Here is a 144179-nt window from a genome sequence, read left to right on the forward strand (position 1 = left end):
AGGTGCGTGTTGTTCGCGGAGGGCGTGTGGCGGCGGAGTGATGATGAGAACACCACCGGGACCGGGACGACGGCCGGTGGTGTTACCGTGTTTACCGGCGGGAGGCGATTCTTCGCGGTGGAGCAGTGGGGACCGGAGTCTTCGTGCCGCTTCGCCACCTTCGCCGGCCTCGTGTCCCTGCTCCTCTCCGCCGCGCAGCCTGGCGGCCTGAATGCCTTCTACAACAGAACTGCGTTTCTGCGTCTCTGATTGGCCAGGTAATTTCTTTCCCAATCGTGGGACCGCAAGTTTCTACACTGGTTAAGCTTAGGCGCTTGTTCGAAGTTTTTTTATGGTTAGAGTTTGTCTTAGAGCATGGCGATAGAATGCCATGTAGTTAGGCAGGCTGTTAGACCCGGAAATAGGCGCAGAACTTGCTGTCCCACTTCTAGGATAACCCGTCACTAGCAAGTATGTCTCATCACCCGTTGCTCGCTCCGGCGGGGCTCTTCGGCGTTGGACTTGGCCGTGAACGGTCGCAGCTACAACAGGGGTGTGCTTTGGAATAGCCCCGTTGGAGAAGTGAAGTTGGAGAGCCCCGCCGGAGCGAGCGACGGGTGATGAGACATACTTGCTAGTGACGGGTTATCCTAGAAGTATCAGCGATAGTGTGTGAGTAAGAGAAACCGAACCCAAGGACTAACGTCTAGAGCTAACGAGACTAATGTCTAACGTTATCGTGTTATAGTAGTTACTGTGTGCGGTATAGTTCTATGCCGCTAACGGCTCCGTCTGACTTGAGTAGACTACCGGGCGCGAGGCGCTGAAGAGACCGGTGGTGTAGTCAGCCACGTTGCGTTAGCAGTGTAACCGAGTAGCAGGAGGGTGCGCCGAGACCCAAAGCTTAGCTGTGTTTAAGGTAGCCAAAGTATTAGCACGCGCGACAGAAGCAAGCCAGCAACAGCAGCGGTGGACGTTTCCCAGGCGGTACAGAGGACGCCTCTTCCCACCAGCAGAGGACGCCATACAGCAAGCTTTGCCAGCTAACCACTGCCTGCTGTTGGCCAAACCTGCTGGCTGTGCTCGCGGATCGCCGACGCCATCTTGTCATCCGGACTAGCGGTGACAAGAGTGGGTCCGCCATCTTGGCTAAGTACTATCAGTACCACGTGTATCAACAGCAACGTCCATTGAAGTGAACGCTAATCACCAGTGTCTAAGGGGTACCCCAAACAATTTAAGCCGGCTTAGGTTAGGTTTTCTTTGATAACGTGGGCCCACATTTATTGGTTATTTTGTTATTTGTTTATTTGACTGTTTGATTTTGAGATTCCCAATGTGTCTACGTTCTATGCCTGGGTTCCCCCAGTACAAGCGGGGTGGTTTAATGTATTGAGCACTCGGTGCCTAGGGTGGGAAGAGCTTCCCCTACATTGATAACAAGAGCACCCGGTGTCTTATTATACGTTGTAATGTATAATCTGCCCAGGCTTCACTAAACGTAGATTTAATCGGGATCATTGTGTGTGTCTCTTTCTTTCAGTTCCATTTGCTATTTTATTCTCTGGGTAAATATTGTGACTGCATAATTATTTAACCCTTACACCCCATTTACAGAATAGCATTTGAAGGGTCTATAGTAGGTGGTCAAGGAAGGGTACTGCTTAAAGGGAAGCCCAATAATACTATTGAACTGACAGTCACTGGGTGTGGGAGGGCTGTTGGAGGTACTGAGGGAGTGAGGGTGTGTGGGGAGCTACTGCTGACCGCCTTGGAAGGCGAGGGAGACCAGAGTACCATCCCCCAGGTTAGTAAATCCTGGGCCCCATCCACTTCAACTGCAAGCCCTCCAGAACAATGTTCCGGGCCAAAGACGGGGGTACATATAGGTCCAATACTATAGTATCCTACTACCCAGTGTCTGTGTACTACCACTCCCACCCTTCTACATATGCAAAACAACAAACAAACATCAAGTACAGATATAGCCTTAAGCCGTTCAAATAATAAATGTATACATAAATAAATAGTTACAATATATAGTCTAATAATCTAAATATAATCTAATATATAATCTAAAAAAACGAAAGGCTAAAATGCTAAATATATAATCTAAGAATCCAATAATCTAAATCTAATATATAATATAAAAATGCTAAATGCATGAGTCTTTTGTCTTTAATGTTAGCTTGCAAACTCAAATACTGTCTTGGTAAGCCTCATAATGAATTGTTTAGGGAAAAAAGGAAAAATATCGTGATATCATATTTAGGCCATATCGCCAGCCCTACGACCACAACCCCAACTGGAATGTCTTGATAGCATCAAGGCTAACATCCATCTAACAACTAGTTAGGTAGCTAACAACAATCTAAACTATAGCTATCCCTTCACACTTTTTAAGGGTAATAATTGTTTCATTATAAACCAATTGTGTAAAAGCCTAGAAGAAAAATACTGAGGAGCGGAATATTTACAAATGGACATGAAAAACACAAAAAGTCCTCTCACCTCAAGTTCAGCTGTTTCACTCCAAAGATGACAATGTAGGTGAACTCTGACCCCAATTCTGGACATTTAAATACCAAAATATGGGAGACAGGACCCTCTGGTGAGTCTGGTGGTCAAATATAATGAATGTGACAACCTACCCGTGTGACAACGTCCCCCGTTCTCCCCTATTCATCATTTTTATTTAAATTCTTTTTCTAATTTTTTTATTTACCCTTTATTTTATATAGCTTCTCTCTCCTTGTACAGTGTCATTAAGTCTGAGAAAGGCGCTTCTCTCTTTAAATCCAATTTATTATTATTATTATTATTATTATTATTATTATTATTAGGAGCTGGATTAACCCTTTCACTGCCACACCACAGAAGGTTAACACTTTACTATCATCACACTACCGACGGGTAACCGACGGGTTAACCTTCTGTAGTGTGGCAGTGAAAGGGTTTTTGATTGATTGATTGATTGATTGATTGAACATTTTATTAACAGATTGCAGAATGGGTACAATGCAGTACGGCTCAATACACACAATTGTTAAGGGGATGCAGACCAGAGAAAGACTTTCGTCTTGTTTACATCAGGGTCCCCCATTTTCAAATCATCATGACATATATGACATACATGACATACAGATAGACAGTACTGCTACATCTAGACATTTATGACATACCAGATTTACAAATACAGTACTGTTTGTGATACAAGAAGAGTCTAAAAAAGAGAGTATATATACATTTGACAACATTTTAACCGGCTGTTGTTGTGTGTGGCAGTGAAAGGGTTAACCGTTTGGTAGTGGCAGTGAAAGGGTTATTATTATATCGACCAGCGACTATTTGAACCTGGGTTGGTCGGGTCCCCTAGAACACATCATAGCCTACTACAATAACCTAGGGGTCCGCAAAGATGACTTCAAACTTGAAATGGTAACAACAGATGAGGTACTCAAAAAACTGAGCACCCTCCAACCTAACAAGGCCACTGGCCATGACAACATCCCCTCCAAATTCCTCAGAGACTCAGCAGCCGCCATCACCCCAGTCATCACACATGTTAACAGAATTCGACTATAGGGCGACAATAATGTGGTCAAGAGGCATGGGCCCTCATTCATCAACGTGTGCATAGAATATGTTCTATTTCCACACGTAAGCACAGAATGTAGAATCAGTGTACGCACAGGAAAATCGGGATTCATCAACCGTGCGTACGCAGGTCCTATGCTCCTCCGTGTTGATGAATACCACTTTGTTCTACCGTCAATGCTCGTGCATGATTATCCATATATGGTCATGAAAGTGAGGAAACACCCCCCATGGGATGTGAAATAATGGACTGACCCGAGCGGAACTCTGAGAAACTTCACGGAGATTGTTCAATGTTCACTGCTGTCGAACCAAGAAGACACTATCGCGTATTATGGGATAAATAAAAGGCGGACTTGTAAACGGTGATGTCAGATATCAACGGCTCCCTAAGACCATTGCTGCAATTCTGCCTGGACAGCTCAAAATACTAATAAAGACCGTTCGTTGACCACTGTTTGGCGTTGGTTGTGTGTCATTATAACCGTGCTGTAATATGAATGCCTTTATTAGTTGTGTTCGATTGGCTATATGATTTTTAGATGCCTCTAAAAATCATATACTATTAGGTAGCCTATATGGATTACATATAATAGCAGCCATAGCCTAAATTATGCAACAGTAACATGCGCATACCAGTGTATGCGACGGACCAGTGTATACCTTATCATATCATATTCATATAATAGTTTACTCTATCAGCATACCAGCATGTAATATGTTCTTTGTTAGAACTCAACTCGTTAGACAGGCTGACAGACGTGTACACTTACGGTGATGTCGGATATGATATCTATTAACCATTGCTGCCTGGGCAGCGCTGGAATATGACTGCCTTTTCCCGTGTTGTTTGATTAATACCCAGGGATTAAAGTTCTCATCATTTTTATTCCAAATCGCGATGGATCTCCCGTCAATTTTCTACCTGCTGCATATGATTTCTAGAGGCATACTACAATCTATTTTGATGTCAGTATTGGGTAGCCTATATAAACAATAATACGAGAGCATATACAAGAACAATGAATCTCACTGCATGTATGATGTAGCCTGCCTTTCAATACATGAACTTGAATTCCATCATGTTTGTGTGCGGGACTCACAAGTGGTACCGGTACAGTAATAACAGTCCACACAATATCACGATGGACCATGCCATAGCCTATGTTCTATTAGGACATGATCTGTGACGACAAATGTTCTAGAATGTTTGATTAAGATATCATACTCTGACAGCATGCCTATGATCAACATAAACGCGAACTTGAATCCCATCATATACATAGTCTGTCCACTATCTGGTGTCATTGCAATGCGTTTTATATTCTTTCTTATACAGTAAAAAGGGGGAAGAACGCTATATCGTGGGTGTTCATATGACTTGTATTCTGCTTACAGCTTCGAAATTCCACTTGTTTCGTTTAACGTAAAGCCTTTTAAATATAATCAAAACGTTCCCGTGTTTCTGCGGTCTGTGCGCAAAATAATAACGAGTTGAGCTTTATGATTTATGATGAATTGAAAATGGGGGACCCTGATGTAAACAAGACGAAAGTCTTTCTCTGGTCTGCATCCCCTTAACAATTGTATGTACTGAGCTGTACTGTATTGTACCCATTCTGCAATCTGTTAATAAACTTTTCAATCAATCAATCAATCAAGCTACGCGGAGCGCAGTCAGTCAGTAGCCTACACCCCGTATATTCCGATAACGCTATATAAACCATGCTGCATTCATTTTGAGAGAAAGATCTATTATTCCAAATGCTATTTATAGGGTTTTGACCATAATTACACTACTGTTGCTATTTTACAATGAACTATAATGAATTACGGTTCATACAGTTGATACAGAACATGCCAGTGTTATTATGCACAGAAGCTCATTTCCTTGTTGTAATAATATATTCTACCACTGGGCGTCAGCTAAGTGTGCTCTGACCTGTGCGTACACGTAAGCACGGAGTCAAGTTCAAGTTGAAATTGATGAATCCCACTCTTTGCTTAGAAATGATCGTACGCACAGGGTAAGCACAAATCTGTGCGTAAGACACGTTGATGAATGAGGGCCATGGTTTCTATCTTGAGCCTGAACTGGCGTGGTTTCTTTTATTCACATGGAAAGAGCAGCAGTAACATACAGGTCTTCTCTCACTGAGAGACATTGGGGGAGAGAACGAAGTGGGAGGATACATTTGCCTTTATACTCACCATGAGGTAGTGTACCTGGGCGGTTCCGCCTAGAGCGCCCTCTAGTGGGAACAGATATATATCCAACTAGACAGTCACTGGTGGAGACAGTCATATAGGCAGGTAAACAGTTACTAGTGTAAACAGCCATATGTACAGTTAGACAGTAACTAACAATCCTACACAGAACCTCTGCCTTCAACACTCCCACTTAGGTTTGCATTAGCATACTGGCTGACTTCTTGGAAAAACATTTTACAAAGGAAATAATATAATCCCAAAAACATTAATAGGTTATGACAGTCAATATCTTCACATTGAACATGACCTTTGCCAATCCCTTCAATTTTAATTTGAAACAGGCTCCCTCATAGTCTCTATTACTCTGTCGTCCATTGGACAGTAAACCGGTGTCATTCTTTCTTATCTGATGACATACCTGATGAGAAAAAACATGTCCAATTTAAACTGTCAAGAAGCATTTCAGTCATGAGTAAAGTAAAGCACATTCTGGATAGAAAATCACTCTACATTCTCTACTGTTCACTAGTTTTACCATATTTAAATTACTGTGCTGAAGTATGGGAAAACAATTATAAGTCTACACTACAACCACTTTTTATATTCCAAAAAAGGGCCATAAGGATAGTTCACATTGCAGGTTATCGTGATCACACAAACATATTATTTTTAAAGTCAAAAACATTAAAGTTAAATGATCTTGTAGAATTTAAAACGGCACAATTAATGTATAAAGCAAAAAGTCATGTACTTCCAAGAAACATTCAAGAACTGTTCTTTGATAGGGAGGGGGGTTATAATCTGAAGAACTCAATTTAAAAGTGCTTAATGTACGCACTACCATGAGAAGACACTGCATCTCGATATGTGGAGTGAAACTGTGGAACAGTCTAAATGTGGTGCTAAAGCAATGTCCAAACATGAGACAATTCAAACTGATGTATAAGGAAATTATGTTCACAAGGTACAGGGATGAGGAAGGGACTTGATATTCACGGGTGTTTACATTTTTATTTTATTTCTTTCATGTTTTACATATATAGTTTTTGTTTTTTTTGTTTTGCATATATATCTTTTTTTTTCTTCTTTTTTATGTTTTAAAATAGTACACTCATTTGAGTAGTGGAAAAGGGGTAGGATTAAATAAGTGTATACTTCTTCCTACTCCTTTTCAAACATGTAGATTGAGTTGTGTTTTGCTTTTGTTATTGTTTGTTTGTATTCATTGCATGCTCGAAATAAAGATTTCAAATAAAAAAGATGATATTATTTATAATGACATGTTTACATCTATATTGACACATTGGGTTCCTAGCAATCACAATGGTCCCCTGGTTGTCCTCATAAACAACAGTCTCCATAATCCATATATACACAATGTTCATCATTTTAAACGGTTTTGACAGAACGCCCATTCTTCAAAAACACCATATTCGGTATAGAGGATATATTTCAATTACCTACTGCATTTTGAGTAATACATTCATAACCTTATCTTCATCACTTCGAGCAGTTGCTGATAAACACATTTTGCATTGTCATAGCTAGAAACATATACTCAGCTCCACAGGCTGATAGTATCACTGTAGGCTCTAAGCCTTAAACCTTTGTTGTCTTTTCTGAAACACCGCTGTCCGTCTGCAGCACCTCTGGGATAGTGAAAGACATATTTTTGACGTAGTTTAATGATTCTCTGTGGTGTCAACAAAAATACTATGACACTCTTACTCACTACAGAACATATGTCAGGGCGAGTACAGGTTGTCTAACAGAATGAAGCTACCCACAGTTTATCTATACATTTCTTACTTCAGTCAAAACATCTCAGGACCTTTCCCACATATCTCTTCTGAGATATTTCCACACAGTTGGCAGACTGGTCGAAGTACATACCTATAAAATGGTTTAACCTGCCTAGGTCTTTCCATTTGTGGTCTGGAGCGATGATCAAATCCTCCACTTCTGTATTTTAAACATAGATCCTTTTTTTGTATTTAAACATTGAATCACCTCTGTACTTAAACATTGTAAACCACCCACCTCTGTACTTAAACATGGGGTTTAAACATAAGATCCATTTCAGTATTTTAAACATGGTAACTCATCCACCTCTGTACTTAAACATGGGACCCATTTCTGTATCTAAACGTGGAACCAAACATAGGACTCATTTCAGTATTCAAACATGGTCTCTAGTCAGACATTCAAACCTGGATTCTACTCCTCCTGTATTTAACCTTGGAGTGTCCTCCCTCAGCATTTAAGCAATTAGTCACCCTTCTTCATTATTTAAACATGGGGTACTCTCCTTCAGCATTTAAGCAATTTTCTACGAACCATACTTTGTATTTACCGTGGTCTTCAATACCCTCCTGGATTGAATGCAACCATTTCCCTCCCACTGACTGTCTGCCCTCTGGTAACTTGGTTGAATACATCCATTTCCCTCCCACTGTATGTCTGCCCTCTTCGGGGGACAATGTGGCCTCTTTAAAGGTCGGGTTTACCCCACTGGCTACCCTGTAGTAGTACTCAACGGGGGTAGGTGTATTGTCCTCCTCGTCACTCCCTTTCCTGGCATAGCCTGTCAGACATTCTGGGGGTTTGTGTTCCCTTGGGGGATACCTCCCACTGCTTGAGGCACTTGACGTCACCCTCAGGTGCTCCTCGTCATCGCCCTCTGGGGGTTGCTGACTGTCTGTCTGCACTACTGTACTAAGTACACTGCGGTGATGTGTTTCTGTTTCTACACACATTGCTCTGGAGTCCAGCTCTGGCTCCTCTGTCTGTGTCTCGCTTTCACAGGTTGTCTTCGTGACAAACTTGACTAGCATGTGTTTCTGCACTCTTCCGTTACCGGGATGATAAACTAGGAAAGCAGGGCTTCCTTTGTCGTGTCCTACGAAAAATCCTTTTACACCCTTGGACTTGGGTTTTCCCCTGTCCTGCAGGTGCGCATAACACACTCTTAGGTAGGTTACTATCTGCTAGCTTACACCTAGCCATTTCGGAAAGGGTGTGCCATTCCCTCTCTGCCACCCCGCCCTGGTGTGGGGGATATGGACGTGACGTCTCGTATCTTATCTTATACCTTCTCAATGGTGATTGGAACTCTCTATTTGCGAACTCGGTTTCGTGATCGGATCTCAGACATCTTACTGTGCCATAAGGGGTTACGTCTGCCATGAATTTCTTTGTGGCCTGGAGTGTGTCACTCTTTGCTTTTAGGAAGTAAACAAACACTGCCCCTGTACACATGTCTGTAAAAGACTGTACATACCTAAAACCTCCTATGGACTTGTTGCTTACTGGGCCTGCTAGGTCCATGTCAACTAGTGCAAGTGGTACCCTTACTCTGTCTGTGGGATTTCTGTATCTCGGTTGGGTAAACTTCCCCGTTTTGCACATTGCACAATTTTGTCAGGTCTACGCTTTTTCCCCCTTCAATGTGCATGCCCTCTGACACTATTTCTAATTTCAATAAACCCTCGTAATTACAATGACCCATAATCTCGTGCCATGACTGAATATCGTGACTGGCCATCTCGCTACACACATCATTATTATCATCACACTGGTCATTGTCATTACACTCCGTTTTCAGATAATATATTCTCTGGTACATCTTTATGTCAAACCGGGTACCGTCAGGTTCTACAAAAACATTTTTACCTTTATCGAAGAATACCTTGGCGCCGCTTGCAGTAGCAGCTATTACAGAGAATAGTCCTTGTGGGAACGGTGGTACGTATAGAGCGCTCTTTAGCGTCACCATACGCCGGCGCCCCTTACTGTCCGTGAGGCACACCTGTGCGTCTCCCCTCTCTTGCGCCAATCCGTAGGTGCGTCTCCCGTCCGCTAGCTCCATGCAGTGCCTCTCTGGATGGAAAGTGTCGTCAAAGTTCTTGAACCGACTCCTGTCGTTGATGGCATGGGACGACGCACCTGTGTCCAGTCCACGATCAGTCCCCCTCTCTGGGCCCGCTGCGGCTGGGCCGGTCCGGCGATGCCCACCGCCCGCGCCCCAAAAGCGCAGTCTTCATGTCCCGTTATTCTCCGGGCGCCGTCTCGACTCGTCTCACGTCGATCGCCGCCGCCATCGAGTCTCCGGGCGTCGTCTCGATTCATCTCACGTCGATAGTCGCCGCCATCGTGTCCGCTGTCGTCATCCTGTCCACAGCCGTCTTCTTGTCCATAGTAGCCATTTTGTCCATGGCCATCGTCTCGTCTATAGCCGCCATTTTGTCCGTGGCCTCCGTCTCGTTCATGGCCGCCGTCTCGTCCGTAGCCGCCATCTTGTCCATGTGCGTATCGCGCGCTCTGGTTGTGTTTCTTCATGCACGCTCTGTCTGTGTGCCCCGTGGATTTGCAGAAGCTACACCAGACAGTCTTTGTGCATTCGCTTCTCCGATGGCCTTTATCTCCGCATCGCCAACACGCCAGTTCCGTCGTGGTCCTGGTTCTCTCCCTTGGCGTCGCTCGGGCCTTTAGCACCCTCTCCCCCTCCTCCGTGGTGGCTGGGTGGGTGTCTTCTGAGGCCTCGAAGTTCCTTAACTTAGCCTTGAACTGTCCCAACGTCATGTCCGTTGAACCGTGTGTTATCAGGAGTGTGAACGGTTTGTACAGCTCCGGTAGTCCTCTCATTATCATCGCCATCATTAGCCCATCGCTTGGTGCTTCTCCGGCACTCCCCAATGGCGTTGTGATTTGCTCCGCTCTGTTGACGTATTCGGTTACGGTTTCGGTGGTCCCCTTCCTCAGGCCCGTTAGTGCTGTGTAGAGGGCCACGACTCTGGGTCTTCCTCACCCGATGAAATGCTCTCTCAGTACCGCCAGGCTTTCTCGGCCTCTGTCTTTAGTGTTGCGGAATATCAGCCCCAGGCTGGTGTCGTCGAGCGTCGGCGCTAACTCACAGTACGCGCTTGCGTTCCGCTGGTCGTCCAGGGCTTGCTCCTCCGCTGTCAGTTCTCCCGTGGGGGCTGTCAAGATCGTCTCCTTCAGTCCCACCCCGTGCATGCAGCACATCATGCGCTCTTCCCAGAGCTCATAGTTCTCTGCTTTTCCATTGAATGTCGGCCATTTGCCTCTTCTCTTGTTTTCCATCCTCTTCGTTAATGGTATGCTTATCTTTTGCTTAGCTTAGCTTTTAGCGTCTAGCCACGCGGTGCTCCCGGCGCTATCCTAGCCTATAACTTCAGCTAAGCTTGCTACAGTACCACCACTATTTCGCCCCCGCGTTATCTGGGCCCATAACCTGTTAACAGAATTCGGCTATAGGGCGACAATAATGTGGTCAAGAGGCATGGTTTCTATCTTGAGCCTGAACTGGCGTGGTTTCTTTTATTCACATGGAAAGAGCAGCAGTAACATACAGGTCTTCTCTCACTGAGAGACATAGGGGGAGAGAACAAAGTGGGAGGATACATTTGCTTTTATACTCGCCACAAGGTGGTGTACCTGGGTGGCTCCGCCTAGAGCGCCCTCTAGTGGGAACAGATATATATGCAACTAGACAGTCACTGGTGGAGACAGTCAGATAGGCAGGTAAACAGTTACTAGTGTAAACAGCCAGATGTACAGTTAGACAGTAACTAACAATCCTACACAGAACCTCTGATCTCAACAACACACATAATAAACCTCTCCATAAAACAGGGACACGTCTGAAAGAGCACCTACGGGAGGCTGCAATTCGAAACTGGCCACCGTAAATGCCCAAAACCCCCACCACCTCCTAATAGACAGTCTCTTCCCCACCGCATGTATATATTCCCTCCCCGCCGTATGTATATTTCTCTCCCACCCACCCACCCCCTCCTAATGTACAGTCCCCTCCCCATCATATATACTCTGTCAGGATCTAGGGGTAACAGTACTGTATATTTGAATACCGTTTATGTCACAAATGTATCAGTACTAAATACCTATATGTCCCTATGCCATAAATGTCATGTATGTTGTGTATGTCATAAATGTCTATATGAATTGAAAATGGGGGACCCTGATGGAAACAAGACAAACGTCTTTCTCAGGTCTGCATCCCCTTAACAATTGTATGTATTGAGCTGTACTGTATTGTACCCATTCTGCAATCTGTTAAATAAAGTTTTCATTCATTCATTCATTCATTCATTCATTCATTCATTCATTCCCAAAGACTTCAAAATTGCGAGAGTGACCCCCCTGCACAAAAAAGGCAGCAAATTAGACCCAGGCAACTACCGCCCTATTTCTATTCTTACCTCCATCTCGAAAGTCATGGAGGAAATAGTCTACGAACAGGTCGAAAAGTACCTCGCGGAAAGAAATCTAATCTACGAATTCCAATCTGGCTTCAGAACATCCCACTCCACTGACACATGCCTTCTCTATTTGAATGACCACATCAAACAAGAGGCGGGCAAATACTGCGGCATGGTCATGCTGGACCTACAAAAGGCCTTCGACACTGTCAATCACTCTATTCTGATTGACAAGCTAAAAGCAATTGGTTTCAATAGTTTATCAGTGAGCTGGATGCAATCCTATGGAGGGGAGAGAACAGGTAAACGGTACTCTATCCCCCCCCCCCCCCCCCCCTCCCAGTGAGCTGTGGTGTTCCACAAGGAAGCATACTAGGACCGTTACTATTCCTAATTTATGCAAATGACATGTCGTCAGCTTGTGACTGCAACTTGTTCTTGTTCGCAGACGACTCAGCCCTGCTGGTCTCTGACAAGAACAAGTTACAGGTTGAAAAAACCCTCAGCTCGGAACTAGGCAGAATCTGCACCTGGCTCGCTGATAACAAACTATCATTACACCTGGGTGAAACAAAGTCCATTCTCTTCGGATCAAATAACAAACTCAGCAAGACCGACGGCCTCTCTGTTACAGTGGGTGACAAATGACAATATTGTCACAAGGAAAGATGGAATTACTAACGATTCCATCCTAGAGGCAAATCTTTCCTGTGACAAAATGGCATCTAATTCTGAACTGAATCCATAGATGTATGACTCGGCCATAATAAGGTAATTTATAGGCCTGATATTATTTATTATATATACATATTTAAAATTGTACGTGTCCGGATGGCAAAATTCAGTACTGTATCTACAAAAAAACCTGTAAATCATCTGTCCTTTGTTCATCTGCTTCGCCTTTTAGTACACTTGATCTCAAGAAGGTGCTGAATGGGTTCAGTGGCAATCTTTCTTCACTCTTGGTCAATGTTAGCATGGTGTTATTCACCGTCAAAGATGGATAACAAATAATAATAATAATTTATATTCTCCTTTGGTTCATTACAATTTACTCAAGCATAGTAACAGACAGAATATTTCTGACACTGTGAATACATTCCCTGAGATCCATAGATGTCCCTAGATACCAATAACATGCAAATAGCCCTTGTAGAAGTGGAGCAGTCTTCCATTTACTCGGGTATATACTTTTAGGCGGATTTCTGAAAATATGGCTCGGGTTTATGAGGTTAAATAGGATATTCCTTTTTCTGTGAGGATTAGGCAATTTACTGTATTATGCCCCCTCTATGTGTAATGGTAAAGGGGTCCCCACACGGCGAGCGATTTTAGCCAGGCGACCGATTTTTTTTGCGAGCCGACAGACAGAATTGTATCGCCTTCATTGTTATGAATGAGAGAACCCACACGGCAGGAGATTCTGAAGCGACCATCGCGCAGCTATTTCTGTCGCCTGGCTAAAAATCGCCTCGATCCTATTTTTTGAGGCCACGGCAGGCGACACAGCAGGACAATGAGGAAACAACATGACTTCTACAGTAGAAGTAGTACAGAAGTTCTACTGGTGTATCATTTGTACACCTTTAATGTATCATTCAATACATTCATTGATCAATAACCTACGTATTATTACCATGCTACTTATGTTCATTATTATTAACGGGAACAATTTAAATAAATAACGTTAGTTTGAGAAGCTATAGTGGCCGGCGGCCGCTTGTCATTACTAATAAATGAACAATGCCCCACGATGCACCTACTAGTGTTTTAATACTCGGGTAACAAAATAAGTTGTGGATGTTGACAGAGTTTAATGTCCAGGCTGCAGCTGATGTAGTTTGTAAGGTTTATTGTCCAAAGAAAATTATGGTTGAGAATAAAACAGTTTGCGTCTTCCGTGAAAAAAAACACTCTTTCAGCAGCTGCATAACACTACTTGTCCAATCGGTGCTAGTGAACGTATCGTAGCGATCAGGCATGCAGTAATGTCAGGAAGAATGAGGAGAGGTTATATTCGTATATGGTGGTTTAATTCCAGCTCAATATGGGTTTTACAGGTTAATACTCTTTCGTAACGCACAGCGGCACAACACAGCTACCTGCTAATTATATATACGCTCGCTTCACGACAAACTAACGTCCGGTCCCGGCCGGCGGTCCGTCCTCATATATCTCCCGGGGGGAAACACCCCCAGCTAAACAGAGCGACACATAGCTTATGCATCTCATTATACCTGAGAACGGTCGCCTCTGGTGTGGGGGGCTAAGCGATTGTCATTGAGCGACAGGCGATCACATCGCCAGGCGACGTCGGTCGGCCGCTGTGTGCAGACCACTTAAAGGTTGTGTGTGTGACGACCCTCCCCCAGTTCGTAACAGTGGAATACTCAAAATAAATAAAGTAGGGCGGTCAGGTGGCGTAGCGGAGATTGCGTTCGTCACCAAACGCCGGAGACGCTGGATTCGCCTGTTCGAATCCAGCTCACAGCTCCGGGGTTGTCACCAGCTTGGCTGGCCGTTCACACTAATACAATTGGCAGTATTAGAGGGTGGGAGAAGCTGGCGGGGTGGGTCCGGGTCGTTGTAAACAGCGACTCCTACAGTTCGGTCGGGGCGCCTGCTCAGCGCGGATAGGATCTAAGTGGGGTAGTGTGATCCTTCCACACGCTACGCCCTCTCAGTGAGAATCCGTGCTGCCAGGTGAAAAGAAGCGGTTGATTGGCTACACGTGTGTCGGAGGAAGCACGTGGTAGCCTCCACTCTCCCAGACCGACTGTGGGGGGTAAGTGCGCAGCGACCAGGAAGGGGATTGGGAATTGGCATAACGACTAACATTGGGATGGGAGAAAATCGGAGGAAAAAGGAGGGGAAAAAAATCAATAATTAAAAAAAAATAAAGTAAAGTAAATCGTTGTGTTTGAAAAGAAGAGCTGAGCGACTGTTTTATTGTTGACATTACTTCTCCTGTGTTTCCACCCAGCTCCCTCTTCCATGCTTTCTTGAGCCTGTTGGTGAGCTTGGTGGTGGTGTTCATGGTGTTCGTGGCGGGCACCATCACCAGCGTGGGCTTTGGCGCCTGGTGCAACGCCCTCACTCAGAACGGAGCCATGCAAAGCAGGTAGGAGACTATAGTGCCTAGGGGTGGGGGGGAAAATCGATACATAGTAGTATCGCGATACTTTGCGTGGCGATACTGTATCGATACAGGGACGCCAAGTATCGATATTTAAATATTTCTTAATTCATTTTTAATTTTTTTTTGTATAAGGAAGTTGCATTGTTCATTTCAATACCTGTAATAGTACAGTAGTCCACACACACGCACACGTGTGCATTCAGTTACGTTGGAATATGACTGTAATACAAACAGTTCAGTTTGTCAGGTACATGCAATGATTTGACTTTTTGATGCATTCCAATTTGTGGCTCCCCAGAATTTAAAAGAACATTTGCCCATATTTGTTTTGAACCTTGGAATACACAGGTCGGCAATGCTGGCTCTGGTGTTATGGGTATATGCATGTCCCTGTTCCACTGAAAATAATTTGTAAGATAAGTGGGGGCCCTATTATTATAAATGTTGTGAACTATATTGAGCTGAAGTTGAACGGACCTGGCTTCCAGGGGGAGCAAGCCCAACAACTAGAAAGTGCTGTTTGCCCACATGTGCTCTGGAGGCTATACTAGTTTGTATCATGTATCATGTTTGGTCGCTTTCCGCGCTAGCCATAACTCCTGATCCATTTCGGATTAGAACGTCACGCGTAGGTCGACAGGAGGCTATGGACCTGAATTCTCTAATAATTTTCGAATTGGTCAACGACAAGTGTTTTATTTGAATACATTTCTGCCATTGTCCATTGAAATCAATATTAAGGATGAAGTTACCTTTAGAACGCACAAGGGTGACACTACACGTGTTCGCTGCTCTGGGACTCTAGAAATGCAAGAGTGAACCTTGTATTATAGTGGATATACCCATGCATTAAAGTTACATTATTATGGTGCTGTCAGATCTAGGGCTGGGTACCGGACTTTGTATTCATAAGGGTACCGACCCAATTACATTGGTACTACCGAGTACTGATTCACGCTAGATCAATCATTACCAATCATTAAATGTAAATTACCAATTTTTCTGTACTTTTACATGTTTAGTATAAGAGTGTAATATACTAGACAAGAGGGAGCCTTTTCCACAAATATATATATTTTACTGTCCCGTCTCTTGGGTCTTTGGAAAGACCAGATGAGGTCAGAGGAGTTATAGTAATATTTACTGAGGATGGCCAGATAATGTTGATATTTAAACATTTAAAAACATAATACGTGATCATGAACAATAAATAACAAAATGTTCTAAATAAATAACAACGTTGAAGTTGCAAAGTTTGGACTTAACTGAAATTAAATTCTTTGTTATTACAGAGAGAGTTGAGTATTGAAAAAAGGAACCGTTGGGTTACCGGTACCGAATTCCAGGAACTGCTACTGGTACCGGTATCGGTTCAAATGTGAACGGTACCCGACCCTAGTCGGAGCAGGCTTGCGTTTTGTAGGTTAAGTATTTAACGTTTGGCTGCTGTCGTGTTAGGAAATGCTCACGTGAAGCTCGAATAACTCGATACATCCAGTGATCTATGCACCAAAACACTGGTTTATTTCAGAAGATCTCTTATTACAACAAGACTGGGCTAGCTAAGCAGCGTCGTGTTCATAGGTGAAGTATTTACATTGTTCGCTATTTGGCAAAAAATCACATCTCTTTCTCACTACACTGTTCTACTGGCCGCCTCCAGGCAGCAAGAGAAGCCCAACCAGGACATTTTCTTTTACTCCTTTCAAAAATGAAACAAAAATACTTGTGACTATTTAAGAGACCGGTCACAGCTGTAGAAATAGAATTGGAACATGGCAAATTATCAGTTGCGCCGTTATGTAGGGCCGTACCGAATAGTTCGAAGCTTCATTCATAACGTTCACATTCGAATTGTAAATCAACATTAGAAAAATAAAAGTATTATTATTATTATTTTCTTTTTACATGTCTATTCATTCTGTTTAAACCAATGGGTTTTTTCTCCACAGTTGCAGATAAATATTAGGCTACACTAATATTATAGTATTATACTATTATAATATATGACTCGTCATAAACATTTTAATAAAACATTTATCATAAATGATGTAGCCTATCTGCATCCGCTCGGCGCTCCATCAAGACGTCACCATCACTTTCGTACCGACCGTGTCCTCATTGGATTATTTATGTTGACGAAACTGACGAGTTATATTCATTAAAGAAAGTTGATTTAAATTAAAAAATAAAAGACTAATTTAATCAGATTAATCACTTTATTCAAATTGAGGATTTAGTTTGAGGATATCTTTGAATTATGATATATTTTTTTGTATTTCTTTTTATGATTACGTCATAAAATATGACGACAGACATTCGAATCTTCATTCGAAAACTTCAATAGAAGCTTCGAATGAAAAAAAAATTAAAATGACATTCGGTACAGCCCTTGATTGATTGATTGATTGAAAACTTTATTAACAGATTGCAGAATGGGTACAGTACAGTACGGCTCAATACAATTGTTAAGGGGATGCAGACCAGAGAAAGACTTTCGTCTTGTTTACATCAGGGTCCCCCATTTTCAATTAATCGTAACATATATGACATATATGACATACAGATAGACAGTACTGCTACATCTATACATTTATGACATACCAGATTTGCAAATACAGTACTGTTTGTGATACGAAAAGAGACCAGAGAAAAAGTATATACATTTGACGTAGAAACGGTACATTGGAGGAGGTTGGGTAGGAGGGGTGGGTGGGGGACACTGTACAACTGTACAAGCAAAACTGTACATTGGAATATTGACAAGACCATACTTGGTAATTTTTACTGTACATTGGAGGGGGTTGTGTTAGGACATTTACAGGGGCCAGTTTCGAATTGCAGTCTCCCGTAGGTGTTCTTTGAGAGTGGTTTTGAAAGTGGGTAGTGATTCACATTCCTTTACAGCTTTGGGTAGGGCGTTCCACATTGATGTGGCATAATTGCGAAACGTGTTTAGTCCCTTGTTTGAGCCGAATCTGGGTTTAACATGATTTGTGGAGCTCCCTCTGGTGTTGTGATCGTGGTATTCACTGACCTTTGGGAAGTATTTTGACATGTACATGGGTACCTTGGTCGTGTAGTGTATCTTGTAGACCAGGCCCATTGCAAGTTGCTGTAATGTGCGGTTCTCAACAGGGGTGCCGTGGCACACTAGGGTGCCTCAGAGAGCTGCCAGGGGTGCCTTGAGATTTCTCAAAAAAAAATTATATATATATATATATATATATAGTTTTAATATGATTACAGAAAATTATCACTAAAGTGCTATCTGTTGCAGCTGCAGTTTTCCCTAGAAATACGATATTTGGATAAGTTTGACCATTTCTCAAAACTGAAAATCATTATTTTTTAAATGTTCTTTAATATGTCTTTTTCATTTGTTTATTGGACAAGTCCGGCAGAGAGGAAGGATGGGAGAGAGATATGGGGGAAGAAATTCAGCAAAGGTCAGGACGGCCACGTTGCACTGCAGCACAGTTACATGGTGCACCACCCTGGCGCCCTGAAAATCATTATTTAATAAAACACAGAAAAGTTCAAGTTCGTTTATTATTTGTCATATAGAAATACAGAATACCTTGCATGAAATGTTTCTTTCTGTTCTGCTCCTGAGAGTGTGCTTGACAATAACAGATAGTATAGATAAGTATAATAATTTGATGTAGCCCCATGCCATGTAGCATGCCACAGCATAGAAGAGGACGCTGGCCACTACAGACTGGTAGAATGACTGCAGGAGTCTATTCCAAACATTAAAGGACCTGAGTCTCCTCAGGAAGAACAGCCTGCTCTGTCCCTTCCTGTAGAGGGCCTCTGTTGTCAGACCAGTCCAGTTTATTGTTCAGGTGTACCCCAAGGAACTTATAGACTCCACCACCTCCACCTCATCCTAAAACCCTATACTCTTGCCAATCTAAAGGCAGAGAGGAGGATGAGAAGGAAGCTGGCTGCTATCCTGGAGAATCCCTCCCACCCCCTCTATGACGAGCTAGTCAAGATGAGAAGCCCCCCCGCCCCCCCCCCCCCACACTCAACTAACCGCCTCGGCCAGTCTTTCATACCAGCAGCCATCAGACTCCACAACAGTGGGCAGGGACTGCTGCCAGACCTCCAACTAGGAACCTATAGCACCTCATGTGAATACTGTATACTTTATCAGATCATATAGCATTTAGCATTTATAGATGATATATTAGATTAGATTTACACCAAAACAACAAAAAAACATCAAAAAACACTTTACAATTATTATATACAATTATTATATACTGTATGTATTTCTTAGATAATACAGCTGGAGTGTTCATCAACTCCTCTGGGATAAATGGGGACACTGCTCCATAAGCAATAAGTTAAAGCTAATTACCTTAGCATATTTAACATGTACAGTGTCATGTACAGTAACTGACTTATGTTTAATCAATACAAATATAACAAATAAACGATGGGATTAGAAAACTACAAGGCTAAATTAATTCAGAATGCAGTTGTTTGTTGAAATGTGGTGGCCGGACAAGATTTTTGTAATCATTTCTGTAGCAAATATGAAAGATATGAATAATATATTACTTTGAGCATACCCACAAACAGATATTCATCATAAACCCATTCAAGTTAATTTTCAGACGGAATTTTTTATTACTATCACTATAATTATCATAACTTTTGAACAATAAATTATATTTATAATCTGTCAGCTGTTCTATATTGCCCACATAATTGTCTATAGCCCATACCCTCTAAGTTTCCTGCTAGCTTGTCAGTAAAGTGGTTGAAAATGCAGTTGTTTGTTGAAATGTGGTGGCCGGACAAGATTTTTGTAATAATTTCTGTATCAAATATGAAAGATATTAATAATAATAATCATGATAATCATACAGATATTTTATATCATTTGAAAGCCCTAGTTGTTATCTTCAAAATGGTACTATATATATTTACTTTGAGCATTCATTTTCATAATGAAATGTTGATGCCTAGGGCTAAAGATAATGTGCGATTTTGGCCACTGGTAGCGCTCATGAGCCGAAGACACCTCGGGCCGTGTTCGGTAGCGCCGAAGAAGCTTCAGACACGAATCCCCACGGGGAAAACAGTGAAATATTTGTCTCAAAATTCTGTCCGTAACTCCAAGCAGATCAAGCGTGTCCTTAGAATTCCGTACGTAAATCTAAGCAAATCAAGCGTGTTTTTATGATTTATGAAACACAGATTGAGAGGTGTGTGTGTGTGGATCGTTTTTACGATTGTGGATTCTACTTCTGCGTTTGTTTATTTTTGATAGACCTCTAAGAAGAAGAAGCGTGACACACACGAATACCCACGGGGAAAACAGCGAAATATTAGTCTTAAAATTCTGTACGTAACTCCAAGTTGATCAAGCGTGTCCTTAGAATTCCGTACGTAAATCTAATCAGTTCAAGCTGTTTTTAGAATCCCGTATGTAAATCTAAGCAAATCAAGCGTGTTTTTATGATTTGTGAAACACAAATTGAGAGGTGTGTGTGTGGATCGTTTTTACGATTGTGGATTCTACTTTTGCGTTTGTTTATTTTTGATAGAAATCTACCCCCACCAGAGGGGGCTGAACGACGTCTTTTAATAACGTTGTCCATTGAAAGAAGAGGGCCTTCCCTCACGCCACGTGCACAGCACTTCAGCCTACACGACGGCCCAGTCTTGGGGACGAGCGACGCTCGCTATGAGCGAGCGCTTGTGTCCTCCTCAGGGGGCGGGGCCTCGTCTTTCCCTCCTAAATCCCCTGAAGGGTGAACGCTAGGGCTGGGCGATAAATCGATTTTATCGATTAATTCAAATTCATGATTTAGGACGATGTTTAAAAATGAAAATCGATTTTCACTTTTATTTATTTTTTCAAGAGTCACCTTTTATTGTACAAAAAGTGAAGTTTGGTGAAAGTTAGATTTGCACTTTATTTATCCCAATAGGGAAATTCATTCTTGTTTGATGATCAAGAGGCACCTTTTATTTGTTTTAAGTGAAGTTTGGTGAAAAAGCAAGTTGTTGCACTATTAGTCCCAAATTATAGGGACATTCATCGTTGTTTGATCAAGAGTAACCTTTTATGTATATATATATATATAATATTTTTTTTGGTACGTGAATATTGGTGAAAGTTATAGGTTTGCACTTCAATCCCAATAGGGAAATTCATCTTGGTTTGATAATTTCTTTGTGTCAAATAAAAATAAAGCTTATTTGAATGATTTCCTTGGCGTTTCTAGTTTTTAAGAGAGAAAATCTGAGATTTTATTTTTAGGCCATATCGCCCACTCTCCTGATGGGTGAACACCCAGTGAACACGCTGCTTTCATAACGTTCCCTCGCCGTGTCCCACAGGAGAATTCCACCACAGAAACCTGGAGAGAGGTTCTGTTCTGCACACTGTAGCCCCCCCCCCCCCCCCTGCTCTGCAACAGTCCTCAACACACACAATTTATTTGAATGACACAAGCTACGTAGCTTAAAGTGTGTCGCCGTTAACAGATGTCTTGTGTTGCATGTGTTTGGTTTGACAAGAAGCCTCATGTGTTTTTCTTTTTATAGAGTACCACATCAACACCACATAGGTTTAATTGCTTGTATTGGGTTTACGATGTTTCATGCATATACAATATATATTTAGTCATATAATATTTCAGTTTCTTTGTGTATGTCGTGAGAGGCACTTAAATGCATTTGCACTGTTATCAGTAAGTTGTGTGAGCACTACTTCTGCCATTTTTATTTTTTGTATTTTATTTTTGTATTATTTTTTAAACAAAGACATAAAAAAACGATTAGATATACAAGCATTGTAAAACAGTGTACATCAGTTAACTCACCGTTTGGATAAATGTCTTATACATATACCCCTAATACCTGCTATCTATTCCCCTACACACATATGCTCTTGCTCGCACCCCCTCGTTATAAGATATAAAGTATTACATTTTTTGTTATTTTTTATTTATTAAAGCTGTGATCACATTGGACAATCTTTTTTAATGCGCCTGCTCCTTTTCTCTATTGTTCTTGGTATCTTGGAACATCTAGGAACCTCAGGGAATGTATTCCTGGGTCAGGAATAGTGTGTCTGTTACGAGGCTTGAGTAAATTGTAATGAACCAAAGAAGAATATAAATGATTATTATAATATTTATTTTTTCATCTTTGATGGTGAATAACCCAACATTGACCAGACGAGAAACCACTGAGCTCATTCAGCACCTTCTTCAGATCAAGTGTACACAAAATATAAGCGAATGAATAAAGGGCAGATCATTTACAGGTGTTTTTGTAGATACAGTACTGAATCATGCAATTTTAAATATGAATATAGAATATCAGGCCTATTAATGACCTTATTATGGCCAAGTCATAAATCTATGGATCGGGCCAAATCTCCTTTTTCCAATGGCAGAGTTCAATCTGGATTTAGTGCCACCAGGCGCCCCTGACAGGGCAGCAAATACTGTGAATTAAATCTACTGTAAGTACAGTTACTTTTTTGTAATGAAAAATGCTCCGGAATTTTTCATCAGATTGAGATGCGTTTTTTTTCTACCAAGAACATGCAAATAGACCTTGTAGAAGTGGAGCAATCTTCCATTTACTTGGGTATGTACTTTTAGGCGAATTTTCGGAAAATATGGCTAGGGCTTAAGAGGTTGGAGCTATCATATACAGTATATGACTATACATATATCATACATAATATGAACATACATATCGATAGCATTATATGGTATACAATGACATATTGTTCTATATTATTATTTTTTTTTTTTTTTAATTTTTTTTATTATTGCAAAACAAAACTTATTAAAAGTCAGTACTCAACACACAATGTATAATGAAACTTTCAGTAAAGGTGGTTAAAATATATGCAAGTACAGAAACAGGATAAAACAAAAATAGTCAATAATAACATTTTAACCGTATACAGTGTATATCCAGCGAAGTTACAATTATATAAATGTTAGTATATAATATACCCCTAATACCTATTTTCTAAAACCCTACACACATATGCTCCAGCTCAAACCCCCCCCTCCCGGACCCCCTCTTGGATAGTACCTCCATTATCCCTCACTCCTAACCAGACACTACCATTATAGGCTAGCTTTTATTCTCTCCACCACTTCTAACCACATTGACATTTTGGATTCATTGAGCCCCAGAATTCTTGCTGTAGATATTTCTTGATATATCACATCGAGATATGTAAGAAACCACACTTTCCGGCACATTTTTTCCGGTTGAAACCAACGTGATGCGATCAGTTTTTTAGCTACTGTGATACCCGATAAAACCAATCTTTTTAGTTGTGGATTCACTGCAAACTCAAAAACATCATTCAATAGCAATACCGCGGGGTGTACAGGTATATTCCAAAATACGAGTATTGATAATTGTTGGGACACATCTTTCCAGAATGCCTTAACTGGTGGGCAGTCCCAATACATGTGCATAAATGTTCCTTCGTCCCCATTTGTACATTGGGAGCATTTGGAGTCTTGTATAAGCCCCATTTTGCACAGCCTTATAGGAGTCAAGTATGTCCTGTGAATATAGTTCAGATTGATTTGTTGATGATCCGGGTTCCTTGATGTAAGTCGGACATTTGCCCAGGCTCCTTGCCAATCAAAGTCATTTTCCAGGTCTGGTATATCACTCCTCCAGACATTGTCTAGTTGAAGGGTTTCATACGAGGACGTTAGTAATTGATAATAAAAACCTGATACAAAACCTCCCAATGTATCTCTTTCATAGAAAAATTTGTGGTATCTGTGGTGTTCAATTGGTATGTGTAATGGAACACCGTGAGATCTCATACAAAGTCGTAACTGTATGTAAAAAAGCCATGTGGACTCGGTGAGGTTAAACTTTATGCATATTTCGACATAACTACAGAGGCCCTTGTTATTAAAAATATCCCCTAATGAGTGTATGCCTCTCTCTTCCCATATAGGGAATCTTATAGGTCGTTTTCCCATTAAGAGAGCATTGTTATTGAATATGGGAGTGTGATTATGCCATACTTGAGGGTTAGGAAATTTCCTTTGTGTTTCCCGCCATGTCCTGATTGCATGGGTAATTATTGGGCCAAATTCTCGCTCACAATGCTTGATTGAAAGTTTAGTGTATGCTATGTCTTTCAATCTCTGTGGGGCTACTATGTTTTCTTCTAATTTTCTCCAAGATACCAAAGCCTCGGGGTCAAACCATATCTTCTTCAATGGTCTTAATGTGAAGGCATTAAAATATTGTAAAAAATCTGGGACTGCCATGCCACCGTCTGCTTTATTTCTCTGTGCGGTGGATCTTTTTATGCGAGGTGGTTTGTTATTCCAAATAAATTTGTATGTGGAGGTTTGTAATCTTTTCCAGTAGCCCTCTGGAGGAGGTAACGGAAGCATTGAGCTGAAGAAATTGATTCTTGGTAATACATCCATCTTAACTATTGATACCCTTGCCTGTACTGAGTTTTTAAGTTTTGCCCACCTGTCCAGGTCGTCTTTGATTTTGTTCTGTATTTTTGTGTAATTGTGCTTCACCGTTTGTCTTATGGTGGGAAATATTTCCACACCCAAGCATCTGAAATGTTTGACCATGGGTATCGCACCTGGGAGGGTTGTCTCTTTTTTTGCACTGGTGTTAAGAGGAAGAAAAGCCGACTTAGGCCAATTTATTTTAAATCCCGATAAATCACCAAAGTTCTCTATCAACTTGAGTATAAGCGGCAATGTGTTGTTGGGGTTTTGCATGAACAATATTACGTCGTCCGCATATAAACTAATTTTATGATGTGTGCCCTTGATTACTATTGGTTCTATGTGTTGGGATTGTCTTATAAATTGTGCTAAAGGTTCTAATGATAGATCGAATAGTCCGGGACTAAGAGGGCAACCTTGTCTGGCTGAGCGTGATACCGGAAAGATATCGGAGATGAATGTGCCTGTTGTAATCCTGGCCGATGGGTCCTTGTATAGTACTTTAATCATATCAATGAAACCTTTTCCTAACCCCATCCTTTCCAATACTGCCCATAGAAACGACCATTCCAACCTGTCAAATGCTTTCATAGCATCCAGGGATAGTATCGCCTTAGGTGTGATGTCCTCTTTGTCTGTATCTAGTACGTGCAGTATTCGCCTTATGTTATCATTGATCAGGCGACCTTTTATGAAGCCTGTTTGGTCCGGATGAACTAAAGACGTCATATGCTTTTGCAATCTGATGGCTAATATCTTAGAGTACAGTTTGACATCGGTTCCGAGGAGGCTTAAAGGACGGTAACTACCGCACTCAGTGGGGTCTTTGTCTTTTTTGTGAAGAACTGAAATGAGTGCGGTATTTTGGTGTTCTATGAAGCTTCCCTCTTTGACTGAGTATAAGATCATATTTAGTAATAAGGGTCCAAATATGTCCCAGCAAGAAATGTACATTTCTGATGGGATACCGTCAATTCCCGGAGCTTTGCCGTTTTTCATTCCGGATATGGCCTTCTTGAGTTCTTCTAATGTGATCGGTACTTCTAACTGTTTAGCGTCTTCCTCCGTAAGTTTAGGGAGAGTAATTTGATTAAGATATGTGTCTAATTTGTCTTGATCAAAGGTCGTTTCTGAGTTATATAAATCGGAGTAGAATTCTTTGAATGTATCGTTTATTATTTTGGGTTCTGTTACTAGAGCTTGTTGTTTCCTAATGGCAGTTATATCTGCAAATTTTGCATTAATTCTTAGTCGCATGGCTAATAGGTGACTAGGTTTAGAACCTTGGAAGTACTGCTGTTGTCTAGTGCTGCGTATTTGCAATTCCGATTTTTGTCTGTACATTGCTTTGATCTCTGTCTTTAGAATGTTAACTTGGTTATCTAGTCTGGTAGAGTTGTTGTATTTTAAAGAATTAAAAAGCGTTGAGTAAAGCGTTTCCATTTCAGACAGTTTTGTGTTTTGATTTTTGCGCAATATGGAGGTAAATCTATCCGAGAAATCCTTGATCATATTCTTTACCGACATCCATAATATTCTGGGATCTTGCACCGAGTTAGCATTGTCTTGTAGGAATACTGTGAGAGCTTCTTTAATTTGTGTAATGAATTCCTTGTTGTTAAGCAGCATCGAATTAAAACGCCATCTTGGGGCCCGGGCAGATAGTGTACCAAATGTTGCTTTCAGGATTAAGTAGCAGTGATCTGATAGCGCATTGGGTGTCATTTCCACTTCATATTTATCAAATATTCTCGGGGATGCAAAGACGTAATCAATTCTGGATAGTGTGTTGTGTCTTGCCGAACGACAGGAGTACTTGCGGGTCATGGGGTTAAGTGAACGCCATAAATCAGTTACTCCTGTTGATTTCGACCAATCTTTTAATGCTTTAGATGAATTCTTTTGTTCGCTTGAGAAAGAAAGGTAAGTTTTGTCCATCCTTGGGTTCCAAATGGCATTAAAATCCGCACCTATTATATATGAGTACTCGGGATGGTTTAACATTTCTCCTGTTAGTGAAGTGAAGAAACCCACTTCGTACAAATTCGGGGCATATACCGCTGCCAATGCAATTTTCCTGTTATTGTGTATAATCCTAGCTATAGTTATGCGGCCCTCAGCATCCGACCATACCCCTTTCAATTCGATATTTAATTTGCGTCTGACGACTATGGCTACCCCTCTAGTTCTCGTAGCAAAAGAAGAGTGACTAATATTATGGTATATGTTATCCGCTAACGTATTTATGTCTCCCTCTAAAATGTGCGTTTCGCTTAATAGAGCCACGTCCACATGTTCTTTTTTCATCAGTGTGAGCACGCTTTTGCGCTTGTGTTGTTTGTTTATCCCACCGGTGTTCCATACCATTATATTCAAACTAGCCATAGTCTATGCATGTTTTCGTGTAGTTTTTGGTAATGTTTCTGGAGTATGAAGCTACAATAGATGCACATCCAATTAATGAGGTCCCGTTGAGAGCTGAGCTTAAAAACATATATATATACAAATAAAAATCCCCTATTTTCCCCTCACCCAGAAAGTCGAACATGCCTGTGTTCCAAGAACACATCCTCCGCGATTGACTTTCTCCCATGGTCCACCGGATTGCCCAAACTGAGCATTGTAATCCTAATTTTCCTATGCTAATTGCCATAGGATCTAACATTTCCATTCTATTGCAATAGAATGTCGCTTTTGGTCTTGCACCTTCCCTTATTGTAATGAAGTATTGTGATTAATAACATAAAGATAAAAATAAAAAATAAAATAAAAAAAGAGAATAAACCTTCATCAACATATTCCTTTGAACCCTCCACTAACGTGTGGGGGAAAAAAAGGAAAAGATTGTAGAGCAATATTGACACCTTAATGTGAAGAACATTGGAAAAGAATAATGTAAGTTAAAATATATTTAAAAAATATAGAGTAATATTGACACCTTATTGTGAAGAATATTGGAAAAGAACAATGTAAGTTAAAATATATTTAAAAAATATAGAGTAATGAGAAGAAAAAATTTAATAAAATAAAAATCAATGGAAAGATATAGATAAGGAATAAGAGATAAATAATTATCAACGTGGAGAAGCCACTAGAACCGATTTAACTGATTAGATAAGATAGAAAAGCAGCGCCTTTTAGCGCTTCAATGTGCCTTTAATGGAGTGATTACTTAAATTGTTAGAATAACCTTGCTGTGCTCATACGTTTATGTGTGGTTAATTTTAAAGTATTATTAAGGACTGATTGCACTTCATTTAATTTATTATCTGCTATGTGTATACACACCGAATGTTATTGTTAGAGTTGTATGCTTCGTTGTCATGGTGCCTTATATTCTAGAAGGTTGTAGAATATACTAGTGCCTAGACTATTTTACTTTCCAGAATGATCTAAGAGTCCCAGGGCATTTGAGCGATAAACCCAGAATATTCCAGATAGATCTTTTTGCAATGATATTTATTTGTCCCCTCTGAGACCAGAGACTGAAATTATAATGTATTATGAATCGTATTATACACAGTACACTTTGTTATAGACGACTTGCATATCGTTTGCTACTTTGATGAACACAACAATGTCATTCCAACACTGGTGGAATGACCTCATTGATGACACAATAAAGTCATTCCAACACTGGTATATATTTAGAAAGAGGCTTAACTGTTTCCGGCATTTTCGTCATGCTTTGGGTTATTTGCTACATTTTGATTCAGGAAATCCTCAGCTTCAAAAGGTGTATATGGACCTGACCTGCGGCCGTTATTGCCCAAGAATGATAACAGCGCCGGATATGCTAGCCTTGGCTTGTAGCCGGCTTTGTACAGCTTTTGCATCACATCTTTGTATGGTAGACGTCGGATGATGGCCTCTTTGCTCAAATCTTCGTAGATAAATATTGGTTTATCACCATACTTCAGCTTCCCACGTTGGTTGCGAGCATATTTGATGATGTCATCCCTTGTTGTAGTTTTCCGCAGAGTGACAATGATGACTCTCGGCCCGTTGATACTTTGCCCCTGGGAACCGATTCTGTAAACTTGTTCCACTTCTGGCACTTTGTTTGGATCGGTGTTATCCAAAATCGTTGATAACTCTTTTGGAAAGTTGATGTCTTCGCAGTTCACTGCTTCATCAAGCCCCACAATGCGGATGTTATTCCGCCTGTGGTAACGTTGGGTATCTAGTTGCCTCTCCATCGCTTCGTTTTTAAGCCCTTGTATTTCCCTCCGATATTCCTCTTTCACTTTTTCCATCTCTTCTCCCATCTCTGTCATGCTACCTTCGTTCGCCTTGACTGCTTTTGTGTTTTCTGTCACCGAAATCTCCACTGTCGTGATTCGCTTTGACTGTGCATCGATCGCTTTCTTGACTTCTTCTAATTTCTCATCGATGCGATCGAATTTAGCCTCGATGCGATCGAATTTAGCATCGACGTTTGCCTCGAGCGCCTTGATGTGTGTAATCTGCAGGTTAGACTGTTCTACCATCTGTTCTTTCATCAGGTTAGACTGTTCTACCATCAGGTTAGTCAGTGTGTTGAAATCGGGTGGATTTCTGCTTTCTTCAGTTGGCGGCATATGGTAGATAGATGCAGTGACGTTGGAATCCATAAATCTGGCTGCTCTCGCTTTCACGGAGCTTGATTCTGTACCTTCTTTTATGTTGGTCTCTATTAACTCTCTTTCGGGGACCGTAATCGATGATCCCGGTAAATTGTCCTCTTCCTTCTCCTCCTCGGAGCTTGTCGCCGTCGGCTCAGAACCAGCGACGGTTAGGAAGTGTCTTCCTCGTTTTGTTACGTCCTGCGCCGTTGAAGTTGCCGTAGTTATTTTCTCTGCCACCTTTCTACCTTTAACCATTTTGTCTTTTTATATGGTTAGTAGAGGGTCTTAACAATACATACGATGTGGTCTATTCTCTTTCTTTACTGTCCAAATAATGTTTTTAAACGAAATTAGCGTTGGTGGAAGCGGAGCAATTGCAAAATGCGTGCACTACATGTTGTGCTAAAACCGGAAGTCCCTATATTCTTATTTTTATAAAACTCTATACTGAGAATATACATATGAATACACATATCCTTGACACATACTGCCTGGTTCCATTCATGGCCGAAGTACAAAACCTGAAAAATTCAAATGTTTGAGAAAGTGTTGTTTTCTTGCATTTTGCAATTTTTTAAGGATACCCAATAAAATACACAGTTTTTGGACCATATTACTATATTATGTGTTAACAATACCGACCAGGTATTAGTGCCTCGCAACGTGCAGATATGAGGTTTCCCCCCACTTTTTTCTTCATGCAGATAGGAGTACATTGTTGAACATTCAACTGTAAATTGAAAGAAGGTATGAACGGTGACACTGAAACACCAGAAACACAACAAGTACAAGTACTGGTTGATTGTGTGCATTGTTTGGTGTACAGTGTCTCTTGTAGAGGGTGTTAGCGTGCCGTGGTTAGTGGTGTGCTCTAAAGCTAGTTTATTAGGCTTAATAAAATAAATAAATAATAGACTTTGGACTCATTATTTATGCTAACCATCCAATAAAGAGTGTTACCTTTTGTACCCCAGGTTGTGCATTTGATTATTTAAGGGCTTTGACAAACAGCAGCTTCCCCTGCTACCTAGCAGTTTCTCCTGCTTGTGGTGTAACCCACTTTCTATTACAATATTATCCCAAATAAGCTTACTGTTTCCATTTGCTTCATTGATTATGCCAATAAAAAGAGATGCCTGGTCTGCTTCTGGTGGTAGTCAGATTAAATCGATTCTTAGACAGTTTTCTAGATACAAGCGTTAAGGTCAGATAGGCCAGTGACTAAATGTAATGATTTAGTAATCCTCTCTGGCTTGTTACTAAACACTAGGTCGATGTGGGTCTTATCCTAGTTGGCCCTTTAATCATCTGAACAAAATTGAATTTAGTTTGTTTGAGGGCTTTTCTACCACGTTTATCTTCCCAGTTTATGTTGAAATCTCCCATCAAAAGTACTTCTTTATCAAAGTTGCACTCTCTAAGTATGGTGTTCAGCTGGTCAGAAAATATAGCTTTGGAGTCTGGTGGTGGGTACAGCCCTACGAGGGTAAAGGACATTTGGGGAGACACTCTAATTCCTTATCTGAAAAGTGGATCTGGGTACGGTGGATGTTCTCTTTAACATAAAACATCACACCTCCCCATCTCCCTTCAGGTCTCTCTAAATATATTACAGCCAGGTACAGTCAGAGCAGCAGCTGGGGAGTTATCATGAAGCCAGGTTTCAGAGACAAATAAATAATCCAAATTTGATTCTAAGAGTAGTTGTTTAATCTGTTTAGGGGTGATACTGCGTATGTTTAGGTGTCCCCCTGGAAGGCCTTCAGGCTTGGCATGGGGGTCCCAGACCACTCTAGCATGATTAACAGACTGGATGAAACAGATTTAAGTTTTTTAATTGCTTCTTCAGATTGACAAAACAATATAATAACCAATCTGGACATCCTGCAAAAAGTGGTTCCAGCTTTTACTTGAAAATGTCTCAGAAGGGGAGCTCCAGTAGCTCACCGTGTACCTCGAGCGCTATTTCGGCGCCGGGGACAACCGTGCTCGTCACGGATCTGGGGTTTAGCGAGTTCGATTCCCGGACTGCAGCCGTGCCTTTCTCAGAGTGTCTTCCCCCCCATCTGTACCCCCATTCAACCTGTTTCTGTCTGTCGGTCATTCTTGACCAGAGAAAATGCGATAAACGCAAAAAAGAGCCGGCGGGATGGCCAAAGTTTAAAAAAAAAAAAATGTCTCAGAAATCCGTCTTTATCATCAATGTACATAGCTACACCATAAACTCTCTTAACTCTTTCTCTGCCACGCTGGGAACGGGATATGGCTATGTGCTGCCTCGCATTAAACCAATGGGGTCAGTCACCTTGTTTGCAGGGCTATAATATTGTCTATATTATAGCTATGGATGCAATACTATGGCCCATTTGGCACATCGTTCAAGATGTGAAAAAGAATAACATTTTCTATCCATACATTCCAGTATTATACCGTGGTGAATATAAGTATGGTTTTAGAGCGGTTTAGGGTAATTCCTGGGAGGCTAGCAATAGCCAGATACGTGTATTATATTAAATCCATTGGCCTTTTGTCCCTACACACGCTACACTTAAAGATTCAAATGCATATGATCGGTATTATGTTCCATCATGAATGCATGAAGGGGGGGGGGGGGGGGGGGGGGGTCGTTTCTGATTAATTGATTGTCAATAACGCCATTCGTTAGTACAATCCCATACGCTGAAAACAAGGCACAATCAAGCTGAAATTGACGTTAAATTTCTCTTACATGTGACCGGTGGGATTCCAGAAAGATTATACCAATTATTTGATTGCCATCTGGTAGATCGTATGTCCATTTGGGCCACGACATAACCCACCACAGCATAATGAATCGGGGGTCCCGAAAACTAACTTAATGCCCCATATCTCTAGTTTCAGAGTAAAGGTTCATGAAGTCAGTTTATAAATATATATATACAGCTCATGTATCTCCATTACATAAAGGTGGAGATAGATGTAATTTCTCACTCGAAGACGACCCTTCGGACCAGAATTCAAGGTTGAACTGCTATTTTCAAAATATTGTCATTGTTGCATTCAGAAGAGGAAGCCTTTCATACAAAGTAGGTTCAAATGTAATATTTAATTTTCACTTGAGATACAGTTGACATCTGAGATCTCAATTCACACCTTTCCACTTATCTTGACGCTTATAATTCATCCATATTATTAGCTAATCATACATTCAAATGAGAATATTTAAAAGTTGGGATCAATTCACTTTTTAATTCAAGATGTCAATTTTATTTTAAGTATTTTACAAGTTCTGTCATGAAAAGGTTTTACTATCCAACCTAATGACAAGTAAATGTGAATGGATGTTCTATCATCAGAAAGTAAACAATTTGTTTAAATGTTAATTGATTGAATTTGAAGTGAATTGATTCCAACCCTATAATGTTTTGATAGTTTCATCATTAGTAAGGCCATTACTTGTCAATATACACACAATAATGACAGAATAGTTAGTTACTTGTGCAACAGGTTGCTCTGCAATTGCCATAAACCCACAAGCAGTTAGATGGTAGGAGAACCATCTAGAAAAAGACAATACATGGAACATTACTCTAAAATAAACACATCTTGTGAAAGTAAAAAAAAACATGTCCAACTAGGAATGTTGACATAAGATAAGATATTCCTTTATTGATCCCCTTGGGGAAATTCAGGACAATATGTGTGCCATTAGTTAAAATCACTAGTGTCCACATAAAAATATGAGTCCATACCAGAAGCAGTTTTCCACTCCAGTGTGTACACCACATGTTTGTTAACTAGCTTGGCTTTTGGCTGGTCACCCCATACTGAGGTCAGAAAGTTCCTATGATCCCAGTATGTAAAACACCAGAACAATGTGTGTTCACTCTTATACCAATGACACATTGTCCCAGAAAACATCCACACCGTCTGTCTCACTCCTCAGAGCGACAGAAACACAACTGTTGTCGTCAATGAAAACCGTGTCTATGTTAGTACTTCTTCTCTTACAGAGGTCCAACGCTCTTGGTAGTAGTTTTTAATTTAAAAAGAACGGTCGAATATTACTACCACTATTATTCTTATGATTGTTGATGGACTGATAATGCTGTAAAGCTGTAATGACGTACTGAAGTGTTTCCCACACTGGGCCACACATTCATTATGAGTGGAACTCTTCTAACACTGGCTCCAGCAGTAGGGTTCATCTTCTCTAATGTGCAGGTGAATAGACAGGTTTGACATTTCCCTGAATCTTCTCTCCCAAGTGAATTTTCTCATGTCTTCGCAAAGATCCTAATCTACTGAATCTCTTATCACACAGACCACAATGATGTGGCTTCTCTCTTGTGTGAATTCTTTGGTGTAATTTCAGACTATCCAGTCGACTAAAGCTCGTCCCACACTGGTCACAGGAGTAGGGCTTCTCTCCTGTGTGAATTCTCTGGTGTTTCTTCAGATTTTGCAGTCGACTAAAGCTCTTCTCACACTGGTCACAGAAGTAGGGCTTCTCTCCTGTGTGAATTATCTGGTGTGATTTCAGATCAGACAGTTGCCTAAAGCTCTTCTCACACTGGTCACAGAAGTAGGGCTTCTCTCCTGTGTGAATTCTCTGGTGTTTCTTAAGATCAGACAGTTGACTAAAGCTCGTCCCACACTGGTCACAGGAGTAGGGCTTTTCTCCTGTGTGAATTCTTTGGTGTAATTTCAGACTATCCAGTCGACTAAAGCTCGTCCCACACTGGTCACAGGAGTAGGACTTTTCTCCTGTGTGAATTCTTTGGTGTAATTTCAGACTATCCAGTCGACTAAAGCTCGTCCCACACTGGTCACAGGAGTAGGGCTTTTCTCCTGTGTGAATTCTCTGGTGTTTCTTCAGATCAGACAGTTGGCTAAAGCTCGTCCCACACTGGTCACAGGAGTAGGGCTTTTCTCCTGTATGAATTCTCTGGTGTTTCTTCAGATCAGACAGTTGACTAAAGCTCTCCCCACACTGGTCACAGGAGTAGGGCTTCTCTCCTGTGTGAATTCTCTGGTGTTTCTTCAGATCAGACAGTTGACTACATCTCTTCCCACACTGGCCACAGGAGTAGGGCTTTTCTCCTGTGTGAATTCTCTGGTGTTTCTTCAGATCAGACAGTTGACTAAATCTCTTCCCACACTGGTCACAGGAGTGGGGCTTTTCTCCTGTGTGAATTCTCTGGTGTTTCTTCAGATCAGACAGTTGACTACATCTCTTCCCACACTGGCCACAGGAGTAGGGCTTTTCTCCTGTGTGAATTCTCTGGTGTTTCTTCAGATCAGACAGTTGACTAAATCTCTTCCCACACTGGTCACAGGAGTGGGGCTTTTCTCCTGTGTGAATTCTCTGGTGTTTCTTCAGATCAGACAGTAGACTAAAGCTCGTCCCACACTGGTCACAGTAGTAGGGCTTCTCTCCTGTGTGAATTCTCTGGTGTTTCTTCAGATCAGACAGTTGACTACATCTCTTCCCACACTGGTCACAGGAGTAGGGCTTCTCTCCTGTGTGAATTCTCTGGTGTGATTTCAGATCAGACAGTTGACTACATCTCGTCCCACACTGGTCACAGGAGTAGGGCTTCTCTCCTGTGTGAATTATCTGGTGTATTTTCAGACGAGACAGTCGACTAAAGCTCTTTCCACACTGGTCACAGAAGTAGGGCTTCTCTCCTGTGTGAATTATCTGGTGTGATTTCAAAGTAGACAGTTGCCTAAAGCTCTTCTCACACTGGTCACAGAAGTAGGGCTTCCATCCTGTGTGAATTCTTTGGTGTAATTTCAGACTATCCAGTCGACTAAAGCTTGTCCCACACTGGTCACAGGAGTAGGGCTTTTCTTCAGTGTGAATTCTCTGGTGCTTTTTCAGATTCTGCAGTAGACTAAAGCTCTTCTCACACTGGTCACAGGAGTAGGGCTTCTCTCCTGTGTGAATTATCTGGTGTCTTTTCAGTTGAGACAGTTGCCTAAAGCTCTTTCCACACTGGCCACAGGAGTAGGGCTTCTCTCCTGTGTGAATTATTTGGTGTAATTTCAGACTATCCAGTCGACTAAATCTTGTCCCACACTGGTCACAGGAGTGGGGCTTTTCTCCTGTGTGAATTCTCTGGTGTTTCTTCAGCTCAGACAGTCGACTAAAGCTCGTCCCACACTGGTCACAAGAGTAGGGCTTTTCTCCTGTGTGAATTCTCTGGTGTGATTTCAGATCAGACAGTTGACTAAATCTCGTCCCACACTGGTCACAGGAGTAGGGCTTCTCTCCTGTGTGAATTATCTGGTGTCTTTTCAGACTAACCAGTTGACTAAAGCTCGTCCCACACTGGTCACAGGAGTAGGGCTTTTCTCCTGTGTGAATTCTCTTGTGTAATTTCAGAGTAGACCGTTGACTAAAGCTCTTCTTACACTGGTCACAGGAGTAGGGTTTCTTTCCTGTGTGAATGCGTTGGTGTTTATCGAGATTCATCTTTGAACTGAAGCTTTTTCCACACTGGTCACAAGAGTAGGGCTTCTCTCCTTGTGTGAATACGTTGGTGTTTATTGAGATTGCTCTTTGAACTGAAGCTTTTTCCACACTGGTCCCAGCAGAGACCTTTTCTTCCATCCAAGCCTCTTGGTTTCTTCCCAGGCCTGACAGGACAGCTATCTGGATGGAGAAGAGTGTCAGAGGAAGGAGATATTTGGTGATTTATTCAGCTTTAATTTCCATGTAAGAGGTTTATAATGGTACGTACTGTAGCTGGGTTTTACATAGTTTAAGAACACAGTGTAGTCCAGAGTCGTCTACAGTTGTAGACTTACTGTAAATCCTCAAATATAAGACGGGTCTTCTATTTACCTCAGCTGCAAAGAGCACCAGGCCTTTTTTAGAGAGAGGCTTATATAAGAGGCAGGCCTTAATTCCTAAAAATGACACTCATGGACATAATCCCTTCATTTTCAGTCTTTTATTGCATTATTATTATTATTATTATTATTATTATTATTATTATTATTATTATTATTATTATTATTATTATTATTATTATTATTATTATTATTATTATTATTTTAATACGTACATCGTCTGTCTACATTTATTTAGACTAGCATTGGTATTTAAATATTGAGTGCAGTTGAGTAATTGTGGGATTAACGTAATTCACACACTGAAGTTGGAACTGTCTATACTAGGTTGTGGGGTCCGGGGACGGTTTAGCGTGTGGTACGTTCTCGACTTCCTCAGTTGAATAGAGTTGTTTACATGCAGTAGCTTTAGCTACTAACGTTATCATAGCATCATGGTCTGTAATGTGTCAACTGGACAACGCCAGCCTCGTCTGCCAACGCCATATAGATAGCGAACATTAACGTTTGCAAACGAAGTCAACGTCATCCAGCTGACACCGCAGATCTACCATATTATGACAACGTTAGCTAGCGGCTAGCGCTAAAGCTAACCAGAGGGAAACGTAATGTACGGTAGTCAGTGTAGCGGGAGGCAGCACTTGATTTCCATTGGCAAGAGTTTATCTCATTCTATATCACGGCACGAAAAATTCAAAAAATACTTTTTTTTGCGACCTTATATTAGAGACCGGCCTGTGTTTATCTAAATGCATCAACACCCCCTCCCCCCCCATTATAAGAGGCCCCTCCTTTATCGGAGGTCCCTCCTCTATTTGAGGATTTACGGTAAACCACTTTGTTTCAAGCACCAGTTAGTCAACAGTTTCTGGAGCAGGAGTGGTTACATCATGGCTATGGTTAAAGGAAAACGCCAACATTTTGGGAAATTAGCTTATTTGCCATCTTCCCTGGAGTTAGACAAGAAGATACATACCCTTTTCTTCTCTGTGCGTGCATTAGGCTTAGGGAACAGCCGCTCCGTTAGCGTAGCTTAGCTTCATCACTGGAAGTGGGGCAGACCTTTACCCTGACGTTCCCTACAGTCACGAAATACACTCCAAATACAACTCCAAAACATTCCTGTAAACATGTTGTGACCTGTGTATTTACCACGTGGAGAAATTAAAAATAATTGAATTCGACAATTACGTTTTCTAAGCAAATATACTCGGAACTATTTTTTGCCGAACCACTCCTCTCGGGGCGCAGTCAGTGATTTCACGCAACGCAGTGATACTTTCTAACGTGACGCCAGTTTGTTTACATGCTCATTTCATTCAAAGGATCCGAACCGATTGAAGTTTATGGATACCATGACTTAAAATCCTCTTACCTTGACGATTAAAAGCCTCCCCAATTTAGAAAACAGTATTCCCATGGCTGGTGTTGATATGCTGCACGCTAACGGAGCTAACCAACAACCGGACACTCAAAGCAAATAACGAGGGTACATTTTTACTTCCGGTCGGTGGGTTCCAAAATAAAAGAGCGACGTCTATAGCACCGGAAATACGTTTATTTTGTACATTATCTAACGTTAACATGAACCTAAACTAACGTTACAACTAACCTAAAGTTAGTTTAGGTTCAAACTTGACTGCGTGTGTGTCGGGATGCATCTCTCCTCTCTCTCTCTCCCTCGTCGGAGCATTTACACACAAACATGACTGCGTGTGTGTCGGGACGCATCTCTCCTCTCTCTCTCTCCCCCTCTCTCTCGCTTGCTCGCTCTCTCTCTCTCTCTCTCTCTCTCGTATGTATCACGCTCAGGGTTGGGCATTGTTTGGATTTGAACGATTCAGGTTCCGATTCTCCATTTCGATTCCTGTACTAAACGATTCTCGATTCCAATTCTTTGAGGTGCAGGTCAAAACAGGTCACAGCTTATTTCGCAGGAGATTCTTTTTTTCCCCATACTATTCCAGAACCGGAAGTTAGGAACCGGTTCCTATTAGAACCGGTTCTCGGTGCCCAACCCTATGTGTGGGTGACTGTCACTGAAAGCGCTTATGGGCGGAGCCCATCCAATAACAGCCTGAATTCCTGAGGCTGAAAAATTATGCTTTTGAGTACTTCATTAGAAATATAAAACAATGAATTTTTTTGAAAAAAAACGTACAGATGTCTTCCACAGGAATTGTGTAAAGTTGCCCAAATAATGCAAGGAATAGCAATGCATGTCCCCTTTAACTAACGTTAGCTGCTAACTAAGCTAAGCTAAATAGCTCACAGATACAGGAGAAATTAGTTTCGTGGAGTTCCAATAGTGTGGAAAGGGGGGGGGGGGGCTGAGCCTGTCTCTCTCTCTCTCACTCTTTCTCACTCTACGTTCAATAAAGTAGCCAAACGTTACACTATAAAAACAAACTGGATAGTTAAATTATATAATAATTAATAAATATTGTAAAATCATTAAGTCTGCTATAAGCTATTCTCCCTCTCTCTCTTGTGTGTGTATACATTTACTATAGGCTACTCTTTTTGACATGGATTAGGCCAATTAGCTTTAACAACCCTGATTCCTGAGCCTACTTTATTCAAAAGGAAGATATTGATTTAAATATGTATATAAAAAATAAATTGTAATCGTATCTCCTGTGCTGGCACAAGCACTACCATAGCATGGAGTGGAGAGATAACACACAATACATATAATATCCCTGTTTTTCAGCATCTAGCTACAGGCATGGATACATTGTATGTACTGATAAATAATGTCATAGTAACGGAGGGTGTTATAAGATAAGAATAAACGTTATTGTCCCAGAGGGGAAGATTTACTTGAAACATCAGTGCTGCATCATTCTGCGATAACAGTATAAACAAAGAAGAAAAAATACATACAATCATTCATTCGTTCAGTTAGTAAAAAGGACTTCAGACAAATATGACAATACATAGACGTACAACCATAATACATAAGTAGGTAAACTCATTTTCAAAAAGCTTCATATTGCACCCTGCCCTAATTAAATTACAACAGATTAAGACTTGGACAAGAAGAAAGAGGGCTGACACAGCCCACTGTTAGGTGGCGCCCCAAAGTAATTGACCTTTAGTATTCAGTGTTTCCCCTGAAAAAAGATTCAACAGCGGTGCAGTGCTGCGTGCACTCTGCCGGAATCCATATTTGTGCAAAGCGCACGTGCCGCCGGAATCCATATTAGTGCACGCTGCCGGAGAAATAACTTAAAACTATACTTTAGAATTGTTCGAGAGTTATTCATGTTCATGGAGTCATGTGCGTGTGAATTTGCTAGGATGTTTTCGGTGTGTCCGCTGACCAGTGTTCATTTTCTCAACGAAAATTAGGACGAAAGATCTTCGTCAACAAAGGTTTTTTTTCATGACGACAACGAGACGTGACGTCGCGTTATTGAAGACCATGTCACGCTAACGTGACTAAATAAATAGTTAATTAAATATTGTTGACCACAACTGAGGACACAAACATTTAATTTACAAAAGCCAGGATGAAATTTCTCTTCATGTATGTTGATATTGTTGACTAAAACAAGACGAGACAAAATAATTATAACTTTTCGAATAATTCACATTATTATTTCAGTATTTCCGTTTCCGGCTGTGACTGCAGCCAAAGCAGCGCGTGGGCTTTGGCTGATTATTTCCCTCACACAGCACAAGCACGGAGGTCGAAAGCCCAGTAGGTGGCATACCTACTGGCATTATCAAATAGCTCAGCTGACTGAGCTGAGCCGCCCCCCTCAGTCAGACAATGGCGGCCGCGGGCCAACAGCAACAGGGTCGTCTCAACAATGACCCATTATCCCGTGGGCTTGGAAGAAAACGAAGACCAGACCTCTGGGCATACTTTAGATATATAGAGCTCGAAGGAGCTACAGAATGTATCGTTGAAAAAAGTGAAACACGAGGAGAGCCCGCTCAGCCCAGGGAGAAATGTGGTCATCGAATTAAGGGAAAAAACACCACTAATCTCAAACGACATCTGAAGACATTCCACAAGGAAATCCAGGTAAATGTAAAAATGCATTAGCACCATATGACTGAGTTAATTTGTATGGACTAGTATATCATGGAGCCATTTGTGGTGGATTAGCCCGTATGTTGCTAGCTACTAGCTAGCTAGCCCCCTGATGCTTGCTACCGCTAGCCACGTGACACCTAGCTAACATACTGTGACTGTGTGAGCCAGACGGACACAATTAATGACCAACAGATTGATTAACAGTAACCTAAGGTGACAATTCAACTGCATCGATTTGAAAATGTTAGAATCGCAATTTCAATGTGTGCAGTAGTGCTGCTGTTATTCTCAATGTCCGTTACAGCCAACACTATGCCATACGCTACTGCATCAACGTTATGATTAACAAAGGCATACGTAACGTTGTGTGGCATTAAGTATTAACACATATATTACACTTTAAGTTACTACTATTAGTTACTTTATTAATTCGTATCGTGAGGTTACTGTTATAATTTACATTACATTGAAAAGATACGAAGCTATTTTATACAGAAAGAGGTATTCAGTGTAACTGGTTACCTCTCAAATGGCCGCTGCAACAAAGCAAGAGACATATTGGAAAAAGTGCTTTTCTCAAGATGAACAAGAACAAGTCTAAATAGTCAATTGTGAATGCGGTAATGGTTACCACTTTCCAGTTACTGGTAATGCTGACATTTTCTTTTCCAGATATCAAAGACGGTGTTTCGTGTTTGAGATATTTGGGAGGAGGAGGACAGGACAGTAAGGTTCAGATTTCTTTCATCCATTGACTGGTCAAAATATGTTCATTATATTTGGGAGGTATAAGGTTCAAATCAAATCAAATGTAAGGCCCGACAACACATGTTAATGTCCCCATGGGCCGGACACGTCTTCTTTAAACAAGTCAAGAAGAAACATAACAATAAGTCAAGAACAAAACAAGAACACCATAAGGTCCAACAAATTTAAGATAACTGCAAATAAATGAATGAATGCAATATACCGTAATTCCTCTAATAGTAACCCCGGCTTGTATTTGTTTCAACTGTAGCGGGTACCAGGCTTGTATTAGGAGGAGGCCTGTATAAGAGGGAGGCCTATATTTCAAATTTTCAAGCGGATCATAATGAATAAATCAACATTTTGTGTCAGTTTGAACCCAGTAAAATGTACTGGGTTCATTTATTGAAACCAAGTACTGTATGAAATAGTAAACAGTGCAATTACAGGTGGTCACTGGTCATTTCAACGTTTTCAAAGTGAAATAAAGTAACTAGCTCAGTATGCAGCTCAGTATATTAGTAACCCGGCTTATAATTGCTTAGCTCAAGAGCGCACCCGGCCATTAATAGAGACCCGGCTTGTATTTGAGACCCGGTTACTATTAGAGGAATTACGGTATTCAGATTGCTTTTATCCATTGACTGGTCAAAATATGTTCATTACGTTTTCAGTTCAGTTTCACAGACAGACTGACACAAACTTAACATTTTAATTTAGGTTGTTATTGTAGCATTCATTATAATTTATTATTATTTAGATAGATGGATGTAAAGGGCTAGACCAACTCTTAACCCCTATCCGGACCTAGACCACCTCTAAGTCACAACCCTAACTTAGGGGTTAGAGTTAGAGGTGGTCTAGGTCTGGTTATGGGTTAGAGTCAGAGGTGGTCTAGGTCTGGTTAATAGGGGCCATAACCAGACCTAGACCACCTCTAATTCTAACCCATAACCAGACCTAGACCACCTCTAAAGGTTCAGCACTCCCTGCACGTACAGTGGAAGATGAGGATTTCATAATGATGTTGCGAACATTTGATAAAAGGTTCAGAGTGCCAAAAAAGACTAAAGTATCCAACCTGATGATGATGATGATTCGTTTTATTTTTGGTCTTTGTTTACAGATAAATCAAAAACACACGTGTGGACTTTCAAAAGGAAAAGAAAAAAAGAAAAAATCACAAATGTACATATTCAAAGTAAGCTCACACACTAAATCCAAACTCAATGACCGAAAAAAGGAATAGGCTGAAGCACATGCTTATTTTTGCCTATCCTTTACAATTCTTAAAAACTAAATATACTTTAATATAAGAAAGACAAATTTAAAATATGCTGCAAGATATACGTTTGTTTTCTTTTTCTTTAAGAGAAAAAAGAAAAGAGAAAATAAATGTTTGATGTTTTACTCAAAACTGCACAACTGAATTATTTTATCCTTCAGGGCCTTTTTAAATCTCCCCTGAGAGGTACACAACTTCAACCCGTCACTAAGACTATTCCACAATTTAACTCCCAAAATTGAAACACATCTAGCTTTTACATTAGTTCTTACCTTTTTATATGTTTTAAGAATACACAACCCTCTTAAATTATACTTTCCTTCTCTTGGTTGAAAGAGACATTGAATACAAGCTGGTAGGTTCTTACTCTTAGCACAAAAAATGATCTCCAAGGTGTGCAGGACTTTATGAATAATGGATTTGTCGATTCAAGATAACTAGCTTTATTTATTATTCTAATAGCTCTTTTCTGTAGTTTAATAATAGGATCTTTATTTGTTTTATAAACATTCCCCCAGACCTCAACACAATATGACATGTATGGCACCACAAGTGAAAAATACAATATATGCAACCATTTCTGGTTTAACAGCTCCCTTGTTTTGTATAGAATGCCAACAGATTTGGCTAATTTACCTTTGATATATTGTATATGTGGCTTCCAACAGAGTTTGTGATCTATAATCACACCTAAGAATTTTGTTTCATATACTCTTTCAATTTCGGTTCCATTTAAATTCAGTTTAATTTCACAGTTGGTAGGAACACCACCAAATACCATACATTTTGTTTTGTTTTCATTAAGAGACAACTTATTCCTATCAAACCATTTCTTTAACTTTATCAATTCCTTTATCAATTTATCAATTCAATCAACCTGGTGGACAAAGTGTATGTGGAACAACAAGAGAAATGCAGGCACAGCTTGTCCATGGCACGCAAAGTAACCTCAGGTTTAGACATATGGTCCAAAAAGGCTCTCACTGCATCCTTCATTGCAATCAGTGCTTGTTATTTCCAGAAGATAATAAGGCTGAACATATACTCCTGGGGTCTGGTTAGGGGTTAGAGTTAGAGAGGTGGACGGTCTAGGTCTGGTTAGGGGTTAGAGTCAGAGAGGTGGTCTAGGTCTGGTTAATAGAGGCCATAACCAGACCTCTAGACCAGTGGTTCTCAACTGGTCTAGCCTCGGGACCCAACATTTTCCTTAGTCATTAAGTCGCGACCCAAATTTTTGAACGACTATGATTTATAATTTTGTTTTTGCAGTAATACACAATCTTTCATGCACCGTTAAACACATGAAATAAACACAAAAAAGTGCAACAAAAGTGCAACTAGGGCTAAAAACCCAATGAAATAAAATAATAATAAATAATATATGCTTCTTAGCAGATTTCTTAGCTTAACATAACATACCTAAGTTTGGGGGAACTAATGGGATAACTGGGGTTGCAACAAAAGTGCAACTAGGGCTAAAAACCCAATGAAATAAAATAATAATAATAAATAATTATGCTTCTTAGCAGACTTCTTAGCTTAACATAACAGACCTACAGTAATTTTGGGGGAACTAATGGAATAACTGGGGTTGCAACAAAAGTGCAACTAGGGCTAAAAACCCAATGAAATAAAATAATTATAATAAATAATTATGCTTCTTAGCAGACTTCTTAGCTTAACATAACAGACCTACAGTATGTTTGGGGGAACTAATGGGATAACTGGGGTTGCAACAAAAGTATAACTAGGGCTAAAAACACAATGAAATAAAATAATAATAATAAATAATGTATCCTTCTTAGCAGACTTCTTAACATCCCAGGGAACTAATGGGATAACTGGGGATGTTGTTTGCACTCATTCAAGGGTACTACGACTATGCTTGCACCTCATGGTACCAAAGCACCTCAAAGGCACTAAAAACCAAATCACAAACATCTCAAAACAAACTAGTCAGACTACTGCTTGACCTGACTCCTAGAACCCACCTCACCCATGCCCACTTTGCCAACCTAGGATGGCTTAGAGTAGACGACAGAGTACAGCAACTTGCAATGGGCCTGGTCTACAAGATACACTACACGACCAAGGTACCCATGTACATGTCAAAATACTTCCCAAAGGTCAGTGAATACCACGATCACAACACCAGAGGGAGCTCCACAAATCATGTTAAACCCAGATTCGGCTCAAACAAGGGACTAAACACGTTTCGCAATTATGCCACATCAATGTGGAACGCCCCACCCAAAGCTGTAAAGGAATGTGAATCACTACCCACTTTCAAAAAACACCTACGGGAGACTGCAATTCGAAACTGGCCCCTACAAATGTCCTAACCCAGTTGTACAGTAAAGACCAAGTATGGCTTTGTCAGTATTCCAATGTACAGTGTACAGTGTCCCCCCCCTTCCCAACCCCCCCCCCCCCCTCCAATGTATAGCGCCACCCACCCAACCCCACCCCACCTACCCAACCTCCTCCAATGTACAGTTTCTACGTGAAATGTATATAACTCTTTTTCTGGAAACTTTTTGTATCACAAACAGTACTGTATTTGCAAATCTGGTATGTCATAAATGTATAGATGTAGCAGTACTGTCTATCTGTATGTCGTGTGTGTCATATGATGAATTGAAAATGGGGGACCCTGATGTAAACAAGACGAAAGTCTTTCTCTGGTCTGCATCCCCTTAACAATTGTATGTATTGAGCTGTACTGTACCCATTCTGCAATCTGTTAATACACTTTTCAATCAATCAATCAATTCAATCAAACAAACCTGACAAGAGTCTCAAAGTCTGGGGTGATGGTAGACAAAGCAACTCTGAGGTTGTGCTCAATGTCCAATCTGTTCCTCTGCTTTGTCTTCAGCTGGACCAGAGCTGAGAAGCCACTTTCACAAAGATAGCTAGTGCAACAAAACATTTTATATAAAAAAAAATATATATATATATTTTTTTTTACTTAAAAAAAAAAGTCTGCGCTGTGAAGCGGAAGAGCCAGCGAGGCGACGCGAGGCGGTGGTTTCAGCAGCAGCGGCCGTCTTCTTCCGAGGCGGCTCGTTCTTATTAATCCCTAATGTCATGTATGTTGTGTATGTCATAAATGTCGATATGAATTGAAAATGGGGGACCCTGATGTAAACAAGACGAAAGTCTTTCTCTGGTCTGCATCCCCTTAACAATTGTGTGTATTGCGCCATACTGTATTGTACCCATTCTGCAATCTGTTAAATAAAGTTTTCATTCATTCATTCATTTCTCCCCCACTACTCCCAAAAGTAACACTAAATAGATAAAGTACAACAATGCCAGACATCAGGGTCCCCCATTTTCAATTCATATCGACATTTATGACATACACAACATACATGACAGCGTTGGCTGTTTGTACGATGAAACAAAGAACTTCTAAGATATACATTAACTTGGATTTCAGTGATATTCAGTGGTTATGTCAGTGTTCTTAAAAGCTTGTAGTTGTGCATGTCATAAAAGAAAACTCGCATCATTTGGGTATTTCTGAATGTTTTGGCATATGAGGATGCATTTTTGTGTAATTGTTTGATCATAATACAGGACTAAGGAACATGGTATTTTTTTATTTCAAATTATATATATAGGACTATGTATAAAGAAACCATTTCTTCTTTCAGAAAGGCTGATATAAAGCTAATGTTTTGTGTAATTGTTATACTCATTTAGGACCATTACATGTGTAGTATTAATTGTAGAATCATATCATATCAGTACCTTCAATAAAGAGTAGATCTGACTACTTTACTGAATTAACAATTACTGTGAATATCTCCAAACCACGCTCAAACATTGAGTAACAATACCTTGGATGATGTAACTGATATGGATATTAGTCGCGCTACTGGATAAAAAGACGCTGGTACCCTCGACAGTTAAACAAAATAAATCACTTTATTCATTCCAGATGTAGCTTATTTTTCCAATCATATTGTACTGAACAAAGATTAGCAACACTTTTTCTTGCGGTGAATTCCTGCCTGAACATTCAAGACATGCTGTATTGCGTGGGGCTTTTGGAGAGGAAGATCCGTAGGACATCACAACGTCGATTCCTGAACGCAACCTCTTTGATAGAGGAGAGATTACACCCATGCAGCCTCGAGTGTCGTGTGCAGTGTAAACAAACATTGTTTATGAGAACACATCCAATGGGAACACAGTTTCTTGAGTCTGGCGTTGTTGTACTTTATCTATTTAGTGTTACTTTTGGGAGTAGTGGGGGAGAAATGAATGAATGAAAATTGTTAAGGGGATGCAGACCAGAGAAAGACTTTCGTCTCGTTTACATCAGGGTCCCCCATTTTCAATTCATATCGACATTTATGACATACACAACATACATGACATTAGGGATTAATAAGAACGAGCCGCCTTGGAAGAAGACGGCCGCTGCTGCTGAAACCACCGCCTCGCGTCGCCTCGCTGGCTCTTCCGCTTCACAGCGCGGCAGCGGGCGATAAGGGGGGCGTGCTAGCCGCGGTCACGTGGGCTTAGTGGCCAATCAGAGGAACCCGGAAACCGAACTGCGTTGTATTTGGCATAGACGTGCCCTGTCCAGCCACACACCACCTCAAGCCCCCCCCCCCCCCCCCCCGAGACAGAACAAACCACACCACTCACCATTCCAGACAAACCACCCCGAAACACATTACCCCCTCCCCCCCTCATTGTATCCAAAGACCCCACAACCTCACCTCTCCTGTCCAACCACCCCAAGCCCCCCCTCCCAGAGCAGAACAAACCACACTAACTCACCATTCCAGACAAACCACCCAGAAACACATCACCCCCCCCCCCCCCCCCCCCCTCCATGGACCCGAAATCCCCCCCCATGGAACAGACCAATCACCCACCTTTCCAGTTCGACCACTGACAATGGACACACCTTTTGCCCCTCCTGTATAGACTGTATATAATGTGACCACAATGGTTGATCCAGAGCTCAGTTGGGACACACCGGCCAGTGTCCACTCTGAGTCATCCTGCTGTAACTCTTTGATTCTCCTGAACCTGCTTTGGTATTAAACCCATGTTTGTTCAAGCCTACCTGACTGTCTACATTTGATTACTCCGGGAACAATTCTCCCACAGTAGTGATTCACATTCCTTTACAGCTTTAGGTAGGGCGTTCCACATTGATGTGGCATAATTGCGAAACGTGTTTAGTCCCTTGTTTGAGCCGAATCTGGGTTTCACATGATTTGTGGAGCTCCCTCTGGTGTTGTGATCGTGGTATTCACTGACCTTTGGGAAGTATTTTGACATGTACATGGGTACCTTGGTCGTGTAGTGTATCTTGTAGACCAGGCCCATTGCAAGTTGCTGTACTCTGTCGTCTACTCTAAGCCATCCTAGGTTATCAAAGTGGGCAGGGGTGAGGTGGGTTCTAGGAGTAAGGTCAAGCAGTAGTCTGACCAGTTAGTTTTGAGATGTTTGTAATTTTGTTTTTAGCGCCTTTGAGGTGCTTTGGTACCATGAGGTGCAAGCATAGTCGTAGTACCCTTGAATGAGTGCTCCTGCTGCCAGAGTCTTCAGGGTATTCTTGTTTACCAGAGAGCAGATCCGGTACAAGAATCGAGTTCGTTGGTTGACTTTTTTTACTACATTGGATGCCATTTTGTCACAGGAAAGATTAGCCTCTAGGATGGAACCCAGGTAGGTAATTTCATCTTTCCTTGTGACAATATTGTCACCCACTGTAACTGAGAAGCCGTCGGTCTTGCTAACCAAACCTAGACCACCTCTAAATCTAACCCCTAACCAGACCTCACCATGTGGCACTTTACACACCAACCTCAAAATGTGATTCATCATTTTATATGTTTATGCAAGCAGATTGCAATCAGATTGCTATTGTGTGTACTATACACACTACTATTATCTACTCAAGTTCAACTACTACTGTACTGTAGGCATAGACGCCTACGTAATAGAGCAGGCGATGCACGTGCTCCAGGACTATTGAACTTGGGGGAGCAAACTTGTCTCTTTGCTCCCTCACTTTTTGATCATATGATATGATATATCCCCCCACAATATATAAATCTTATCTAACCATAACTACGTAATTTCAATCAAATTAATAATATGCAATGACACTTAATAGCAAGTTTTTAAGTTTCCAAAGATTGCGACACCCCCCTGCCCGATATGGTTTGATCCAGTCCCGCAGACAGAGTGGAGCCCGGCCGGCTCACACTCCAGTCTGCACAGCGCGCCGCTGCCTGCAGCCTCCACTCCAGGTGTAACAGTAAGCTGGTACACAGGCAGGCAGCGTGATTCGTGAACACTAGTTTAGGCACAACGCACAAGTTACAACAACAGCAGGATTTTCCACTAAGTAAGTTCAGACGTTGTTCAAACAAACTATTATGTTAGACATGTCTTTACTGTCGAGTGGTAGAACATCTACCACGCAATACAATAAAAGTGATTCACGGTCCGAAATGCCATCTGGTCATACCGTAAGTCCGTAACTAATAAATAATAATAATATAACGTTGGCGTTAGCCGCTAGCTAACGTTGTCATATTATCTAGAATAATAATAATCTCTGTTCTCTGTTCTCCTCCATCTCTGTTCTCTGTTCAGTGTGTGAATTATGTTAATCCCACAATTACTCAACTGCACTCAATATTTAAATACCAATGCTAGTCTAAATAAATGTAGACAGACAATGTACGCATTAAAAATATAATAATAATAATAATAATAATAATAATAATAATAATAATAATAATAATAATAATAATAATAATAATAATAATAATAATAATAATAATAATAATAATAATAATAATAATAATAATAATGCAATAAAAGTCTGAAAATGAAGGGATTATGTCCATGAGTGTCAGTTTTAGAAATTAAGGCCTGCCTCTTATATAACAAGTCTCTCTAATAAAGGCCTGGTGCTCTTTGCAGCTGAGGTAAATAGAACACCTATATTTGAGGATTTACGGTAAATCAAGATTTTCAATTATCTTAAGGTACAATACCTGAAATGAAAATGTGTGTGTGTGTGTCCAGCCAACCAGGTACCATGGCAGAAAAAAGAAAAAATACAGACATCAGAGCATTTTTCAGTACACCAAAACGCAAAGTAAGAACCCTAGTAGCCTAATAGCTCAAAGTTGTAAGTGGGGGACCCTGATGTAAACAAGACAAAAGTCTTTCTCTGGTCTGCATTCCCTTAACAATTGTGTGTATTGAGCCGTACTATATTGTACCCATTCTGCAATATGTTAATAACATTTTTAATCAATCAATAACAGATTGCAGAATGGGTACAGTACAGTACGGCTCAATACACACAATTGTTAAGGGGATGCAGACCAGAGAAAGACTTTCGTCTTGTTTACATCAGGGTCCCCCATTTTCAATTCATAATGAATTGTAAGTAAGGGTGCAATAGAAATGTTTCATAATGATGTTCAGTGTATTCATAAGTGTATTGCTCTCCTTAATGTAGAATGATATGGTGACTGTACAGACTCAGGAAGGAGAGAAAGAGACCCAAGAGTCACAGGTAATGGAAATATCAGACAGCAGTGTAGGATAACATAACAAATTAAGACACAAATACTTGGATTATATATCCCCCCCCTCTCTCCCTTTCTTTACAGATTAGCATAAAGATTGTGTATTCAAACCGGTTCAGTGTATTCATAAGTGTATTGCTCTCCTTAATGTAGAATGATATGGTGACTGTGCAGACCCGGGATGGAGGCAGAGAAGGAGAGAAAGAGACCCAAGAGTCACAGGTAATGGAAATATCAGACAGCAGTGTAGGATAACATAACAAATTAAGACACAAATACTTGGATTATATATCCCCCCCCTCTCTCCCTTTCTTTACAGATTAGCATAAAGATTGTGTATTCAAACCGGTTCAGTGTATTCATAAGTGTATTGCTCTCCTTAATGTAGAATGATATGGTGACTGTGCAGACCCGGGATGGAGGCAGAGAAGGAGAGAAAGAGACCCAAGAGTCACAGGTAATGGAAATATCAGACAGCAGTGTAGGATAACATAACAAATTAAGACACAAATACTTGGATTATATATCCCCCCTCTCTCCCTTTCTTTACAGATTAGCATAAAGATTGTGTATTCAAACCGGTTCAGAGCAGCTTTATTGGTCAAGATTGAAGGCACTATATTGCAGGAAATTGCACGTACAGGTTCATTAAATAAAAAAAATATCTGCCGTGGAGGGGGTCGTGCCGGACACCCTCCAAACCACCCCTTGCTTGTAGAAAAAAAAAAAAAAAATAAAAAATATATATATAAAAAAAAAAAAAAAAAAAATATAAAAAAATAAATGCACCCCCACTTTCAACTATAACTAGGCGGCCATGACTGTAGGCATGTCCCGGTAACCGGTTTCACGGTTTGAAAATGTTGCGGTGTCAAAACCTTTAAAATTACGTTCAGACGGTAGGCGCCGACGGTATGTTGCGAATCTGTTTACAGACTGTCAGTAGCTGGCTAACTCGCTAACTTAACGTTAACTAGCTTCCGTCAAAACGAACGGGTTGGTATGGCCATTGCGTTATTTATATTTGACATTAGCTATTGATGGGTGGAATATTCTGATTCTAGCTCACTAGATCAGTCACATTACTATGTTACATTACAGCTACGTTTATACTGCTTTTAAAATGTTCATGTCTATGTAGTTTGTCAAATTGTTATTTGTGGTCATGTTTTGTATCGCTCGTCTGTCTGAGACCAAGGACCACAATGGAAATAAGTCTCGACTTTTTTGTGTAGCATCCTTAACGTTTTTCTGGAATCTTGTATCTTTAAAAATGTCTAATAAAATCAAATCATTAAACGTTCTTTGTCTATAGCTTGCTAGATATGTAGCTAACGTTAGCTAGGCTAACGTCGGAAGCTGTAGCTAACATTACTGTCCAGTGGCCATGCAAACCACTCGTTGAAGGGCTAACGTTAGCTCACGTTAATTACCCCCTGTGTATAGAGCATTATTTTCAGATAACGAACAGCACACCACATCATGTATGATCCATTACAGCTAACGTTTTGACGGGAGATAGTTAACGTTAGCTAGTTAGCCAGCTAGCTAGTAGTACTGGTGAATCATGTTGCTAATTGATTTCGGTCGAGTAACGTTAGCGAGATTGGCGTACGTTCCGTTACATATTCATAATCATGAGAAGGATAGGAGTCTGAGGCAGGGATGTCGAAAGACGACAATAAACAATTATTTAATGTTAAACTCTGTTGACGTTAAGCTAACAGTTAGTGTGCTGACAGGAAAGTAACCAACAATATGGTCCGCGCGGAACCCTTATCGCCAACACATAGTTCCGTGGGTGGTTGTTGATCTTCCACAAAAGATTAATTGTTTAAATGCACGTTTAATCCAGTAAGAATAGTACTAGGCTATATAACATACATCTGTGCAAGTAGATTACATTACATTAACAAAAACCTCCATCATACTGCTGAACACCTATAGGTCTGGTGGAAGCCGGACTCGCCCCCCCCCCCCACATGTACTACTATTATTTATCATTTATATACATATAGAACTACTCCACATGAATTTTAATATATCATGCTTTAAGTACTGTAGTTTTAATGTAGTTGGTGTTTTTTTATATAGTGGTCTTTTTACTGTAGTTTTAACATAGCTGGTGTTTTTTTTATAGTGGTGAGTATCTATGTATTGTGAATGTATGTTTGTCTTTTAACCACTGCACAAATTAAGTTCCGAAAGGAAAATAAAGTAATTTGAAGTTTGAAGTTGAAGTTTGAAGTACATGCCTATTCATAAATTAAAGTTTATTTGGAAGTATTTTTTATTCTGTACTTAGTTTGAAAGTGGTCAGACAGTTCCCTCTGTGTGTAATACAGACAGTCTTCACACATTCATAAATAACACTTAGAGAAAAGCTGATTTGTGCACTGTAATAAAAGAAGTTTTGTTCAATGGGAATTGTTTTTCTTTTTTTTTACCGAATACCGTGATATACCGTGAACCGGGTATTTGTATATGTATACTGCACCTTGTGTATATTGCACCTTGTGTGTACTGCACCTTGTGTATACTGCACCGTGTGTGTACTGCACCTTGTGTGTACTGCACCTTGTGTGTACTGCACCTTGTGTGTGGATACTGCACCTTGTGGATACTGCACCTTGTGGATACTGCACCTTTGCACCTTGTGTATACTGCACCTTGTGTGTACTGCACCTTGTGTATACTGCACCTTGTGTGTACTGCACCTTGTGTATACTGCACATTGTGTGTACTGCACCTTGTGTATACTGCACCTTGTGGATACTGCACCTTTGCACCTTGTGTATACTGCACCTTGTGTGTACTGCACCTTGTGTATACTGCACCTTGTGGATACTGCACCTTTGCACCTTGTGTATACTGCACCTTGTGTATACTGCACCTTGTGTGTACTGCACCTTGTGTATACTGCACCTTGTGTGTACTGCACCTTGTGTGTACTGCACCTTGTGTATACTGCACCTTGTGTATACTGCACCTTGTGTGTACTGCACCTTGAGTGTACTGCACCTTTGCACCTTGTGTGTACTGCACCTTGTGTATACTGCACCTTGTGTATACTGCACATTGTGTATACTGCACCTTTGCACCGTGTGTGTACTGCACCTTGTGTATACTGCACCTTGTGTATACTGCACATTGTGTATACTGCACCTTTGCACCGTGTGTGTACTGCACCTTGTGTATACTGCACCTTGTGTACTGCACCTTGTGTGTACTGCACCTTGTGTGTACTGCACCTTGTGTACTGCACCTTGTGTATACTGCACCTTGTGTATACTGCACCTTGTGTGTACTGCACCTTGTGTATACTGCACCTTGTGTATACTGCACCTTGTGTATACTGCACCTTGTGTGTACTGCACCTTGTGTATACTGCACCTTGTGTGTACTGCACCTTGTGTATACTGCACCTTGTGTGTACTGCACCTTGTGTACTGCACCTTGTGTATACTGCACCTTGTGTACTGCACCTTGTGTGTACTGCACCTTGTGTGTACTGCACCTTGTGTATACTGCACCTTGTGTGTACTGCACCTTGTGTACTGCACCTTGTGTGTACTGCACCTTGTGTATACTGCACCTTGTGTGTACTGCACCTTGTGTATACTGCACCTTGTGTGTACTGCACCTTGTGTATACTGCACCTTGTGTGTACTGCACCTTGTGTGTACTGCACCTTGTGTACTGCACCTTGTGTGTACTGCACCTTGTGTGTACTGCACCTTGTGTACTGCACCTTGTGTACTGCACCTTGTGTGTACTGCACCTTGTGTGTACTGCACCTTGTGTGTACTGCACCTTGTGTGTACTGCACCTTGTGTGTACTGCACCTTGTGGCACCTTGTGTGTACTGCACCTTGTGTGTACTGCACCTTGTGTGTACTGCACCTTGTGGCACCTTGTGTATACTGCACCTTGTGTGTACTGCACCTTGTGTGTACTGCACCTTGTGTATACTGCACCTTGTGTATACTGCACCTTGTGTATACTGCACCTTGTGTATACTGCACCTTGTGTGTACTGCACCTTGTGTGTACTGCACCTTGTGTACTGCACCTTGTGTGTACTGCACCTTGTGTACTGCACCTTGTGTGTACTGCACCTTGTGTGTACTGCACCTTGTGGCACCTTGTGTGTACTGCACCTTGTGTGTACTGCACCTTGTGTGTACTGCACCTTGTGGCACCTTGTGTATACTGCACCTTGTGTATACTGCACCTTGTGTATACTGCACCTTGTGTGTACTGCACCTTGTGTGTACTGCACCTTGTGGCACCTTGTGTGTACTGCACCTTGTGTATACTGCACCTTGTGGCACCTTGTATATACTGCACCTTGTGTGTACTGCACCTTGTGGCACCTTGTGTGTACTGCACCTTGTGGCACCTTGTGTGTACTGCACCTTGTGGCACCTTGTGTATACTGCACCTTGTGTATACTGCACCTTGTGGCACCTTGTGTGTACTGCACCTTGTGGCACCTTGTGTATACTGCACCTTGTGTGTACTGCACCTTGTGGCACCTTGTGTGTACTGCACCTTGTGTGTACTGCTCCTTGTGTATACTGCACCTTGTGTGTACTGCACCTTGTGTGTACTGCACCTTGTGTGTACTGCACCTTGTGTGTACTGCACCTTGTGGCACCTTGTGTGTACTGCACCTTGTGTATACTGCACCTTGTGGCACCTTGTATATACTGCACCTTGTGTGTACTGCACCTTGTGATCACCCCGCCTACACGTCCATCGACTGCTGGATGTGCGCCGCCGCGGCCATGGCTTCCAGTATCTGGTGGACTGGGAAGGGTCTGGGCCAGAGGAGCGCAGCTGGGTGTCCCGTCAGCTGATCCTGGACCCCACCTTCATCTGGGAGTTCCACCGTGAGAACACCGGCAAGCCTGGAAGGGGGGGGGGGGGGGTCCTGTTACAGCCACATCTTTTTAATGCACATGATTTGTCAGTACACACTGTCATTTATAAATGAAATAAACTAAAGGTGCCTAAATTATGCATTACTATATTTCATCACAATATAATAGATATAGCTAGCTACTGACATTGTCATTGTGATAATGTCAGTAGTAGCTAGCTGTATCTATTGTTTACACTTGAAATGTGTATTTTTATTTTGTGTGCATTTTTATTTTGTCACTATTCTTTGAAAAAGAGTGTAAAATTGAACTGTATTTCTGAGTTGCAGCAACTTAAAAACATTAAATGGACTGTTATATCTTATTCAATTGTGGACATTTATTCATTAGACACTATTTCTGATGGTAAAATGAGCATAAAAGCAAAATACAGAATTCTGAAATATTAAAACGGAAAAAACGGAATTTGGGAAACATTTTTAATGGAATTTGGAAAACAATAAAACTGATTTCATATACCAAAGCAGAGTCACACACAGACAGACAGTGGCTCCAGTCGGACACACATTGCAGATAGAGACGCTGCTTGCATTAGAGAGAGCAGAGGATTTCGACTTGTTGTGTGTTGGCGCTGTATGGTTCAAATGTATTGAATTCAGCTCAATTCGATTTCAAACGGCAGTCTTTTTTATTATGTATAAATATAAATATCAATTAACCCAAATCCCAGTTTTTACAGTATAACAAAACCAAAAACGATCTGTATCAGCAGTGTATCGGCCGATATGGCTCATAGACGATCGGTGATTGGTATCGGTGGCAAAAAAACGCGATCGGGGCATCCCTAATGTCAGGACATGATTGTTAGGCTGACTGCTGCCACACTCGTTGGTGTCCAGTGTAAACAGGAGAGGGGAGCTCACCGCACCTTGAGGCACCCCGGTGCTGCAGAATTTGACCTCAGAGAGAGTGTGTCATTCACCTTGACTTGTTGTGTCCTGTTGGTAAGAAGAGAATAGAACCATTTGATTATTGAGGGGTTTATCCCCATACTCATAATAGGGATGCCAAAACTATTTAGTTGTACTCATGTGTGCCTCTCTCTCTCTCTCTCTCTCCACCAGTTGAATGGCCTCTGGTACAAACCCAAACTTTCTTCTGTTTGTTTTACAGGCAGGCTGTCTAAAGCGCTTTCCTGAGGGCAGCAGGTCAAAACACACATGAAGGACGATGTGTTGTCATGATGATGTGTGGGGTCATCAATTATTTTATGTACTTTCTTGAGCACTGTGAAACTGCATTATAGGGATCTTTGTGTTCTGCCGATAATTTTTGAGCTAAGGTTGACAACACCTTGCAGTTTGTTCTCGTCTCTTTGACAGAGGGATGTGAACCAGCATACAAATGAAAAGGTTCAAATACTCTCAATAAAGGAAGAATAAAACGTTGTCAGAATTCTCTGGTCGAGAATTCTCTAAAAGGGTTTAGTTTACGAATACAGTACAGACGCTGATGAGACTTTTTTATTATACCATCTGTGTTGTCGCTAAATTTGAGTTTGTCATCAAACACAGTTCATAAGCATTTGTAGTTCTGGACAATTTCCATCTCAACTCCGTGGATGGTTGTTGGGGCGACGTCTATGTGTTTTGGTGAGATAATCATTGCTTTGGTTTTGGATACATTTAAATCCAGAAAACAGCCATCACACCAGTCTACAAAGTCTTGTATTATGGGTCCATGTGATTTCTCTGACTGACTGAGAAGAGTTAGGATAATACTGTCGTCAGCAAATGTGTACATAACCACTAATAAGCTACAAAACCAAAAGGTCTATCATATCAAAACATAATCTAGGGATGCTTCAGTATAATAAAATCACATCTAGAATGTGGGGCTTTGGCCCAAGGACTATTTGCATAACAAAGAGCTGTTCGAGAGAGCAGTCGCAATTGTCTGTCCCGCGTCACTCAGCTGTTTTTCTTGTTTCTTGTTTCTTGTTTTGTCGGATTCAGAGCACTGCTGGCGTCAACATGTGACTGCCGCTTCTGTCCGTATCTGTGAAACTGTATTCCAGCCCCGTTACCCGTTTCCCCCACGAACATTCCTTGTATTTTTTTATTCTACCGTCTACGTTGCTTGTTTTCCCGTCCACTCTCCTGCGCCCATCCTCACTCTCTACAAACATTTAACGTCCTCACTTTCCCCCCCTCTGTGGACCTGCCGACTACACTACCACCATCACTGGATCTCAAACTGGACTACAAACCCCGCCACTGGAAAATAAACTCCCGGTGTTCTGCAAAATTCTACTCCACACCAGAATTCTGCTGCCAATGTTAAAGTAAATATTTGTTTTACCTTGATAGGTGTCTGCTGTCTGGGAGCTAATAGGCATTGGCCTAACTGGACCTCTTCCAAAGACTGTGGATGGGTACCTGTATATACTCACAGCCACAGACTACTTTTCTAAATGGGTTGAGGCTTTCCCACTGAAGACCAAGACAGCAGCTGAAGTGGCACGGCACATCTGCTCTATTGTTTATAGACACGGTTGTCCGCAAAGGATCCTCTCTGACCAGGGAAGATAATTTGTAAATGAAGTATGTGCACTTTTTAAATACTATTGTAGTAAATACAATTCAGGAATTATTCCTTTGTGCTTTTTTTCTTTTTACTGTAAACAGTTTCAGCTCAACAGCAGCCTCTGTAGTCTCCTGGCTATTGAAAGAAGCGTCACAGCTGCCTATCATCCCCAAACCAATGGCCTGGATGAGAAGACCAACAACAATATAAAGCGGCAAGTTTTTAATTCGTGTATAATCCCATGAAAATAAAAAAATGTGTTACCTTAGAATGATCCCTTTATATCTACGTAGGGAGTGGTTCCTTCCATGGAGGGAAGGAATATGTTAATAATATCAGTATGGTATGCAGTGCATGGTTGGAGCAAGACATTTTGAACCATTTCTGAGAAAGGCTTAATTTAGTTTGTTTATCTCTTATTATACAAATTGGTAAATGAGAAGCAGGACAACTGGGATGTCTTCTTGGATGCTACCTTATTTTCTTTAAGATCAAAGATCCAGACCACCACGAAACACTCCCCTTTTCTCCTGATGTATGGGAGGGAGGCAGTGTTCCCCTCTGAGGTTCCTGTTGACACGCCGGTCAGTTTGTTTCTGGAGTCCTTTAAAAATAATCATAATGGCTTAATATATATGGCTTAAATAATCATAATGGCTTGGCTATGTTTTAATCATATTCAGCTGGATAATTACCAGTAATACTTGTTTTACATTTCAGCTTTCCACCATAATTCTTCCTGAGGAGAGGACTTATGTAAAATATTTGGAGGAAAAAAGGAAGTCAATGGAGACTGTAAAAAAAACAGTAACAGAAAACATCTCAAAGTCTCAGGAGAAGCAGAAGCAGGCCTATGTGCGAAACGGGTACAAAAAAAGTACAAAAATACTGTGTATCAGGCTGGAGATGAGGTGCTTCTCTTCAATGCGAGGAAGCGGGGAAGGAAGGGAGGAAGAATGGAGCCTGATTTTTCTGGACCTTATCGCATTCAAGTAATATGTGGCAAGCAAGTTACACTGTCCAATTCGGAGGGGGCTATTTTAAAAACAAAATACAATGTAGACCACATCAAGCCGTACCGAAGGAGGCAGGATGATGACAGGCCAGTCCCCAGTGAGGAATCGCACACGCCAGTCCCCAGTGAGGAATCGCACACGCCAGTCCCCAGTGAGGAATCGCACACGCCAGTCCCCAGTGAGGAATCGCACACGCCAGTCCCCAGTGAGGAATCGCACACGCCAGTCCCCAGTGAGGAATCGCACACGCCAGTCCCCAGTGAGGAATCGCACACGCCAGTCCCCAGTGAGGAATCGCACACGCCAGTCCCCAGTGAGGAATCGCACACGCCAGTCCAAGAGAAGAGCAATCACTCCACTCAAATCAATAGAGTTATATTCCACTCTATTCAAATCAAATTTAAAGGGACGTGGCTGGGATAAATTGTGCCAGTCAGTCAGCCAAAACAAATTCTTGGACCAAGGTCGAACCGAGAGCTCTGGAGTCGAAGGCTCTCTGGGAGTGGCGAGCGGCGTCCCACAACCCCAATCCCTAGTCCCACCCACCCCCCTTCCTCTGCATTGGCGCTGCACTGACGGCTGCCTCGTGTGAGGGAGACCTCCCCCACCCAGGACTTGGCTTGTGCACTCCCCCCCCCCCCCCCCCCCCCCCTCCCACTCCCCCCCCCCCCCCCTACAGCCCTGTAACAACCCTAACCCACTCCCCCCTCCTTCCGTAAATGGCGCTGCCTATGACGGCTGCCAGTCTGTTTGCGGTGGTGAATATGCATATGTTTGTCTCAAGGCTCTGTACCATTATTACTATCTAAAATGTAATAATTGTGGAATATTACTGTAATGAGCTGTATGTGTATGATCCAAGCGTCCTATGATCCTCATAGGAGCATAACAGAAAAAAGCATTCCATGTGAAGGTATTCTGTATCTTTGCATGTCAACTAATAAAGAAACTTGAAACTTGAAACTTGCATTTTCCTCTTGCACCATGGGAGAGGATTTTGAAACTGAAGAAATGTCCATGCCACAGAGGCCTTCAGTTATTCATTTTGCCCCCCGAAAAGATGACGTCGCAATAGAGGTCAAGCAAAATCACTACATGAAAAGCCTGCATCTGCCTTGAATATAATGCCCTTGTTCAATGTTTATTTAATGTATTCCTCCTTTATGCAGTTTATGTAAAGTTTACATTTCACATTCATGTTGTATAACTGTGTATGTGATTAATAACATAGAATCCACAAGATTCCTCATTGAAAGAGGAGAGCGTACAAGAAAGAGGTATACTGTATAAGTCTGTAACTGTATTTTACGTGTTATGGACCCCAGGAAGAATAGCCCCAGCACTGCTGTGGCTAATGGGGATCCAAATAAACTTAAACTTAAACTGTAGTTACTGAGTTCTGACCTGTTGGTCATTTGTTTGGCCTACCCACTTTTGCATGAAGGGTATTTGGCCTGTTCAAACTGTTCATGTTGGCCTGTTGGTCGATACTGATTGGGGATGTTAACGGTTAGACTTTCCTTACTTGATCATCGACAACGTTAACTATCAATTAATCAACCAAAATTGTCCCTTTTTATTTTCTCTCTCCATTTTGCCTAGTGTATTGCAACCCCATTGGACTAGAATCTGTAAAGCTGCGATGGTATCCCACTTGGGTCAGAGAGCCTAACACCATGTGATGGTATCCCACTTGGGTCAGAGAGCCTAACACCATGTGATGGTATCCCACTTGGGTCAGAGAGCCTAACACCATGTGATGGTATCCCACTTGGGTCAGAGAGCCTAACACCATGTGATGGTATCCCACTTGGGTCAGAGGGCCTAACACCATGTGATGGTATCCCACTTGGGTCAGAGGGCCTAACACCATGTGATGGTATCCCACTTGGGTCAGAGAGCCTAACAACATGTGATGGTATCCCACTTGGGTCAGAGAGCCTAACACCATGTGATGGTATCCCACTTGGGTCAGAGGGCCTAACACCATGTGATGGTATCCCACTTGGGTCAGAGGGCCTAACACCATGTGATGGTATCCCACTTGGGTCAGAGAGCCTAACACCATGTGATGGTATCCCACTTGGGTCAGAGGGCCTAACACCATGTGATGGTATCCCACTTGGGTCAGAGGGCCTAACACCATGTGATGGTATCCCACTTGGGTCAGAGAGCCTAACACCATGTGATGGTATCCCACTTGGGTCAGAGGGCCTAACAACATGTGATGGTATCCCACTTGGGTCAGAGGGCCTAACAACATGTGATGGTATCCCACTTGGGTCAGAGGGCCTAACACCATGTGATGGTATCCCACTTGGGTCAGAGGGCCTAACACCATGTGATGGTATCCCACTTGGGTCAGAGAGCATAACACCATGTGATGGTATCCCACTTGGGTCAGAGGGCCTAACACCATGTGATGGTATCCCACTTGGGTCAGAGGGCCTAACACCATGTGATGGTATCCCACTTGGGTCAGAGGGCCTAACACCATGTGATGGTATCCCACTTGGGTCAGAGGGCCTAACTACTCTCGAGCTCCGACATGGCCGATCTTCATGGGGATCAGACAAGAGCAAGCATCCTATCCCCTATAGCTCACTATTATTCGGATGTTGATGGATATTGTTGATTAACCGTTGACATCCCTAATACTGATATTGGATATCGGGTCACATACTGACTCAAAATAGCTGGTTCAGGTATCAGTGACAATGGGCCAATCTGGTATTTATTATTATTATTATTATTATTATTATTATTATTATTATTATTATTATTATTATTATTATTATTATTATTATTATTATTATTATTATTATTATTATTATTATTATTATTTTAATAAATAACAATTCAGTACATTTGTATCTACAGTATGTATTTATTAGATTTTTTTGTTTTAAAAAGTTAGGAAAGCAATGTTTAAGTCAAACATGATGTTGCCTTACACATAAAATAATGATCCCAGTCTCTTCCACACAGTGAGGGATACAGCGTATTACTTAAGCATTACATCACGCGCAGGAGTGGTTTGTGACCAATAAACCATGCCTAGGGGTGGTTGTTAGGCCCGAGGCGCAGCCGAGGGTCGTTAGACCCCCCTAGGCATGGTTTATTGGTCACAAATCACGACTACAAGTGGTGTAAAGCTTTTATACAACTGCCAGATTCATCCAACCTTATTTATATACAATAAACACACATTAATCGAAGATTTATTGAAAAAACCATCCGCCAGAAAAAGTAGTTCCCACAACTACAAAAAAGACAAGTTGCCTCCATGTGGAAGCAGCTTGAAGTGCATCCAACCAAACTAACACATCCAACTGTGTATTATTGGAATGATTGAGAGAAGTTGCCTCAGGTGGAAGCAGCTTGAAGTGCATCCAACCAACTAACACATCCAACTGTGTATTATTGGAATGATTGATTGAAAATTGTATTACCAGATGCAGAATGGGTACAATACAGTACGGCTCAATACACACAATTGTTAAGGGAATGCAGACCTACTTTCCATAGAACTTCATTCTTAGATGCTTCTATATAAAGTAGGTAAAACAAATTAAAACGTTTTCTTTGCCCTATAGGAAAAAAACGTTTTCTTCGCCCTATTTTTTTATTTATTTCTTTTAGCCTAAACTTAACCAGTTGGAAACCAGGGGTACAGTAATAAAATTAGCAATCAACCAATCAATCAATTCAATAGACCATGCTCACTTAAAACAGCGCTGCTTCTCTCTCAGTCTGACTCCCCCGCTGTTGCAGACAGGAGTGTGTGTGCGTGTGTGTGTGTGTGTGCGTGTGTGTGTGTGTGTGTGTGCGTGCGTGTGTGTGTGTATGTGTGTGTGTGTGTGTGTGTGTGTGTGTGTGTATGTGTGTGTGTGTGTTTGTGGGTACGCCAGCGTCGGACAGTGTGAGAGAGAACGCTGCAGTCAGTAGAAAGTAGGAAGGAAGAAATTTAAATCAATCAATTAATCTATCAATCAAACCGCGATTTTTCTTTTGTTCTAGATTGACTCAAGACCCATCAATTACATCATCCAACATTGTTTAAAGGACTAACACATTCCCCTTGACAGAATCGCTTCATATTTAGTCGTTATGGTGCTTTCAACATAACCATTTGTTGTCCGCGATCTTGTTTTCTCCCGGAGTGAGCCGGGGAGGGTTATGTGATTCGGTTGTGGGCGGGTCCTGAGCCCAGGACCGTGGATTGTTGCCAATAAAGACGTGTGAATGGCCAATCAGAATCGAGAAATTTGCATGCCGTTGTATAATTATTACTCAACTGATACCCAAAGCCCAGGTACTAGTGTCAGTATCGGGACTGGAAAAGTTGGATCGGTGCATCCCTGGCGTTCAGGTGTCCCTATACTTTTGCCCATGTAACCGTAATAGTACGGCGATAATAAAAAAAGATTAATAATATAAATAAAAGCATATCTGACGCTCACGGCCAGGTGGGAGCAGCTGTTGGACCTCCATACAAACTGTATGATTCCTCCTTCCGTACGCTGCATGGAACAGAGTGGCTGTCTGATGAAGTAAGAGACTGAATGAATGAATGAATGAATGAATGAATGAATGAATGAATGAATGAATGAATGAATGAATGAATGAATGAATGAATGAATGAATGAATGAATGAATGAAAACTTTATTTAACAGATTGCAGAATGGGTACAATACAGTACGGCTCAATACATACAATTGTTAAGGGGATGCAGACCTGAGAAAGACGTTTGTCTTGTTTCCATCAGGGTCCCCCATTTTCAATTCATATAGACATTTATGACATACACAACATACATGACATTTATGGCATAGGGACATATAGGATACATTTGTGACATAGGCGGTATTCAAATATACAGTACTGTTACCCCTAGATCCTGACAGAGTATATACATATGATGGGGAGGGGACTGTACATTAGGAGGGGGTGGGTGGGTGGGAGGGAAATATACATACGGCGGGGAGGGAATATATACATGCGGTGGGGAGGAGACTGTCTATTAGGAGGTGGTGGGGGTTTTGGGCATTTACGGTGGCCAGTTTCGAATTGCAGCCTCCCGTAGGTGCTCTTTAAGAGCGGTTTTGAATGTGGGCAGGGATTCACATTCCTTTACAGCTTTGGGTAGGGCGTTCCACATTGTTGTGGCATAATTGCGAAACGTGTTTAGTCCCTTGTTTGAGCCGAATCTGGGTTTAACATGATTTGTTGAGCTTCCTCTGGTGTAGTGGTTGTGGTATTCACTGACCTTTGGGAAGTATTTTGACATGTACATGGGCACCCCGGTCGTATAGTGTATCTTGTAGACCAGGCCCATTGCAAGTTGCTGTACTCTGTCGTCTACTCTAAGCCATCCTAGGTTGGCAAAGTGGGCAGGGGTGAGGTGGGTTCTGGGGTTCAGGTCAAGTAGTAGTCTGACCAGTTTGTTTTGTGATGTTTGTAATTTTGTTTTAAGCGCCTTTGAGGTGCTTTGGTACCATGAGGTGCACGCATAGTCATAGTACCCTTGAATGAGTGCTCCTGCCAGAGTCTTCAGGGTATTCTTGTTTACCAGAGAGGAGATCCGGTACAAGAATCTAGTTCGTTGGTTGACTTTTTTTATTACATTGGATGCCATTTTGTCACAGGAAAGATTTGCCTCTAGGATGGAACCCAGGTAGGTAATTTCGTCTTTCCTTGTGACAATATTGTCACCCACTGTAACTGAGAATCCGTCGGTCTTGCTGAGTTTGTTATTTGAACCGAAGAGAATGGACTCTGTTTTGCCCATGTGTAATGATAGTTTGTTATCAGCGAGCCATATGCAGATTTTGCCTAGTTCCGTGCTGAGGGTTTTTTCAACCTGCAATTTGTTCTTGTCAGAGACCAGCAGGGCTGAGTCGTCCGCAAACAGGAACAAGTTGCAGTCACAGGCTGACGACATGTCATTTGCATAAATTAGGAAGAGTAGCGGTCCTAGTATGCTTCCTTGTGGAACACCACAGCTCACTGTGAGGGGGGGGGATAGAGTACCGTTTACCTCTACCATCTGTTCTCTCCCCTCCAGGTAGGATTGCATCCAGCTCACTGATAGGCTATCAAAACCAATTGCTTTTAGCTTGTCCATTAGAATGGAGTGATTGACAGTGTCGAAGGCCTTTTGTAGGTCCAGCATGACCATGCCGCAGTATTTGCCCGCGTCCACCTCTTGTTTGATGTGGTCGTTCAAATAGAGGAGGCATGTGTCAGTGGAGTGGGACGTTCTGAAGCCAGATTGGAATTCGTAGATTAGGTTTTTTTCCGCCAGGTACTTTTCGACCTGTTCGTAGACTATTTTCTCCATGACTTTCGAGATGGAGGTAAGAATAGAAACAGGGCGGTAGTTGCCTGGGTCTAATTTGCTGCCCATTTTGTGTAGAGGGGTCACTCTCGCAATTTTGAAGTCCTTGGGGACGTGCCCCTGTCTTATAGAGAGGTTTATTATGTGTGTGATGACTGGGGTGATGGCGGCTGCTGCGTCTCTGAGGAATTTGGAGGGGATGTTGTCATGGCCAGTGGCCTTGTTAGGTTGGACTGCACTGTTGAAAATGTAAGACAATTTTAAATTGTTTATTTATTATTGTTACTAAACTTACTATTAATAATATTTTTCTGCAATGCAGGTCATTGATGCATACATGCTCACCCTGGTTGGAAAACAGCAAGCAAGTGGAAATTATATTGTTAGATGTTTCCTGCACTATAATATAATGATTTGAAAGACAACGGGACACTACTGACCCGGCTGAAGGACGAGCTCTCCCAGGTGCACATGCCTGACTCCACCTGCAGGTGGATCATTGACTTCCTGTCTGACTGACAGGAAGCAGCATGTGAAGCTGGGAACCCCCCCTACCCTCCGTACAAATGTGTGAAAACCTACCTGGCTAAATCAATCTGATTCTGATTAATTTCGCATACATTTAAATTGTTTTTAACAGAAACCTGTTCACCATCTGTGTGCTGGTGTTGCAACGTCACTGTTTTCTGGAAGATTCGAGTGTCTCAGAAAGGTAATTTATTTGTCAGTTATTTAGCAGCATTGATTATCAATAACAATAATTAACAATAACTTTGTCTTAAAAACCCATTCCTCAGATGAAGTTTCCGGGGGAAGAAATGTGGATGTGCCCTGTCAACTTTGGGAGTCACTGGATTTTAGTGGTTTGTTACCTTTCTTTGCTTATTTTAAAGTGCAATATTTTTTCCATGAGGCCTATTTTTGCATGTATTGCTTTCAATTGACCTCTGATGCAGTAGAATCCAATCACATTGGATAAAAGGATCTGCTAAATAAATATAAATGCTGTAATGTGATGAGAGAATAACATGAATGTACTCAACTTTTTTAGATTGTCAACATGTCAGTTAAGGCACTTGTGCTGATCGATCCGATGGGAAGTGAAGATGCCTATGAGCGTAAATTGCTACGCAACTGGAGGTAAATGCCATTAGTAGTTCACCCAGTCCTTGGGTACATACAGGTTTTGACCAGCAGATGGCAGCGACGAGGCAGCTCAGTATATTTCTTAGTCAAAATCCATGCAAATGCCATCACCTCAGACACAAAGGTGATCAGTCTGTGTGGGTCATGTACTTGAGAGGTATTTGATTTGTGAATACTTGGTGAAATGCATTTGTTCTCTTACTCACAAATTAAATGAAAATCTGTATAGTGCACCATGATTTATTTACTCATACAGAATGAGTGGCGTTGCTACAGTTAAAACCTTATGAAAAACGTTGTTTCTAGGGAATGTAGAGGCTCACTGCGTGGTGTGCTCCTTCCAGCAATGTGATGCTGATGAGAGCATGACATGACTGCAATGGTAAGTAAAGTATAACATCAAATGTGTTTTGGATTATTAATTGACTCACAAATGTGTGTGCATATTACCATATCATTAATCTCATTGTAGAGTTTTATTTACCTACAGTAATGCTATTTTAATTGATTTTTTTCCGGTAGGTGATTCGTGCAGTAGGTGGGCACATTTTGAATGTGCCCAATTTGACGACACAGGTGGCTCCAACTATTTGGGCAGTAAATGTCTTTACTCTACAGTACGGCTCAATAGATACAATTATTAAGGGGATGCAGACCAGAGAAAGACTTTCGTCTTGTTTACATCAGGGTCCCCCATTTTCAATTTCAAAGACACAAGAGTTTGTGTGTTATATAACATGTTCAGAATTTCCGATACTCACTCACACACACACACACACACACACACACACACACACACACACACACACACACACACACACACACACACACTCACACACATGTACATGTTTGTATGAGCCATTTGTAATATATTTAGAGGAGGAAGCTCAATTCACACTATAAAGGTCATTTGAGCATGTAGCCTACCACCTGCTCCTATCAGGTATTCTATTCCTGCTGACATAACTGGGCAAGATACATTACCCCTTCTGTTGCAAATAATACATTTAGGATATACATGTTTATGTCTTTGAGGGGATCCCCAGCAAAATGAGGAATAGTTTACATTACACATAGACTGGATGTTAGACTCCAATGAAAAAATTTATATGAATGAATGACTATTCTGAGGTTTTTACACTCCACTGTTATCTCCCTCCCCACCAACAGTAGGCCTATGGATTTGTTATGGGATTCTGGACTAACACACATTTAATGAGGGTCCCAGAGACAACATCTTATCAAATGAGGACCCAAAGCCTAATGTGTATCAATTTGGGGGTCCTTGGCAGGAAGACCACAGCACTAACACACACTGGTTTATGTGTGGTTTGTTTATTTCCATGACCATGATACAACAACAATCATGACCAACAGATATTTCTTTGCTCTGTTATTTCTACTAACACATGCTATTCACAACGATTGAGTCATATATCTTCTACCAACTGTCCTGAAGGCAATAGACTACTGACCATTTTAATTGCCCTGACAAGTTGCCAGTGTTGTCATTATGCTATTTTGAAGCACGCTTTTATCCTAAAAGGCCTTATGGTACCACAGGTATTGATTGATTGATTGAAAATTGTATTAACAGATTGCAGAATGGGTACAATACAGTACAGCTCAATACACAATAATTTACTAGGTACTTGGGGACCGTTTCTTTCAGTACTTTAAAAACCAGTAGCATTTTAAGCTGGTGTACCCTGTTCTCAACACTAAGCCATCCCAGACTGCTAAAGTGGGCTGGCGTTAGGTGAGTCCTAAAGTGAAGGTTTATGTTTGTAGTTGAAGGTTTGAAGGTTTCTAGTTTGTTTTGGGAGGTCTGGAGCTTTGTCTTCATTTGTTTGGATATGTTGCTGTACCATGAAGTGCAAGCATAGTCAAAGTGGTCAGACTACTACTTGACCTGACTCCTAGAACCCACCTCACCCCTGCCCACTTTGACAACCTAGGATGGCTTAGAGTAGACGACAGAGTACAGCAACTTGCAATGGGCCTGGTCTACAAGATACACTACACGACCAAGGTACCCATGTACATGTCAAAATACTTCCCAAAGGTCAGTGAATACCACGATCACAACACCAGAGGGAGCTCCACAAATCATGTTAAACCCAGATTCGGCTCAAACAAGGGACTAAACACGTTTCGCAATTATGCCACATCAATGTGGAACGCCCTACCCAAAGCTGTAAAGGAATGTGAATCACTACCCACTTTCAAAACCGCTCTCAAAGAACACCTACGGGGGACTGCAATTAGAAACTGGCCCCTACAAATGTCCTAACCCAGTTGTACAGTAAATGACCAAGTATGGCTTTGTCAGTATTTCAATGTACAGTGTATGTACAGTGTTTTTGTTCAACATATGCATACAGTAGTGTATATAAATAAATCCATGATTAAAAGCAACAGTTTCTTTCCCTGAATTCTGAGTTTATTTGATAGCGATATATTGAAATACCTTACCCCAGAAATCTTACATATAAATGTTATGATAGAGTATAAAAATATGCTCACCAATATGCATACAGTATACATTGAGTGAGTAGTGAGGTAATATAAAATGATTGTGTAGTGGGAGCATTCTTTGATAGCGTCTTTATGTCTATTGAAATACGCTACGGCAGCAGTTGTCGAGGAAGCAAAGCAGCCGAAATCTTATATAAAAATGTTATGATAGAGTATAAAAATATGCTCACCAGCGAGTCACCATATCTTGTTAAGGGGATGCAGACCAAAGAAAGACTTTCGTCTTGTTTACATCAGGGTCCCCCATTTCCAATTTCAAAGACACAAGAGTTTGTGTGTTATATAACACGGATCTACACATTTTCTCCTCGACTTAACGTTACCTGGCTGTCCTCCGGTCCTCCGGTGTTCCTCCCTCTGCTGCTGTCTGCTAACCAGCTACCTGCCTGGTACTGCCTGCCTGGCCGTGCTGTGCTAATACCCCCTTCCCGCGAGGGCGTCACCACTCCCTTGCGCTGGCGGGTTTCCACTACTGCCCTCACTCTCTGTTGGTTTTGGCTGCTGTTAGTATGGCGCGGTCAGGTTGACCTGCTACGCGGGCTTGGTCTGGAGCCGGCTACTACACGCCGCACCAAAACAACAACACACTCTCTCCCAGTGTCCAGCTGCAGCTCCGGAGTGCTCCCAGTGTCCAGTCCAGCTGCATCTCCGGAGTGATCCGCTCACGACGCTACTCCAACTCTCCGCCCTCCAGCTACTACCAATTTTTAACCCACTCCTGCTCCTATCCTACACCCAACTTGGACTCCTGCTTCTCCTACCGTTTTTCCCTTGGATTCTCACTCACTCCCCATTTTTCACTGCCCCCCCCCCCCCCCCCCGCCGCTGTGGTGTTATGTTAATGTGTGTGCGCTATACGCGAAGGTACAGGCCACCGTACTGGGGGTCAGAGAGAGTTCGAGAGGAACCTAGGATGCACACCCGTTGTAACGTAGCGAGGCTAAGCTAATAAACATACTTACAACCAAAGCAGAGGACTCACGTATTTGTTACCGTGCAAAGTAACACGACATGGTGTCAGAAGTCCTGCTAGAGTTGTGTATGAGTTCGGTCGGACATTAAAGTGCCATTTGAGACTCGTTTATGACGAAGAAGAGCAGAAGGAGAAAAAAAAAGATGGTGGATAACGCTAATAACGCTGTAGCTCTGGTAGCGGCAGCGGTTTCAAGTGCTACGTTTAGCATCCAGCCTCCTGAGTCCTTCGACTTCTCAAAGCCGCAAGAGTGGGCCAAGTGGATACGCAGGTTCGAAAGATTTCGCCTGGCAAGTAACCTAAATGCTAGCTCTGAAGAGAATCAAGTCAACACGCTAATATATTGTATGGGCGATGAGGCGGACGATATTTTACGCGGACTGAATCTGGCTGTTGATCTACGACGTACGTACCAAGGAGTGCGGGATGGATTGCAAGGTTTCTTCGTGGTCAAGAAGAACGTGATATATGAACGAGCCAAGTTTAACATGCGCAAACAGGGAGAAGGTGAAACAGTCGATTCCTTTGTGACGTCATTGTATGCGCTGGCGGAGTATTGTACATACGGAGTGTTGCATAATGAACTTATACGTGACAGGCTTGTCGTCGGTCTGATGGATAAGCGGCTGTCAGAACGCATGCAGCTGGACCCAGACATAACCTTGGAGAGGGCATTGAACATGGCGAGGCAGAGTGAGGAGGTGAAACGACAGCAATCCTCTCTGCGAGGGGATGCCAGGACAGAGGCAAGTGACATTAAATCGGTGGACAGGGTGTTTAAGAGCAGTAGCAAGAACTATGCTAAGAACAGCCCCCAACAGGCTAACAGCTACACAGCCAAACCACTCAGTACCCAGTACCCGAGGGGGAGAAGTGTCCAGTGTCATAAATGTGGCAGTTCTCAGCTCCACCCACAGCGCGATTGCCCTGCTAACGAGGTGAAGTGCCATTCATGTGGGAAGATGGGCCATTATAAACGTGTGTGTAAATCTTCCAAAAATGTACATGAGGTTGAAGAAGACTATTCCTGCTCCTGTGATGGGGAGGAGGAGCACATGTTCTTGGGCAGCATCACAACTGATGGGGAGCCATGGATGGTCGACATAGACATCAATGGCAGACGTGTGCCATTCAAAATAGACACTGGCGCTGATGTTACTGTGATGCCTCACACTGTATTCAGAGAGATATACAAACACAAGGATCCACCTACACTGCAGAAAGCAACAAAACCACTGATGGGACCTGGGAGGAGTCCACTAGATGTTGTGGGCGTCGCCAAGCTGTTGCTGAGGAGAGGAGAGAGAGAGGTGTTGGAGGACGTGTACGTCGCTCGACACCTACACTCAGCGTTGCTGGGGAGACCTGCTATCAGCAAGATGGAGCTTGTGGCACGTCTAGACAGTATAACGATGGAGACGCTCAAGACGACCTACCCAAAGATATGCAGTGGTCTCGGGGAGATGAAACAGCCGTATGCAATCAGGCTGAAACCGGGGGCTCAACCATTCTCACTGAAGACGCCCAGAAGGATTCCATTGCCACTGATGGACAAAGTCAAGCAAGAACTGTCCCGCATGGAAAGCCTCGGAGTGATCAGCCGGATCGAAGAGCCAACCGACTGGTGCGCTGGCATGGTAGTAGTCCCTAAGAAGAAGACAGAGGAGGTACGCATATGTGTCGATCTCACAAACCTCAATGAGTCAGTGTGCCGGGAGAAATACACCCTGCCAACAGTCGAGGAAACACTGGGAATGCTGGCCGGAGCCAGGATATTCAGCAAGTTAGACGCGAACATGGGATTTTGGCAAATACCCCTGACTGAGGAGTCGTCAAAGTATACAACTTTCATCACGCCGTTTGGTCGTTACCACTTCAATCGCCTACCTTTCGGCATCGCCTCCGCCCCAGAACACTTCCAAAACAGAATGGTGACTGAGGTCACAGAGGGGCTGGAGGGTGTCGTCTGCCACATGGATGATGTGCTGGTGTGGGGCCGATCACAGGAGGAGCATGACGCTCGTCTGCATGTCGTGCTGGGGAGGATCGAGAAAGCAGGAATCACCCTGAACACAGGCAAGTGCGACCTGTCAAAGGAAGAGGTGACCTTTCTAGGCCATGTGATCTCCAGCAGTGGCATTAACCCCGACCCGAGTAAGACGGATGCCGTGAGGAGGATGGAGGAGCCGACAAATGTCAGTGAGCTGAGAAGCTTTCTCGGCATGGTAAACCAGCTGGGGAAGTTTATCCCGCGGCTGGCGGAGAGAGACAAGGCCCTGCGAGACCTTCTGTCAAAGAAGCTGGCTGTGGGGCATCGAGCAGGGCAAAGCCTTCCAAGATTTAAAAGATGCACTAATATCTCCACCAGTGTTGGCCATGTACGATAACCACAGGGAGTGCAAGGTCTCAGCGGACGCGTCGTCGTACGGCCTGGGGAGTGTGCTTCTCCAAAAATGGGATGGAGTGTGGAGACCAGTAGCCTGTGTGGAGACCAGTAGCCTATGTGTCGCGGTCTCTCACACAGACTGAGCAGAGATACGCACAGGTTGAGAAGGAGGCCCTGGGCTTGACCTGGGCTTGTGAGAGATTTAGAAATGTTCTCATCGGCAGACACTTCCAGCTGGAGACGGACCACAAGCCTCTCCTGAGTCTCCTGGGGTCTCAGGCGTTGGATGATCTCCCTCCACGGATTCTGCGCTTCCGGATGCGCCTGATGCGCTATTCCTATTCCATTGCCCATGTGCCAGGGAAGAGCCTGTGGACTGCTGATACGCTCTCACGTGCTCCTGTGAAGAGGAGAGAGACACCAGAGGAGGAGGAGTTATTTGAGAATACAAATATCTATGTGGACATGGTAATAGAGAACCTGCCAGCGAGCACTGCCTACCTGGACGAGCTGAGAGAGCAGTTGGAGGGGGACAGTGTGTGCGCACAGGTGAAGCAGCGGTGTGCAGAGGGATGGCCACCACACAACAGTGAACCGGCTCTCAGGCTGTACTGGGCGGAACAGGCGTCACTCACAGTAGAGGATGGACTGTTGCTGAGGGGAAGCAGGCTTGTAATCCCTTCAACAATGAGAAACGACGTGCTTGCCAGGCTGCATGAAGGCCACCAGGGGGTGGTAAAGTGCAGGGAGCGAGCACGGCAGTCTGTATGGTGGCCCGGGCTCAGCCAGCAGCTGAATGAGCTGGTCCTCAACTGCCGAACATGCAGCAAAGAGAGAGAGAACCAAAGGGAGCCCCTGATGCCATCTCAATACCCGGGGTGACCGTGGCAGAAGTTGGGAGCAGACCTGTTCATGCTGGAGAGCAAGACTTACCTGCTGGTCGTGGATTATGCATCAAGGTACGTGGAGATCGCTCTGCTGACTCCCACAAAATCAACAGACGTCATCCACCACTTGAAGTCAATCTTCGCACGCCATGGTATCCCGGATGAATTGGTGACGGATAACGGGCCGCAATTCTCCGGAATGGCCTTTGCAGCGTTTGCGACATCATATGGGTTTCGCCATGTCACAAGCAGCCCGAGATATCCCCAGAGTAATGGGGAGGCAGAACGTGCTGTCAAGACAATAAAAGGCCTCCTGAAGAAGGCAGCCGACCCATACCGTGCTCTGCTGGCGTACAGAGCCACCCCGTTGCATAACGGATACAGTCCAGCCCAGCTTCTTATGGGGAGGAGGCTCCGCACGACGGTGCCAACGCTTCCTGCTCTACTGGTCCCTACTCTTCCTGACAGTAAGGCAGTGGTTCAGAAGGAGGAGGAGAGGAGAATGAGAGATGCACAAAGCTACAACCGGCGTCATCGTACGCGAAGTCTCGACAGGCTCACTCCAGGAAAGGAGGTGTGGGTCACAGATCAAAGTGCAACTGGAGTTGTGGTCAGCAGTCACCCCACTCCACGTTCGTACATCATAGATGGACCCCATGGAACATTAAGGCGAAACCGTCGCCATCTCGTCCCCATGGAGCCCTCACCGGAGCAGAGTGCAGCAGAACCTACGGAGCAGGAGGTCCTGGAACCACCAGCTACTCCCAGAACCAGGTCTGGGAGATGTGTGGTGAAACCAACTAGGTTGGACTTGTAAGAGACAGTAGAGAGAGAGAGAGTAAAGAAAAGTGACATTCATGCGATAGAATGATAGAGGTTTATGTTAAGATAAGACATTGTTTCATGTATATATCTATTATTTGTTTAGATATACATTTCGAAAGAAAGCAATTGCTATGTTCAATATAACCCATGGTTTATATGGTGTTAAAGAAATTGTTTAGATCAGTTCAGATGAACAGACCTTTTAGATATAGAGGCAGAATAATCCTCTAAGGTCTGGGGAATCAATGGCAGTCTACCCATTGATTCTAGAAAGGGAGATGTGGTGTTATGTTAATGTGTGTGCGCTATACGCGAAGGTACAGGCCACCGTACTGGGGGTCAGAGAGAGTTCGAGAGGAACCTAGGATGCACACCCGTTGTAACGTAGCGAGGCTAAGCTAATAAACATACTTACAACCAAAGCAGAGGACTCACGTATTTGTTACCGTGCAAAGTAACACGACAGCCGCCTCTCATAAGGGAACATGATATATATTGATATTTACAAGAATATCTCTAAGTATGTGGAATAGGATTTGTAGGACAGGGCTTCACCCCAGCACTGCATTTAGAATGGTGTTTTGATATTATGTGTCTAGTAATATTGCAGCCTCTCATGATTAAGAGGCTGCAATGCAACAGTGGGCCAGGAGGTGGAGCAGTCGTCTGGTAATCCGGAGGTAATCCGGAGGTTGAGCAAGGCACATTCACGTAACCCCTACATGCTCCCAATGAGCAGGTCGGCACCTCGCACGGTGGCCTCCGCCGTCGGTGTGACTGTGAATGTGTGTGTGAATGTGTGACTTGTGAGTGAATGTGTGAGTGAATGTGTGAGTGAATGTGTGAGTGAATGTGTGAGTGAATGTGTGAGTGAATGTGTGTGTGAATGTGTGAGTGAATGTGTGAGTGAATGTGTGTGTGAATGTTGTGTGTGAATGTGTGAGTGAATGTGTGAGTGAATGTGTGTGTGAATGTGTGAGTGAATGTTGTGAGTGAATGTTGTGAGTGAATGTTGTGAGTGAATGTGTGAGTGAATGTGTGAGTGAATGTGTGTGTGAATGTGTGAGTGAATGTTGTGAGTGAATGTTGTGAGTGAATGTTGTGAGTGAATGTGTGAGTGAATGTGTGAGTGAATGTGTGTGTGAATGTGTGAGTGAATGTTGTGAGTGAATGTTGTGAGTGAATGTTGTGAGTGAATGTGTGAGTGAATGTGTGAGTGAATGTTGTGAGTGAATGTTGTGTGTGAATGTTGTGAGTGAATGTGTGAGTGAATGTGTGAGTGAATGTGTGAGTGAATGTGTGAGTGAACGGGTGTGTGAATGTGTGAGTGAACGGGTGAATGTGAGGAACAAAATTGTAAAGCATGTTGGATAAAAGTGCTATATACATGCACCATTTACCATTTAAGAAATTGCATTTCAATAAATCATGCAGCCCTAACTGATTTACATAGAAAGAGAAACACACGCACGCACGCACACACACACACACACACACACACACACACACACACACACACACACACACACACACACACACACACACACACACACACACACACACACACACACACACACACACACACACACACACACACACACACACACACACACACACACACACACACAAACATATTTCACAGAGCATCGCTAGCCCTCAGCTTTGGCTGAAAGCAATGTTGACGAATCCGGTCAAGTTGACTCCTAAAAGTCTCTCTCTCTCTCTCTCTCTCTCTCTCAAACACACACACACACACACCTACACACCCACACACACACACACACACACACACACGCACACACACGCGCACGCACACACACACACACAAACACATTCCCATGTGTTCTGGCCCAGCTCTTGGGGAAGATTTCCTTGTCTGATTTCCAAATAGAGCCTATCACCCAGGGACATATTTAATTACCACACACCGGGTGGAGAGAGAGAGGGGGGGGGGAGTTGTTTTCAGGTTACTTTGACTTAGCAAGGACATAGTGTCTGTCATTCTGTGGTCAGCAATAAGCCTCTAATTGTCTTTCACCTATTTGAGTGATCTTTGATTTTATTTTATTTTATTGATGGATTAAAAACACACAACAAGGATCCAAAGGATAACATGAGAAAGAGTAAAACCCTTATTTCCGTCATGGTCCCAGGGCTGTTAGGCCACAACAAAAACACGACAATAATACAAAAATCATACATTTAAAACATTATAAGACTAACCTATCGCTAAAATTGTATACCCCACAATAACTAAAAACTGACAATAACACAAAACTCATACATTTAAAACATTAAAAGACTAACCTATCGCTAAAATTGTATACCCCACAATAACTAAAAACTGACAATAACACAAAACTCATACATTTAAAACATTAAAAGACTAACCTATCGCTAAAATTGTATACCCCACAATAACGTTAGGTTATGACTATAACCAAGTTCTGTTAGTTAGGGGCGATGCTTGGCATCACTACTGCACTATCTCGCGTACGTGCACGCGTACTGAATAAACCACAAATGTACCTCTAATACCAGTATTAGTCTGACCACACCCCTCATCAGCTTACCTTCATAAGCAGGTGTGTGGTCACCTGCTCTCCTCCTTCCCAAGCTTTCACCACAAGGTGAGGACAAGGGCTGCAGCGGCCGTCTGATGCCAAGCATCGCCCCTAACTAACAGAACTTGGTTATAGTCATAACCTAACGTTCTGTATCGTTAGTGGCTTAGCTTGGCATCACTACTGCACAAGGGAGGCCAAGCGGAGCCACTTGGCTGACAAATACACCCCGCTGACAGCCCCCCAAAACCATCAGAACAGGGAGGGCCGAGCCCCCCCGACCCCCCCTAATGGAGGGTAGCCCCCCTATTAGGGACGTCACGGGAGGGCGACGGACCCGACCGTGCGAAGAGGCACTCAAGCAACTCAACGCACAGGGTGAGCAGACCGTGGCTTGACCCCACGACTACACACACGCACAACCCGCATGCCACCCGGGAACGAACGGAGGAACAACCTCGTTACTGCCCCCAGAATCACGGGGTCAAGGGCAAACCCAACCCCGTGGCAAGGCCGTAGCAGCGGAGCACGAAGGAAGACCCAGACCCACCAAAAGGACTGGACTCCCTAGAATGGGGGCCCGGAGAAGTCCATGATGCCAGCATCAAGACCCCACCAGGTGGGCACGTAGTGCCCCGCCCCCCACATCGCCAGCGTATTCGGACAAAGGCCCCTCAGTTACTGCACCTGGTATTCCCAGGCGGAACCAACCAGGCCAGAACCTGCCCAGCTTCCGAGATCGGACGAGATCGGGCGTGTTCAGGTCGGTATGGCCGTAAGCTGAGCGGGCCCCGTCCCCCCAATAGTACACCGCCTGGCACACTGACCCTGCAGAACAGGCAGTCAGCATGGCCGTAAGCACACAAAAAAGGTTAACCAACGGAAGCAGGCAGCGCACCGGGGAAAAACCAGGCAACAGGCTGTTAACCCCAGCCTGGAGACTGCGGACGAGACAGGCGCCAGAGGGGACAGCTGAACACAGCCGCCCCGGCGGAAGGAGCGTAAGCTGGCGGTGTTGCATGACCAAGCCTCCATTTAACCACCCCCACCCAGAGGGGTCGAGGCAGAGAAGGCTGACACGATTGGCAGACGTCATGAACGTGCAGGGGCACCCTCAAACGGTGAACCCGGGAGTTGACACTGCTCCAACACACCAGGGAATCAACCACCTCGGTGTTACCCAATGCGGTGGTTGTTCCTATAACCCCTCAAGAAAAAACTCCAAAACACACCTGCGGGTATACACCGGCCATACCGCAGTACAAGTGTTTCAGTTTCCAAAAAGGGTTAACCCAGGCCTACGGGTCGCAAACATCACTTCGGACCGGGCCTGGCGGTACGGGAAGCACAGGGTCACCAGAGGAGGTCAAAAAACCACCCCCACAGGCCCCTCTTCGCCATGCGTGAGAGAGGAGCGAAAAATAATGGAGAACCAGCCCCTAAGCACACCGTACCTGGTATTCCCCGGCGGTCTCCCAACCAAGTACTAACCAGGACCAACCTGTGTAGCGGCCGAGATCCGACGAGATCGAGCGCGTACAGAATGGCATGGCTGTAAGCCATGACGACAGTGCTGAGTAAAAACATACCCAACCAGGGTCTCCATAGCGCTTAACCCTGTGACACCCAGACCGACCTGGCATTTTTCCCCCTGAAAAAAGCCCAAGTCCCTCAGGGTACCAGAACAGCAGATCTGCATCCCCGGCGGACAACGGGTTCAACTGATCTGGACCAGCGTGACCAGAACCAGTCCCGTGCCCTAACCACGCCGACATGCCTACTCTAGGAGAAGGGCAGATATGCGTGTTGATCTTAACATGAAAAGAAGGCGCCACCCAGACGTCCGGACGAACCGCGCCTGGTGGCCCACCCCAAGGGCGTGAGACCCCACTACATATGTTCAGATCCATCCCGTCATCATCCCCCAGACATGAACGAGAATCCGTCGACAACCCACCCAGGTCATGGGATGTGGTCGTCGGAAGAGGAAAAACCCCCATCTCAGTTGCTTTATAAAAACGCTGTTTCAACCACAAGCAACCAAGGCGTGCCAGTCAATCGCCTGTTTACAGCGAGCTAGCACTATACGTGCGTCGGGACACACCCCCATCAATGAACAGGCTATTTAGACCTGTCATTGAATCCCCAAGGCGCCCAGGGGAACGACAAGAGGGGTGTGACACTCCCTAACTCCAACACTTCTGGAATAGAAAGAAGGAAGCATCAACAGTATGTATCCCAGTCTACACAGCCGGGGTAAAAAATGTTCACATTTTTACATCCCACCACCCTCCCATAGGAAAGAGACGGGGATCCCCAGAGAGACTTCCCACGCGAGCTGTACAGATTGAAAAGAATATATTGCACCTCGAGCCATGTAAAAAACTGGTTTTAGGGCCTCCGGGGAAGAGGCACTGAACCCATACACACTCAATAAACGAATTGAATCGAATATACATACAATAGAAAAGGACCCTTCTAGAGGGTCCACTCACTTTGACAATCTGAGGAGGAAGGCTCTGTACTCTGATGGAGGCTTCCTCACATGGAAGAAGGAGTCCGAACTCACAGAAGGCCTGAATAGGCGCTTGGTGAGGAGGAGCCCTGACCACCCCCCCTGAAAACAGATCCATCACATGGACCTGAACAGCACACGGAAGTCCTACCAACAGAGACGCGCACGGTGACGTACTCTATGGCGGGGGAATTCCTGCGGTGCACACGCCCAATATACCAGGCCGTGGGACCAGGAACTCCCTCCCCCCCCCCCCCCCCCCCGTAACGTGCCGAACCGCCACGTGACGGGAACCTTGAAGGACAGGGGGTGTACCCCTGACCGACAGAACAATGGGGAGAGGAAAGGTTACCAGTTCACCCCTTTACGACCCCACACCCATGATACGACGTAACGACAAAAAGAGAATATGACACAGTCATAGTCAGCTCTATGAAGCGTTTCACAGCTCCACACAGCGCATGAGCTAACCTGCTATCTGATTTTTACTAAGGAAAAACACAGAATAGAGAAGGCTCTAAGAACCCCGGTCCAACATACACATGTGCTTCTGTGGCCAGTACAACCCAGTTGTAGGTCACATGACACACACAACCCATCATCACCTACAAAAAATGGCAAAAACACTCAACAGAGGAACGCCGTTTTTTTCACAATGAGAGAATACATCATTCTTGATTAGTATCGACCACAGGCCTTGCTAAGCACACATGACAGCAACCAAACCAATTTCCCTTTAGGAAATAAGTTTCTCCAGCAGATTTAGCACAACCTCAGCAATCAAGCTAAGAGTTACATCGTATCCCTACCACACAAAAGACACAATTAATGCACAACATGTCTGATAGGAGGTGATAAAGTCCCCAGGGAACCGGGGGGGAAAACACAATCCTCCTATTTTACCCTCAATACGGCCAGTTAAAACAGGAAAACCTGTTAATGTGTGAACTCACTGTTCATTGTCATTACAGTCTGAGAAAGAACATTCTTTTACTCACTTGTCACCAAGCATAGCTTCATAGGTTAGTTGCCTTAGTAGTGAGTACACGGTACACATAAACACCATGATGTTTCTCACACAACAACCAGATCAATACATCACGATCTGCACGGAGAAGCTAACTGCCAGTGACAAAAACAGCTCACACACAACCCGCAACGTATCCCAAATGCATTGCAACAACACACGTTTTGGGAAAAAACACCGTTATTCACAATACATTTAGCAAAGTAAAACCAGAAGACGTGTTATGAGGTCTGGCCAACCCCGTACCTACCCGGAACGCAGATCAGCGAAGTGCAGTCACAAGACACCGTAGAACACAGCCGTCCTGTGTTGTTCGATCCGGGCAGCGTCGCCGCTCCACCAGTCGCTACAGTCCTCTTTGTTGACGCAATCCCCGTCTAGGCTCAGGCAGGGTCGACGAACATCCCCTGTCAAGGATGACGTCGTGGTCAAGAGTGTAAAACATGTTAAAATCAAAGCACGTTCAACAGAATAGCATCAAGCTAACGGCTGCTCCAACCGTTCGGGTGCTATTGCTTCCGCTCGCGAGACGCCGATCTAACGACGCACGCGATCAGAAGCGAGCTCCCGGCGGCGCGCGAGAAGCTAAGCTACCCCGCGCCAGGCCACTGACCGGCTAACCGTAAGCTATGAACATGTAAACAATGACATAACACTCACCCAGACAGGCCGCCGTTCTGAACCCTCCTCACTTTTTAAGAGAAAAGAGAAAACAAGACGTCAACACCGCTTCACAACGGTGACATTACCACGTCCGGCGGAATCAGCACAGTACCAACTGGCCTGTATAGCTGACTTTGAACATGAATCTGCCGCTATCGCACATTACATGCACATATCCCCTCGTGAAGGAATACTCTCATTTGGATATGAAAGATGGGGTCTTAACACGGTGACAGAGAGAATCCACTCGTCCAGAACACACAGGGATCACCAGTGTCAATGGTCGCGGCCCACTAGTTAAAACTATAATGGTCGCCAGACCAAGGCCTTCTGTCGCCTAGGCGGCTAAACAAAGGACCCTAGCCTGGGGCCGGTTTCCATAAACTTTGTCAAGTAGCCCCCATAGCACTAACAGACAAGTGGAGCCCGCCAGCAAACACTACTCACCCAACCTGGAACGCACCGCTCCTCACAACAGCGGCATGTCCGACAGTTCAGCTGTGGCCTGACAGGTTTCACCCCAACAAACACAGCAAGGAACTGCAGTTGAGAAGCATGCAGCGGCGTGCTCCCAATACGAAAACCGGTGGAGGGTTTTTAGAATGATCATCATCTTCTAGACACTCCAGTACGAAGACAATATCGCCGTATTTTCTCGAAAATAGTGAGAGAGAAAATAAAGATATGATGTCAACGTATCCTTGTTTCCCAAGCTGTTCCTAATCCAATTTCTTCCATCATGGTGTCAAGTGTGGGGATCTACCGAGGCACTTCTTCCTTGTGGTGAAAGCGAGAAGGAGGAGAGCAGGTGACCACACACCTGCTTATGAAGGTAAGCTGATGAGGGGTGTGGTCAGACTAATACTGGTATTAGAGGTACATTTGTGGTTTATTCAGTACGCGTGCACGTACGCGAGATAGTGCAGTAGTGATGCCAAGCTAAGCCACTAACGATACAGAACTAAAAACTGACAATAACACAAAACTCATACATTTAAAACATTAAAAGACTAACCTATCGCTAAAATTGTATACCCCACAATAACTAAAAACTGACAATAACACAAAACTCATACATTTAAAACATTAAAAGACTAACCTATCGCTAAAATTGTATACCCCACAATAACTAAAAACTGACAATAACTCAAAAAGTAGATGCTATTAAAGAATCTATTGAAGGCAAAATTGATGCGCTGAGAGCGGACGCCGACTCACAGAATAAACGCACCGAGGCTCTGGAGAAAGTAGTGGAAGCCCACGAAATCAATTTCACTCGCATCTACAATGAAGTAGAGGCTAACAAAGTTAACCTAACTGCTGAGATGAAGGGGAACTACAATGAAATCAAGACGGAGCTCAGCGAAATAACGTTGGAGCTCACGCGAATCAATAAAGAACAGAAAGCCAAAATATTCGAGATGGAATATCAAAAACGCAAGCTGAATATTCGTATTGTCGGTCTGGACGAATCAGTGAGATGTGAAAACCCTGAAGAGTTTGCCACAGAATTACAGAAAATCTTGGGAACAGGAATCCTTCCTAAAATACCGGAGGTGGATCAGTGCTTCAGATTGGGTCCCCGCTCCATTGGCAATAACGCTAAGCCCAGAGTGATATTAGTTATACTGCGCCAAGTCAGAATAAAAGAAATGATTATGCGTGAAACTCGCAGGATGAAAGGCAATCTGAAATACATGGAGGTACCAATACACTGCTTTGAAGATTATTGTCGTGATGTAGTGGAACTGCGTGCCAAGTTCAAGACGGTGATGTCTCAACTATACCTGGGGAAATACAGACCCCTACTAATATACCCTGCAATACTTCGCGTCGTCGACAAACAAGGAGCAAAGGTTCTCCTCAACTCGCCTGAAGATGCAGCCAAATTCCTGTCTGAACAAAACGCAGAATAGTGTATAAATGGCCTTTTAAATCTCAGTTATGCAAGGTCACCATATAGTACAACCTTTAATAACCGAGGATTTGGGACAGAGAGACCTACGTGCTCAGAGTTTTTGAATGCTTTCTCCGACGTGTTTATATTATTGCGGACATATTGGATTTAAGATTGGAACACTCCAGAACATACTGGAACATTCAGACAATGTAAAAATGAAATATTGGAATAATCTAGAACATCGAAGCATTCTTTGATATATGGAGCATTCTGGAATATCAGCAATACGTGGTCATTCACTCTACCAGAAGCCCCTCGGGGCAGGGACGTGCACAGGACTTTAGAGGGGCAGGTGCTCAAAGGCTGAAAAGGGCACTATACTTGTGTGTATATCTTAACCGAGCGCGCATAGCGCGCAAGCACGATTTTTAAGGGCCCTTTTCGGGCGGGGGGCCCCCTTTTTATGCTTTTTTGGGGGGTTTTGGTGATCAAATATTGAATATTGAACTATAATAATCAGTGCAGGAGCTCACTTATCCTTGAAAGACACTTTTATCACTGACTTAAAAGGCCCATACATCTCCATAAATGTCCAGGGGGGAGGGAATAAGTGATTACCCTACAGCCCCAAGAAGTGCTGTATATTCTGTATTGTTTAATATAAATGCATTTTTTATTCCAATCCCGATTTGTATTTGAGATTCCCAAATCCCATCGGACTTGACTTCTTCGTGTCCCTCAATGAGTGTAATACCAGCATTCAACTGTATGCGCCACAGCGGTTTCTATCATCATCATCATCACCACCCACGCTATGCATAAAATATATAGGTCCGCGGAGGAGGCCGTGCAAACTGCAATGGAATATGGGGCATCTCTCTCTCTGTCCCTAATATTTTGATTCTATCCTGACATTTTTCAGTTGGAAGGGCAGTCTATATGCGTAACGGTAAAAAAAAAAAAAAAAAAAAAAAAAAATCAAAAAGGGCACTTTTTTAATGAGGCTCAAAAAGGCAGGTGCTCAGGCACCCCTTGGCCTCTATGTGTGCACGTGCCTGCCTCGGGGGAATAATCAACAGCTATCTAGATGCAGAACCACAGAGCCATCATAGCCGGCCGGCTGAAGATCACTCTACACAACGATCATCGCCCACCCCGGTCAGGGGAAATGCTGCATATACGTATTTAAAAACTGTTTTTTATTAATGGGAAATAATTTCACTACTTCTCCAATTAATACTTTAGATGTTTAAGCATAGCAATGCTCTTTTAAGATCTAAGTTAATGTTCTCTTCCTTTTACTTGTTTTTTTTTTTTTTTTTTTATCCGCTCTCTCTGATTTATTGAGGCTCTCTCTTCAGTTCAATACCTTCATATTATTCATGGGTTACTATAAATTACTATAAATTACAAGTTCATATAAAATGTAGTGATTAGGGCATGACAATTGAAGCTTATTTTTGGTCTTTATTTTTAGTTTATCTCATTTACATTTTTATTTATTTATTTTTTACGGGTAAGTGGCCAAGCCACAGTCGACATTCTACTTATGGTAGAATTTAGAGTGTTAGATCCTATGGTATACATAGGAATGTTAAGGATAATTGGATCATTCTGGGATATCCGGTGGTGCAAGGGAGAGAGTCATACGCAAAGGTTGTGTTCATGGAACACAATCCTGTACGACTCTCGGTGGGAGGGAAGGGTAGGGGATTTTTATTTGTATATATGTATGTTTTTAAGCTCGGCTCTCAACGGGACCTCACTAGTGGGATGTATATCTATTGTTGCCTCGCACTCTAGAAGCATTACCAAAAATTACAATGCAACATGTATAGACTATGGCTAGTTTGAATATAATGATATGGAACACCGGGGGAATAAATAACCAACTCAAACGCAAAAGCGTGCTCACACTGATGAAAAAAGAACATGTGGACATTGCTCTGCTAAGCGAAACACACATTCTAGGGAAAGACATAGGTAAATTAGCGGACAACATATACCATAATATCAGTCACTCCTCTATTGGTACGAGAACTCGGGGTGTAGCAATAGTCGTTAAACGTAAGTTGAATATTGTACTAAAGGGAGTATGGTCTGATGTAGAAGGTCGGATAACTATAGCTAAGATTGAACATAAGAACAGGAAAATAGCGCTGATAGCGGTATACGCCCCAAATTTGTACGAAGAAGATTTCTTCACTACACTAACCAATGCAATGTTAGACATTCCCGATTACTCATTTATAATAGGAGCGGATTTTAATGCCATCTGGAACCCAAGGATAGACAAATCTTACCTCGCCTTTTCCAGCGAACAAAAGAATTCATCAAAGGCATTAAAGGATTGGTCAAAGATTACAGGTGTAAAGGACTTATGGCGGTTACTTAATCCCACGACCCGAAAGTACTCTTGTCGATCTGCGAGACATAAGACACTATCCAGAATAGATTATGTCTTTGCATCACAGAGACTATTTGATAATTATGAAGTGGAAATGATACCCAACGCACTATCAGATCACTGTTATTTACTCCTTAAAGGTACATTTGGTATACTATCCTCCCGAGCCCCAAGATGGCGATTTAACTCGTTGCTGCTTAACAACAAGGAATTCATTACACAACTCAAAGAAGCTCTTATAGTATTCCAACGGGAGAATGCAAACTCGGTGCAAGACCCCAGAATAATATGGATGTCGGTAAAGGGAATGATCAAAGACTTCACGGATAGCTTTTCCTCCAAAATGCGCAAGAATCAAAGCACAAAACTGGATGAGCTGGAAACGCTTTACTCAACGTTATTTAATTCTCTGAAATACAACAACTCAACTCGACTAGAAAATCAAGTTAACATACTAAAAATAGAGATCAATGCCATATACAGACAACAATCGGAAATACAAATACGCAGCACAAGACAACAGCAGTACTCCCATGGTTCCAAACCCAGCCACCTATTAGCCATGCGATTAAGAATTAATGCAACATTTGCAGATATAACTACCATTAGAGCACAACAAGTACTTGTAACAGATCCTGTAAAAATAAACGATACATTCAAAGTATTCTACTCCGACTTATATAAATCAGAAATGACCTTCGATCAAAACAAAATTGACACATTTCTTAATCAAATTATTCTCCCTAAACTTTCAGAGGATGACGCTAAACAGTTAGAAATACCGATCACACTAGAGGAACTCAAGAAGGCCATAACCGCAATGAAAAGTGGTAAGGCTCCAGGAAGAGACGGTTTCCCATCAGAAATGTACCTTTCTTGTTGGGACATAATTGGCCCCTTATTACTAAATATGATCTTATACTCAGTCAAGGAGGGGAACTTCCATAAAATTGACAATATTGCACTCATAACAGTCCTCCTTAAAAAAGACAAAGACCCCAACGAGTGCGGTAGTTATAGACCTGTAAGCCTCCTCGGAACAGATATCAAACTGTACTCTAAGGTATTAGCCATCAGATTACAAAAGCATATGACGTCTTTAGTTCACCCGGACCAAACTGGCTTCATAGGAGGCCGCCTGATCACTGAGAACATAAGACGTATACTGCACGTACTTGATGCCGACAAGGAGGACACCATACCTAAGGCGATGCTGTCCCTGGATGCTATGAAGGCCTTTGACAGGCTGGAATGGTCGTATCTGTGGGCAGTGCTAGAAAGGATGGGGTTAGGAAAAGGATTCATCGATATGATTAAAGTATTATACAAAGACCCATCGGCCATGATTACAACAGGCACAATCATCTCTGAAATATTTCCGGTATCACGCTCTGCCAGACAGGGTTGTCCTCTTAGTCCCGGACTGTTCAATCTATCATTAGAGCCTTTAGCACAATATATAAGACAATCCCAATCCATAGAACCTATCGTAATCAAGGGCACACAACAAAAAATTTGTTTATATGCGGACGATGTAATATTGTTCATGAAAAACCCCAACACCACATTGCCTCATCTGCTCAAGTTGATTGAGGACTTTGGTGATTTATCGGGATTTAAGATAAATTGGCCGAAGTCGGCTTTCCTTCCACTTAACACCCCTGCAAAAAAAGATACAACCCTCCCAGGACAGATACCGATGGTAAAACATTTCAGATGCTTGGGAGTGGAAATATTCCCTACCATAAGACAAACGGTGAAGTACAACTACACAAAAATCCAAAACAAAATCAAAGACGACCTTGATAGATGGGCAAAACTTAAGAACACAGTACAAGCACGGATATCAATAGTTAAGATGGATGTACTACCTAAAATCAACTTCTTCTGTTCAATGCTACCGTTACCCCCTCCAGAGGGTTACTGGAAAAGATTACACTCCTCCACATACAAATTTATTTGGAATAACAAACCACCACGTATAAAAAGATCCACCGCACAGAGAAATAAAGCAGATGGTGGCATGGCATTTCCAGATTTTTTCCTATATTTTAAGGCGTACTCATTAAGTCCATTGACAACATGGTTTGACTCCCAAGCATTAGCATCTTGGAGAAAAATAGAAGAAAACATAGTAGCCCCACATAGACTGAAGGACATAGCATACACTAAACTACCAATCAAGCACTGTGAACGAAAATTTGGCCCCATAATTACTCATGCGATCCGGATATGGCGTGAATCACAAAAAAAAAATCCTAACCCACAAGAATGGCACAATCATACTCCCTTATTCAATAACAATGCTCTCTTAATTGGAAAACGACCTATAAGATTCCCTATATGGGAAGAGCAAGGCATACACTCATTAGGGGATGTTTTTAACAAACAGGGTTTTTGTAGTGATAAAGAAATACGCAAAAAATTTAATCTCACCAAGTCCACATGGCTTTTTCACAAACAGTTAGAGCTATGTTTGAAGTCTCACAGTGTTCCATTAGACGGACCGGTTGAGCACCACAGATACCACGGGTTCTTCTACTCAAGAGAGACATCGAGAGGTTTTGTTTCAGAATTTTGTCGTCGATTACTAACGTCCTCGTATGAAGCCCTCCAACTTGACTCTGTCTGGAGGAGGGATATACCAGACCTGGAGGATGACTTTGATTGGCAAGGAGCCTGGGCGGATGTCCGACTTGCATCGAGGAACCCGGATCATCAACAAATCAATCTTAACTGTGTTCACAGGACATGCTTGACTCCTATAAGACTGTGCCGAATGGGGCTCGAACGGGATTCCAGGTGCACCCGGTGTACAAATGGGGGCGAAGGGACATTTGTGCACATGTATTGGGACTGCTCACCAGTTGGGGCATTCTGGAAAGATGTGACCCAACAGGTATCGGAACTCGTGTCTTGGAATATACCTGTACGCCCCTCGGTATTGCTGTTGAATGATGTTTTTGGGTTTGCGGTGAGTCCACGGCTAGGGAGATTGGTTTTATCGGGTATCACAGTAGCCGGGGAGCTGATCGCATCATGCTGGTTTCAACCGGAAAGGGTGTGCCGTGGAGTTTGGTTTCTTACATGTCTCGATGTGGTTTGCCATGAAGTGTCTGCAGCGGGAGTTCTGGGTCTCGATGAATCCAGGGTGTCGGTGTGGTTGGAGGTGGTGGAGAGAATGGGAGCTAGCTTATAGTGGTAGTGTCTGGTTAGGTGCGAGGGATAGTGGAGGTACTTCTCAAGGTGGGGTCCGGGAGGGGGGGGTTCGAGCTGAGCATATGTGTGTAGGGTTTTTTTTTTTAGATAACAGGTATTATGGGTATATCTTATATAAAACAACTAACCAAAAGGTGATCTCATTGGATGTGCCCTGACAATTAATGCTTGTATATCTTATCGTGTGTTGTCATGTTTGTTTATATGTTTGTTTAAAAAATTATAAAAAAATAAAATACAAAAAAAAAAAACTGACAATAACACAAAACTCATACATTTAAAACATTAAAAGACTAACCTATCGCTAAAATTGTATACCCCACAATAACTAAAAACTGACAATAACACAAAACTCATACATTTAAAACATTAAAAGACTAACCTATCGCTAAAATTGTATACCCCACAATAACTAAAAACTGATTGGAAACCCATTCAAACTATAGGGGGCTATTCCTCTATTCTGTCCATGAGCCACTTCCTGACGCTTCTCTTGAAGCTGTGGAGGCTCAAGCTCTGTTTGATGGGGGGTAAACACTGGCCGACCGCCCCCCTCAACGTTAGCAGGTAGCACTGAAATCACTGCGCCCAGAGGAGTGGTTAGGCAAAAAATTGTTCCGAGTATATTTGCTTATAAAACGTAATTGTCTAATTCAATTATTTTTTATTTCTCCACGTGGTGAATACACAGGTCACAACATGTTTACATGAACGTTTTGGAGTTGTATTTGGAGTGTATTTCGTGACTGTATACAGTGTAAGGGAACGTCAGGCTCCGGATCTCCCCCACTTCCAGTGATGAAGCTCCGGATCTCCCCCACTTCCAGTGATGAAGCTAAGCTACGCTAACGGAGCGACTGTTCCCAAAGCTAAATGCACGCACAGAGACAAAAAAGGTGGTTAAGCTTAGGCACTCTTCGAAGTTGGTTAAGGTTAGAGTTTGTCTTAGAGCATGGCGATAGAACGCCAGGTAGTTTGCAGGCTGTTTGACGAGGAAATGGGCAAAGACACAGCTCGTCACGGATTGGCCAAACGCGTCAGTGGCCAATCAGAGAGCGTCAGTCAGTGCCAATCAGAGAGCGTCTCCGAGAAATGCGGCTTGTTTTGGTAATCATGCGTGTCTCCCATAGATATCTACACTAGATAGCTTACCCGCGCTGCCGGCCAATGTAGAGCGACGTCGTCGTAGGGCGGCCATCTTGCTCGAGGCAGCTCAGCTACATTCATGTCTACTTTTTTACTTAAAGGCAGTTTTTTAATTTTTTTTTTACAAACCGCTTGAATCATAGCCACGTTAATACTGCTTGTAATAAACCAACCCGTTTGTAAATCAGTCAATATTTCAGCGAGTTATGAGTATTTTTGTCTGTGCAGCTCACTCACCCTCACTCAAGGCTGACTGGAGCAAGATGGCGGCGGTTCAGCGACGCTGGTGACTCCGCCTTAAGCTATCTAGTGTTCTATATATATCTATGGTTGAGACTGCTCCTGGTGGCGTGGGGTGGGATCACAGGTTGATCTCCTCTCTGTGTCTCCTCTCTCTCTCTAGGTGTTGAGACAGCTCCTGGTGGCGTGGGGTGGGATCACAGGTTGAGCCTCTCTGTGTGTCTCCTCTCTAGGTGTTGAGACTGCTCCTGGTGGCCTGGGGTGGGATCACAGGTTGATCCTCTCTCTGTGTGTCTCCTCTCTAGGTGTTGAGACTGCTCCTGGTGGCGTGGGGTGGGATCACAGGTTGATCTCCTCTGTGTGTCTCCTCTCTGTCTCTAGGTGTTGAGACTGCTCCTGGTGGCCTGGGGTGGGATCACAGGTTGATCCTCTCTCTGTGTGTCTCCTCTCTAGGTGTTGAGACTGCTCCTGGTGGCCTGGGGTCGCAGGTTGATCTTCTCCGTGGGAACGTCCAGCACCTCAGGAGAGTCGGACACGGTCATCTGGAACGAGGTACTTAACCCTTTCACCGCCCCGCACTACCACACGGGTTAACCCTTTCACTGCCACGATACGCAGAAGGTTAACCCCATTTCACTGCCGCACGACAAAAGCGTTAACCCTTTCACTACCACACTACCGTCTGTGGTGTGATAGTGAAAGGGTGATGAGTTGCTGAGAGAGATGCTTCTTCCTGTAAAAATGCTTTGTGTGTATTGTCTGTACGTGTGTGTGTGTGTGTGTGTGTGTGTGTGTGTGTGTGTGTGTGTGTGTGTGTGTGTGTGTGTGTGTGTGTGTGTGTGTGTGTGTGTGTGTGTCTCTGTTGAAACAGGTTGTTACAACCAAGCATAATGACTTGCCCTAAGGCCTCAACAGTCACAGGGAATATGGCTCGTTTCCCGGTAGGCCTGGGTTGTAAAATGGTGGACAACAAGAAGTCGGGACACGTTTTCACCACAAGAATAACAATATTTATTTAACAACTATAACACCAGCCTCCTTGGTTCAGGATATAATATTAATATTTACATGCAAGCAGCCTAAAAAAAAGAGCACGAGGCTCAAAATGATGAGCGGACAGGTGAGAGACACCTGCCGTGACGATGAGCTCTATAGGGCGCGGAGCCTCGTCAGCACACCTGTGTTCAATCTAGGGCTGTCCCCGACTAAGGATTTGGATGGTCGACTAGGATTGGTCGACAAAAAAGAAAAAAGAAAAAGTATAATATTATTATTTTTTTATTTTTTTTTATCGTTCCATTTGGGCTGTGGGGGGGTGCTTAATGTCTGAAGGAGTCGACTGAAGGCTTCTTGTCCTCTGCAAAAGCATGCAATTGGTCCACTGATGGATACATCTTGATATTTGTCTAGTCTAGTGTGTTCATTAGATGGGTGAAATCCTCTTTCAGTGCCTCTGTGCCTGTTTTCGTAGGCAGTTAGCCTCTGGTATGCGTGCCATTAGCGTTAGCCACGCTTCTAGGCCTCTTTTCTTTTGGAAAGAATGATAATAAAAAAAATATATATATATTTTATTTTGTATTATTATATTTGACTAAGAGGTTGGCCAGTCGACTACGGCTCCTTTCGACCGATTAGTCGACTAATCGATTAATAGGGGTCAGCCCTAGTTCAATTACAACAAAGAAAGTGTGTCAATTACAACCTGAAACCCACCAATTAGTGAAGCTGTTTGCAAGTGTAGCTGCTGTACAATGAATGAGTCGAGTCGGGTTGTGTCTCAATGGCGTGTGTTGCAGAACACAAGTAAACATACCACACTCTCTCCAGGACGTGAGACAGGTATATATATTATACAGGCACCGGCTCAGTACGCCCACCGGGTGGAGCTGTAGAGCAGCCTGTAACATCTCCCTTCCTTTAGTAAGTGTCAACATCATCCGTGCACACCTTAGGTAGTATCAGAACACCTCAGCAATAACAACCACAATTAAACACAGAACAACAGAATCACAATTTTCCAACATTCCCCAAATTTTCAACGTTCTGAACTTTCAGCAGTATATTTGCTTGTTTTTTTCCCCCCATTGACTCATGCACCTTTTTGAGAATCATCTGACATGAAGATGGAACACATTTTTGTTGTTAATATGATTTATATTACTGGTAGTTCATACAAGACATTATCGTCCTCTAAGCCAATCTGCACTTTAACATAAGCCTGGGTTGTTTTTATTTCTGTTAACGCCACAGATATAAGAGAGAGGTCTTTAAAGCTGAGTCAATGTTGATGGTTTTGTTGAACATTTGTATTTCACAGGAGAGAGACTGTATTCAAAGAAAGCTATTAAAATAGTCTTTGAATCTAAATATACTTTCTTTGTGTTGATTTTACATTAATTCCATGATTTTACTCAAGTAAATATCTGTTACAAGCTTCGGTCTTAAGTAGAAAAATGCGATTTTTAATCTAGATTAATCTAGATTAATTACAGAAAATTGTGAGATTAATTAGTAAAAAAAAAAAAATTCAATCTATTGACAGCACTAGTTGCACCTGTCTGTCTCTGTTTAAACGTCCTGTGTGTCTCTGTTTAAACGTCCTGTCTGTCTCTGTTTAAACGTCCTGTCTGTCTCTGTTGAAACGTCCTGTCTGTCTCTGTTTAAACGTCCTGTCTGTCTCTGTTGAAACAGGTCCTGTGTGTCTCTATTTAAACGTCCTGTCTGTCTCTGTTTAAACGTCCTGTCTGTCTCTCTGTTTAAACAGGTTCATCATAAAACCGAGTTTGGCTCCAACCTGACGGGACATGGATTCCCCGATCCGGGACACCTGGACAACGTCCAGGACGCGTGTAGCTTTATGACAAGCAAGCAGTGCAAAAATGCGGAAGCATTCGTCACCGCACGCCACTACGGTAAAGCGCCTTTCTTTTCAGGCCCGCTTTGGGAGCTGTCGCGCGGAAATAGGCTGTCTATTGCCATTCTCTTTGACAAACTCTAACCTTAACCAGCTCCTTAACAGCGCCTAAACTTAACCGTTCTAACCTTAACCAACTCCGAAACAATGCCTAACCTTAACCTTAACCTTAACCATGCCTAACCTTAACCATAGAAAGAATATTGCCATTCTCTTTGACAAACTCTAACCTTAACCAGCTCCTTAACAGCGCCTAAACTTAACCGTTCTAACCTTAACCAACTCCGAAACAATGCCTAACCTTAACCTTAACCATGCCTAACCTTAACCATAGAAAGAATATTGCCATTCTCTTTGACAAACTCTAACCTTAACCAGCTCCTTAACAGCGCCTAAACTTAACCGTTCTAACCTTAACCAACTCCGAAACAATGCCTAACCTTAACCTTAACCATGCCTAACCTTAACCGGCGAAAGAATACACGTTAAAAAAAAAAATCACGTTAAAAAAAAAATATTTGATGGGATTCGAACTCGCCAGCAAATGAGCCGTAGGATCCACAGCCATGCACTCTTGCCAATTGAGCTATTTCTGGATACTGAATAAGGGGCGGTGACTTATATATATTGAGCTCCGCTCGTGTCGAACCAAGGCGGGATCTCATGCGCATGCGCGGGCACCTCGCGCGAGCACGCCGGCGCACGCACGCACCTGAGCGAGCACGCCGCCGGTGCACGCACGCGGGCGCTGGGCGGCGGAAGATGAAAGGCGCATTACCGCACGCCACTACGGTAGAATGCTTCCGCATTCTTGCACTGCTTGCTTGACATTAAGGAACAGGCGTCCAGGACGAGCTGCGCGCTCAGGGCATCACAGCGGACGACAGCGGTCCCACAGAGAAATGATGAGAGGAGGCGAGGAGGAGTGGTCAGGACAGAGAGAGGCGAGGAGGAGTGGTCAGGACAGAGAGAGGCGAGGAGAAATGGTCCAAACGGCTAACAACAGGAGAGAAGAAGAAGAGGCACCCAGCAAGACTATGCCAGCAGGGGGCAGTGTTGAGCCTCAGTCACCAGGGACATTCTGGGGGAAATGTTCACCTCTTGTCTCCACTACGGTTAGGTTATTAACAGTAAGGTTAATATTAGGGGTTACGGTAAGAGTTAGGTTTATAAACAGTAAGGTTAATATTAGGGGTTATGGTGAGAGTTAGGTGTATAAACAGTACGGTTAAGCCTAGGGGTTAAAGCTGCAATAACTATTTTCTATTCAAACAGTATTCAAAACTTCTTACGACCACTTGCTATCAGAAGGTCTCGTTGAGTCATGGTGTCTCTACTCAATCAACCCTATGCATTTAAGAAATACTTTTTTCAGTGAATCTCTTAATTACATCAATATTGTGCCGTCAGACCAGTGTTGTGTTTGTAGGTGAAGTATTGAACTACCTTGTTGAACAACCAGGACGTGCCCAGTAGAAGGTTTTATGTATCTACTAGTAATCCACGCACAAAAACATCTTTCTTATTTCCTTCTTTTCTTTAGCAAACAAGATTGTGCCAATCGGGTAGTTTTATATACGTGATGAGGCTTTCGTTTGGGGGGAAAAGGAGTTTTGTTTACTTGCTCATTACTGCCCTCTAGTGGTCGGGAAATGGTCATTGCAGCTTTAAAGTAAGCATTAGGTTCATAAACATACAATAGGGTGTCCTGGTGTTCATACTTGCATACCTTCACCCAGAACGTTCCTCGAGTCTCCTCTCTGAGGACGCTTGTCTCTTTAGTTTATTTTTCACTGATCAAGAGTTCGCCTGTCCAATTGGGGGCCATGTCAACTTTTCAACCAATCACATGAGAACATCTGCAGAGGCGGGGGAGTGTTGTGGGCGGGGCACCAGCAGAGAGGAAAGTTAGATGGATGGATGGATGGATAGATAGATAGATAGATGGAGGGAGAGAGGATGAGATATCAGGGGATCTGAGGGCTGTTTAGTTTAGGATCTGTTGACTGTTACTGTTGTCAATACAGTCAAATAATACTACTGACAGTTTCATGTACGAGATGACAGGTACTAAATACTGACCAGGTGAGAATGAGTTGGTACTAATAATAACATAAACTAGTGGCAACACTTTTACTCACTACATAACATCTATAACGGTTCATGAAGATGTTCATAATCAACCATAATGCATTATAATTGTGGTTATGAACACAGAAACCACATCAGTAACCAGACTAAATGACACATTAGATACTAAACCACTTCACTTCACATGTTGTGTGATCTGACATGAGATTCTGATCTCTCAAACTCAGCACCATCATGCCTCTGACATCATCATATCACATTACAGTCTGTTTTAAGTCTTCGTGCTTTTAAAGTAAAGTGTTACCACACAGGTTTTACACTACTGCGAGAAAGAGATGGTTAAAAGAGAGAGAGACGCGATTAGTATTCGGGACGGAGGGGACAAAGGCGGAGAGGTCGGAGAGGGAGGGGGAGGGGACTCGGCGGAGGAGAAGAAGAAAAGAGAGGAAGAAAGAGGAAGAGAGACGGTAAACAGAATGTAGTCTAGGATAGCAGTAGTAGAACTAACGTGTAACACGGTCCTTAACACAGAGTGAGAAGGTAAAACAGATAAGAGAGAGAGGGCGAGAGAGAGAGAGAGGCTGCTTTGTCCCAAAACCACCTGCTTTTGCAGTCGAGGTAAAGTTTTGGGGCTAGCTGTGTTCGTGTGCTCGCACTCCCCCCTTGTGGCCATTATCCACAACTGCACCTTGTGATCAGCAATGCTACTGGAACGAAACCCCGAAGGGTTTTTAATTAGTATTGAGTTATTCACTTGTATTATCATGTTATCACTGCCACTATTATCCTCATTTAACATCATTCCATGTATTGTACTTTATACTCCTGAAGTAATCGTTTTTTCTTTGTATGAATTATGTCCGAATGAGATGTGGGTTTTGTACGCGACTGTGACAAGAGACGAAAAGGACGGAAGGTCAAATGTCTCTTAGCAATGGCTTCACTTGTTGGCCTCAAACATATCTTTTAAAATCCATTTATTTTCCACCTCTGTGTTAAATTAGGTTTAGGTGTGTGATGTCTCCAGTCAGGTTATTAAGGTCAGGAGTTAGGTTTATAAAAACAACCTTTTAGGTGAACATTCTGACAAAGCTTTTTTTTGCAGCTCAGCCAACAAGCGATGACCCTTGAGCAAGGCAGGGAACTAACACAAGCTGGATGCTAATGGCTTTGAGCTATTATGTGATCTTCGGGGTCAGAGGTCATATCTCTGTTTGGTGGGGGGGGGGGGGGGGGGTAGTAGTCTAAATAGACGGCTACATTCTAGGATGGACCAGAAGAGGATGGGTCACTGATGTCATGGAAATGTTGGCTTCCCTGTAAACCACCAAGGAAACTATAACGGAAGGAAGGGTCGTTTGTTGCCTTGTTAACTAGCTAACATTGATATATTGGTTGATTTAAAAAAAAAAAATTATTTGAATACAGGCTTCGATAGAACTGGCACCCAAGGTCTGGCGCCGAGCAGAGCGTAGAACGTGACGGCGCTTCCTCCTTTTCGTAGTTCCCTTGGTGACCACCGGGGGACACATTGAGACGTGAGGCCGTCTCCCAGTGACGGCGTCAGCGTGCTCTCCCTCTAATGTTACATTTGGGACTTCAGTCTGCGGCGGTGAAGACCCCAGGGTTCAGACCCACCGGTACTTCTTTCTTTCTTGTCTTTACGTCCATTGTTCTGTTAACCCTTTCACTGCCACACGACATCCGGTTAACCCTTTCACTGTGACAAAAAAAAAAAAAAAAAAAAAGCATCCGCGGAGCTAATGATGGAGTATCGCCGTCGGTTGTGTGATAGTAAAGGGCTAACCCTCTGTCGTGTGGCAGTGAAGGGGTTAAAAGATTCACACACGGGTCGCTGGACGTGTAGAGCCTTCTCTGATTGGTACAGGGGTCGTGTAGAGGCTTCTCTGATTGGTACAGAGGTCGTGTAGAGGCTTCTCTGATTGGTACAGAGGTCGTGTAGAGGCTTCTCTGATTGGTACAGAGGTCGTGTGGAGGCTTCTCTGATTGGTACAGAGGTTGTGTAGAGGCTTCTCTGATTGGTACAGAGGTCGCGTAGAGGCTTCTCTGATTGGTACAGGGGTCGTGTAGAGGCTTCTCTGATTGGTACAGAGGTCGTGTAGAGGCTTCTCTGATTGGTACAGAGGTCGTGTAGAGGCTTCTCTGATTGGTACAGAGGTCGTGTAGAGGCTTCTCTGATTGGTACAGGGGTCGTGTAGAGGCTTCTCTGATTGGTACAGAGGTCGTGTAGAGGCTTCTCTGATTGGTACAGAGGTCGTGTAGAGGCTTCTCTGATTGGTACAGAGGTCATGTAGAGGCTTCTCTGATTGGTACAGAGGTCGTGTAGAGGCTTCTCTGATTGGTACAGAGGTGCACCTATATCTCCTCTGGCGTGAGAGAGCGCTCGGTATATCGAGCAAAGTATCCATATCGTTCAAAATGGAGAGCTCAAAATAAAGGACTTATATTTGTACTCGGTCTGGGAAAACAAAGAGGCGTTGATCGGTGCACCTCTAACTTGTGATGTCATCTTGTATGGGGGAGGGGGGGGGGGGGGGGGTGATTAAATAAAAAGACAAGTGCTGCTTACTTTTATAAAGGAGACAAGCATTTGGGACCGAGCGCAGCGGTTGTTTTAAAGTACACTTTCAAGAAGCCGGGTGGCCTAAAAGCAACTCTTGTCAGTGTTTTCCTACCAGGAGAGACTTAAAGAAATAAAACTGGGGCTTGTTGTATTTCTTTAACAGTTAAGAGTGGTTCCATTTGTATTTTGCGCATAATTCTTATTGTTTCCTTTTTAACTTGCTTGGACCAGATATGTGTGGGTTTGTCACTTAAAAGACAACATGAGTTAAGTGGGTATAATTATACAGTACCTATCAGTGATTGGTTTTAGACTACTTCAAAGTTGGTATTCTTACCTGTGATTGGTCTAGACTACTTCAAAGTTGGTATTCTTACCTGTGATTGGTCTAGACTACTTCAAAGTCGGTATACTTAACCTGTGATTGGTCTAGACTACTTCAAAGTCGGTATACTTAACCTGTGATTGGTCTAGACTACTTCAAAGTCAGTATACTTAACCTGTGATTGGTCTAGACTACTTCAAAGTTGGTATTCTTATGAATGAATGAATGAAAATGAATGAAAACTTTATTAACAGATTGCAGAATGGGTACAGTGCAGTACAGCTCAATACATACAATTGTTAAGGGGATGCAGACCAGAGAAAGACTTTCATCTTGTTTACACCAGGGTCCCCCATTTCCAATTCATCGTAACATATATGACATACATGACATACAGATAGACAGTACTGCTACATCTATACATTTATGACATACCAGATTTGCAATTACAGTACTGTATTTGTGATACAAAAAGAGTCCAGAAAGAAAAGAGTATATACATTAGGCGTAGAAACTGTACATTGGATTGGGTAGGTGGGGGTGGGACTGTACATTGGAGGTGGTTGGGGGGGGGGGGGGGGGGGGGGTAGGAGTGGGGGGGGGGGGGGGGGGGGGGAGTGGGGGGGGGTTCAAGCTGGTTCATGCCCTCATCTTCTCCCGTCTAGATTACTGTAATGCATTGCTCATTGGCTCAACATCTAAATCCCTCCATAAACTTCAACTAGTCCAGAACACCTCAGCCCGCATCATCACCCGCTGCCCCAAATTCTCCGACATCACACCTGTCCTCTCCTCACTTCACTGGCTCCCTTTTAAGTATAGGCTTGACTTTAACACATTGAGCGCCACGCTCTTTTCCCATCTTTAGCAAATGGCGCCAGCGTTATTGACCATTTTAGCGATGTTTGCAGATCCATCGTGTGTTCTGTATTATAGCTATGGAGACAATAGTATGGCTCATTTAACAGGCATTATTCATAGACCATCACTGACTAACCAGTTAATTTCTACATACTGTAGTTTGTGCACTATTACACGCTAAACATCGCCCCTTTCCAAAATAATCCAGTATTTTTTCATAGATCGCGAGATATGACACGTTATATGTATTATGCCCACATCGTTCTGGTTGCTAGCCTGAGTGTATAGAACGGGGATCAACTATTGATCAAAGGATCCAAAAACGAGTATACTCATTAACCTGTGATTGGTCTAGAGTCGACTACTTCAAAGTCGGTATACTTACCTAATGATTGGCTCCTTATAATGCGAGTTGTCCTGGTGGAGGAGTACAGTACTCCGCCCCCATCTGGTGTTCTAAGTAGGTAAAAAAAACAAATGTAATAATAAACTATGTGCAAATGCTGCTCGACCCACATCTGTTAACGACGGGCCCTGAGTTCACGAGTTGGGTCCATAAGTGACTCCTTTTATTATCACAATATTACGAGGTCCGTGTCTGATGTGCGTCCGTGTATAGAATGTATGCGCGTGTTTATACGTGATGTGTGTGGGTGAGTGTGTTTAGAATCTGTGTACCTCATGTGGCTCACCGGAGGTACTAACGGGGCCTCTCTCAACCTTTATGCCGATGATGGTATGGTACTCCTTTATTGTTGTTACCCTTTTTCTTCTTCTTACTTTTTTTTTTTTTTAATATCTAATGTAGTTATACGTTTATGCTTTTTAATAATTATTTTCTCTTGTTCCTGCGATAGAATAAAGCTCTTTTTTTATTTTGTACGTTTATGTCGTATCGTGTCTTTTGTTTCACTCGTCGTCAGTCCTGCTGTCTTGTGTTTTTCTTCCTCCATAGTAGACTTTGAGGGTAAAATATACCAGGCCAAGCCCCCTCTCTCTGTTCTCCTGTGTGTGGGTCTTTGTGGGCCGGGGGTTTGATTCCTGATACTGGAAATTAGATTAGATCAGATCAGGCCGAGAAACACCTGGAGACGTTCCACACTCCAAGACCTAAAGAACATCGGAGTGAGCTGGCAAGAAGCAAAGGCCCAGAAGAGAGTGAGATGGAGAGCTCTGGTGGACGCCCTATGCCCCCCAACGGGCTAAAGAGGATTAAGTCAAGTAAATCAAGATCAGATTAGATTCAAATGTATTGTCATCGTACAGCACAAGTACAGTACAACAAAAATAAGTTTGGCATCCAACCAGTGTGCAAATGTAACAGTAAAGTGCAATAGTAATATACAATGTACAGGTGATTAAACTGGGTATAAAATATATAAATTAGTACTACTGAGTAATAGTGCTAATCAGATGTATGTACAGAGTTGTAGTATTAATATGTACAGTGACAGGTATAAAGGCACTATGGTAGTACAGAAAGTCATACTGGCCAGCAGCGTAACTAGTAAGAGTATAGATATGGGATATGGGCACACCTCACCTCCGAAAAAACCCTGACTGCTCCATATCCATCAACAACCACTCTATCCTCCCCTCCCCCACAGTGAAAAACGTGGGTGTTCTTTTTGACCCCCAAACTATCATTCGAACCACACATCAATAACATCACCAAGACATGCTTTCACCTCAGGAACATTTCCCGCATTAGACCACTACTGTCCCCCTCCGACACTGAAAAGCTGGTTCATGCCCTCATCTTCTCCCGTCTAGATTACTGTAATGCATTGCTCATTGGCTCAACATCTAAATCCCTCCATAAACTTCAACTAGTCCAGAACACCTCAGCCCGCATCATCACCCGCTGCCCCAAATTCTCCGACATCACAACTGTCCTCTCCTCACTTCACTGGCTCCCTTTTAAGTATAGGCTTGACTTTAACACATTGAGCGCCACGCTCTTTTCCCATCTTTAGCAAATGGCGCCAGCGTTATTGACCATTTTAGCGATGTTTGCAGATCCATCGTGTGTTCTGTATTATAGCTATGGAGACAATAGTATGGCTAATTTAACAGGCATTATTCATAGACCATCACTGACTAACCAGTTAATTTCTACATACTGTAGTTTGTGCACTATTACACGCTAAACATCGCCCCTTTCCAAAATAATCCAGTATTTTTTCATAGATCGCGAGATATGACACGTTATATGTATTATGCCCACATCGTTCTGGTTGCTAGCCTGAAACCCCAAACACTTCCAAATCAAAGGTATATACCATGTACATATGTGTCTTGACAAAATCATTAAGGGGGGGGGGGGTCATTTTAACTCAAAACTGCTATCGTTACCGAAAGCAAGTTTTAGGTCAGGTGAAATATGACACTGTGATCGTTACAAAAACATGTTTCAGGTTCAGTAAAATAAACATAGAATATACCTTACCTTAGCCAGAAGGTACTCCAAAAAGAATACTCCCCAGTGATCCCATCGCGATTACTCGTGTATTATGTGTATATTCATGTATACAGGAAATCGGTTCGAGGCGATAAAATCTCAGAGCGATGCTGATGGGAGGAGTCCTTGCCGACAAAAAAAAAAAAAAGTGTCCCCACACCAAACTATTCCAGTTCAAAAGGTAGGCGATACTGCCACCTGGCAGGATTCGATTGTCATTGCAATTGTAACGTAGGCAGATGAGCCAGGGAGGTTCAGGGAGCTCCGGCTGAGTGTATAGAACGGGGATCAACTATTGATCAAAGGATCCAAAAACGAGTATACTCATTATTCACGCTCAAGCGTTGGCGGCAGATTAGATTCAAATGTATTGTCATCGTACAGCACAAGTACAGTACAACAAAAATAAGTTTGGCATCCAACCAGTGTGCAAATGTAACAGTAAAGTGCAATAGTAATATACAATGTACAGGTGATTAAACTGGGTATAAAATATATAAATTAGTACTACTGAGTAATAGTGCTAATCAGATGTATGTACAGAGTTGTAGTATTAATATGTACAGTGACAGGTATAAAGGCACTATGGTAGTACAGAAAGTCATACTGGCCAGCAGCGTAACTAGTAAGAGTATAGATATGGGATATGGGCACACCTCACCTCCGAAAAAACCCTGACTGCTCCATATCCATCAACAACCACTCTATCCTCCCCTCCCCCACAGTGAAAAACGTGGGTGTTCTTTTTGACCCCCAAACTATAATTCGAACCACACATCAATAACATCACCAAGACATGCTTTCACCTCAGGAACATTTCCCGCATTAGACCACTACTGTCCCCCTCCGACACTGAAAAGCTGGTTCATGCCCTCATCTTCTCCCGTCTAGATTACTGTAATGCATTGCTCATTGGCTCAACATCTAAATCCCTCCATAAACTTCAACTAGTCCAGAACACCTCAGCCCGCATCATCACCCGCTGCCCCAAATTCTCCGACATCACACCTGTCCTCTCCTCACTTCACTGGCTCCCTTTTAAGTATAGGCTTGACTTTAACACATTGAGCGCCACGCTCTTTTCCCATCTTTAGCAAATGGCACCAGCGTTATTGACCATTTTAGCGATGTTTGCAGATCCATCGTGTGTTCTGTATTATAGCTATGGAGACAATAGTATGGCTCATTTAACAGGCATTATTCATAGACCATCACTGACTAACCAGTTAATTTCTACATACTGTAGTTTGTGCACTATTACACGCTAAACATCGCCCCTTTCCAAAATAATCCAGTATTTTTTCATAGATCGCGAGATATGACACGTTATATGCATTATGCCCACATCGTTCTGGTTGCTAGCCTGAAACCCCAAACACTTCCAAATCAAAAGTATATACCATGTACATATGTGTCTTGACAAAATCATCAAGGGGGGGGGGGTCATTTTAACTCAAAACTGCTATCGTTACCGAAAGCAGTTTTAGGTCCGGTAAAATACGACACTGTGATCGTTACAAAAACATGTTTCAGGTTCAGTAAAATAAACATAGAATATACCTTACCTTAGCCAGAAGGTACTCCAAAAATAATACTCCCCAGTGATCCCATCGCGATTACTCGTGTATTATGTGTATATTCATGTATACAGGAAATAGGTTCGAGGCGATAAAATCTCAGAGCGATGCTCTGTCCTCTGATGGGAGGAGTCCTTGCAGACAAAAAAAAATAAAAGCGTTCCCACACCAAACTATTCCAGTTCAAAAGGTAGGCGATACTGCCACCTGGCAGGATTCGATTGTCATTGCAATTGTAACGTAGGCAGATGAGCCAGGGAGGTTCAGGGAGCTCCAGCTGAGTGTATAGAACGGGGATCAACTATTGATCAAAGGAAAAATATCAAAGGATCCAAAAACGAGTATACTCGTTATTCGCGCTCAAGCGTAGGCGGTGAAACATGAGTATACTCGTTTTTGACGCAGAAAGTGTTAAGATCTGTCTCCTCACTTACAAAGCCCTCCACTCCCTAGCACCTGATTACATCTACAACCTCCTTCAACACTACACTCCCTCCCGCTCACTCCGCTCATCCAGCTTAGCCCTTCTGAGCACACCACAGTCTAGAATAGATTGACATTCATCACAATTCTGTGGTGGGAGTCACTCGGTAAAATACAAACATGGAGGACAGCTGTGATGGAGGTGGTCAGTGGAGAGACAGTGTGGTGTTTAATTTATATATTATAAGTATTTGGGATGATACTTCTGTACAAGCAAAACCTGATGGGACGTATCATAACCGGTCTGTGTTTGAAAGCATATTGAAAGAAGGAATGGCTCTCAATTCATAAATTGAACCATAAACTGTGACTTCAGTGTGTCTTCATGTTTAAATCCATCTTCCTCATTGTTCATTTGCGCATTCGGCGGGTCAGTTCAGGAGCGTGACCAGTTCACACTGGAATCTGATATTGGCCACATTTAAAAAATTATGTGAACACCCAAACAAAAAAATCTGATCTGAGCAATAAATCTGAATTGATCACTAAGGCTTGCAGTGTGAGCGTAGCCTTAGTAAATACATCTTTTAGTTTTGACCTTGTAACTGTCTACTTAATACTGTGATTTGTATGTTATGGATTGTTGTTTTTTATTTGTGTTAAGTCCTTTGAACATTTTACGTTTTGGAAAATATTATATAAATAATCTTTCTTCTTCTTCTTAATTCGTAACTCAACCGAGCTTCCAACAGACAAATGTATATCTTGGTTTTGTTTATCTTTGGCTTGTCTGCGGCAGTCTACTTTATTCTTTCCCCTTGCCTTCTCCCCTTGCCTTTGCAAGTTGTCGCGGTGCTAATCTGTAGTCCATGTTTATTTTTTTTTTCAAAAATCACTAAACACTTTGACTGCCTAAAAACGCTTAAACACGTCATTCCCGGCCATGCTCAAGTTGCCGAAGACGCTTTAAAGCGTCTTTGATATCAATATTTCAAAAATCTGGGACTGGATTCATATTTCCCCTCCGCTGGCCTGAGATCCACCAGGAGGACCCACTGAGCTCTCTGGCGGTTCAGGAGCGCCATCTGGTGGCCGATCGGCGCAATCGCTTAACAGGAAGCGCAGTAGAGGTTTTGCTGGACGGCCGTATTACTTCCGGGCACTCGGTACATGTCCCGGGACTCTGGCTCGTCACACTACACAGCGATCGATTGCCAATAACTCGATAAACAACATGATTTGGACGTATATACCATTATACAAGCTGGAGATGGACCGGGTAAATCGCCATCCCATAATGATAAAATTTCTACTCTACGATGATCGCCCAACGGCGCGCGGAGACTGGGGTGAGTTTTAGCGTGTAACGTTACCGTCTTCGATACTAACTGCTATTATCAACATTTGACCCACATTAGATGATTGGTATAACGCTGCCCACGGTATTATAAACGCCCCCTAGCCCATCCGGTCAACATCAGGTGACGTGTAGTAACTTCTAGAAGTACGTCTAGTTGGAATTTTTTATATCGCGCTGATTGCCATAAAACTGTATTGCATCATCAATATAATGTATTTGGGGATATAGATCACGTTCTGGAGAAAGCTGCAGAAAGAGATGAAAACATACTTATACATTAGACCATACTTTACTATGAATATGTGAATGAAAAAGTTTAACGTTGCTACACAATGAACAATACATATAGGACTTTGAATGGGCCCTAATAATGGCAATGTAGCAATAGAATTTAAAAAGTTATAGCCCTGCAAAGAAGGGGAATTTCTCCATAGACAAATAGAGCCGGCAACCTACGGTTGATAATGAATTTAACCCATGGCAGCCAAAGTGTTGGAAAACTCCAACATTTTGGGAAATTTGCTTATTTGCCATCTACCCTGGAGTTAGACAAGAAGATGCATACCTTTTTCTTCTCTGTGCATGCAGTAGGAGTAGGAAGACACGCACCGTTAGCCTAGCTTAGCGTCAGTCACTGGAAGTAGGTTCCTCCATTAGCCTAGTTCCCAACGTCTTCCTACTATATCCGAATACACGAGACCCTCTTCTTGGGACCAAGTAAGGTTTTGTCGATATTCCAATGTACAGTTTTGCTTGTACAGTTGTACAGTTTCCCCCACCCCACCTACTATCTGTAGTGTGGCAGTGAAAGGGTTAACCTGCTGTCATGTGGCAGTGAAAGGGTTAACCGTCTGTGTATTGTCTCAGTGAAAGGGTTATCCGTTTGGTAGTGCGGCAGTGAAAGGGTTAAGAAATGAAAGCACTGAATGATGTGTATAGGCTAGATGTTTTAAGAATAGTATATAGTATGTGTAGTAAATAGTATTTACAGTATATATGTATCGTATAAAGTATGTAGAATACTGTATAGACCCTAGCAATCTATGATTCAGCAGCGGTGGCCTAAACTTTAAAGGTTAGAGAAGCGGGTTTGTGCCCGGAAGGTCGCTGGTTCGACCCCCGGGGACCGGCAGGAAGTGAAACCATAACTCTCTGGGCTGGGGAAGTGAAACCATAACTCTCTGGGCTGGGGAAGTGAAACCATAACTCTCTGGGCTGGGGAAGTGAAACCATAACTCTCTGGGCTGGGGAAGTGAAACCATAACTCTCTGGGCTGGGGAAGTGAAACCATAACTCTCTGGGCTGGGGAAGTGAAACCATAACTCTCTGGGCTGGGGAAGTGAAACCATAACTCTCTCCCATCCCAGGAAGTGTAGATTGGAGAAATTCCAACGCTGGCAGATAGCCAGCGATGTCCTCTGCAAAATGGCCGCAAAAAGATTCCAATTCCCATGGTTCAACATTTCCATATCCGGTTCCGGGTCAAAAAAACGTTTGCACATAAAAAACTTAAAATGATATAAATACACTTTTAACCTATTGCTAAATTATTGCCAACCTAACGTTTTACATTCTACATGTATTTGTGACATAGTAGTGATAATAATACTTGAAAACGGTTGATTTTAAAATCACAAATAATTTTCCATCTTCATAAAAATATAATAATAATTTAATAAGGTCAAAAGGGGTCGGTACCGACCCTGTCGAGTGGAACAGGTTAACCCTTTCACTGCAGCACTACCAAACGGTTAACTCTTTCACTGTGACAATACACAGACGGTTAAATATGGTATGTCATAAATGTATAGATGTAGCAGTACTGTCTATCTGTATGTCGTGTTGTATGTCATAATGTTATGATGAATTGAAAATGGGGGACCCTGATGTAAACAAGACGAAAGTCTTTCTCTGGTCTGCATCCCCTTAACAATTGTGTGTATTGAGCTGTACTGTACTGTACCCATTCTGCAATCTGTTAATACAATTTTCAATCAATCAATCAATCAATCAAACCAGGGTCGTGTCCCAGGCGGCCACCAGGTGGACCCTCAGCCCCTCGAACAGGGCGCTCACACTCTCTGGGTGCAAATTGTAGTTGACAGTGTTTACTTTGAAACACACACTGAGTCGGAGAGGCAGAGAGTTTCAAGATTCAGATTCAATAGTTTTATTTCAAACCACAGTGTTAGTTTGGCTACATTTACCATTGTCCGGCAAAACAACATTTGAAAAATAAATGAAATGGGAAAAGAGGAACCCCCCCCCCACCAATTTTTTTTTAAATAAAACAACAGCCAGAAACTATACACTGTTTGAAAAGGAGATGGAAGAAGCAAAGCTTATCTGTTTCCATCCCCCATCAATAACTAATTGCAATATTATATATACTTCAGCAAGTACAATATGACACGATTTCCAATACATATGATACAATACAATTTGCAAATACTTCAACTACACACAATATACTCTCATGTCACCCTTCAAATCATTCTCATACAATAAATTGGACTTCCTCCCTGGTATAATTTGTGAACACCATCTTTTTGAACTTCCTCTTTAATATATTTATAGATTGACTGGATTTGATCTCCTCCTCCAGATCATTCAACAAGGTAACTCCACACAGAGAAATACACATAGCCTTCCTGGTTCTTCTTGAAGATCGCTGTTCCAGTTTGAGTTTCTCTCTAAGTTATATCTTTGAAGTCCAGCTCTCTCACAGAACAATTTCTGTATCTTGTCAGAGAGGAACATGGTCTCACAGGGCTGTACACTGCGACGAGATGATCGCAAATTGCCCCTTAATTTGGCCCGTGCAAGTGGAAAAAAATATTTGGGGGCAAGGTTGCGAGTAGATATTTCAACCCTTCATTCGCATTTCACTCCTAAATTAATCCATACAAATTGGATAATTCTTTTTTAAACATTAGCCTACAACCAGGGCTGTACAGTGCGACATAATGTTGTGGTTGTAATTTCATTAGACAGACCAGCGCGGACCTTTAATAACATGCAATTTAATTGACACAAGCAATGGACTAACGTTAGAAACCAAGTTATCCATTAGGACTATGCTAAGATAACTAGCTAGCGTTAGCTGCTAACCCTGGAAAATGATCAAAGCGGACTCCACAACAGTTCCATTCGTGAGGAAAGGGGGTGGGTTATATTGACAACGCTTGACAACAGAAGTTTAAACATAACTTCATATTTATTGGTTATTCGTTTCTGTATATCATCCAGTTTCCATCTCTGTGTGTTAAACTCTTCCTGTTTACATTCGAGTGTGACGTCATCACCTACGGCAGCTTAGACGATCAAAACGCGAACCTAGAACAAAACCCGAGGGGGGGGGGGGGCTGGCTCTCTCATTCGTTCTCGCCCCCTCTCTCTCGCTCTCTCTCTACATTCAATGATTTAAAGTAGCCAAACGTTACAGTATAAATACTAACTGGATAGTTGATGATATAAACATTTAATTTCATTATCTGAAATATTCTAAAATCATTAAGTATGCTATAAGCCATTATCCCTTTGTGTGTGATTATTATTTTCTCACAGTAGTGTGTGTATATATATATATATATATATATATGTATATACATATATGTGTGTGTTTTTGGCAAAAGTGGATAGAAAACACAGTACTGTGCAAAGAAAAGGCACCCAAGAGTTTTTATATAAATGGTCTTTGATGTAAATAATTTTTTTTATTAGTGTGTCAGTAGACTACTCTTAGTACATTTTCATAAAATTATTTTTTAAAGCATCTTCATGGTTTAATAATGCAAACATATGTTGCAGGGACTTATTATAACCATCATATTGGCGTGACTGTATGCATCAAAGGGTTAAATCAAGCATTTTTAAGTGCTTTAGAGGAAATGTAAAAATATCGCGATATATATCGTGTATCGTGATATGGCCAAAAAACATCACAAGATCATTTATAGGCCATATCGCCCAGCCCTACTATAATGGTAAAATAGTTATTTAAAAATTTGCTCCTAAAAAATTGTCTTTGCCCCTAAATCTCTCATTTAGGGGCAAGTGTGCCCCTAGTGAAAAAGCTTAGCGTACAGCCCTGTCTCACATAACCTGACGTTTGTACTCCTCTTAATTGGTATGTAACCTTTGAGCTACATTTATACATTCACATGATGTGTGTCATAATGACTGACTGACTGACTGATTGATTTATTGATTGATTGATTGAAAACTTTATTAACAGATTGCAGAATGGGTACAATACAGTACGGCTCAATACACACAATTGTTAAGTGGATGCAGACCAGAGAAAGACTTTCGTCTTGTTTACATCAGGGTCCCCCATTTTCAATTCATCATAACATATGACATACATGACATACAGATAGACAGTACTGCTACATCTATACATTCATGACATACCAGATTTACAAATACAGTACTGTTTGTGATACAAAAAGAGTCTAAAAAACAGAGTATAAATACATTTGACGTAGAAACTGTACATTGGAGGTGGTTGGGTGGGTGGGGTTGGGTGGGGGGCTGTACATTGGAGGTGGTTGGGTGGGGGGGGGGGTTGGGTAGGGGGGGGGGGGGGGGGGGGCACTGTTGGGTCGCGACCCACCAGTTGAGAACAGCAATTTAAAAACAATAAAAACAGTTAATACATAACATACACTTATTAGTATGTGTTAAAAACAAGATGGACAAATACATAGGGATACAAATTGCTAAAATAGAGCTAAAAGACAAGTCCAATCATGATGTTAAATAATTAAATGAATTGGTTACAGTCCACAACCCAGCTCCTCCAGTCCACGGCAGTTGGCCCGTCCTGGCCCTGCCTGGTTGTGGAGCCTGATTGCCACCGGCACAAAGGACTGCCCGAAGCGCTTTGTGGTATGTCGGGGGGGATAAGTCTGTGGCTAAACGTGGACCGCATTGCGGTCAGCTCATCATGGAGGGTGTGGCAGGGGTTCTCAAGGATAACGTACAGCTTCCTCCTCGTCCTCCCCTCTGCCACCACCTCCAGACTGTCCAAGTCCACTCCCACCACAGAGCTTGCTTTTCTTACCAGTGTAGTGATTGTAATGGTACATAATTCACCCATGGAACGCTTGAAGCCTTTCTCCAACGCGTTCGTGTTTCTCTGATTGGCCAGGTCATGTGACATGTACGCCCAATCGTGGGACCACAAGTTTTTACACTGGTTAAGCTTAGGCGCTCTTTCGAAGTTGGTTAAGGTTAGAGTTTGTCTTAGAGCATGGCAATAAAACATTTGTGATGATGTCATAGCCGAATGTTCTAGAACATGGGTGATGTCACCGTATGATGTCATGACCAATGTTCTAGAACATTTGTGTATGTATATATGTATTCGGCAATTCTCTCAGAGTCTTGTTTATTTTTTCTGTGTTGGTGTTGCACCCCCCAGCATACCACAGCGAAGAAGAGGGCACCAGCAACCACAGACTGGTAGAACATCTGGACATTAAAAGACCAGTCTTCTCAGGAAGAACAGTCTGCTCTGTCCCTTCGTGTAGAGGGCCTCGGTGTTGTCTGTCCAGTCCAGTTTATTGTTCATGAGAACACCCAGGAATTTGTAGTTCTCCACCCTTTCCACCTCCACCCCCCGGATGATGATGGGAATTGGGGGCTTCCTGCCGCTCCGCCGATGGTCCACCACCATCTCCTTCATCTTGCTGATGTTGAGCTGTAGGTGGTTTTCATTGCTCCACTCTGTGAAACTCTCCACCACAGCTCTGTACTCCTCCTCCTCCTCGTTGTTGTTGGTAATGTATCCAAGGGGTGGGGGGGGGGGGCACTGTACAACTGTACAAGCAAAACTACATTGGAATATTGACAAAACCATACTTGGTCATTTACTGTACATTGGAGGGGGTTGGGTTAGGACATTTACAGGGGCCAGTTTCGAAATGCAGTCTCCCGTAGGTGTTCTTTGAGAGTGGTTTTGAAAGTGGTATAGTGATTCACATTCCTTTACAGCTTTGGGTAGGGCGTTCCCCATTGATGTGGCATAATTGCGAAACGTGTTTAGTCCCTTGTTTGAGCCGAATCTGGGTTTAACCTGATTTGTGGAGCTCCCTCTGGTATTGTGATCGTGGTATTCATTGACCATTGATAAGTATTTTGACATGTGCATGGGTACCTTGGTCGTGTAGTGTATCTTGTAGACCAGGCCCATTGCAAGTTGCTGTACTCTGTCGTCTACTCTAAGCCATCCTAGGTTGTCAAAGTGGGCAGGGGTGAGGTGGGTTCTAGGAGTAAGGTCAAGCAGTAGTCTGACCAGTTTGTTTTGAGATGTTTGTAATTTTGTTTTTAGCGCCTTTGAGGTGCTTTGGTACCATGAGGTGCAAGCATAGTCGTAGTACCCTTTGGAATGGAACTGTGTGAATGTGAAGCAGGGCGTTCCTGAAAAAGAGCATCTGTGCCCAGCGAACCTACCCTGGGTAAATAAAGGTAAAACAAACAAACAGTAGAAACTGGTTTGCTGATGCGCCTCTTCTCACAGCTGTGATGGCTGTGGTTTCACACTGTGCTGGAGCCTCAGTCTGCACGCTATGCTAGCTAAACACGACATGTGCTTCTGCAACTCACACCACCCGCAAAACGGGGACAGGGACAGACAGTATGATGGTCTTAGACAGGGACAGGGACATGCAGTATTGAATTGAATTGAAAAACCTTTATTTATCCCAGAGGGGAGATTCAGATGTCCTTTACAGCAGTGGTTCTCAACTGGTCTAGCCTCGGGACCCAACATTTTCCTTAGTCATTAAGTCGCGACCAAATTCTTTTTTAACCACTCTGATTTATTTAAAAAAGAAAATTGCAGTAATACACAATCTTTCATGCACTGTTAAAAACATGAAATAAACACAAAAACGTGCAACAAAAGTGCAACTAGGGCTAAAAACCCAATGAAATAAAATAATAATAAATAATATATGCTGCTTCTCTTAGCAGACTTCTTAGCTTAACATAACATACCTAGGTTTGGGGGAACTAATGGGATAACTGGGGTAAGGGGTTGCAACAAAAGTGCAACTAGGGCTAAAAACACAATGAAATGAAATAATAATAATAAATAATATATGCTTCTTAGCAGACTTCTTAGCTTAACATCCCAGGGAACTAATGGGATAACTGGGGATGTTGTCTGGGGTGATGGTAGACAAAGCAACTCTGCAAGGTTGTGCTCAATGTCCAATCTGTTCCTCTGCTTTGTCTTCAGCTGGACCAGAGCTGAGAAGCCCCTTTCACAAAGATAGGTAGTGCAAAAAAAGAAAACTGCAATTTTTTTTCCCTTTTTTGTAATCTTTATTATTTTATTTTTTTTACACACACATATCCGCGACCCACTCAAAATGGCGCCGCGACCCAGACCCACCAGTTGAGAACAGCAATTTAAAAACAATAAAAACAGTTACACTTATTAGTATGTGTTAAAAACAAGATGGACAAATACATAGGGATAAAAATAGCTAAAATAGAGCTAAAAGACAAGTCCAATCATGATGTTAAATAATTAAATGAATTGGTTACAGTCCACAACCCAGCTCCTCCAGTCCACGGCAGTTGGCCCGTCCTGGCCCTGCCTGGTTGTGGAGCCTGATTGCCACCGGCACAAAGGACTGCCCGAAGCGCTTTGTGGTATGTCGGGGGGGGATAAGTCTGTGGCTAAACGTGGACCGCATTGCGGTCAGCTCATCATGGAGGGTGTGGCAGGGGTTCTCAAGGATAGCGTACAGCTTCCTCCTCGTCCTCCCCTCTGCCACCACCTCCAGACTGTCCAGGTCCACTCCCACCACAGAGCTTGCTTTTCTTACCAGTGTAGTGATTGTAATGGTACATAATTCACCAAGTTTATCCAAATAAACTTAAACCCACGGAATGTTCCGCCCGAACATTCTGGAACCATTGTGATGATGTCATAGGCGAATGTTCTAGAACATGGGTGATGTCACCGTATGATGTCATGACCAATGTTCTAGAACATTTGTGATGTATGTATTCGGCAATTCTCTCAGAGTCTTGTTTATTTTGTCTGTTTTGGTGTTGCCCCCCAGCATACCACAGCAAAGAAGAGGGCACCAGCAACCACAGACTGGTAGAACATCTGCAGCAGTTTGCTGCAGACATTAAAAGACCGAGTCCTCTCAGGAAGAACAGTCTGCTCTGTCCCTTCCTGTAGAGGGCCTCGGTGTTGTCTGTCCAGTCCAGTTTATTGTTCATGAGAACACCCAGGAATTTGTAGTTCTCCACCCTTTCCACCTCCACCCCCCGGATGATGATGGGAATTGGGGGCTTCCTGCCGCTCCGCCGATGGTCCATCACCATCTCCTTCATCTTGCTGATGTTGAGCTGTAGGTGGTTTTCATTGCTCCACTCTGTGAAACTCTCCACCACAGCTCTGTACTCCTCCTCCTCCTCGTTGTCGTTGGTAATGTATCCAAGGGGTGGGGGGGGACACTGTACAACCGTACAAGCAAAACTGTACATTGGAATGACAAAACCATACTTGGCAATTTACTGTACATTGGCGGGGGTTGGGTTAGGACATTTACAGGGGCCAGTTTCGAATGCAGTCTCCCGTAGGTGTTCTTTGAGAGTGGTTTTGAAAGTGGTATAGTGATTCACATTCCTTTACAGCTTTGGGGTAGGGCGTTCCACATTGATGTGGCATAATTGCTAAACGTGTTTAGTCCCTTGTTTGAGCCGAATCTGGGTTTAACATGATTTGTGGAACTCCCTCTGGTGTTGTGATCGTGGTATTCACTGACCTTTGGGAAGTATTTTGACATGTGCATGGGTACCTTGGTCGTGTAGTGTATCTTGTAGACCAGGCCCATTGCAAGTTGCTGTACTCTGTCATCTACTCTAAGCCATCCTAGGTTGTCAAAGTGGGCAGGGGTGAGGTGGGTTCTAGGAGTAAGGTCAAGCAGTAGTCTGACCAGTTTGTTTTGAGATGTTTGTAATTTTGTTTTTAGCGCCTTTGAGGTGCTTTGTTACCATGAGGTGCAAGCATAGTCGTAGTACCCATTGGAATGGAACTGTGTGAATGTGAAGCAGGGCGTTCCTGAAAAAGAGCATCTGTGCCCAGCGAACCTACCCTGGGTAAATAAAGGTAAAACAAACAAACAGTAGAAACTGGTTTGCTGATGCGCCTCTTCTCACAGCTGTGATGGCTGTGGTTTCACACTGTGCTGGAGCCTCAGTCTGCACGCTATGCTAGCTAAACACGACATGTGCTTCTGCAACTCACACCACCTGCAAAACAGGGACAGGGACAGACAGTATGATGGTCTTAGACAGGGACAGGGACATGCAGTATTGAATTGAATTGAAAAACCTTTATTTATCCCAGAGGGGAGATTCAGATGTCCTTTACACTGGTTCTCAACTGGTCTAGCCTCGGGACCCAACATTTTCCTTAGTCATTAAGTCTCGACCAATTTTTTTTTTAACCACTGATTTATTTAAAAAGAAATTGCAGTAATACACAATCTTTCATGCACTGTTAAAAACATGAAATAAACACAAAAACGTGCAACAAAAGTGCAACTAGGGCTAAAAACCCAATGAAATAAAATAATAATAAATAATATATGCTGCTTCTCTTAGCAGACTTCTTAGCTTAACATAACAGACCTAAGTTTGGGGGAACTAATTGGATAACTGGGGTAACGGGTTGCAACAAAAGTGCAACTAGGGCTAAAAACACAATGAAATGAAATAATAATAATAAATAATATATGCTTTTAGCAGACTTCTTAGCTTAACATCCCAGGGAACTAATGGGATAACGGGATGTTGTCTGGGGTGATGGTAGACAAAGCAACTCTGCGAGGTTGTGCTCAATGTCCAATCTGTTCCTCTGCTTTGTCTTCAGCTGGACCAGAGCTGAGAAGCCGCTTTCACAAAGATATATGTAGTGCAAAAAAAGAAAACTGCAAAAAAAATTATATATTTTTTTGTAATCTTTATTATTATTTTTTTTTACACACACATCCGCGACCCACTCAAAATGGCCCCGCAACCCACTTTTGGGTCGCGACCCACCAGTTGAGAACAGCAATTTAAAAACAATAAAAACAGTTAATACATAACATACACTTATTAGTATGTGTTAAAAACAAGATGGACAAATACATAGGGATAAAAATAGCTAAAATAGAGCTAAAAGTGGTGAAAAGAAAAAGAAACAAGTCCAATCATGATGTTAAATAATTAAATGAATTGGTTACAGTCCACAACCCAGCTCCTCCAGTCCACGGCAGTTGGCCCGTCCTGGCCCTGCCTGGTTGTGGAGCCTGATTGCCACCGGCACAAAGGACTGCCCGAAGCGCTTTGTGGTATGTCGGGGGGGATACGTCTGTGGCTAACCGTGGACCGCATTGCGGTCAGCTCATCATGGAGGGGGTGGCAGGGGTTCTCAAGGATAGCGTACAGCTTCCTCCTCGTCCTCCCCTCTGCCACCACCTCCAGACTGTCCAGGTCCACTCCCACCACAGAGCTTGCTTTTCTTACCAGTGTAGTGATTGTAATGGTACATAATTCACCCACGGAACGCTTGAAGCCTTTCTCCAACGCGTTCGTGTTTCCGCGTCTCTGATTGGCCAGGTCATGTGACATGTACGCCCAATCGTGGGACCACACGTTTTTACACTGGTTAAGCTTAGGCGCTCTTTCGAAGTTGGTTAAGGTTAGAGTTTGTCTTAGAGCATGGCGATAGAACATTTGTGATGATGTCATAGCCGAATGTTCTAGAACATGGGTGTCACCGTATGATGTCATGACCAATGTTCTAGAACATTTGTGTAAGTATTATGTATTTGGCAATTTACACCAGCAACCACAGACTGGTAGAACATCTGCAAACTGCTGCAGACATTAAAAGACCTGAGTCCTCTCAGGAAGAACAGTCTGCTCTGTTCCTTCCTGTAGAGGGCCTCGGTGTTGTCTGTCCAGTCCAGTTTATTGTTCATGAGAACACCCAGGAATTTGTAGTTCTCCACCCTTTCCATCTCCACCCCCCGGATGATGATGGGAATTGGGGGCTTCCTCCCGCTCCGCCGATGGTCCACCACCATCTCCTTCATCTTGCTGATGTTGAGCTGTAGGTGGTTTTCATTGCTCCACTCTGTGAAACTCTCCACCACATCTCTGTACTCCTCCTCCTCCTCGTTGTTGTTGGTAATGTATCCAACGATGGAGGAGTCATCAGAAAACTTTTGGAGATGGCAGTTCCCGGAGCTGAAGCGGAAGTCTGAGGTGTAAAGGGTGAACAAAAAGGGTGCCAATACAGTTCCCTGGGGGTGATGGTCTTAGACAGGGACAGGGACAGACAGTATGATGGTCTTAGTCTTAGATCAGGGGTTCCCAAACCTTTTCAGCTCGAGACCCAAAAGAGAAATTTGGTGTTTCCCTGGGACCCAAACTTACAAAAATACATAATGAATTGCCATAACATACATTTATAAACTACTGATAAAGAACACAACAAACCATGAATTTCAAATGTATATGAAATGTATTTATTTAATTATAAAAGTACATCACAGCAATAATCAGAGTGTAATGTTAAGTTGCTCACCACCTCATAACATGTACATACAATCTTGTAACACTTTTAAATGAACAAACATGTTCTACTCTCCTTTCTATTTCTCACCCCTTTTTCAACTCCCCATTTCTTACCCCCCCCCCCCCCTCCGTCCCTCAACCTTAAACCCCAACATTGAGCAACATTCTGATTAATTTGTACTGACTTATTTTAAAATTCTACTGACCTGACATCATGCTAGAAGGGGTATAATATTTCATCTATGGCACAAGGAAATATAATGAGAGGTATGTGGCTGGTTGAAGTTTTCAACCAGCAGATCTATTCTGGGCTTGGTTTTTGGTAGACTGGTAGACTGAATCAACACACCTACAGCTTTCTTTTATTATAATTTTTTTTTTTAAATAAATACATTTCTTTTTTTATTATTATTTTTATTGGCGACCCAATAAAAACGCGACCCATAGTTTGGGAAACGCTGGCTTAGATGACCAGACGAGCGTTCCTGATTCAGTGATGTCACACTGTGTTCATGTTGTGTTAATAAACACTGCACTCTCTCATTTCCACTGATCCTGTCCCTGTGTTACAGTTGGCCTGATGGAGGCGCTGAGTCTGAGAGGCACGGTGGGAGGAGCCATCACATTCCCTGGCGAGCCGATCACAGAGACCGTAGAGGTGGCATGGCTAGTTTATCGAGGACACGGTATCGGTGTGGTTTCGAGGGGGACATTTATTCCAATAGGGAATAATTTTGTCGATAGAGTCAGAGTTCTGTGGGACAAAGACACAGGACTCTTTACAATCACGAAGCTGCGGACAGATGACTCAGGGGAGTATGAAGTGGATAAACGAGATGGAACTGTTCAAACATATTGGCTGGACGTCTACGGTAAGTCATGTTTCTTTACTGCGCTCTAGGCTTGGATGATGCTAATGTTCAAATCGAGAACAGATGCCTGTTTGAAGCTGCAGTTTAGTGGAAGCAATGGATTAATTAATGTATGAATGAATGGCAGGTTGTATGTTTGACTATGTTTGACTGGCAGGTCGTATGTTTGACTGTGTGACTGGCAGGTCGTATGTTTGACTGGCAGGTCGTATGTTTGACTGTGTTTGACTGGCAGGTCGTATGTTTGACTGTGTTTGACTGGCAGGTTGTATGTTGGAGTAAGATGACTTCTTTTAGAACATAATGGCGCATGTTTTAGTGACAAAGTTAACCTAGCTTAGCTTGTTAGCCCTTTGCTTTGAGCGTAACTGTCTGGGGACGCTTGGTCATTTCGGGTGGCGTGTAGCTTAATCCCAGCGGAAGAGTCGCAGAACGCTTCCGCATTCTTCGCCGCACGCCAGTACGGTAATGCGCATTTCCTTTTCCTTCGCCCAGGCGAATGAGATCCCCGCTTGGTTCGTCGCTTTGGTTCATATTAATCACATATTAACACGCTTTGGTTCATATTAATCACATATTAACACGCTTTGGTTCATACTAACGCACCATATTAGCACACATATATACAAGCGATGGACGCAGCAGGCGATGGACGCAGCAGGTGATCATATTAATCACATATTAACACGCTTTGGTTCATATTAATCACATATTAACCGCTAACGCGCCATATTAGCACACATATATACACGCGATGGACGCAGGCGATCACTGCTACTGTTATTCAGCTGCGCCGAGGTACATGATTGATTGATATGTACTTTACATATTATCCAAACGAGGACAACCGATCACTGCTACTGTTATTCAGCCACGCCGAGGTACATGATTGATTGATATGTACTTTACATATTATCCAAACGAGGACAACGCAGCTGTCAACTACTTTACATATTATGGAATACATGTATATTATCGCGACGCGATTCACTCGCTGTCAACTGTACTTTACATATTATGGAATACATGTATATTATCGCGACGCGATTCACTTGCTGTCAACTGTACTTTACATATTATCCAAACGAGGACAACGCAGCTGTCAACTGTACTTTACATATTATGGAATACATTTATATTATCGCGACGCGATTCACTCGCAACGCCATAATGTTATTTCCCTGTACATTGTAACGATAACACAACGCAGCTGTCAACTTTACTTTGTAACATTGTTTTTTCGGTCATTCATAAAATTGATTGAATGAAATTGATTGAATGAAAATAACAGATTGCAGAATGGGTACAATACAGTACGGCTCAATACACACAATTGTTAAGGGGATGCAGACCAGAGAAGTGAATTTCCTGTGAAAAAACATTTATTTTTTACAGTACGTTACACACACAAATGCTACATTATGACACATTTTACAAAGAAAGTATATTTAGATTCAAAGACTATTTTAATAGCTTTCTTTGAATACACGGTTTCTCGCGATAATATACATGTATTCCATATGTACCTCGGCGCGGCTGAATAACAGTAGCAGTGATCGCCTGCTGCGTCCATCGCGTGTATGTGATTAATATGATTAATATGAACCAAAGAATATGAACCAAAGCGTGATTAATATGAACCAAAGCGTGTTAATATGTGTCGAACCAAGCAGGGATCTCATGCGCATGCGCGCGCGAGCACCTCGCGGGCACCTTGCGAGCACCTCGCGAGCACCTGGGCGAAGGAAAAGGAAATGCGCATTACCGTACTGGCGTGCGGCGAAGAATGCGAAAGCGTTCTGCGACTCTTCCGCTGGGATTAAGCTACACGCTTTCGGGTGTGGTCTGCCTCCTCGGTTCATTGAAGCGTTTCTCATGGATCGTGGACGAAGCCTGGAAGAAAGATTGTTTTATATCCTTTCCCATATACTTTCTCAGCTGGTCTAGCCTCGGGACCCAACATTTTCCTTAGTCATTAAGTTGCGACCCAATTTTTTTTAACCACTGATTTATTTAAAAAAAAATTGCAGTAATACACAATCTTTCATGCACTTCTTAGCTTAACATAACAGACCTAAGTTTGGGGGAACTAATGGGATAACTGGGGTAAGGGGTTGCAACAAAAGTGCAACTAGGGCTAAAAACACAATGAAATGAAATAATAAATATATGCTTCTTAGCAGACTTCTTAGCTTAACATCCCAGGGAACTAATGGGATAACTGGGGATGTTGTCTGGGGTGATGGTAGACAAAGCAACTTTGCGAGGTTGTGCTCAATGTTCAATCTGTTCCTCTGCTTTGTCTTCAGCTGGACCAGAGCTGAGAAGCCCCTTTCACAAAGATAGGTAGTGCAAAAAAAGAAAACTGCAAATTTTTTTTATTTTTTTTTGTAATCTTTATTATTTTATTTTTTTTACACACACATCCCACTCAAAAATCGCCCCGCAACCCACTTTTGGGTCGTGACCCACCAGTTGAGAACAGCAATTTAAAAACAATAAAAACATACACTTATGTGTTCAAAACAAGATGGACAAATACATAGGGATAAAAATGGCTAGAATAGAGCTAAAAGACAAGTCCAATCATGATGTTAAATAATTAAATGAATTGGTTACAGTCCACAACCCAGCTCCTCCAGTCCACGGCAGTTGGCCCGTCCTGGCCCTGCCTGGTTGTGGAGCCTGATTGCCACCGGCACAAAGGACTGCCCGAAGCGCGTTGTGGTATGTCGGGGGCAGTGATGCCACAGATTACTTGTAAAAGTAATCTGATTACTGATTACTGATTACTCCTTTAAAAAGTAATCTAAGTTACTTTACTGATTACTTGATTATCAGAGTAACTTAGTTACTTTGAAAGTAACTAGGTTACGAAGTCGTCGTCGTTCCCCCAACAGTTTTTTTTTAAACGCTTTATTGAAAGTGCATAAATTGTTTTTAACTTGTTTCTCTGCACATAACGTAAATTGTTAAACTAGTGCTTCAGCTTCTGTACCATCAAGTATGGTAAAGCAACAGTCTATGATGCTCACAGCATTAGAGCAGCCAGCCAGTGGTTTTACAAAACCAGTGTATCACATCTAACAAATGCAGGCTGAACTATTCAATTATATCAACTGTAACTATAACATTGTTTTTATAAATGTCTCTCTATAAACATACAATCAGTCTCTCTTTAACATGTAAATTAACTGTAAATCTGGCAAATAAGAGCTTTTGCTCTGCCACCATCAACCCTCCTGTACCTAGTCGAAGCGTCGGCTAGTGTTGTGATTCCAGATGCTTTCAATGCAATTGGATGTGCTGTTTTTTATTATTATTTTTATTGGCGACCCAATAAAAACGGGGTCCCAGAGTTTGGGAAATGCTGCCTTAGATGACCAGACGAGCGTTCTTGATTCAGTGATGTCACACTGTGTTCATGTTGTGTTAATAAACACTGCAGTCTCTCATTTCCACTGATCCTGAATCTGGTGTCACCTGTGTGTTACAGAAACCAGCTCATCCGTTGGCCGGAAGGAGACAGTGAAGCTGACAGCCACCGTGGGAGGATCCGTCACATTTCTTGGCCCCCCCATCACAGTCTTCGGATTCCTAAGTTATAGAGTTATAACAGTTATCGCTAGGGTGACGCCGGAGGAAGGATTTGAGAGTTTTAGAGATAGAGTTCTGTGGGACAAGACAACAGGACTCTTTACAATCAAGAAGCTGCAGACAAATGACTCAGGGGAGTATACAGTACAAGATGGAGGTGTTATCGCACCTTATCAGCTGGACGTCTACGGTAAGTCATGTTTCTTTACTGCGCTCTAGGCTTGGATGATGCTAATGTTCAAATCGAGAACAGATGCCTGTTGAAGCTGCAGTTTAGTGGAAGCAATGGATGAATTAATGTTTGACTGGCAGGTTGTATGTTTGACTGTTTGACTGGCAGGTCGTATGTTTGACTGTTTGACTGGCAGGTCGTATGTTGGAGTAAGATGACTTCTTTTAGAACATAATGGCGCAAGTTTTAGTGACAAAAAGTTAACCTAGCTTAGCTTGTTAGCCCTTTGAGCGTGACTGTCTGGGGACGCTTGGTCATTTCGGGTGTGGTCTGCCTCCTCGGCTCATTGAAGCGTTTCTCATGGATCGTGGACGAAGCCTGGAAGAAAGACTGTTTTATATCCTTTCCCATATGTGGCCCAAGAAGACCACGGACCGTTTAGAAGTATAGCTGACATCGGGATCTCCCCACTATAATAACACACCATCGTGATGATGGGTTCATTGAAAGCTCTCCAGGAGTGGTGTACTGGTGTCGGATACAATGCGAAGATTACAACGCTGTGGACATAAAGAACATGCATTGAAAATGGGGGAGCCTGATGTAAACAAGACGAAAGTCTTTCTCTGGTCTGCATCCCCTTAACAATTGTATATATTGAGCCGTACTGTACTGTACCCATTCTGCAATCTGTTAATAAAGTTTTCAATCAATCAATCAATCAATCAATCAACATGTCAATGTCCATTCGAGACGGATTGGCTTTTTGTGCCATAATACACCGTCACAGACCCGATTTAATGTAAGTAACTACTACTAAACCATGATTGACAACAGAATGACGATTATTTCAACGAATCATCTGTGTAAAAATAATTGGGAGTGCTTGCTCATAAAAGACTGAGGAACTGTGATTTGACTAACATGTGTACATCATTTCAGTTCCACTAACTACAGAGTCGTTAGGCAACCAAAGTAATGGGGGACCCTGATGTAAACAAGACGAACGTCTTTCTCTGGTCTGCATCCCCTTAACAATTGTGTGTATTGAGCTGTACTGTACTGTACTGTACTGTACTGTACCCATTCTGCAATCTTAATAAAGTTTTCAATCAATCAATCAATCAATCAATGTTTGACTGTTTGACTGGCAGGTCGTATGTTTGACTATGTTTGACTGGCAGGTTGTATGTTTGACAATTTTTGACTGGCAGGGCGTATGTTTGACTATGTTTGACTGGCAGGTCGTATGTTTGACTGGCAGGGCGTATGTTTAACTGTGTTTGATTGGCAGGTCGTATGGTTGACTGGCAGGGCGTATGTTTGACTGGCAGGGTGTATGTTTGACTGTTTGACTGGCAGGGCGTATGTTTGACTGTTTGACTGGCAGGTAGTATGTTTGACTGGCAGGGCGTATGTTTGACTGTTTGACTGGCAGGTAGTATGTTTGACTGGCAGGTAGTATGTTTGACTGTTTGACTGGCAGGTAGGGCTGGGCGATATGGCCTAAATATGATATCACGATATTTTCTGACCTTTTTGCGATACACGATACACATAACGATGTTTTTCTTTTTTTCCCCAAACAATTCATTATGAGGCTAACCAAGACAGTATTTGAGTTTGCAAGCTAACATTAAAGACAAAATAAAATACCCATGCATTTAGCATTTTTATATTATATATTAAATTTAGATTATTGGATTATTAGATTATATATTGCATATATTTAGCAATGAGATATTATATGATTTAGATATGAAATATGATGAATTGAAAATGGGGGACCCTGATGTAAATAAGACGAAAGTCTTTCTCTGGTCTGCATCCCCTTAACAATTGTATGTATTTAGCTGTACTGTACCCATTCTGCAATATGTTAATAAAGTTTTAAATCAATCAATCAATCAATAGCATTTTAGCATTTTTATGAAACTACTGTATATTTGTATGTCTCTAAATGTTTTGATGAATTGAAAATGGAGGACCCTTATGTAAAAAAGCCGAAAGTCTTTTTCTGGTCTTCATCCTCCAGTCCACTGTTGTTGTATTCAGCTGTACTGTATTGTACCCATTCTGCAATCTGTTAATAAAGTTTTCATTCATTCATTCATTCAGACGGCAAACAGAATAATTTTGATTGACAGTCGAGTCTGCCAATTACGTTACACCGCTTGCACCCGCCCTGCTGTTCTTAGCACCAATCGGCAAGCGCGTATACATTTTTTACTTCCGCTTTTGTCCGCCATTGATTTTGACGAGAGCTCTACAACAACAACAACGTTAGATCCCCGCAGCCGACGTTTAGCTTTTAGCTCCGCAGGATGACTAAACGAGGCATAATGATTTTACTGCAACGAATGTTATAATAAAAGCCTTTCCATACATCTGTCTGATTGAAAACTTTATTAACAGACCTCAGAATGGGCATATCTCAGCACGGGCTGAGATATGAATGAGTAATGCTTGCTATCTATCTAGGTGGTCTTCGGACGTTGCTATGTTCGGGTAAATACGCTGATGTTATTGAACGTGTAACTATATAACGTTAATGCCACAAAACGAATGCATTTGTTAATCATAAGTAGTAACTTTGATGCAGTAGTGTGTGTGTGGGGGCGGCTTTGTTAAAAAGTTTGAACGTGTGGACCAGATTGACGCGACACAATCCTCTTGGGCAAAACATCACGATATCCACGATACGTTGAAAAAGTGTATCGTTAATGAACTGTACCCGATATTTATATAATATCATATCGCCCAGCCCTACTGGCAGGTAGTATGTTTGACTGGCAGGTCGTATGTTTGACTGTTTGACTGGCAGGTCATATGTTTGACTGGCAGGTCGTATGTTTGACTGTTTGACTGGCAGGTCGTATGTTTGACTATGTTTGACTGGCAGGTCGTATGTTTGACTGTTTGACTGGCAGGTCGTATGTTTGACTATGTTTGACTGGCAGGTCCTATGTTTGACTGGCAGGTCGTATGTTTGACTGTTTGACTGGCAGGTCGTATGTTTGACTATGTTTTGGCAGGTCCTATGTTTGACTGGCAGGTCGTATGTTTGACTATGTTTGACTGGCAGGTCCTATGTTTGACTGGCAGGTCGTATGTTTGACTATGTTTGACTGGCAGGTTGTATGTTTGACTATGTTTGACTGGCAGGTCTATCCTGTCTACACTATCTCTCTGCACTGGCTAACAATTCATTTCCGGGTCCAGTTCCGAACTGGTGTTAAGTTCTAAAGCCCTGCCTGGTCAGACACCGGGCTGCATGGCTGACCTTCTTCACCTGTACACTACCAGTCTTATCAGTCCACCAGTCTATCAGTCTACTAGTTTACCAGTTTATCAGTCTACGAGTCTATCAGTCTACTAGTATACCAGTCTACCAGTCTTATCAGTCTTCTAGTATACCAGTCTATCAGCCTACTAGTCTATCAGCCTACTAGTCTATCAGTCTACCAGTCTACCAGTCTACCAGTCTACCTGTCAGGTCCTCTCAATAACAACTATTAGCCTCTAAACCGCCTAAAAACCAGAGGTCACTTCAATGCAACACCCTCCTCTTAGTGCTGCAATCTGCACAATCCTGTTGTTGTTTTAAAAGCAGCTCAAAACATTTGTATTCAGACAGGCTTTTGAATGAATGGTGTCATTGATCCTTATTGTATCTGTTATTATGTGTGTGGTCATGTCTTTCTGTCCCTCGGCTAGTTTGAGCTTGTTTTAATCTCCTTACTTACTTGATACTGTCAGCTGCCGTGTTCTCTGTTTTATTGCGTTCTGCTATACAAATACACTTTACTTACTTGCTTACTTATCTACGGTCATTTCCTTTTTAATTCAACCCCCCCCCCCCCCCCCCCCCCCTCCCAGAGCCTGTGGAAATGCCCTCTGTGAATGTATCCAGCGTGGGCGATGGGAGCTGCACCCTGCTGTGTTTCGTGGAGAGGGGTGGAGAGACCGTTCTTCTTCACTGGTACCGAGGACTGGAGAGACTGACTGACGACACCAGCCACTCTGTTCTGCTGACGGTGGACAGGCAACGATTCAACGTCCGTCACAGCTGCACGGCTGCCAGTCCTGCTGAGAAAAAGACGCGCTGGGTCGACGTTGCACTGTCCTGCAGCCTTGGCCGCACTAGTAAGAAATACAAATATTAATGTGGGCATGTGGGCCCTCTTGAGGACGATTTCTCAACTGACACTTTTGGCGACCTCTAGTGGCTCGGGTGTGCATATTCTCTAATACAATATATATATCGAATTAAAGCCCTATGTGTTGCCTATTGATTGCGACAAAATCCGTTCAGCGGTTCTCGAGTTACATGCCGATATGTGAGGCGTGCGCCGAAGTACGCGGTATTGTACAAATACCACTCCCGACTCCCGGTGCTCTATTTGATTGATTGATTGATTGAACATTTTAATTAACATATTGCAGAATGGGTACAGTACAGTACATCTCAATACACACAATTGTTAAGGGGATGCAGACCAGAGAAAGACTTTCGTCTTGTTTACATCAGGGTCCCCCATTTTCAATTCATAGTGACATTTATGACTGTTGAGAGTCACAGCCAGCGTGACCCAGCATTTGCCATCCTGTTCCCCCTCACAGAGGATACTCGCCGAGTTACCAGAGACTTGCAGAGGTACCCTGTCCAACCTGTGGGTGAGGGGGTGGCCGTGGTCCAAGAGGCCAGGGGAGGTGTCAAAGGTCACAGACAGCGTGACTAAAGAATGGTGACCTCTCTGACGTCAAGACCCTCCCAGCAGAACCGGGGGTGGGGAAAACCCAGAGGGAATCGTCCCACACATCGCCAGCAGGCCTTTCATCCTACAGCTATTCCTATGGCTCCGTATATTAGAAATCATGAGTAATGGGGATGATTGTATTAAAGATCTTACATATATCTATTTAATCTAGTGTGTATTTTAAACTTGATTACAGAACAAGTGTGCCTCTGTTTTAAGTGTGGAATGAACTAAAAGGCAGTGATTTATAAAAGATATCTTTTTTTCCTCCTTCTCACGGGTCAACTTACATTCTAAAGGATTCTAAAAGATGTTAGAAAATATACCCAGTGTCTGGTTGTCTTATGTATAAGTTAAGGCGAGACACCCCAGGTGAATAGGCAAATATACTTTTTTTTGTTGATTTTGAGATTTTGTTATATTTTGCTTCCTAAACATGTCTTCTATGAAACTAGTGACAATAAAACATCAATAACACACATTTAGTTGTTTATTTGACTTAATTTTGCCTTATTGCATCCATAAATGTACACATATTTAATGGGGAAGTGCCTCATTTGCATATATAACCATACAATTCAGAAAACTTGCAATATATTTTTTCTTAGTTTATATGTACATAACAAACTGGGAAAGTTTCATAGTGATATCTATTCAAATATTTTTAGCCTATTAGGGGGTACTACACTGTACTACACTGTAGCCTGTGTGTAGTTCTGTTCAGTTCAATAACATCATTATTATTATTATTCAGTTATCAGGCATGTGTTTAGGTTGTCAATTACTAATGGTTTGATTAGGTATTGTGTTTGTAAATAGCTGTTTAAAAAAAAATTTATGGCATTTTACAATACCGAACTTTGAAGGCGTTTTCCCAAAAATTTGTTTTAATGAGTTTTTCCTCATACTCTGAGCCAGAAATCTCCACTTCAGTAGCACCCACATACACCAAACTTTCCAGTTCTATTCATATCTATGTTCTGAAGGTATTTACATCTTGATACACTGGACATCGATCGGTTGCAAATAACTCGATAAACAACATGATTTGGACGTATATATTATTATACAACCTGGAAATGGATCGCATATATCAACATTCCATAATCAAGAACTTTCTGCTCCATGCGGACCACCCAACGGTCAGAGGAAGCTACGGTAAGTTTTAGCGTGTTTGAATAATATGATCCATATAAACTGCTGTGATCTATGTATCGCCCATACTACATAAATTATTTAACGTCGGCCACGGACTTATAAACCCCCCCCCCTCCGGTCACCAGCAGATGATGCAGAAAACGATAAAAACATATTTATACTTTAGACCGTATTTTAGTATGAATGAAAAAGTAGAACGTTGCTACATCCTAAGTGATGGATTTGCATATTTAAACATACAATTTCAGGAAACTTGTAATACAAAAAATTCTTGTCTTAATATAAGTAATCAACTGCACAGTAAAATTTGCAGTGTCAAATTAACACTTAGTCAAATTTAACACTTCCAGAGTGTATATGACTCCAACTACGAATAGTGTTAAATTGACTCTTGCTCCTGTGTTAACATTTTTGAGTTAAATTAACTAAATAGATTACAAATTTAACACTCGCTTACACTGTATAGTGTTATTTAAACTTAACACTAGGTTTTAACACTTGATAGTGTAAATATTATTCTCAGAAGTGTTGATAATTTACTCTTCTGTGATAACAAATTAACTCTGAGTTGAATTCCAATGCTCATTAACACTGCATTGCATTATTAAAAGTTAACACTGAGGTCAAATAACGTTAGGTTATGGCTATAACCAAGTTCTGTGAGTATTGGTGATGCTCGGCGTCACTACTGCACTGTACCTCGCTCGTGCACGCGCACTGAATAAAAAATTCCACAATGTACCTTTATATCCCAACATTCGTCTGGCCACACCCCTATCAGCTTACCTACATAAGCAGGGGTGGGGCCACATACTCTCCTCCTTCCCAAGCTTTCACCACAAGGTGAGATCAAGGGCAGCAGCGGCGTCTGACGCCGAGTGTCACCAATACTCACAGAACTTGGTTATAGCCATAACCTAACGTTCTGTATCGTATGGCTCCGCTCGGCGTCACTACTGCACAAGGGAGGCCGAGCGAGAGCCATCGGCCGACAAATATACCCAGCTGAGGCCCCCCACAACCATCAGATCAGGGAGGGCCGAGCCCCCCCGACCTGCCCTAATGGAGGGCACCCCCCCTATTGGAGGATCACGGGAGGGCGACGGATCCGACCGTGCGAAGAGGCACTCAAGCAACTCAACGCACAGGGTGAGCAGACCGTGGCCTGACCCCACGACTACACACACGCACAACCCGCATGCCACCCGGGAACGAACGGAAGGAACAACCTCGTTACTGCCCCCAGAATCACGGGGTCAAGAGCAAACCCAACCCCGTGGCAAGGCCGTAGCAGCGGAGCGCGAAGGAAGACCCAGACCCACTGAAGGGACTGGATCCCCTGGAAAACGGGGGCCCGGAGAGGTCAATGACGCCAGGCATCAAGACCCCACCAGGCGGTCACTTAGTGACACCGCCCCCCACATCGCCAGCGTATTCGGATAAGGCCCCTCCAAGAGCGGGCCCTTTCCCCCCAATAGCACACCGCCTGGCACACTGACCCTGCAGAACAGGCAGTCAGCATGGCCGTAAGTACACAAAAAAGGTTAACCAACGGAAGCAGGCAGCGCACCGGGGAAAACCAGGCAACATGCTGTAACCTGAGCCTGGAGCACTGCGGACGAGACAGGCGCCAAAGGAGTTAGCTGAGAACAGCCCCCCCGGCGGAAGGGGCGTATGCTGGCGTTGTTGCATGACCAAGCCTCCATTAAAAAAAAACCACCCAGAGGGGTTGAGGCAGAGAAGGCTGACATGATTGGCAGACGACATGAACGTGCAGGGGCACACTCAACCGGGTAACCCGGGAGTTGACACTGCTCCAACACACCAGGGAATCAACCACCCTGTCGTTACCCTATGCGGTGGTTGTTCCTATAACCCCTCAAGAAAAAACTCAAACACACCTGCGGGCATAACTGGCTATACCGCAGTACAAGTGTTTCAGTTTTCAAAAAAGGGTTATTCCAGGCCTACAGGTCGACGAAACATTACTTCGGACCGGGCCCGGCGGCACAGGAAGCACAGGGTTACCAGAGGAGGTCCAAGACCACCCCAACAGCCCCCTCTTTGCCACGCGTGAGAGAGGAGCGAAAATAATGGAGAACCAGCCCCAAGCACACCGCACTTGGTATTCCCAGGCGGTCTCCCAACCAAGTACTAACCAGGACCAAACCTGCGTTGCGGCCGAGATCGGACGTGTACAGGTTGGCATGGCCGTAAGCCATTACGACAGTGCAGAGTACAATATGTACCCAACAAGGGTCTCCATAGCGCCTAACCCTGTGACACCCGGACCGACCTGGCATTTTCCCCCCCGAAAAAAGCACAAGTCCCTCAGGGTACCAGAACAGCAGATCTGCATCCCCGGCGGACAACGGGTTAACTGACCTGGACCAGCGTGACCAGACCAGTCCCGTGTCCTAACCACGCCGACATGCCCACTCCAGGAGAGGGGGTAGGTATGCGTGTCGATCTAAAACATGAAAAGAGGGCGCCACCCAGACGGTCCTCATTTAGATCGTGCTCAGTGGCCCACCCCAAGGGCGTGAGACCCCTCTACCTATGTTCAGATCTATTCCATTAACATCCCCCAGATATGAACGAGAATTCATCGAGACAACCTAGTAAACTGGCGCTCGGAAGAGACAAAACTCCATCCCAGTTGCCCTATAAAAACGCTGTTTTAACAAGCAACCAAGGCGCACTTAGCCCCTGTGTGACCCTGTAACAGAAACACACCGAGCCAGCACTATGTATGCGTCGAGACCCAAACACATGAATGGATAGTCTATCAAGACACCAAACATTGTTCCTCCAAGTCGCCTGGGAGAACGACACGGAGCCGTCGTGCTTCATGTACCTTCCTCTTTTTATTCAAAAAAGAAAGAACACAGACTGACATGAATCCCCCTTGACGCAGGCTGAGGGTAAAAATCTTTTACATTTTTACATCCCACCACCCTCCCATAGGGAGGAGACGGAAATCCCCAGAGAGACTTCCCACGCAAGCTGTATAGATTGAAAAGAATATATTGCAACATTGAGCTATGTAATATTTGGATTAGGGCTCTCCGAGGAGGATACACTGAACCAATACACTCAATAATCGAATTGAATCGAATACACACACAATAGAGCAGAACTCCTTATCGAAGTTCTACTCATCTTGACAATCTGAGGAGGAGGCTCTGAACTCTGAGGAGGCTCCCTCACAGGGAAGGAGAGTCCTAACTCACAGACGGCCCGTGTTACAAAGGATCAGATTAAACCGAATATATATATTTATTGATTGATATATATTGAATAGTATTTGTATATCGTTTGATATCCCTTGTATATTCCTTGTACATATACACGGAATGTCCCTTTAGCCTAGTCCAGACCATAATATTTCATTCTCCTATTGGACAGCGGTCCACAGGCGCCAGGGGCCATGCCCCCAGAGCCAGGTTCAAAGTCACCGTTAAGACATGTCTGTACATGCCCGGCCTTGCCCAGGAATACGGCGACAGAAATGAGGTTGGCACTAGTTTGTTCACCGGGCATATAAATATAGCGCAGGTGAATACAGAAGCACTTAGGAACTAAAGTTGAAGCCTCACCCACGATACAACGTGCGGTGAAGTATGGCCTGTTTGGCCCCAGAATAGAGCATTGAGACCGCGTGCGAATTAATAACTGAATTGTCAGAGTTTGGCGCTATACCGTCGAGTGCGACATATTTCTATTAAGTCAGTAATAGTCTATTTGTGTATAGTGTATCGTGCGGCTAAAGTTCTACAGTGACCAGCATCACCAACGCTTCCTCGTACCAGCTAGAGTGCTTATCCAGGCTGGGCTGCTTTCATGGCGCTTTCACCCGAGGAGACCTAGACGAGAACCGTGTGGACATGTACACTGGATTAATCTACCCGACGACTACATAGCCCTTTGCGGCTGGAATATATTTGCTTTGGTCCTGTGATTTATGGAGCGGAGAATCTACCCGACGCCTACACGTGTAGGATTTACCCTGTGGGGAGCCACGTCGAGCCTGCGCCTCAGAGAGCCTGAGGCCGGCTAGCTTTCTTCACTGTGGAGCTACAGTCTACGGAGAACAGCTGTATTCGTCTGTGGATCAAGAGGCTACTGCACCGTCTCCTGTATTTGGAGTCTCCTTAGTCATCGTTGACCAGACGTTCTACTACCGACAGATCCCCTACCCCTGCTGGCCTACAACCGGGGGGACCCTTCCAGTATCTCCCGCTATATATTACTAGTGTACCATAGATATAATTCCCTAAGATTCAGGTTGTATAATTGCCTCCTGCGTAACCAGAGAATGGACATTCAGTATTGATTTGCCTACGCACATTTCATTTGCCTTATAAGCGCAATCCAAAGTGACCAGAAGTATTATGTACCTTTTGCTGCAATAAATACTTAATAATTACTTTGTGTGGAACCGATTTCATTGTGGGAAGTGTTCATCATATTTAGATATCATGTACTGTATGGCCAGTAATTAAAGTACATAAAGCGGTAGTGGTTTAATGATACCATACTTATCAATACAGTCAGGGAATTGTACCCCTCAGTTACAATTGGTCCTTCGAGCCGGAGGGTAACTAGTGTAATATTAATATAGTGGTATTAATATTGACATGGCCTATGATGAACACTCCACAAAACGGTCCTCCTAAAGTAGATCGCCCGCAGCGTAGACGGCAGACACCTCAGTACTTAGAGGATTACGTTGCCAATATACTACCTAGCCTTCTACAGACGGTAAACGCGGAAAAAGTAGATAGTAAAATTATGTCCGACCCTATCGACCAGGCTACCCCGCCAATAGAGGCCCTAGTGGGTTCTAACGTAACTGACCAAGCTCACGGTAGGGACCAGGAGGGACCCGACACGACTTTACCCCCCGCCAAGACCGAAGAAGTAGTCCCCGGAGAGCTCCAGGATAAAGACAGCCCTCCAGGGATGGAACTCTACCCGCTACAAGAAGAGGAGAGCACCCCGGAGATGGACCTCCAGGACTCGCCACAGGAGAACAGATCTCCAACGAGTACTGCCAGGAGCGGATCACCTCAACCAGCGTCTTCCCCCAGCGAGGCGGACAAGATGCTGGCACAGGCATTCCTCGCCAGCCTAGCAGCCTCAACAGAGCGCGATCGACTCCAAGCACAGACGCTTAGTGAGCGCGAACATTCTTCCATGGAAAGAGAACGCCTTCAAGCGCAGCAACGGAGCGACGAAGATCGTATACGTCTAGAGATTAGACGCCTTCAGACGGAAGAGAATATGGTAAGGGACCGGGCCGAAGCCCAGCGCGCCGCCGCCGAAGCCCAGCGCGCCGCTGCCGGTGCCCAAAGAGAAGCAGAGCGCGACCTCGCTCTCACCAAGCGCGAAGCCGAGCGCGACCGATTACAAGCGCAGATAATGGAGCAGCTGATCGCCAGGGCAACACCCCCTCCCTCCGCACGGGGTTCCAGGGCCTCGTCAAGACAAGGGTCAAGGGCACCCTCCCCTACCCGATCAAGCGACCCTGAGCCCGACCACCAGAGAGAGCCTATACCCCCCTCCGAACTCCTTCCCCGACCGGTCCAAGTGAGACCCAGCTACAAGGAAGAAACGGTCTACACCGCGGAGAGGCTAAATAGACGACTACAGGATCTAGAGGACCTGCCAGAGGAAGAAGAAGAGGGAGAGGAGGAGAGTCAAGCCCGACAGCAGCACAGTACTCCACAGGACCAGGAGGTCCAGTACAGCCCAGGCTCTACCCCCGCCGCTCTGCGCTACAGACCCCCGACTCAATTCACGGGTGAGCTTGACGCACGACCAGCCCCGAGGAACAGCACCTGGATACGCGGGCCATGGTACCCAGCAGGTACCAGCCCACCAAGAGGCGTAAGAGGAGACTCGCCTAGGAGGCCTCTCTCCCAACGCTCACCGATGTGCCAGCCATCCATGGCATCATACATTGGCACACCGACGTTTCCGGACTTCACCCACGAGAACAGAGCACAGTACACGGAGCTACGAATGTGCTTAGAGACAATGTTGTCCGATGTAGCTGACGAACCGTACAAGTATGCTATCCTACTGAAGCACCTCAAGGTGCCCCGAGCGCACAATATAGCGCTGGCCTATGCCAACTCTACTACCCCATACACAGCGGCTCTAGCAGCACTCGACCAAAGATATGGACGCATATGGGACTACGTAATACAAGAGATAAGGCATATTGACCGCCTACCCCCAGCCACAGACAATCGCTCACTAGATGACCTGTCTATCAAGGTACAATCCCTGGTAGGGATGCTGGGGGCGCAAAGAGAAAAGGGTATGCACGAACTGTACGCAAACTCTAATGTCGAGAGGATTTTAGAGAAGCTTCCGCCCGCCCGACAAGAGCGCTTCAGGCGGCAAAGAGACCACCGTGATCCTAACGGTCCCGAGCCATCCCTCCTAGACCTAGCCGACTTCCTGGCGAGAGAAGTCAACAGCCTACGGTTGGATACGTTCATGCGGAGCACCCCAAGCTCCAGAGAGGGACCTAGGAGAGCAAACGATGGCTGAAGATTGGTGACCGTCATGCACCATCAGAATCAGTACCGAGCAGAAAGAACCACAGTACCCCCTCGATGAAAGAGAAGTGGAAGATGGTGTGCCCGTACTGCGAAAAGGAACACTGGTTGTCACAATGTGACACGTTCAAGAAGATGACCGCCGACGAGGTGAGTCAATGGATAAAGTCCAACCGACGCTGTTACCGATGTGCGCGCAGTCACATGGCAGCCGATTGCCGCTTAAAGAAGAGGTGTAGTCGGTGTGACGGAGCCCACCTAGATGTCCTACACGACAGTAACAGAAGAAAGCCTGCACCCTCAAGCAGCACAAAGGCAAGTGTTATGTACATTGACCCCGCCAGCAGCGGGGGCGCCCGGGTGCTCTTAAAGGTGGTCCGCGTAACACTGAGTTACCAAGATAAGGTCATGGACACTTACGCCGTCCTTGACGACGGGTCAGAGAAGACCCTTCTCCTCGCGTCCGCTGCGGCCCAGCTGGGGCTGCGGGGGAGCGAAAACCAGATGACGATTCGGACAATAAGAAGAGATCTAAAGACGATAAAGGGCGAGAATGTCTCCTTCACTATCGCAGCAAGCGGGCAGCCAGAGAGACGGTATAAGATTAATAACGCTTTCACCAGCCAAGAAATAGGCCTGTCACAGTACACCTACCCCATCGCCAAGCTGATGGATAAATATGTGCACCTGCGTCAACTACCTATACCGCTCATAGACGGTGCCACCCCGACCCTGCTGATAGGCTCCGACCATGCAGACCTCATCGTCCCGATTGACCGGGTCCACACAGGGCCCAGAGGCTGTCCTGCAGCAGTCGAGACCCGCCTAGGATGGACATTACAAGGCCCCCTCGCTAAGTCTCTTAACCGAACAGCAGCCACTAGCTGCCTCCACTCCAGAGTGACAGAAGAAGACACCACCCTCCTACAGCATGTCGAGAGGCTATGGACACTAGAGACAATGCCCTTTAAGAACGAAAAGAAAGACATTCGTTCCAAGGAAGACATTTACGCTATAGCCCTCCTCGAGCAAGGGACAAAGAGAGTCAAAGTCAACGGAGTGATGAGATACGCAACTCCACTCCTGAGGCGAGAGGGTATGCCTACCTTCCACGCCCCAAAAGAAGCGATGGAGCGGTATCTATTGAACACAGAGCGGCGCCTAGCCAGAGACCCCGCTCAAGAGACGGTGTAGTTCAAGTTCAAGTTCAAGTTCAAGTTCTTTAATAGTTGTCATACAGAAGTACAGAATACTTTCATACAAAATGCTTCTTACTGTTACGCTCCAGAGACTGTGCTAGACAAGATAGTATCAAATAACATAATAACATAATATAGCATGAATTTAGATTCATGAGCTGAGATTAACAAGCTAATCACAGCGGGACACATAAAGAAAATTGACATTAAAGAGGCCGATCAGACCGAATCATGGTACGTGCCGCACCACAAAGTCCACCACAACGGCAAGGATCGTATTGTGTTCAACTGCAGCTACCAGATCGGATCACAAAATCTGAATAAAGAGCTCTTGCCCGGCCCAACACTCGGCCCCTCTCTACTAGGCGTGTTACTACGTTTCCGCCAAGACAAGGTGGCCATCAGCGGCGACATCAAAGGGATGTTCCTGCAGGTGAGACTAGTGGAGGAGGACAAGCCCCTGCTGCGGTTCCTATGGAGAGAGATGATCGGGGATGAGCGACCAGCCATCTATCAATGGGAAGTCCTCCCTTTCGGAACCACATGCAGCCCATGCTGTGCTACGTTTGCACTGCAAAAACACGTTGCAGAGGACCCAGCAGCTGACGAAGAGGTCCGACAAAGTGTAGGAAATAGTTTCTACGTGGACAACTGTCTGAATATCAAATGGTTTGAAGTAACACAGCTGAAACTGAGCAACCCCCTCTAAAATATCATGCATGATATCTACAGAGAAGTTGGTGGCTGTGTTGAAATACTGAAGTGAATTCAACAGACAACTGCGTTTCACACCATATGAGGTAGCGTAGGATCTGTCTGTATAGTTTGACAGTGTTGTGCTTGCATCTCAACAGTTCTTAGTACAACAGCCGGATCATCTTCACAGAATAAAGTCTGAAAACGAGCTTTCTCAATGTAGCAGGGTGGATTATCCCTGCTTCGTGGGAACTGTGGTGCACGGTCACTAGGTAGCGAGACACAGTAGAACTCTGGCTAGCTGCACCTCTGTCTTTGGGGTTTGGAGCGTCAACTGGAGGCTGGCAGTGGGAGTGTATGAGGCCCAGGATTTACAAACCTAGTCCGGTACTCTGGTCTTCCTCCCTCTTCCAGGGCAGTCAGCAGTACTCCCCAACACGCCCTCACTCTCACCAATTGTCCCCTTAGCAACCCCCCACACCTAATGACTGGATGGTAAATAAATAACTTGGTTCCCCCCGCAAGCAGTACCCTCCCTCAGTAACACCAGAAACCTTACAGTAGGAAAGGGAAGGTTAAATAGGAAGGGGTTAATAATATATATGTTACCCGTATCAAAAGGGTTAAGATTAGGCTCAATAAAAGACACACACACTGTGCTCCCATTCAGTCTGATTATTATTGCACCATTGTTCTCGTTACACAATAGTTACGGTCTGGTGATTATTGCACCATGGTTATCATTACACAATAATTACAGTCTGGTAATTATGTAATTACGCCCTAGGCACCAAATGCTCTCGCTGTACCCAGACTAAGTGCTGCCACAGTATCAATACCTTCCCTAAGGGTTTACATATACTGCTCTAGTACTCTGTAATATGGGGAAAGAAGGGAGAACATAGGGGAGGAATAGAAGGGTTCACTGAATGGGAAAATATTATTACACCAACACGGTATCACACTCAAAAGAAATAAACAGAAAGTAAAGGGTGGGCCCACAAAATACCAGTAAAAGTCCTATCTTAATGCCGGCATGTATTGTTTGGGGTACCCCTATGGAACGGTAGTAGCAACGTTAATTTCGCCCGCAGGCTGCACCACACTGTATACTGTATAATGGCTCGGGAGCTTCAATGCCCATTTGTACTCATCCGAAATGGCCGCCTCGCCGCACCACTGTTGTCCGGAGAGCAAGATGGTGTCGAACGCTCTCGGTGAGAGTGCTAGCAGGCGGAGCTGGGGCAGAGAGGCAGCGCCGGCTGAGAGCGTGTGCTGAGTGATGACGACCCCTGCTGGATGGGACGAACTCCCGTAGGCTGCAGGCAGCCAGGTGCAGGTCTGGTCGCCGGTAAACGGCACACTGATTGAAGGCAGCCGGAGCAGAACGGTTGTAGGCCCACACGCGTCTCGGGGCTCGCACTCTATACCGCACACAGTAACTACTATAACCCGATTGTTAGTGCTTGGCTCTGCACTGTTTGCTCACACACTATCGATGGTACTTCTAAGATATCGCGTCCACTAGCAAGTACTTCCTATCACCCGTCGCTATCCCACGGGGCTCTCCAACATAACTTCTGCAACAGGGCTCTCCCAAGCCCCCGTCCGTTGCGACTGTCCGTATTCAAGTTCAACGCCGAAGAGGATCTCCTTCCGTCTTCCTCCCCCATATATCACGTCCCATCTCTCTCCGACACTCTCTGCCAGACACCGCCCCCTGCTGGTCCCGCCTACTAGTCACACAGGGCAGGGTGTTGAATATGATCCAGCGATACTGTGTACGGTCCATACTCCAGCCGATAGAAGGAAGAGAAACTCATATCATTGCTCGTGGGAATATCAATGATGTCTTTGTGTACAAAAGGGATATAAAACACAAGTCAGCAGTTCTGAATAATAGACCATATTTTTCAGACTGCTACATTTCCCCCCACTTTGAACTTGCTAAGTCCTCTGCAAGTTAACAACAACACCAACCAACGCATGCATGAAAACGGTCCTGAGACCAACAGTTTCACACATCGATCGACACTCACACCTTATGCTAACAGTTTCTCACACTCCTTCATGAGTTGGACACACTGTTCAACAAACACACTCTTGAGCACGTAGTCCTGGCGATACCGAACGGGTAGCCGACCTCTGGTGCTCCTGTGGGGCCGGGCTGGTTCCACTCTGGGGGGTTCCACTACCCCCACCTCCGACTCCGTGTCGGATTCTTCTGTGTCCGTAGGTGGGTCATGGACCACGGCCTCGCCCTCCGGGGCCATCGGTGGACCGCCAGCGGCCTCTTCTTCGACTCCGTCTCCGCCTTCCTCCCCCTCTTCTCCTGATGGGGTCGACTCCGCGTCTGACCCGGCGTTCGCTGCCTCTTCAGGGGCGTCCCGCCCGGGCCTGGGGTGGTTACACGCCCTAGGATGCGGTCCTCGGCGGCACTCGAAAGCGTCTCCACTGTCTGATTCGGACGAGCTCTGCAGCGCCACAGGGGTCTGTCGAGGGGCTCTCACCCTTGCTTCCGGGTCGGAGGCTGGAAACGGACAGGTCTTGAGCTGGTCTCGATGCACGGCAGTGCATGTGAGCGGATCGGAGCGTGAGCGGCGCGGGGCGCGGAGCGGTTCACTCCTCCTCCTTCACTCACTCCTGTTAGAAAAAGTATCGACGCCATTGTTGTTGACGTTAGCTTACATGCTAACGTTAATGGCAGCGACCATAGCATTGTGGCTCGGCTAGCCTATCATCGCTTAATAGAGCTAGTGAATGGATAAACAACGTTATTTAACATTGCAGAATGGGTACAATTACAATGTGGCTCAATACAAACAATTGTTAAGGGGCCCAGGGGGTGTAGACTGTTGTAGTTTGAGCTAATTTACACCATGCTCAAAAAAAAAAAAAAAAAAATGCCGAGCAATCTGGCGCGGGGAGCGGGGAGCGCTCGATTCAAGGTGAGCGGGGAGCGAGCGAAGAGCGACTTGGGGGCGGGGTCAACATGAGCGATTAGCGGAGCGGACCAAGCTTTAAAGAGCGAAGAGCGGATTTTTCGGCCGCGCCGATCCGCTCACGTGGCCTGATGCACGGTCCTCTCGGGACCCCCTGTTTCAGGCCTGACTGTGAACACGGGTGTCCCTTCGTGGCTCTGCTTCACTACCACGTACGACGTAGGCTCCCACTTGTCCTGTATCTTGTTACGGCCCCGGGTTCGGTGGTCGCGTATCAGGACCTGGTCCCCAGCCCGCAGGAGTGCACCTCTGCTCTTCCTGTCATAAATCCTCTTGCGCCGATGAGACGCCTGCTTCGCCGTGGCCTCGGCAGCGGCCTTTAATCGCTCGTGATGACTCTGTACCCACTCGTCTAGGTCCCCCGCTCCCTCCTGGATGACGTCTCGGCCCCCCAGGACATCTCGGGGCATTCTGGCGTCCTTTCCGAAGAGCAGGTAGAAGGGGGAGTACCCCGTGGAGGAGTGCACGTGGCAGTTGTACGTGAGTACCAACTCGGGTAGGTGCTCCTTCCAGTCTCGCTTCTTCTCCGCGGGCAGACTCCGCAGCATGTCGTGCATCGTCCGGTTGAACCTCTCACATTGCCCATTCCCCTGGGGATGGTAGGGCGTGGTGCGGCTCTTGGAGATTCCGTACAGTCGGCAGAGTTCCTTGATGACGCTCGACTCGAAATTACGCCCCTTGGTCGGCATGGAGTCGGGCAGGGCAACCGTAATACACGAACCAATGCTTGATGATGGCGGCGGCGGTGGTCTTCGCCGTCTGATCTTTGGTCGGTATGGCAATAGTGAATCTGGTGAACATGTCGGTCAGTACCAGTACGTTCTCATAGCCACCCACCGACCTTTCCAACACGGTAAAGTCCATAGCAAGGACCTCCATGGGTGCTGTCACGTTGGTGCAGGTCATCAGGGCCTGGGCTTTAGGACACACGTCCCGGGCTAATGCGCATCGCTTGCATTGCTGCACCCATTTCTTCACCTCCTCTGTCATCCCGATCCAGTAATAACTTCGCCTCATCAGGTCCACTGTCCCTTGCCCTCCGTAGTGTCCTCCATCCTCATGTTGGGTCTTGTAGATCCTCCATCGCAGGGCCATGGGCACCACCAGCTGCAGAACCTCCTCCCCGTCACGGGGGTCACTGACGCGTCGAAACAGTACTTGTTGGTGCAGACGAAACCGCTCCCACTGCCCGTATAACTTGCGGAGTCTCGGGTCTCCCTCCTTCAACTGTACTTTGGTGGGAGGGACTCCCCGGGTTACTGCCCGCCACACCGGACCCAACTCGGGATCGTCCGCCTGTAGCTGCCGCATTTCCGCCCAGTCATACCCGCTGTTCCCCTTCTGTGTCGCTATCCGACATGCGCTGGCGCTCGGGACCTCCCACGTCTCGGTCGGTCTCTCGGGGCCTAGCAGGGCCCGTACTTCTTCCGCTGGGACCAGGACGTAGCCATCGCGGGCGACTGAGGCGGGGGCGCACAAGGAGGCGGTCCGTTCCTGTAGACCCTGACGGGTGTGAGTGCCGGTCGCGGGTATTGTTAGGAAGTCTTTTTCGGTGTCTTCTACCTCAGGTTCGGTCCGCATCGGCATGCGAGACAGGGCGTCGGCATTCTGGTTGAGTCGGCCAGGCTTGTACTGGACCACGAAGTCGTACTCTGCGAGTTGAGCGTTCCAGCGCTGCTCCACTGCTCCCAGGTTGGCCGTACCTAGGTGTTTCAACGGGTTGTGGTCGGTGATCACGGTGAACTGGGCGTACATCAAGAGGTCTCGGAACTTCTCAGTGACTGCCCACTTCAGGGCAAGGAGTTCCAGCTTGAATGCACTGTAATTTTGGTCATTCCTTTTGGACCCACGCAGACCTCGGCTCGCGAAGGCGATGACTCGCTCCACGCCCTCTTGCTTCTGGCTTAGTACCGCTCCCAGTCCCAAATAGCTCCCGTCCGTGGTCACTATGAAGGGGAGTTGGAGGTCGGGGTAGGCCAGCACCGGAGGCGTCAAGAGGCACTCCCGCAGATGATCGAAGGCCGCCTGACACTGCGGAGTCCACTTGAAGGCCTCGTACCGGCCTTTAGCGAACCCCTTCTTTTCTTTTCCCATCAGGGCATGCAGGGGCTGGGCCACTTGGGCGAAGCGGGGCACGAACCGCCGATAATAGGACAGGAACCCGATAACCTGTCTCACCTCCTTTGCTGAGCGTGGCGCCGGCCAGTCCTCCAACGCCTTCACCTTGTCGGTGTCAACCTGTATGCCGGCTGCGGAGACGACGTGTCCCAGGAATTTGACCTCGGTCTTCAAAAGGAAGCACTTTCGGGGCTTGAGTTTGAGCCCATGTTCCCGCAGTCGTCCAAACACCAGGTCCAACTTCTGGCAATGGCTCTCGAAGTCACGGGCGAACACTAAGACGTCGTCTAAATAGACAAGCAGTACGTCGAAGGCCAGGTCTCCCAGCACGGCGGTCATCAACCGCTGAAAGGTTGCGGGTGCGTTACACAAGCCGAAGGGCATACGGGTCCACTGGTATAGGCCGAAGGGCGTCGTGACGGCTGTCTTCTCTTGATCCTCTTCTTTCACCGCCACTTGGAAGTAGCCGGCGGTGAGGTCGAGTGAGGAGAAGATCTTGGCCTGCCCCAAGGCATCTAGGGACTCTTCAATACGAGGTAGGGGGTACGCATCTCGGTGCGTCACGTTATTGAGGCGGCGGTAGTCACAGCAGAACCGCACAGAGCCATCCTTCTTTATGACGATCACGGCTGGAGATGCCCACGGACTGCAGCTCTCTACTAGCACCCCCTGGTCCACCAGGTCTTGTACGTGCCGCTTTACCTCCTGGAACACGTGAGGCGGTATTCGGCGGTGCCGTTGCTTGACCGGAGGTGCGTTACCGGTGGGGACGTAGTGAGTGACCGTGGTTGTGTAACCGTAGTCTCCGTCGTCCACGGAGAACACCGCCTTGTGTTTCTCCAGCACCTGATTTAGTCGGCTCACTTGGGCCGGCGTGAGATCTTGCAAATTCGCCTGCACGGGCACGGCCAGTCCTCGGACCCTCCCGTATAGCTCTACCTCTGGCGGGCTGTCTTGAGCCTCAATCGCCATCACTCGGACGCCTCCGTCTACTTCCTCCACGGTCACCCTCTCCTTAGGCCGCACTTGACGGGGACAGTGGAGCTCCGCCAGCCTGGACCTCGGTCTGAGCACCATCTCAACGCCCGTCGGGTTCAACACCCGCACAGGCACTCTTCCCTTTCGGGTGTAGGTCACCACGTTCGCCACCAGCATTCCGGGGGGCAGGTTGGCACTCGGCGTGTTCTCTAACATCACGGGGCGCCGCGTCCCCACCGTCGTCTTGCAGCAGCCGGAGACGATCACTTCGCTGTGTGGGGGAATGACCACCGGCTCTCGGCCGGCCACTTTGACGTACCCCATTCTTCCCGGGGCGGTACACTCTCGGGCTTCTTGGGCCATGGCGGTGACTACACGGCGGATGGCGATGCTCTCGCCAGGCGCATCCCCTTGATTCCTCTGAACAGGCCGTCTACCCCACCGAGCACGTTCATGCCCAGAAGTCCCTGGACGGCGTCTCCTGGTGCCACTCGGGCGGGGTCGTCCTTTAGGATGAATATGCATTTACCCATAAACGTCATCTCTAGGCACTTCACCTCTGCGTATAGACACCCCACCACTGGGATCTCCAACCCGTTGGCGGCGATGAGGGTTGGAGGGGGTCAACCTCGACCGCGGAAAGTGTCTTCTGAAGTGACTCTCGTTCATGGTGGTGACTTCGGCGCCTGTCTCGACCCCGTCGATCTGAACGTCTAGGGTGAGGCACTCCCCGTGCACGTCTTGCGTCCCAATGTCCTCCGCAGCCGAGTCGGTGACTCCGGCTGCGACAGCGTCCACTGCTCTTCGTGGCCCGGGTCGGTACCCTGTCGGGCCCGGAGCTTCGGGGGCGGGGTTAGCGGCTAGGCAGGGCCCGCGGGCTGAGCGGGGACAATCTCTGCTGATGTGGCCCGGCTGATTGCAGGCATAGCAGATCAGCCTGCCCTCTTCATCTCGGCGGGGTGGTTCTCGTGTGGCGGCGGTCGCGTCGTCTCGGCGTCGCCGCCCAGTGGCACCTCTCCGGGGCGCGTCACGTTCCTGTTGGAAGGCCAGGAATAGTTGCTCTTGGCGCGCACCTAGCTGCTCCTGTCCTGCCTTGAGCTGCTGAATAGCTTCCTGCAGCGCGTCGACGTTCGGTGGGGCCTCTCGTCTCTCCGCGGCCGTGGCGTGTACTAAACCCCGGGGGGAGCTCTTGTCGGAGGGGAGGACCAGCTCGTCCTCCGACCAATCGATCGCCGCCTTCAGGACTTGGGGAAACGGCCTCGTCCCATCCTCCCTCATGTACTTCCGCATTTCTCTCCTCAGGGCCTCGTCTCTGAGGCCTACCACAAACCGCTCCTGCAGTAGGGCGGCGGCTTCGGCGACCTGTGCAGGCGCCCGACGTCGTAGGCGACGGATCCTCTCCTGCAGGTCGTAGGCGAACTGGCGCACAGTCTCTCCGGCGGTTTGTCTTCGGTCAAAGAATTCCCCCAGGCGAATGCTGACCGGGACCTTGTCCCTGTAGGTTTCCTCGAGGAGCGCGAACAGGGCTTCAGTGTCGGGGACGGTTCCCTCTGTCAGGAAGCGTACCGTCTGTTTCGCCTTTGAGGTGAAGCTGTACAACCTCCGCTTGTTCCTCCTCAGGTATTCTACTGGCACGGAGATGGGTCCTCATCGCCTGGATCCAGTCTTCTACCGGCGGTTCCCCTCTCTCTTTTTCACCTCCAAATTCGCTGCACTTCCGCTCTCGTTGGACGTACACCACCGGGAGGGGCGCGGGAGGGAGCTGTTGGAGCACGGGCTGTGCCAAGGCAAGCGACTCTTGGCGTCGGGCCTGCTCTAGTTGTTCGTGCTGGTGATCCAGGACGCTCGCCTGGTCTTGGAGTTGACCCTTTAGGAACTCCACCGCGGCGGTCAAGGTCTGCACCGTCTCGGCTCCCCCTCCTTCCTCTTTGAGCGGGACCGGCGAGTCATCTCCTTGCTTCACCCGGGACGGCCCGGCTTTGACCTCCGGCTTCGGGGTGTCGCTGTCTGACATCTTAGGTCTCTTGGTCGTCACTTACGAGCAGTGTTGTGCTAGTTACTGAAGAAATAGTAACTCAGTTACTTTACTAGTTACTCATTTAAAAAGTAACTCTGTTACGTTACTAGTTACTTACACCCAAAAGTAATGCGTTACTGTGAAAAGTAACTATTTAGTTACTTGAAGAAGAAAAAAATTGCTCCCATGCAGCCAGATACAGATACTCAAAATCGGTTGATCAACTTGACAGTTTCCATTCACATCACTGAACTCTGCTAAGCAATGTGGTCTAGATAAACACAAATCTGACACAAACACAAATGTCCTGACGTAATAAGAAATGCACCGTGCCTAATTGCTCGGGGAGGTTGAGCGCAGGCACGTTTAGGTTGCGCGCATGCACGTTTAGGTTGCGCGCATGCACGTTTAGGTTGAGCGCATGCACGTTTAGGTTGAACGCATGCACGTTCTAGGTTCTAGGTTGAAAATAAGTGCTTGAGGAACAGCCTTGATATCTGTCGCCGGAGCGTTTCATTATAACAGTCTTGCAACGTTGTTTAAGATATCAATCGTGCATTGCAACGTTAGAATAGTTAGGATATCAATTGTGCATGAAAGGACTATATTTATATTGTTTGATTAGTATTGATGAGATTCCCTGGCAGATTTGTAGTCAGAAATGCGTTGATCAACTTGAGTTTCCATTCATTTACATTCACCAGTGTCTGTCGAGATGTAAAGTTAGTCCTGCAGCCCCTTAAACATTTTCTTTGTTTCATTTCCATGTTGTACTGTATATTCTCTCTCCAAGTAGTTGAAAAAAGTTTTCCGTCCCATTTGCTGTGTGTCGCCTCGTATCATTCTACGCGGGTGGCGAGTGGATTTGGATGAGTCCTCGTAGTTAACGTTATACTCCAGTATCTTTGAGCCAAAACACAAATGACATAACTAAAACGTTATTTTCTTTTCGCTCGACAAAAGAGAAATACGCGAGTAGCAGTAGCTGGGCGCTGTCATTATCAGTCAGGAATCTCAGGAATAGTAAACAAAACACGCCCCCAGCATAGCGTTTCCTCGCAGCCAGGCAGACAGGATATGAGGATAAATAATAATAATAATAATAATAATCACTACCGCTCGCTATCAATCTACGCCGTATATAACGCAAATAACGCAGTGACGAACCATTCAGTAACGTAAGTAGCGTTACTGAATTTGAAAAGTAATGCCTTAGAGTACTATTTATCGCAAAAAGTAACTTCGTTACTGTAATGCGTTACTTTGTAACGCGTTAGTCCCAACACTGCTTACGAGGGAGTGGAGTAGGATGAAGATCCTGTTCGTGATGCCAAATGTAGCAGGGTGGATTATCCCTGCTTCGTGGGAACTGTGGTGCACGGTCACTAGGTAGCAAGACACAGTAGAACTCTGGCTAGCTGCACCTCTGTCTTTGGGGTCAGGAGCGTCAACTGGAGGCTGGCAGTGGGAGTGTATGAGGCCCAGGATTTACAAACCTAGTCCGGTACTCTGGTCTTCCTCCCTCTTCCAGGGCAGTCAGCAGTACTCCCCAACACGCCCTCACTCTCCCCAATTGTCCCCTTAGCACCCCCCCACACCTAATGACTGGATGGTAAATAAATAACTTGGTTCCCCCCGCAAGCAGTACCCTCCCTCAGTAACACCAGAAACCTTACAGTAGGAAAGGGAAAGTTAAATAGGAAGGGGTTAATAATATATATGTTACCCGCATCAAAAGGGTTAAGATTAGGCTCAATAAAAGACACACACACCGTGCTCCCATTCAGTCTGATTAT

This window comes from Notolepis coatsorum (genome assembly GCF_963971535.1).
Source record: "Notolepis coatsorum genome assembly, chromosome: 7".
Classification (NCBI taxonomy): Eukaryota; Metazoa; Chordata; class Actinopteri; order Aulopiformes; family Paralepididae; genus Notolepis; species Notolepis coatsorum.